At 43.8% G+C, this 144,179-nt stretch overlaps 2 protein-coding genes across 4 annotated transcripts in view; both read right to left on the bottom strand.

Annotated features, from left to right (window-relative positions):
• KCNJ2 (potassium inwardly rectifying channel subfamily J member 2) overlaps positions 1-2,689 on the bottom strand; it is a 9,843-nt gene extending 7,154 nt beyond the window's left edge. The window contains exon 1 of the mRNA XM_060252614.1: positions 2,508-2,689. The gene's annotated coding sequence lies outside the window, so the exon portion shown is untranslated. The remainder of the gene's footprint in view (positions 1-2,507) is intronic.
• Positions 2,690-43,724: 41,035 nt separating this feature from the next.
• Positions 43,725-133,511, bottom strand: KCNJ16 (potassium inwardly rectifying channel subfamily J member 16). Of its 3 annotated transcripts, none has more exons than XM_060252961.1 (2): positions 133,493-133,511; positions 43,725-45,187 (listed from the first exon to the last, which is right to left on the bottom strand). In XM_060252961.1, the coding sequence occupies exon 2, from the start codon at positions 45,118-45,120 to the stop codon at positions 43,852-43,854; it is 1,269 nt and encodes a 422-aa protein (XP_060108944.1). In that variant the 5' UTR covers positions 45,121-45,187; positions 133,493-133,511; the 3' UTR covers positions 43,725-43,851. The 3 variants fall into 3 exon arrangements, with proteins under 3 accessions (XP_060108944.1, XP_060108942.1, XP_060108943.1); XM_060252959.1 differs by lacking the exon at positions 133,493-133,511 and adding an exon at positions 64,553-64,675; XM_060252960.1 differs by lacking the exon at positions 133,493-133,511 and adding an exon at positions 64,509-64,672.
• Positions 133,512-144,179: the final 10,668 nt, after the last annotated feature.

Genomic DNA, 144,179 nt, shown 5'->3' with positions numbered 1-144,179 from the left:
ATGAGATGCACTGCACAACAGAGTAGCTACATCTTTATATTGATCTCAGTTCTTCCTGCATAGCTTCACTACAGATATAGACTATGGTATTACCGAAGATAAAGCCCTGTAAAATGTTTTGCAAGAGCAGATAAGGGGCTGTGACTCAGTGGTACTTTGTGTACCACTGCTTTGCATGCAGAAGGTCCCAGGTTCAATTCCTGGCATGTCCAGATCAGGTGATAGGTGGTGTGAAAAACCTGCTTGAGACCCTGGAGAGCTGCTGCCAGTCTGAGTAGACAATACTGACCTTGATGGACTGAGGGTCTGATTCAGTATAAGGCAGCCTCATGTGTTCAAGGAGTGCCACAACAGTAAATGGTTACTCCTTAGTCCAAGGGTTCTGCCTTCTGTTCCCTTTTCCTTCCCTTCCCTCCCCTCCCCATCACAATGTACACACTCTTCAGAAATTTCACAAAGCCTCTAAGTAGATACCAAAATCATATCTGCCAGTGCACCTTGTTCATATAAGATGTGAAATGCAACAAGATGTCTGCAGGTTCTCCTCTTCCAAACTGTCTCTATTCTCTCTGTCCCCCTCCAAGCTTCTCACACTCCATTTAGAGAAAGCATACACTGAATGTCTTAGCCCCTACATGCTGAAGACTTATAAAGAGATCTGGCTCTTCTAGTTCCCAGTTTTAAGCAGTATAGCACCTTGGAGCAAGAAAGTACAAATACAGTGCCAATTTAAAAGCTCTTTACTGATGAAAGTGCCTATTGTGTATTGCATTAACCTGATACCTATAGTGTACATCTTCTAAATAAACCAAGCCATTTTTTTTAATGATCTCACTTCCTCTTTAGTAAAGGGCAGTATATTTATTTAAAAACAAACAGCAGACATTACAAACAGGTGTTGACTGATGAACAGCCAGCCAATTTTATTGTACGTTCATGTGTGTGTGTGTGTTTGTGCGTGTGTGTGTGAACATGCATCAAGGATGAGTTCCAAATTTGAGTTTACTGCTCATGAGCAAGCTTTGGAACACAAGCAATCTCTGGAAATTAAACACTTTCACATTTAATGGTTGGGGGGAAATGCACTGTGAGAATAGAAAAGACGTGAGTGAAACAAACAAATAAATAAAAGAGACCTAGGCTGATGAGAGATTTGAGGTGGAGAGCAAGTAAGCGAGAAATCGTTAATGAGCACACAGCAGTTATTCCCCAGTTGTCATTACACGCCTCTGCTGAGGCTGTGCAAGGCACATGTTGCTAAGTGAACGTAACTGCTACCTTCCTGTGCCCTAAGTAAACAGAATGGCCCTGAGCCAAAGCTCAGTCAAAGAACAGAGAATGCACTCCCTTGCAAGTTGCTCAGAATGGTCTTTTTAAGTTGCTCTTTATTGGCCGCCTATTAACTTTTGGACTTTGCTTCACTTTTCTACTTTTTTGGCCAATGGTTTTGAGAAACAGGCAAGGCATGAATGCCTTTTTCTCTGATCTCCTGCTCTGTTGCAAGATATGGCAAGATATTTCTAGATTATGATAAAGTAAGTACACATGACACAGTGATCAACAGGCGGTGTAGTTGACAAGCTGCTGGGGGACAGGCAAGCCAATGAGAGAGCAAAGATAAGGCACAGAACACAGAAAATATACCTGGCTTAAAAAAAACCCCTCTGATAAGCAAAAATATTGCAGGGGAGAGTGACAAGGAAAAAGAGGACCACACTTTCATTTCTCAGCTTAATTTTTCAGCTGCAGAAGTTGCAACAGACATTCTAGCTACAGTGCAAACCTTTATCGGGCGGCAACAGAGCCAAAAGAATTTCCTCTCTATTTCATTTGAATCAGACTGAAATGATGCAACTTCTGAAACCCTAAGACATTTGACAACCTCTTTCCTTTCAATTCAAGTTCTTGGCATGCACAGAGACTAATTTTTACATAAAACAAGGAAAGAAAAATCCAGAAGTGGCTTTGGTGTGTCCATGAAAAAAAAAAGTCAACGTGGAATATTTTAAGGCTGTTGTGAAACCCACTTTAAAGCATCTTGGGGGACCTGAGGGGTCTGCCTGCTGCGACCTTTCTCTGAGTCACAGCATATTTGCAATCATAGGCACAGCAAGGAAATAGCAAATACAATCCACAGCTCAGCCTAGCAGGCAAGTATTCTTCATGAACGGCTATTCTAAATAGTTAAAGATAAATTCGATACAGTGCAAGCTGGGAGCGCAGTCTAGCGCTCAGCAACTGCGTGCAACCCAATCTACTTGCAACTATTTCAGATGCTACTGAGATTAGAAGGTGGACGCGGTGCTTGAAACCAAGTTTACAGGCGGGGATCTCTTCCCCCTCCCTGCTCCTTTCCGGCAAGCAATATAAACCAGAACGTTGTTTAAGGCACTCTTCAAGACCTAATCTAATTTTATATCAAATCTTAACTATGCAGCTACTGTTGGGTCGCCTGGAGATTATATAATAATGAGAAAGTTCTAGGTTGAAAAGAAAGTCTTCCTTACCTGTCGGTGGATTTTAAGCGGGGCAATTATAGTGTTAAAAGAGAACACGATCCAGAACTGAGCCAAACCATCCCCAAGTTCCCTATTCCCAGCCTGCCGCTGGCTGTACCCTTTACAAGTGAAACAACGGAATAAGCTACTGCTTCTCTTTTGAGGACGACCCATGTGATTTTTAATACCGGCTCGCCTGTCTCCGCCCACGGGGGCCTCCTTCGACCAATGACGGCCGGGGGGCTGTCTCAGCAAAGGCAGGGACGCAGTTGCGGCGTTCGGGCTCAGGGAAACCTGGCGAGGGGAGCGAGGGCTTCGGAGCTGGTCCTCCTTAGGTATAGGCGATGGACCGAAACAAACAAAAAGTAAAAGCAGCAACCCCACGATGTCCAGCCGGCAGCGCCGATCTGCGCGTCCACCGCCACGGAGACCTGCAGGGAGCTCTTGCCCTGACCCCGGGGGAGTGTCCGGTGGAGGCACGAGTCACCTGCGCCGCCACCGGCTGGGAGGGGATGGGTGGGAGAAGACGACTCGGTGGCCCGCCTTTCCCCTTCCCCGAACGCTCCCGGAGGGCTCGCCGGACCGCGAAGGATTGCAAGAGAAGGAGCTGCCGGCTTTGGCTAACCAGGGGGCTGGCTGAGGACGCCGCGGGCTGGCTTGCAGCGGGGAGCACAGTGCCCGGCCGGGGAAGAAAGGAGGAGCGGCGGCAGAGGAGGGAAAGGGCTTCGCCGCCTTCCTTGTGCCTGTTGCTTCCCTCTCCGGAGGCCCGGCCCTCTGTTGGACTGGGGACAGCTCGCCTGAGCCAAGCGAGTCGGAGCCTGGAAGGAGGCGGTGCGAGACGGTGGGCGGGAGGCCAAAGCAGGGGCGAGGGGCGGGAGAGGGGGCTCCGCCGCGAACCGGTGGCTGCGAAAAGCTTCCCCTGTGCCCTTTTCCCTGGCTGCTCCTGAAAGGCAGCAAGCCTTTTGGCAAGGCAAAAGGAGATGGACTAGAAGGAATGACAAGAATGCCCATTGCGCGAGCGGGGCGGGGAGAGGATATCCTGAAGGGCCTTTGGATACACAGAGAGTCAAGAATGCCAGTTGACTTGCATGGGCTCCGTTGCAAAAACATTACAGGACAATTACGATGGAAACGGCAACGGATTTTGAGAAACCTGGGCATGGAATGGCAAGTCCCCAGGGTGGAATGATGCTCTGGGATGGGGATCAGAGCTCTGGGATGGAACGACCGTCCCCAGAGTGGAGTAACAGGCTCTGAGAGTAGCCTAAATGTTCTGGGACTAGACTGACAGCTCTAGGGGCTCCAAAATGAAATGATGTTCCCTAGATAAACTATTCTGGGACTGGAATGACAGCTTCCAGAGTGGAATGGTTGTCCCTAAGAGTAGCATGTGTTCTGGGACTGGAATTATATCCCCCCCATCGAAAGACCATCCCTGAGACCAGAAACACCACCACCACCACCCCACACACACACACTGTGGGAGTGGGACCAGAATGACAGCCCCTAGAGTGAAATGACACTCCCTGGGAATGACGTGAGTGTTTGGGGACTAGAAAGACCACCCCTAAGAAGGAAATACTACCCCTTAGACCAGAAAGGCTTCTCTGGGGCTGGAATGACAGCCCCAGGGAAGAATGTAATTGAGGACTGAAACAAAAGCCCACAGAATGGAACAGCAATCCGTGGGCGCAGATGAATTGTTTGGGGGCTAAAATGGCAGTCCCCAGAATAGATTGGTGGTCTCTGGGTCCAAATAAACTGCTTGGATTGAAATGATGCCTCCCCTTCCAGTTACCAGAACTGGTCCTGTCTCATTGAGGAAATTAGCTATGGGACTGAAGGGATCCAGAAGGGTACAAAGATCACACACCTATGTCCACCAAGGTCCACTTCAGTAAGAAGACTCCAGATTTAAAAGGATTTGAAGGTTTTTACTAAAGTGTAAAACTTTAATCACACTTTAAACAAGATACACAAGCAAGAAACTAGGAAAATAAGGATTGGAAAATAGAGGTGTTGAGGGTCAGTTATTTGTGTGATATTACCTGTCCAGATGTGCAGAAGTCCTGGAAGATGGGCTTGTAGATAGAAGTATGCATAGCCAGTATGGCCTGCTCAAAGAGGCCGAAAACCTCTTTGTAACCTACCTAGGCACCCAGCAGATTGCAGGATTTAGGCATGGCTAGGCTCCAATACTGATACTATTTTGGAGGGGTAGTCTAGGAGTATGATGGGTTTAATGACTGTTAATGGCCCATCGGGGTGAACTGAATAGGTTCCCAGGTTTAAACAAAAGATGGGACTGGGTGCAAATCAGTGTCAGGAAAGGTTTGGATGGGTCTTAGTAATAATTTTGGTTGTGGCAGGAAGGAGGGGGTTGGTGCACCAGGTGCATATATCAGCATAAGGTATGACACAAAAGGGGTTGGGTGGGGTCCAGGAAACATGAGAGGATTAGCCAGATGTTACCAGCCAGCTTTTGAGTATGCAGATACCTACTTGGTGGAACTCATTGTTACTATCATTCCATTGCGGGAGGTAGGGGGAAGGAAGAGATAGGAGATTGCCTTGAGGATGCCTGCTTTCAGCCTCAGACAGAAACCATTTGGAGAGCCTTAGCTGATTTTTGGCCAAAGCTGAGCGTGATCTCACTTGGCCTGTTTTTTAGGATCTCTGGTTCTGGTCAGGAAGTGGGGACCCCATTGCTTATTTAGGTACTTCCATGAGTTAGGCGGCACCACTCCTCACCCAGAGTTGGACAGCCCTGGGAGTATTCTGAGACTAGAATGACAGCCCCCAGCATGGAAGGGTGGTCCTTATAAATGGCATTGTATTCTGGAACTGGAGTGGCGCCACCCACTGCGGAATGACATTTCCTGGAAATAGCATAAAAATTCCTGGATGGGAATGACAACCCCTAGAGTGGATTGACAGTCCTTGGCCTAAAGTGCTCATGGATAGAAATTACTGCCCCCAAGCTGGCATGACAGCCCCTGTGTGTAGCATACATATTCTGAGACTGGAATGACAGCGCCCATAGTGTAATGATTGTTCCTGAGATGATGTAAATTCCTCTGGGAGAGAAATAAGATAGATAAGATGAGATAAGTTTATTTTTATATCCTGCCCTCCCCCGCCAATGGCGGGCTCAGTCCTGGTGTTAAATGATGACCCTGGGCCCAGATAAACTACTCTGGGAAGCGAATGACAGCCCCTAGAGTGGAATGGCAGCCCCAAGACTGGAAAGATAATCCCTGGGTCCAGATAAACTGCTTTGGCACTAAAATGACAGGCCCCAGACTGGACGCAGAAAACTGCTCTGGGACAGAATGACAGCTTCCAGAATTGAATGGCATTCCCTGGGACCATTTAAACCAGGGGTGTCAAACTCATTTATTATGAGGACCTGATCTGATATAAATGAGACCTTGTTGGGCCAGGCTATGTGTATACCTATTTAAGATTAGGTAGCAGAGATATAAGCTTTATAAAGAACACAGACAAACACAATTAAATCTTAAAAAAAAAAAACACACCTTAAAACATGCTTAAAATGTTAGCACGTTGGTCTTAAAGTGCTTTCTTTGTATCTCTCCCATGGGATCCAGGAAACTGGGCAAAGGAAGCTCTGGCTCCTTCCTTCCTCCCCAGGGGACGAGGAAGGGGAAGGAAGAGAGGCTTGGCTCAGTAGCTCTGTTGCGCGATTGAGAGAGACTGGAAAAACAAGCTCTGCCGTCCTCTCTTCCTCTCCAAGGGAGGAGCCTCAGCCAATGGAGAAAATAGAGGTTTTGCTCTATAGCTCCTGTGTGATTGAGCAAGCCTTGCAAAGCAAGCTGTTATGCAGAAGAAAGCAAGAGATAGGGAGAAGGAAGCAGATGACAGCCGGGTGGTTGGGGGCCTGATAGGAGCCCTCCAAGGGCCTGATCTGGCCCCCCGGGCTGCATATTTGGCACATGATTTAAACTGCTCTGGTACTAAAATGAGAGCATGAAAATTATTGTAGTGGAATTCCAGCACCCAGAATAGAAAAATTATTCCTTGGAATGGCATAATTATTCTGAGTCTGGAAAGACAGCCTCCGGAATACAATGATAATCCTTCGGATCATATAAACTGCTCTAGGCTTGAAATGAAGGCCCCCAGACTGAAATAGTCCCCTTGGCCCATATAAACTGCTCTTGGACTGAAATGACTGCCCCCAGAATGGAATGATGGTCCCTAGGCCTCGATAAAATGCTCTGGGACTGGAATGACAGCACCCAGCATAAAATGTCAGTCACTAGGATTAGCATAAATGTTTTTGGACTGGAATGATAGCCAGTAGAATGGAAAGACAGTATCTAGGCCCAGATAAACTACTCTGGGATTGGAATGAAAGCCCTCAGAGTAGAACGAAGGTCCCTGGGCCAGGATAAAATGCTCTGGGACTGAAATGACAGCATGCAGAGTGGAATGAAAGACCCTGGGGATAATATAAGTACAAGCATGGAAGAAACTTTCAGAAGCAGCAATCCCATTTCCCCCACCTTTGCTTCCTCCCTTCTCCCTACACTCTCTCCCTCCTGCTGCCCCTTTTCTTATTCTCTCCATACTTGTCACTTTCTCTTCCTGCCCCCACACCATTATTCTTCCTTTTTCTGCCTCCCACCCCATCATTCTTTCTCACCATCACTCTCCTGGCCTCCTACCAGCTTCTTCCCCCCCATACACACAGAGAGCAGCAATGGGGACTGCAATACTCCCAGTCGCTCACCTGATCCCCCGCCCCCCACTCAGAGCAGAATGGCTGTGGTGGCTCTCCAGGAATCATGACAGATCTCTCAACTACAGAGATCAGTTTCTCTTAGGGTTACCAGCTCCAGCTTGGGAAATTCCTGGAGCTTTGAGGGGTGGAGTGTTGGTAAGATTTAGGGAGGGAAGAAAACTCAGCAAGACATGATGCCATAGAGTGTACCCTTGAAAGCAACCATTTTCTTCCACTGCAGTGTGGGGATTTGAACCCGCGTCTCTCAAACCCTGATCTGCTAAACCACACTGGCTTTCATAGGGTGGCTGCTGTTGAATGGTAGCAAGCAGTCAGACCTAGTTGAGTCACGCAGGATGAGTGATATCACTCAGAGGCTGCTGTGAGGCCTAGGGTTGCTACCCTCTAGGTGGAACCTGGAGATCTTCCAGAATTATTACTGAACTCCAGACAGCAGAGATCTGTCCCCCTGGAGAAAATGACTGCTTTGGAGGGTGGACTCTGTAGCATTATACCATGCTGAGACCTTTCCCCTCGCCAAACCCTGCACTCCTCGGATTTCACCACAAACTCTCCAGGAATTTCCCAACTTGGAGCTGACAACCCTAGCCAGGCCTGGCTTCAATGAATCCTCTCTCATGGGCCACAGTAGGGCTGGAAAAGGCTCTTTCCCTTGCTTTTTACTGCCTTAGAGCCTGTGGCTGCCTAGCAACAGCTGCTGAGGGAATGGGTTTTTTAAAGCTACAGGTTCTCCTTTGATCATGTGTGGATTTTTAAAATTACCCAATGTATTTTTTTAATTTCTCCCCACCCCCTGCAAAACTGGGCCCTTTTCAGGTTTTTGAAAGATCTGTGTTGCCCGTTCACAATATCCAAAGAAATACTGACCACTATTAGTCATCTGGGAATGCAATGGCAGCCCCCGGAGTGGAAAGATGGTCCTTGGGACCATACAAACAGTTCTAGGACTGAAAGGAAAGTTTCCAGATTGCAATGATATCCCCTGGGCCTAGCTAAACTGCTTAGAGATTGGAATGATGGCCCTTTGGAGAAGTCTAAGTGTTTTGGTATTGGAATAATAGCCACCAGAGTGGATGGACTGTCTTTGTGTGTAAAGTGAGTGTTCTGGGACTGAAATCACACCAATCTCCCTGTCCAAGAGCCCCGTGGCGCAGAGTGTTAAAGCTGCAGTACTGCAGTCCTAAGCTCTGCTCACGACCTGCGTTCGATCCCCAGTGGAAGCTAGGTTTTCAGGTAGCTGGCTTGAGGTTGACTCAGCCTTCCATCCTTCTGAGGTCAGTAAAATGAGTACCCAGCTTGCTGGGGCAAAAGTGTAGATGACTGGAGAAGGCAATGGCAAACCACCCTGTAAAAAGTCTGCCGTGAAAACATTGTGAAAGCAATGTCACCCCAGAGTTGGAAGCAACTGGTGCTTGCACAGGGGACCTTTCCTTTTCCACTGTCCAAGCCTGAGGGCATTATTCCAGGGGAACCTCACCTTTCTATGTCTGCCTGTGGCATGCAGGACAACTGAAATTACAACAATCAGAGTGGAAGTATGGTGCCTAAGAATCGGAAAAGTTGCAACTGCAATGATAGCCACCAAAGTGGAATGATTGTCCCTGGAAATGGAATCTTGGAGATTTTTGTGGTGGAGTCTGAGGAAGGCAGTGTTTGGGAAGAGGTTAGAGTTTCACAGTATGGTCTGGGAGACCCTGGTTTAAATCACCGTCTTGTGGAAGTTCCTGAAAGGGTTGTGCAGATAAGAATGAGGAGAGGAAAATAATCTAAGCTGCTTTGTTCCCCACTATGGAGAAAGGCTAGATATAAATGAATAATAAATATAGCTGAAAATGGAGGAGGGCAGATAAAAGTTTGGTGAATGGCTGAATAGAATGAGGGAGGAATAGAGGAAAGGGGGAGGAAGGGGAATAATGTGTGGGGATATGGGCAGGGTAAAGTGAAGTGCCACCCCACAAGTCCTTGAGGGTTTCCTACTATGTAAGTGGACCTGACCCACTGGCCAGCACTATAAATTGGGCCACAGTTTTCCTATGTAGAGGCTGGAGGGAGGAGAGATAGAAAGCTTATAGCACAGGGATGGGCAAAATGAGGTTGGCTGTTGGGTGGGAAACAAGAAGGAAGCAGCAAAAGGGGAGAAGCTATGGGGACTTTCAGGAATGGGAAAGAGAAAATAGTGGGGAAGGGGGAAATGAGATGCCTCCCACAAATTGCTGTGGGTTCCAGCATGTTGCTGTTGATATTGGAAATTTTGATTTTTATTACATGAGTAAAACTAGGAAACATGCAAAAAAGAAAAGAAAAGAAAGGGGGGACATAAAAGGCTTCCAATATTCTCTACAATAAATTCATTTTTGATTACAAAATTTTCCTTGCTTATATATAAAAACAAGAGCTTTCTCTCTTTGTTTTTCCTTAAACAATTTTTTTATTCAGAAAATCCACAAATCATCAAACCATCCTTATCCTTTTAATGCAAAAAGTCGATCACTAATAAGTAAAATATGTAAAATAATTATTCTTTCCCTAACCAATTCTATACTTCTAGTCATAACTACAGACTCCAACATCTTCCCTAGCCATTTTTCTAATATGGACATTTTTGAACATTTCTGTTTCTATGCATGTAATATTTTCACTGCTGTAATCGAGTATAAGAACAAAAGTCCATAACTTCTTTCCAATCAATTGTCCATAAAACCTAACAAAAAAGATCCTGGTTTCAGCTGAATCTTAGTCTTTAGAATCTTCTGCAAATTCCATATCTTTCTCTTTCCTTTGTAAAAAAAAACCTGGCCAAAAGTAAAATAACCCTCTCTCTTTGAAATCTTCATCAGTTTCTTCTTGGATGGCTCTCAGTATCAGACAATACTCCTTTCAAGTTCATAAAATTAACCCAATATGATAAGAACTGCCTCTTGAGTTCTTTGTCAATTTCTTTGATTTTATTTTCTACAGCAAACATTTTTTATCTTTGAATTGCTTAACTTCAAATTCCTTCTCATTGTGTTTCATTTCTTGTTTAGATTTCCCAAGACTCTGATGCATTCTTTTCTCAAAAGCCTCTGTCTTGTTTTCAAGATTCTCTATTAGTCCCATTTATTTGAGTAATTTCTGCATCATATCTGATGTGACAAGTTGGTCTGATAAACCTTTCCTTTCAGGATTCATTCTGGTATTCATTATAGAATAAGACCTAAAATGCAAAAGGATAGAAATAGAGAATGTTTTCAAATCAAACACTTTCACTTTTAGCTGTTAGTAGTTTTTGGCAACAAAGCATTTTTAAAAGCCAAAACACGTACTCCAGAGTGTTTTCAAATCAGTTACTTTCAGTTTTGGCCATCAGCGATTTGAATCCTTTTCATTATGGCAATCAAAGTCAGATAGCCCCGGAATATCTCAGAGTCTTATCTTCTATTGTATATAGTTATTCAATAACAAGCAATCTTCTGAAGTAAAGATAAGAACAGTCTCACATCATATTTGTCTTCACAGCCAAAAAAACTTTCACACATGCACACTTTTAGTGAGAATAAAATTAAAGATTAAAAATTAGGAATAGAAAAAGTAATTAATCCCTGATCCAATTAGCTTTCACAGTTAAATTTCTAGCTTTCCTGATTTCTGGATTACATTTGTTGCCAAAATTATTGTTTCAGAAAGTTCTTTAAAAATTTTATAATCCCATGAGAGAGATTACTAGTCTCTTTTGCCTTGAAGAAAATCTTTCTTTGTCTGTAGATAACAATGTCCATAAATCTTAAGAAGTGAAGAAGGTCAGGCCTCAGTCCTTATCAGGATTCCAAATGCAGGAGCAAAGTTGTAAATTCCAAGACCTCAGATGGCTCTACCTCGGGAGCTACTGCTCAACAGAAAACATCCAAGAACACACTAAAGAGGTATGAGTGGTTTATCTCTTTGATCTCCCTTTTATCTAGGGGGAATCTGTTGGCCAGACAGCCCTTCTAGTTGATAAATCCAAGCGGGCAGCTGAAGCAGCTGAACAAAGCAGGAGTCAAGTATCACCTTTAAGACCAACCAATTTTAATTAGAATGTAAGTTTTCATGTGCTCTTAAGCACACTTCATCAGACGAGGAATCCAGCACAGTGAGCAAAGCCACACATAGCTGGTAGGCAGTGGCCCAGAATGCAACATGGTACAGATTTAAGAACTAATGACAGTGAAGTAAAATTATCTGGTAGGCAGTGGTTTAGAATGTAAAATGGTACAATGACAGAATAGTAAAATTAACAAATTGAGCAAACCTTTGATCTGAGTAGCATGAGCATGCGAAAGCAACAAAACAGTAATATGTCAAAATGTGAGATTGTCTGTCAAGAGAAATACATTGGATAGTGATGTTCTTGTCCACCTAATTTACTTTTTAACATATAAACATAATTCTAGTTTGCCATAGGAAAAAGGAATACAATAGTGAAAATGGGTAAAGCATATGTAATGAGATATACAGCCAATATCCCTATTTTGAGTATGTCAATACAAATAATTATACTGATACACAATTCTAAAAGAGAAACACATTGGAATACTGTGGATGTATAGCTATACTCACTGATTATAATTATTTGTATAACTAGAATTATGTTTACATGTTAAAAAGTAAATTAGGTGGACAAGAACGTATTTCTCTTTTAGCTGTATTGACACTCTCAAACAGGGACTTTGGTTGCTTATCCCATTACATATATTGAACCCATCTTCCATTGTCAATGACAGACAATCTCACATTTTGACATATTACTGTTTTGTTGCTTTCGCATGCTCATGCTACTCAGATCAAAGGTTTGCTCAATTTGTTAATTTTACTGCATACTGCTGTTTTGTTGCTTTTGCATGCTCATGCTACTCAGATCAAAGGTTTGCTCAATTTGTTAATTTTACTATTCTGTTATTGTACCATTTTACATTCTAAACCACTGCCTACCAGATAATTTTACTTCACTGTCATTGGTTCTCAAATCTGTACCATGTTGCATTCTGGGCCACTGCCTACCAGCTATGTATGGCTCTGCTCAGCTATGTATGGCTTTGCTCACTGTGCTGGATGCCTTAAGAGCACACGAAAGCTTATGTTCTAAATAAAAAGTGGTTGGTCTTAAAGGTGCAAGTTGACTCCTGCTTTGTTCTTCTAGTTGATAATTAGTTGTATTGTGTCTTCACTCTCTGTGAAGACATCAGCCTGCCATTACATCTCCACTGGAACCTCCCAGTGTGTTATTTCTAGTGCATACCCTGTTTGCAAATGAAATACACTGGCAGCTTTGTGGTAGTTAATGGTAAATGCATAATACCATCTTCTGGAGCTGAAACAGAAAGCCATACAATCTTTTTTTATGTGAAATGCCCTGGAATGAACCTTTTGGGTCAGTTAATTGTTTGTTGGTATTATAATTATTATTATTTAAAGCAGTTTAGATTGCCTTTCCACCCAAATAGGGTCACCAAGTTGGTGAACTTTTAAACATTAAACATTTGAACATTAAAACAATATTTAGAATATATAAAATAATTCAATAAAAACACATAAACACAGACACACACTATCAACAACACTATGGAGGAGGGCCAAAACAGTTATGGGCAATGTTCCTTCTAAACTGCAGAGTCTTGTGAGCAAAAATTCTACTTTGTGAGCTACTGGTATTAAAGTTGTGAGCTACTGCATAAATTATTGTGCTCTGGGGTCAATTTTCCTGAGCTAAGATAAAAATGTGTGAGCTAGAGGCTAAAAATCTGTCAGCTAGCTCATGTTAACTCAGCTTAGAAGGAACACTGGTTATGAGGGATATGTAAAAACAGAGTTTTCTCCAGCTGCTGGAACACATCAATATAGGTGAATCATCCTGAGTAGGAATATGAAGTTTTGGCATCATGATCAAGAAGGCCCTTTCTTGGGCTGCTGCCTATCTAGCCTCAGATGGCAAGGCCTCTGAAGATGAGGAGAGTGGATAAGTAGGGTTCATATGGGAGAAGGCAGTCCTTAAGGTATGTTGGTATAGGCTTCAAAGGTCAGTTCAAGCATCATTAATTATAGCGTGGAAGAAAACTGGAGTGATTCTGTCTCTATGACCCACCCCAGTCAGCACTGCAGTTTCAGCATTCTATACAAACAATAGCTTCCAGACATTCTTCAAGGGGAACTCCACATAAAGCACATTGAAGTAAATCTAATCTAGATGTTACCAGGGCATGCACCACTGTATATTTATCAGCTTTTCCCTGTAGCTGTATGCAAAGTTGCTGCTGAAGTTTCTGGAAGGAACCAGGAAGTTGTTCTATTTCCTTCCTGTATTTGAAATTCTTGTGCAAACCATAAAATGCTATTCAGTTTCTAGGAAGCTCATTGTGTATGGTACCATACTGTTCTCCTGGAATCATGTTATAGGCATTCAACATTGTGCCCACTCCACAGTCATAATGGTTCATCTGCTCGTAATGTTATCTTCCACTCAGCAGTCTGAAAAGAAATATCTGTTGTTTGATAACATGTTGCAGCAGTTGACAAGATATCACCTTGTTGTTGTGATTAATCCAGCTCTTTTGCTGAATCTACAGTGATCATTTTTGTTGTCATTAATATTAGTATGCCCAGTATCACTTAGTGTTGCTGTGAGGGACAGGAGGCTACTCTGCCCCTGCAGGGGAAAACAGCAACTCCGCTGAGCCTGTGGGAGTTCTGCTTCAGCACCCAATCACCTTTCTGAGGATGTATGGAATGCTGGAGGAAAGCACAGCAGGAGTGAGTTGAGAGCTGCAGTCATGGTTTTGGGTCCACTTGAGCAAAACAGCAGACAATTTGAAGGGAACCTCTGCCTAGCGGCCTGGCAGAGTGGTTTAACTCTACCTCTTTGAGAGAACAAAGTGACTGACGGATTGTTAGGCCTAGTTCTGGTGATAAGCAGATCTTGTACCATTTAGTATGCCTCTTGGAAAAGAGCAGGCTGGTGTGGGTAGGATCCTGGGTGCGTGAAAGTCTCTGAGCAAGTCATTTCTCAGTGAAAACTTGGTTGTAGCTGTAAGCATTAAAGAGAATTCAGACCATACTCTGAAGTTTAAACTTATGTGCCTCAGCCATGTTTTTCCTTTGACAGTCTAGAGATCTGTGTTGTTATGTTATTTAAAGCCAACTTGTACATAAATAAATTTCTTTGTTAGTTATGTACAGCTCATATCATTCAGTGATCTCTGTGTTGTACTTGCTGATTACAAAACTTACCTAATGGCTACGGCAGTGAACCCTAAGGGAAGAAGAGAACATGGGTGTGTGGGGATGGGCGGGGGAGGAGAAATCAAAACCTTGAATCAAGCACTTTTTTTTGAAGGGATGTACAGGAAATGTTGGATCCCACTAATCTGGCAGAAACAGCGGCCGGGATCGCCTCTGGTTTAGGAGTGGAAAGGGAGGAACTGCAGGCTTCCTTGCTTTCAAATACAATGCTTCTGATAGCAGTATCTGAGCAGAACTCTTTCAAACTACAGGGACCATAATGCAAATTGTTAATAAGCTGTTTTTCAACTGTTGCACTGCTGTTTTGGTTTTCCAGAGCATCCCTGACAAGTGTCTGTCCAGCTGCTGCTTAAAGACTGCCAGTGAGGGGGTCGATTGCACTGCTGAACACTCTTACTCTTTAAAAGTTTTTCCTATGCCAGTCCTCTCCTCTGCTGCCCTCCTCTGTGGCAGCCCTTCTAATACTTCGAAAGAGCAATCATGTCTCCCCCCTCAACCTCCAGACTGAATATCCCCAAGTCCCTTAGCCTTTCCTCATTGGGCATACTCTCCATGGTTACTCAGAAGTAATCTACAGTGAGCACTGTGACAACTGCTCTCTACACATGCACAGGATTGCAGTTTTAGTTTAAAGAAAGAAGATATTGGATTTATATCCCGCCCTTCACTCTGAATCTCAGGGTCTCAGAGCAGCTCACAATCTCCTTTATCTTCCCCCCCCCACCCCCACAACACACACCCTGTGAGGTAGGTGGGGTTGAAAGAAGCTCTCCCAGAAGCTCCCCTTTCAAGGACAGTTTTGTGATAGCTATGGCTGACCCAAGGCCATTCCAGCAGCTGAAAGTGGAGGCGTGGTGAATCAAATCCAGTTCTCCCAGATAAGAGTCCACGCACTTAACCTCTACATCAAACTGGCCCTCCTTTCTAACATCAGACTTTCTAGTTAATACAATTTAGACTATCCCTGAAGTTTCCAAGGGTAGCTGTGCTGGTCCATAGTAGAACAACTAGATTCGAGCCCAGGAGCACCTTAGAGACCAACAAGATTTGGGGGAGGGGGCACAAGCTTTCCAGCATTAGAGCTCCGATTAGATAAAAGGAGTTTTGACTCTCAAAAATCTTGTTCTCTAAGGTGCTGTGGACTCAGATTTAGTCATATAAATCAGTGGACTCCTTTCATCAACTTAATTTATTAACTAATATCATGTAACCCCTGCCTTCCTCCCCCAAAAGGATACTGATAGTTTGACACACTCTCCCCTTCTCTTTTATCCTCACAACGAACCTATGAGGTAGGTTAACTCAGAGTATATTACTAGTCCATGGTTTCCCAGCAAGCTGCTAGGGCAGAGTGGGCATATGAATCAGGACCTCCCAGTGCTGATTTGGATGCCCTAACCACCAGCTCCTACTAGACACACTATATTTTAATGTATTCTTTTTTCCTAATGACAAACTAGAATGATGTTTATAATGTATGTTACATGTTCAAAAGTAAATTAGGTGGACAGGAACACCTCTGGGAAAGGCATGTTCTCAGTTTAACCCAGATTTGCAAGCAACAGAGCAATGAACAGCCTCCATTTATTGCCTTATGACACTCTCACCATCATTCTCCCATTCTAACGTTACTATTTTGTTGGTTTCCTAAGCAAATGCTATCCAGACCAAATGTTCTTTCAGTTTGTTAATTTCACTATGAGTTGTTGTTTTTTTTTTCTAAACTAAAATCTCAGTATTCAGGTTAAATTGCTGTGTTGGCACTTTGCGATAAATAAGTGGATTTTGGGTTGCAGTTTGAGCACTCAGTCTCTAAAAGGTTCGCCATCACTGCCCGGCCTAAGCCATCAAGTCAGGAAGCCCCAGTATGGACCTACCCACTGCCAGAACCACCATGGTCTCCCAGAGAACCCCAGGAGCAGACAAGGCTAAGGCCTTGGGCAGCAGCTTGGAACAGGTGCAGGAACTTGTACTGGGCAGCCTGAGGCTTTCCCTCTGCTAATGAAAAGCCAGGAGAGACCACTAGTTCATTGCAAGATCTGAGCCCCACCACCAATGAGTAGAGTTCACTCAGCTCTACTCAGCTCCTGGTGTGAAGAACAGGATACAGCTGTGACAATTTAAAACAAACAAACAAACCCTGTAATCCCTCATCTTCTCACATAGAAGCAATGGCGTGCTTTCCCCCCAAGATTTACATTAGAATATAAATCTAAATGGTTCCAGGGTTGCTAATTCAGATAGTAACTGTAGTGAAATGCTTAACAAATCCATCTGTTTTGAAGACAAATGTTTCCTTATGGCCAACACACAAGGAAGTTGAAAAGTTTCTTTTTAAAAATCCTTTTCCTGTTGCACTGCTGCTTTAGAATGAAAGGGTGAGATACAATTGAAAAGTTAACTGAAATATGAAGGACTGCCTGCTCACAGTAACTGATTTGGTAACAATATTTTCCAATGTGTGAGTCCAAGCAAAACCTATGGAAGTGGGTCCCATGCTTTTGTAATTTTAATTATTTTTGAATGCTCTCTTGTTCCAAGTGGGTCCCCAGACCAAGTAAATTTGGACTTGTGAATCACCATAACAAAAAGGTTGGGGGATACTGTGTAATGCTTCCTATGTCACATCCATCCTTCCACACCCTAGGGCATATAAGTACTATATGTTAAAATGCATTTATATTTTCCAGATGGTTTTGCTTGGGAATTAGTTTAAAAAAAAATCTACCAGTTACTGTAGATCTAACTGTAGAAGCAAAAAGGAATTGCTTTGTCTAATTTTCATTATTGAAGTGATGTTATAGTTATTAATAATTAATACTATAAAGGTAAAGGTAGTCCCCTGTGCAAGCACCAGTCATTTCTGACTCTGGGGTGACATCGCATTTGCACAGCAGACTTTTTTACGGGGTGGTTTGTCATTGCCTTTCCCAAATTGATACTATACTTCATTACATAATATAATTTTTAAAACTCCATCTGTGAAGGATGCAAAGAATTAATACAAAAACTAAATATATGTCCTTAGGTACATATAAGGCATCAAATTGCAACCAGCTCCTGGTGGCCTAGACAAGGAGCAATTTACAAGCAGAGGTAGTTTGCCATTGCCTTCGCCTGCAGGGCCTTCCTTGGTGGTCTCCCATCCACGTACCAACCTCCTTAGCTTCTGAGATCTGAAACTCGGGCAGTACTATGCTGCCTTCCATCCTATGTCCTTCTCCAGCAGATTTAATATTTGCTTCCCTCACTATGCAGGCACTGACACAACGCTTTGTGCAAAGGAATATGATCTTAATAGCATGTTGCAATGCAAAATACTTGGGTTATAACACTGTAGTCAAAATCATTTCAATAAAGAGTTAATTACTCCAAATTGCAGATTTAGTCATTCATTCATTCATTACATTCGATTTATATCCCACCCATTCTACAAAGACCCAAGGTGGCAGTTTCCTTAACAAATTCCAGGCTGACCCAAACCATTTTGGCCTTAGAGAAAACAGATGCTCCTGCAAAGGAAAATATAATAATAAACTGACCATTTGACACTTTTAATGCTGACCCTCATCTGCTGTCTGACGAATCCATCGTTATAGAGCCAACCCGAAACATTTTTTTCAGCAACACAGTCCATATGTTTGATACTGTCGTAAACTGATAGCAAAACCTCTACCACTACCTGGGGCTGAACTGAGAAGTTTTCTATGTAGATTTTTTAAAAGTAGGCTGCTGGATTACTGGTATTCTAGGCCAATATAAGCAAAGACTGCAAGATTTTTACCTGCATATGATTACAAAGAAAAACAACCACAAAAAGTCATTTCATTTTACAGTTCAGAGCATCGCGTATACACTTACCACAGAATATACCAAAGCCAGAACACCATGTAATATTTTCTCTTGGTTAGAATGATTGCTCAGCACCACATTGGCTTTCCTTCTTGCTGTATACAGGCTTGAAGTCAATGGGCTTAGAAAGTATAACTCTGATTTGGAGTGCACTGCTAGCGAAGAAGCCATAATGTGGGAGCAGTCACAGTGCACTAGTAAGCAGAAGACACTTCCTCTCATAACAAGAGATGGGTGCAGATAAATGTATCATTGTCCATATTTTACCTGTGATCCTAAACATACTTTGGACAGACTTTCAAAGTGGTTTATAGTGGCCTAGTTGCATTGCTTTTGTACCCTCCTCCACCATGTTGTTCATGTTTTGTTGCCGCTCAGGATGACTCGTTTCGATCTATGACAGCAGTTTTTGGTAGCACAATCTAAGATATAGTAAGATAAATGTCCCAAGTAAGGCTTTTCATGGCAGGGAGATTACTGATGTGGAAATTTCATCCATTTAATTTCTCTGACATGATTTAGGTATAATGGAAAACCACTGTGGTTTGCATTGTTCTCTTTAAATCAGGATTCCAAAATGTGGCTTCATCCTGGTTTGAAATACTGGTTTGTAGAGAAACGCGACTGTAGTTGTCCAGATACATCTTGTGATGTTAAAGAAGCAGCCTTAATTAGGTCACTGCATATGAGACGAGGAGGGAGCATTATGGTTTCCAGTTTCCAGGTGGGGCTAGGAGAACTCTCAGGATCACAACCAATCTCCAGAAAATGGATATTCATTCCCCTGGAGAAAATGGTTGGTTTGGAAGGTGGGATATATAGCATTACACCCTGTTGAGCTCCCTCCCCTGTCCAAATCCTATCCTCTCTAGACTCCACCTACAAAATACTTAGGAATTTCCCACCCTGGAGTTGGCAACTTTAGGTATACCAGTTGAAAGATCCCACAAGCTCATTTACATAGTAGCAAACTATGGTTTGCCATTCTGACTGAACCAGCATTGCTTCTGTGTCTAGCATTCTAAAAAGAATGCTAGAACAACAGCTGAAAGTGCTGCCTTACATGAAGGGTGATTTCCATCATTAGTTTACAACTGTTTGCTGAGATGATTTGGGTAGATAGAATGACTGGATGGGTTTCACTGAAAAAGCACATTCCATGAATGTTCACTGGTCCAGGCTTGTTATAAGTCAACAAGAATAATATTTTTGTGAACGGAATGACTGATTTCTTTTTTCCATTTCAAGTGTGTACCAAGGAAAACTAAGTTAATGGTTAATAAAACTGGCTGGAATGGTGGGAACATACCCACCTCCCTCCTTGGAGCATACAATTCCTGGAAGGAAAGGGGTTAAGAGCCAGAAATTTACACATAACACAGTGTGTGAATGTGCTTTCATCCTCTTCCGTAAAAGCCCCAGATGCTAGTGCTACTGTTCTAATAGGTTTCTTAAAAAACTGGAAAAAAGTGAGCAGTAGTATTTGTCTTTTCCCAGTCTGTGAACATTTGCTTGGTAGGAAAAAAACCCCCTATCTGTGTATATTAAAACTACACGCTGACTAATAGGTTTTCAAAAGGTAGCTGAAAAAAAGCCATGTTTCCCCATATTCTTCAGAAAGAGCAAATGTTTAATTCCTCCTCATATGTGAGTGATAAATGGCCTTGGTGTGGGGGGGGGGGCTACATCTTGCAGGATTTTCATTCCAATGTGTATACAGTGTCCAGAACTTCATATGTATCACTGCTGCACAAAACAGGCTACAGTGTAGCTAATTTTGAAATATGAGGAATTATCATGCTGGTTACATAATTACTGACTCATGCCATAGGGTAACTCACAGCATTATGGCTCTTGTGTGATAGTTCCAGTTTCAGCAACAATCACACAAAGGTCCTCCTATCTGTATGTAAATTTATGCAGGGCTCTCTATGAGCTGTGGATGCCATTGTGCAAGAGCCTCTAATGCAAATCTAGCAGAAAGCAATGAGAGGGGGACTTCAAAGAGAAACTGACAAGTAGGCTGCGCCCTTCCAATTAGACAGCTGTTGCATGCTACTGGCCAAGTTTGGAGCCAGCTATTTCCAAATTGAGCTAGTCAAGGTATTGTCTTAGTTGCGCAACCCACACTGAGTGAATAGTCTGATGATTACAACACCTAGTTTAACTCATATAATGTTGTCTCAAGCCTTCATTTGGGGAGTGCTAGTAAAGTCAATATAAGAGCTGTAGAAGGGGCTGTTGTTTGGCCTATATATAGGATGGCATGAACTATATCTGCACAGTTTTTGGGGGGAAAAACAATATGGCATATTTTAGCTGCCATTGCCCAAATATAATTGCATGTTTTAATCCCATTAACTTTTTGTTTGTTTTTAATTGCCTAGCTGGGTGTTAATTGCCACTGGGCTTTAGAACAAAGTACTGTCCTGGTCACCTACCCTGGAAGGATCTGGATTGTTGAAAGCTTCATTGTGCTGTGTTTTCTTAATCCTCACAAAATTCAGTAATTTGGGGTATACTTTTTGTATATGCTTGTGATTTTGTCCTTTTAGACAACTACTGGGCTGCCTTTAAGAACTTCTGCTTGGTTCTTCTGAAGTACTTGACATGTGCACATGTGCACACACAGAGAGATGTGTTTGTAGTAGCACTACTAGAACTAGATTGTCGGTGTGACAGAAGGAACAGTGATAACTTCAATGATGTCTGTCATACTGAGAGCTAGCATGGTGTAGTGGTTATAGTGCCAGGCAAGGATCTGGTAGAACCAGTTCTGAATCCTCATTCAGTCATGGAAACTCACTGGGTGACCTTAGACCTCTCTCCCTCTCTCTCTCGCTCTGACTAATCTACTTTGTAGGGTTATTGTTAGAAGAATAATACTGTAAGGTACTTTGAGTCTTGACAACTGTTAGGACAGAATGCAGAGAAATAGAACGGTTTCCATTTGGCAAAGGTGTCAGACACAGATGTATTTTATCTCTCTGTCTCTTCAGTCTATATACACAACATACCATAAGGACAATGGCTTCAGTTACATGGAGGTGGAATAAAAATTGGTGGACAAAATATTAACAATTTGAGATGTTCAAATACACATTACTGGCAGAAAACAGTGAAGACCTGAAATGACTACTAATGAAGGTTAAAGCAGAAAGTGCCATAGCAGGATTACAGCTGAATATAAGAAAAAAGTAATGACTATTGGGGAATTACACAACTTTAAGGCTGTTGATGAAGAAATTGAAATTGTTCAACATTCTGTTCATTGACTCCATTATCAATGTAAAGGGAGACTGCAAGAACAGGAGCTCGAGACTGCAAAAGGCAGCCATGAAGGAACTAAAAAATATATTGTAAATTAAGGATGTGTTGCTGTCAACCAAGATCAAGTTAATTCATGCAACAGTATTTCTTCAATTTTATAATTTTTATTGGTTTTAACTACAAAGAAAAAAGCAATGCAAAGAATACATAAAAGAGGGAAGGGGGAATTACAGAGTGGGAAAGAAAAAAAAACAGAAAACAGTACATATATATCAATTATAGTTCTACCTCCCATTAAAGAAAAATCCAAATCATTCTGCCTGCAAATATTAAAATCTCCATATATTTTACCAACCTTTCTGTCATTACCAAGAGAAAAATTTTTAATAAACTGTTACCAGCAATATGAATCTAAACATTTTTCTTCAACAAACATAAGTATATAAAGTTAAAAGATGAAATTTCAAAACCATCTCAACACCATTTTTGTCTAGTTTAACTTAACCCTATTAGAGGCACAAATTAGATTGTTGATTTAATAAAATCCTTATTAGAATAGACACATAAAATTCATACTTTTGTTTTTGACAAATTACCAAAAATACAACTTCATAATTTGTCTATCTCAATCTAAACAACTTCTCCAAAGAAACATTTTAAAAAATAAATCTACCAGATTGCAAAACAGTTATATTGTTCACCTTTTCAACAATTAGTCCAACTCTTACATTGATATAAACATTTCCACCAGTTGAACTTACTATGAATAAATTTACTATCTGAAAAAAAATTGTATTATCTGCACTCCTTAGCATTAATTCAAGTTAACTATATGATGAGTTAAAATTATAACAACTCCCTTCCTTCCTTAGAATCACCCTTATTCTTTTTAAATCACATATCTATTAATTATTAATAATTACATACTTAGTTACCCACAAAGGGAAAAAAGAGAGGTCAAAACTTATAAATCCTTCTTCCCAAAATTTGAAAACACTTCTATATTGCTTCATTTTCTGTACACATATTACACTGGAGACAAATCACTTAGTACAGTCCAGACCTTACACTTTGCCTTTTAAAGTCAAATATCACTTCTTAATAAGGATTCCATGTCCAACCTTCCGCGAAAAAAGAAAATTCGAAATCCTTCTTCCTAAACGCCTTCCATATCATGATTAGCTGGTCAGGGTGTACCTTTTCTCTTCTCAGTGTGATCTCCTCCCCCAAAAGTGAGATGAAGACTTCAATGCCATTTTTCCCACTCAATTTGACTTCACTTACTCTTAACTTCCGGTCTTGATTTTCTACTGCGACACAGGGATCCATCTTGGTTTTCTTTTGTTTGTTTCGGAGTATATCACTTTTACATTCCGGTTCCACTGACATCAACAGAATCTCTTTAGCACTTAACTCCCGTGGATTCACAATTATGCCATCTTCCAGGATAAGAGCACCCATTTGTTCTCTAATAAATTGCATTAGTGAAACAAGATCCTGTTTCAGAGAGCTGATTAGAGATATTTTCTTTGTAAAATGATTTGCTAGGCAGTGCCATTTTCTCTGACAGCAATCAATTTTTTAATCCCAGTTGAAAAGTAAGTACAAGATCCTATTAAGTCCACATTCCACAACAGCTCCAGCTGTGATTTCAAATGGACTCCTTTCAAATGTGAATAGGTGACAGAGACAGATCTCTCCAAAATACATCTAGTTTATGTTCAGATCATATTGCAGCCTAATCACAGTCTTTTTAACATTGTCAAATTATAATCCGGGTCATTTTTATTCTTTGTATTCAGTCCAGTTTTGATTATTATTAGTATTTAAGATTGCTGAAAGACTTTACAAGGCCATCTCTCTCTTTTTGAGCCAGCCTCTCATTATTATGCAAACATGACCCATTGCCAGCGGTGTAAAAAGTCACTTACTTGTCAGGCAGAATTACCACATTAGGAGTAGAAAGATGCTACTTCAAAGGCGTACTGAGAGAAGCAAAAGTAAGATAGCAGTCGGGCGTTTATCTTTTTCTACTGGTGATTCACCAGCTTTCATGGTTGTGGAGCCTCAGGACATGCAAGGAACAAAGGAGCAGCTGCGGCTGGACTCCTAGTCCCATCGCAAAAGTCCCATGCTGAAGAAAAACCCCAACAGGGTTTTTCTGTGGGGGGTATCACTTCTGTGACACCCCTCCGACAGCCAGAATCAGAGGCGCAGGAGAGCGATCTGCGGACACCTCTGCCGGCAAGATGACGGAGCCCAGAAGTCCATGCAACAGTATTTCTGGTGTGATAGTTGGACAATAAAGGAAGGTGACTGGAGGAAAGTTGATTCCTTTGAAATGTGATGTTGGAGGAGATTTTTATGAATACCATGGACCACCAAAAAGACAAATAAGTGGGTTCTAGATACTATCAACTTGAACTCTCCCTAGAAAATAAAATGACTAAACTTAGGTTATCATACTTCGGTCACACTATGAGAAGGGTCGCTGGAAAATAAAATAATGCTACGGAAAGTTACTGGAGACCAGTCAGGCATATTCTGGAGTCATGACTGAGTCATTAAAGTGAACAACTTGTCACATATGGAATCACTTGCTGTTCATCGCTTTTTTGGGTCAGCACAGTTGGATATAGCCTTTGAATGACTGACATTGACATTTTGTGTGATGCCAACCTGTTGCACCTGGAATATAAACAAACACTGTGATATTCTGGCTAACAAATTTAGTAAATCTTTTTAAAGAGTCAAATAAATCTTTTGTACACATTATAAAGAAGTACACCTTTACAATATTACAAAGAAAAAACCATCCAATGAGCACCCAATGCTTTCAACATTATATGAGGAGCAAGCCATTCCTGAACGTCTTCTCTTACCGGATGCAAAAGAGAACATTTTGCCAGCAAAATACAGAAGGCAATTGCATTTGGTTAGAGAAGTAGTGACAAAGGGAGGGTAGGTGAGTCATCCCCAATATGGTTAGTCTTTTATGTCTATAATATATATTTCTTCCTGAATTCTCATTGGGCTGGCACCACATTTCGGAGCATATTTTGCATTGGTATGATTGGTAAGCATATAAACTATGAGAAACAGGTTTCTCATACTGATGCAATAGATGTGCAGAGTGACATATGTGTACTATAGTTTCCGTTTTAGGGATTAACTTTTCCTTTGTTGTTGAGCATCATTTTCCTAACTGTGCCCAACAGGCATGAGCCAACGATTACTTTATAATCGTCTTAACAGTTGAAAAACTTTGATTGTTCAATATTATTTGTGTTAATGCTCAGATTCTATTAGCAGTCATTAGCACACCTTTAGGCAAATGTCAGAAGGGGAAGGATTATGGCACATTCTTACAAAATATTCAAACAACAATTATGAAGATAGTTCTTAGAAATTGCAGTCACAAACAACATATGACTCACTATGAAGATACTTAGTATATTTCTAAGCTCTGCACACAGAGTCAGAAAGCTGATGTGTAATTTTCCCATATTTCCTTTTCCTGCTGTAACAGGACAGCAAGGTTGATGATCCAGATAATAAATGTTCTCCCTTCTGTTTCAAAGGAACTTTTTAAACAAATATTGCCAATGTTTTTGTTTCATTCCCAATTGCAAGGTTGATCATTTTAAAACTGTGGTACTACAGACCTTTTATATTAAGAATTTTGAAGTGGCAATTTTAGATCTATATTTTCAACCAATTGAAATTTGTTTCCCAACTGAGTATTTAGAAATTTAATTATATTTAGTATTTCATAGAAGCATAGAGTTGGAAGGGGTCATTCAGGCTTTCTAGTCCAGCCTCCTGCTCAATGCAGCCTCAGCCTATATGACACTTTCATTATTCAAACAACATAATCTTCTTTTAGTCCTTACAGCTGCCCTTTAGGGGAGACCAGTATCATAATCCTGATGTTGCAGACAGATGTCTGAGCGGTAAAAAGGGCAAACTCTTATGTTAGGGATTATCAGGAAAATGATTGAAAATAAAACAGTTAATATAACAACACCTCTGTATATATCCGTGGTGCAGCCTCATCTGGAACACTGTGTACAGTTCTGGTCACCATATATCAAAAGGACACTGCAGAACAGGAAAAAGTACAAAAGAGTGCAACCAAGATTATTAGGGCATTGGAGCACCTTCCCTATAAGGAAAGACTGGAGAGTCTGGGACTTTTGATTTTAGAAAAGAGAAAACTAAGTGAGGGCATGGTAGAGGTTTATAAAATTATGCACAGCAGGGAGAGAGTGGACAAACAGAACTTTCCCCCCATCTCCTAAAATACTAGAACTACAGGGCATTCAATGAAGCGGATGGGTAGTAGATTCATGATGGACAAATGGAAACACTTCATTAAATGGCAAGTGATTAAAATATGGAATTTGTTGCCAAAGGATATAGTGATGGTCACAGGAATAAACAGCTTTAAAAGATTCATAGAAGATACATCTATCAGTGGCTACTAGCTAAGGGGCTACTAGCTAACAGTGCTATCCTAAGGAGAATTACTCCGTTCTAAACCCATTGAAATGAATAGGCTTAGACTGGAGTAACTCTCCTTAGGATTGCACTGTCAATGGAACCCTCACATTCAGAGGGAGTCAACCAATACTCCCTCTAATCTGCGGAGCCTTGTGAAAGCAAAAATTCTGCTTTTGAGCTACTGGCACTAAAGTTGTTAGCTTCTGCATAAGTTAGTTTGCTTTGGGGCCATTTTTCCTGAGTTAAGACAAAAATGTGTGATCCAGAGGCTACAAACTGTGAGCCATGTATGCTGTGTGCATTTGAGAAAAGTCCCCCACTAGCAGCCATGAGGGACTTGGCAACCCTAGTGGCAGTATACCCAGATTGGCCCGTGGGGAAAGGAAAGAGGAAGAAAACCCTGTAGACTGTCTGCTGGAGTCAGGGTAATTCCTGGATCCCAGACACTTTAACAGTCAGGGCAGTGATGAGGCTAGCTGATGCCCCTGTTGACCCTTCTGGCATCCTAGGCAGTCCCCTACATGCACCTAGTCCATGGGCTGGCCTGATTATTTTTCATAAAAGTTCTGGATGAACAGTCAATAGAAACACTTTACAGATGACACCAAATAATTCAGGATCATGAAAATCTAGGCAGATCACTCCAAACTGGGCAACACAATGACAAATGTTGTTCAGAAGTACTATATCTCTGACTACCAATTATTTGGGAGTGCCTCCACTTGTGGGCCAGATGGTTGACTTTGGAAAACAGGATGGTTGACTAGAAGGAACTTCAATAGATCCAGCTGGGCTTCCAAATAGCGTCCCATTGTCTATTAATAGTGCTAAACAGGGTTAAATCCTGTTAAATCAATTGACCTAAGAAGATTTAGCAGGGAGTAACCCAGGTTAGGATTGCACTGTTAATATATTATCTCTTGTGCTACATTTCACCTTTCTCTAGAGCAGTAATAGTGGCTCAATCACGTGTAGTTCTTTGACATGCAACCTGTGGCTTTTTTGAGCACCATTTGCCAACGGACCTACCCCATGTTCAAGGAAACTGGGAAGGTTCTTTAGAAATTAGAATGATTTACCACAGTTATCATAGTCATATTTAAATAAGATAGTACTTTTTAAGAATATTTCCAAAAATGAAAAAGGATAACAATGAAATAGATTCATATATATATATATATGTCATAATTAGCTTTTATGGTCCCAAATATGTCATTATTTCAAAAAGTTAGCATTATTTCAGAAAGTACTTATATTTATACCATTATACTGTCATCTAATTATGTTAGTGCAGTTATTTTAATGCTTAAGCTGTCTTTATACTGATAATTGAAATAAAAGAGAGCATTTCAGTAGCTAATACTGAAATTTATTTTTCATCTTTACTCATAAGCATAATTTCTCCATTTTTTCAAAGACTGGTCTTCTATTTATATAATTGTCAAGTTTGACCATGATGGCATGTTCTTCCATTTTATCTCTCCAGTTTTCATTGCTTGGGCACTCTTCAGCTTTCCATTTGATTGCCCATATTGTTCTGGCCGCAGTTGACATGTGTCTAAACAGTTCATGAAGTGTTCTTTCAATTTGATCTGGTAGACTTACTGATAACATAGTCTATATGGTAATACTAAGTTGTATTAGAACATATAATGAAACAATCAATTATAATAACAATTAATGGTAACAAATGTCATACTTTAATAATAAGTATAGTATGTTAGAAATTACTGAATTTTATGTATCTTAAATGTCTATGTTAAATGAACTGTACTTACTTTGATATTGTTCATCCTTGTGATGAATAAGTAGAAAAGAAGAAGAGGAGATTGGATTAATACCCCACCCTTCACTACCCAAAGGAGTCTCAAAGTGGCTTACAATTTCCTTCCCCTTCCCACATCAGCCGCTCTGTGAGGTAGGTGGAGTTGAGAGAGCTCTGACAGAAACTGCTCTTGAGAGGAGTAAATCTGCAAGAACTTGCAACTGACTCAAGGTCACATCAGCAGGTGCATGTGGGGAATTAAACCTGGTTCTCCCAGATAAGAGTCCGCACACACAACCACTTCACCAAACTGATGCAACGGATCAATATATTACCTATATCTCCCATTTGTTGTTGTTTTTCTTTTCTATACCCCTAATTTAATCAATAATAACAATAATTTTATAAATGAAAATTATACATCAGCTAAAATCTATGAGTGTATCAATATGCAAATAAAGATTTAAATCTGAAAACAATTGGATGCAGAAAAAAAGAAACTGCAATAATTTATTTAAACATTGGGACAATCATTATTACAGGCACAAGCTAAAATTGTTTTATTTCTTTTAAAAGAGCAAACAACTTGTCCATGATTATTATATCAAGACTATGCATATGTAGTGGTTCTGCATATGAGACTCAAGTCAACATATGCAACTGAATCAGATGGTAGCTTGGGGCATACTACTGCTGAAACATGAAAAAATGCTGGCACAGTACTCGGGCACGTGCCAAATGCACTCAACACAAATATTTTCTGTGGGTCATGACATGGTATGCAAAGAAGAGGAACTTCCCTATTTATCCATGGGTCCAGCATGCCTGGTATGGAGCTGAAAATCACTGTCAAAGGCTTGTCCCAGCTTGTTAGGAGGATTCCTTAAAAAGTACCGAAACATCATCCCTCTTTTGCAGATGTAAATGGACTGGAGCATTTGGTTTCTTGTAATGGATATCCCCTTGGTGTTGTAACTATGTTATGCCACAAATAGTTGCTATCTTTGAGATGTTCCTTCTGGAGTACAACCCACTTTTAGCTTGCTAGATATATTTGGCCCAAACAAACAGCCCCTTCACTCTCGCCAAGCTCATATGTGTGTGGATGTGTTTGTGTGGAATGGTATAAAACAGAGGAATTCTATGTGTGCGTGTGTGGCTTAATTATTCATAGCATCATCTACTTTTAATAATCTCAGTGTAGGCAGTGGGCAGAATACAAGACTTATATTTTTTTTTTTTAAAAAAAATCATGGTTCCATTTATTTTAGATTGGAGAATGCCCCACATTATTGTCATTTTAATAACAGTGCATCGCTATAAATGCTTGCCAGAGGCAACTTGTATGAGAAGTCAGTACTCATCTGAACATAAACAGCCCCATCTTCATAGTGTCTGACTCATATACTAAGCACAATGAGTTTATACCAGCAGCCTGAATCTGACATTGTGCTACTGTATTGTGTAGGTGAATGGATTTATTTAACATAGTGGGATGCACCATGATGAACACACAGTAAACCAACATTAGTCTTAAAAAGATATATCTTGTCCCTTGAAACATGCTAATCTTGCTAACAATACCATGGCACCCCATAATTATATAAATTTACATAATTTATTTATATAATTTATTAAATTATATCTTTTTTTCTAAATGGAAAAGTCCCAGAGTTTTTATCCTTTCATCATAGGGAAGGTGCCCCAATCCCTTAATCCTTTTGATTCCCCACTTCTGCACTTTTCCCAGCTCTGCAATATTGAGATATGGCAACCAGAAGTGTACACATTATTCCAAAAGGGGCCACACCACAGCTCTATACAAAAATAGCTCTATGCAAAGACAGCATAACAATACTGTCTGTCTTATTTTCCTAATAATTCCTAATAATTCACAGTAGACATGGACACAAACCAAAGACAAACCGCAGTTTGAGCATGAACTGGCCGGTTCATGGTTCATTTTGAACTGGTTCATTTGGTTGTGCCATGCCTGAACTGGAAAATGAACTGCCTGTTTTCCTTGGTTTGTTTTTGTGTTTGTTCATCAGAAGCCTGGTGCCAATTCAATCACTTCCTAGGCAATGCTGGTACTGGACTTCTGGGAGCCCTGGAAACAGCCATGGCAGTTGTCTATAGCTTGATTGGCAGTTCTGGGAGCCTATCACAGAGCTTCCATTCTGTTCTATGGAAGCAGGCACCTTGACTCAGTTATTTTCCTTTGCAGGACAAAGAGAGAAAAGTTAGTTGTCATTGAAGCTGAGCTGTCTGGGGGGCACCTGCTTTGGGGGTCTATAACGCAGACATTCCAAATCCAATCTTTGGTCTTTGGAGAAGCACCTGGTAAAAAAAAAACTTTTGTAAGTCCAAATGTATAATTAAGGATGAGAATGAACCAGCTCATGAATGAAAGTCCATAGATTTTTGCTGGTTCATGTTTCATGGTGTGACATTCATGGCAGGTCAAATGACATGAACTTTTCATAAACTTTCAAGCTGTTTGTGGAGGTTTGTACCGGTTCATGAATGGATACATTTCCAGCCAGACTGTCTCCACTCAAGCTAAATGTTTACTGAACTTCAAAGCAATTGGGGGGGGGGGTGCAACTTGGAGAGTATTCTAAGGAGGACCCTGCAACTTTAATATCTCTAGCTTCCACAGGGTCAATTGTATGCATTCCTGAACCTCCTAAACCTGCACCTGTCAAAATGACCATTTTGACTGGCATGGCTTCAGGAGGTTCAAGAGTATATAGAACAGATCCTGTGAAAACTAGAGACACCAAACTCCCAGGGGATCTCTGGCTGTCTCTCCTCTACCTGCCTGCAGAGTTTGGCAAGAATTGGATTTATGGGGTCTGAGTTACAGCCCTCCAAAGAAGGTGCCCCCAGGAAATAAGGAAATAAAGGTGATCAGTAGGGAGAAATGAAAGTTGGAAGAGTCAGACAGAGATCCACTGAGAGTTTGGTGTCTCTAGCATGCCAAGAGGGGGCTGTTCTACCAGGTCATGAACCTCATGAACTGAACTGGTTCATTTGGCCACTAAAAATTCATGATGGTCTGTGGTTCACGAACCAGGCAAACTACAAACCATGAACCATATTTCCCTGCTTTGTGTTCATCCCTATATATAATGTCCACAGAATTACCTTTATCCACAAGCTTACTACCCTGCTGAAAGAACTCTCAAAGGCTGGTGAAGCAGAACTTTCCTTCGTAGAAGCCATGTTGATTTTTCCTCATCAGGCTTTTCCCTTTATATGCTTAATAATTCTTTCTTTAATAATAGTTTAATTGGTTCGGATCTAATGGAGAGGTTCTATGGATCAAATTATTTCTGCCTGTAGTGCATGACTTTAGTCCCTTCCCCCTTCCACTGAAGCTGCCAAATGCCTCCCCCCAATGATGCTTCTGGATAGCTGGGATCCCCCAGGAATAGCATTTGGGGACATTTTGGGCTGAAGTAGTAGTAAAAGCTTAAAAAAATGCGGTCCACTTATGGGAATTGGTCCATTCATGGAACACTCCGTTGGACCCAAGCACAGTGTCAGGGCCAGCACGTGGGAGTAGGCCAAATAGGCGGCTGCTTAGGGCATCATTTGGCCTAGGGGCGCCATGAGGTGCCCCCTCTCCCTGTGCCCACTGCTGTCCGCCTCCCTGCACCCGTTGCCATCTGCCTCCCCATGCCCACTGCCGTCTGTCTCCCTGCGCCACTGCTGTCCATCTCCCCACACCTGCTGGCATCGTAAGGTGGGGGGCGTGGCAGCGAGCATGCTCAGAGCTGGCTCTGAGTGTGCCCACTGCCTTTCAGACTCTGTTGAGGCTTTCCGAGGCTTGAGAGACCTCTGCAAAGTTCAGGGGTGTGTGCAGCCACCTCGCTGCCTTCTGAACTCTGCCAAGGCTTGGGAGGCCTTGGCAAAGTCCAGGGTGTGTGGCAGTGATGTCATTATGACATCATCAGGGTGCATCCATGCAAAGCGCATGAGGAAATATCAATGGGGAGTGGAGGGTCAGGATTCGGCCTAGGGGCGCAGGCATCCTTAGCCTGCACAGTGTGAGAGATGGGGTCTCTTCAGACACCTTGCTGTGTTTTTAAGTGGCCATAATCAAATCCAAAATTAGTCTACCCATTTTAAAAGTCCATCGTTTTTTTGTCCTCTAGTAGTGACTCAAATTTCATATATTAAAGATTATTTTTGTAGTATGTGCATCTAACAGGGACATATCAATGCTCTCTAAGAAGTCAGTATTCTGGATAGACTGCCAATGCCTTAGTCATTGGCGGTGGGAGGGGTTACCTTCTCAAAACTTCACTAGAGGAATGGGGGGGAAAAATCCTGTGTAGTATTCTACATCATTTTGTACATTGAAATAAAACACTGTTGTTAAATGTTGGTCTGGTAAGGTGGGTGGTTCCACAGGAACCAGGCAGCAGTCAGGGAGTGCTTAGGTAGAAGTTGGAATGCTTGGGTCAGAGGTGATTGAACCAACCCTGCCCACCAGATGGATGGCAAAGGGAGAGGGAGGACAGATGCAGAGGCCAGTGATGGCATGCATAAAGATGTCCCTGGGGAAACAGCTGCAACGAGTAGTACAGGGATAGAGCCAGAGAGTGCAGCTATACCTACATGTAAGGAACTGGGGAAGCTGAGGTCCAAGGGCTCCCAGATGGCTCCAAAGTGCCCAAGAACTGGCAAGGAAAAAGTGAGAAGCAAGCCTGGCATGCTGTATCTTGCAGGAACTCTAGAGACAACCTCCTGATGTAGCACCTGCAGAGGCAGCTGAGAACTGGAGGGTATTTCCTATGCACCTCATTAGGAGAACCCTGGTCTGAGGCTCCTGGTTTTGTGACAATTGGTTTCTACCATGATGAAGTCACAGACTTCCTCCTCCAAGTTCTGGGGATGTAGAGCATATTACATTTAAACTTAGGGCTATTTTTGTAGAAAAAGCCCAGCAGGAATTTATTTACATGTTAGGCCACACCCCTGACACCATGCCAGCCAGAATTGTGTTCCTGTGCATTCTTGCTCAAAAAAAGCCCTGCTTAAATTGAGGTCTGCATTCTGTGACCTTTTAATGCGGCTCTCAGAGTTAACACACACAGTGGGAAGGGCAGAGCTGTCACCCCACAAAAAGGCAATTTTTATGGTAGATGGATTCTGTGGAATATGAAATGGCAAAAACGAGGAGAAAAATTAACATATACTCAAAATAAAAATGTTCAAGACAATCATTGACCAGTAAGGCAAAAAATGCCCAGTAATTTGGAACCTCAAAACCTGGAGAGAAATTTTACAGGAAAGAATTTCACATTGATTTCTATTCTGTACAACAGAGCTAGATATTTGAATATATACTCTTCTCCACCCCTCCTCTCTTACATATACAAACACAGAAACTTCAATGAGGATTTGAAAGTGTTTGGATTACCACTTAGCTTGTGTCTCTGAGTATTTTTCTCTTGAGTATTCTCAAATTTTGGAAATCAAATGCCCAGCTAAGGAGGCAAATGGCACTCCATATTTTATCCAGGGTGAGAAACAAGTATTTCAACAAGCCATTCAGAAAATGTCCCCAAGAAATACAAGTGTCCATGACTGTCCCTGACATGTTCCCCACCACCAGGTGAGTTGTGGGCGTCCAGGGGATGCCTCTACCTGAAGAAGTCAGGGGCCCAAGGAATAAAGACTGGCCTGTCAGCTGCTGGGGGCCAGAGATAGTAGACATTCAGAAAAGACAGTGCGCGTTTGCAGTGTGCGTTTGCAATAAAAAAGGCCAACGCCATGCTGGGAATTATTAGGAAGGGAACTGAAACCAAATCAGCCAGTATCATAATGCCCCTGTATAAATCGATGGTGCGGTCTCATTTGGAGTACTGTGTACAGTTCTGGTCGCCGCACCTCAAAAAGGATATTATAGCATTGGAGAAAGTCCAGAGAAGGGCAACTAGAATGATTAAAGGGCTGGAGCACTTTCCCTATGAAGAAAGGTTGAAACGCTTGGGACTCTTTAGCTTGGAGAAACGTCGACTGCGGGGTGACATGATAGAGGTTTACAAGATAATGCATGGGATGGAGAAAGTAGAGAAAGAAGTACTTTTCTCCCTTTCTCACAATACAAGAACTCGTGGGCATTCGATGAAATTGCTGAGCAGACAGGTTAAAACGGATAAAAGGAAATACTTCTTCACCCAAAGGGGTGATTAACATGTGGAATTCACTGCCACAGGAGGTGGTGGCGGCCACAAGTATAGCCACCTTCAAGAAGGGTTTAGATACAAATATGGAGCACAGGTCCATCAGTGGCTATTAGCCACAGTGTATGTGTGTATATAAAATTTTTTGCCACTGTGTGACACAGAGTGTTGGACTTGATGGGCCGTTGACCTGATCCAACATGGCTTCTCTTATGTTCTTATGTTCTTATGACATGGGAGGCAGGACTTGGTCACATGTGATTTGCTCATTAATAACGTTATTTATTTTATTTTATTTATTTTATCACATTTATATCCCGCCCTCTCCTGATGGCCTCAGGGTGGCTAACAACATCATCAGCCAGTGACTGTTTAATAAATTGATAACCCCAAACTCTAAATTCTCCTAACCCTAAATTGATTGATAAATTGATTGACATGCGACCAAGTCCTGCCTCCCATGTCTTCTCTCTCTAGCCTCCCAGCAGCTGTGACTTTTTGCTGAGGACCTTGCCAGCCAAGTCAGCTTATGGGGTCCAGCCAATGGGAGGTGGTAGCCGCGGCTGGGGAAATGCTGGGAAATCTGACCAGCCTGTCAATGTCAGCATCATCTAGAGAGGAGTTGGCAGATCCATTAGCCCAGTGATGGCCCACAGGGATGAGGGTTAGGGGCAGGGCCAATCCAGGGAAGAAGTTGGGGGCGGGAGAAGGATCTCATGTCCACAAACCCCAGGATAGAAGGGAAGGGGAACAGAGGAGTGTCAGTCCTGGATGCAGGTGTCTGCCCACTTCCTTTTCTCACTTCTGAGTAGAGGTGATCCCACATCATGAGCGAGCTCCAGAACAGGGGGATCACTTAAATGGGAGGCTTCCAGGTCAGGTGGAGGGGGAATAGCAGGCTGAGAATGCATGATTAGAAGAGGACAAAAGTGAGCCAGTCCAGGGAAAGAAGAGGACTGGGGTGCCTGAACACCCTCTCCTTCTCATTCTGAGGCCTGCAGGGGATCCTGCCTGACCCCAACCAGGATAGTAGAAGGCAGACATACTGGAACAGTGAAGGGGGAAACTCACAACAAGAATCATGTGTATGTGACATTCCAGATCGTTAGCCATCTTAGTGTGTTTCAGAAAAATAATACAGAATCCAGTGGCACCTTATAAATTAACAACTTAATTTCAGTGTAAGATTTCAAAAACCAGAGCTCACTTCATCAGATGCCTTGGAGTACACCTGTACCTAATGGATGTACTCATCAGTGCATCTGATGAAATGAGCTTTGACTTATGAAAACTTATGCTGGAATAAATGTTATTAGTTTCTAAGGTGCCGCTAGACACTTGTTTTATTTTGAGGTACTGAACAGTTCAGCCTATTAAATTCTGTATTTTTTCTCATGGCCACAAGGTGGCGGCCTGATGACCAAAAATGTTCCACCATAAGTCACTGTGTCATAGCTAGCATTAGAGAGTTTTAGGTGTTTGTGCATGATGTCCTTTGGCTTGGTAGAACACCAATATAAAGTGAGTGTACAAGAGATTAATATGTCATTTAAATGTAGGCACTTAACTTATAAAAAATGAAACAAAGAAACCACAAATTCAAGTGCTGTATTAAAAAAAAAAGTCATAGAGATTCTGATAGTATACTGATTCTTTTAATGGGAAAATGAAGTTTGGAGCTAATCCTTCAGACCTGCAAAATTATATAGCCAGATTGCTCTGGGCATCTTGAAAACCTATGGATTTCTTTGGATCTTTCAAGGAGCCCAGAATCTTGTTGAACAATGGAACTTGGGAGAGGGTTTTTGTTTTTGTCTGGTTTTGATGAAGCTCAGCTTTAGAGCGAGTCATGAACCAATTCAAAATTAGTAGACAAAAATGTCACACATTCTGAAATATAAATAGTCTTAGAAAGAAACCTTCATTACAGTATATGTAGTTTCTCAGTCTATAAATGCTATTTGTTACATCCAACTTCAACTTGCTGAGTATAAGTCCATCACAATCTAAGGGGGCAGGGAATAGCACAACATCATGACATTAAGACATGAATCAGTTGCTCTAGATATTATAGAAGAGGGGAATGAAATTTGGAACTGCTACTTTCATTAGCAGCTGCACATTTAATGTAATATACATTTGTAGCCTAAGTGACTTGGTTTGTTTGGTCTGAATTCAGTAGTGGCCTGATTTAATTTCAAGTATCAGTTTCTTACCTCATGGATAGTGTATTATATGTTATGTATTATGTAGTCTGATTTTATATTATGAGTAATTTAAGTGTCCGTTTTTTTACACAGATAGCATCATTTTCGCTTTCACCACTATTCATATTTTTATCTAGTGAAACTTTTGCAAGTTAAAACATCCACTGAAGAATATAAAAAGGAAAAGACACAATGCTCAATATTCAACAAACAGATTTTTGCTCAGAAACACCCTTTTGTTTTAGTAATTTTAAAGAACTTTTATTTCATGATTTTGTTTTAGTAATTTTAAAGAACTTTTCTTTCATGATTTTGAAAAGTCTGAATATGAATTCTGGACAATATTAGAGAAGCAATTAGATAAAAGAACAGAAAGCAGGTAAGATTGCTAGGAATGTATAAGATTTATGGGGCCAACGATCTATTATTATTGAATTAAAATCTAAAGTTGAAATTTCAGACTCTAAATGTGCAATTCAAGAAGCTGTGATTAACTGTATCAATAATAACAGTTGTGAATTCAAAGAAAAATTTGAAGATTTTGATAATAAAAGTTAAAGAGCCACTATAAAAATAAGAAGAATCAAGGAAAAGGGGCAGGTGGATGATTTGAACATTGTTCTTCAAACTGTTCTTTTTGGAATCTTAGGCTCTGAATTCTCCAATAGGGTTAGGGTAATTAGGGCATTTATAGTAAATTCTTAGATAGCTAGACCTAGAAAAGTTTGCTGTGATATTATAGTAACTCTTGACTAAGTAATTATTAAATAAGCAAGTTAAGCAGTGCCAGCCCTGGTCAGCATTTGAATGGGAGGCCACCAAAGAGTTTCAGAGTTGTTATGCAGAGGAAGGCAAAGGCAAACCACCTCTGTTAGTTTCTTGCCTTGAAACTCTATCAAGTCATCATCAGTTGGCTGCAACTTGATGGCACTTCACACAATCCTCAGTAAATTTAGGAAAGATCTGCTTGAACTGAGTGGCAAGATATATCTGATATATTTCCAATAACATTACAAAAAAGGTGCAACCTAAGATTCTTAACTAATCACCTAAGTGACTGAGGGATCCTCAGGGGTGGCCCTAGGGCATCTGGCACCCTAGGTGCCTCCCCACCCCCCACTGCCTCTGTGGGCAAAGCTGGATGGTGGGGAGGGCACATATGGCAAAGCAGAGAGGCTGTGCATCTTCCAGAAGCAAAGCGATGGGAGCCAGGCAGCCTCCCCACACCACCACGCACACTCTCTCCCATAAGACAGAATGAAGTCCATTCTATGGGCTGATAGGATAGAATGAAGTCCATTGTGTCCTAGGGACCCATAGAACAGAATAGAGTCCATTCTATCATATGCGCCCACTGTAGCCTAATTTGAATAGAAAGAGTGAAGAGGATTTGCAGGTGGAAAGGAGGTTTGACACATTGTATAGTGTCAGCCTGTTTATCTGCTGCTGTTGAACTGGCTCCTACCTGATGTGAATGAACATTCCATTTGTGTCAGTTGAAGAGAACTGCTACTGTTTGTCTCATGAACATGTATCTCACTGTTATTCTTTGTTTCACTGTTTGCTTCCTGGCAGCATTGGTGTTTTTTGTGGGGGGAGATGGACTGTCCCAGACTTCCTACAATGGGCCCTGAGGAAAGGCAGTAGTGATCAATAAGCCCCCAGGAGAACCTGTCAGCAGAGAACTGTCTGGTGGGGTTCTTGTCTGATGGGGATGGTGGTGGGCAGGGGAAAGCAGAATTAGCCAATGGCAGAGACAGAGTGTGAGCCACTCCTGCATAGCCCACATCTAGCCAATGAAAATCCTCAGATTTGCCACCATGATAGGGTTTTTATTATCTAAAGGACTATAAACTCAACTTGATTTTATCAATAATATTTCAGAGTTGCAAACCACTGAGACTAATTGGAAGCATAAAGAATGCATATTCTTACTTATGCTGACCAGAGAGTGTGAGTAAACCTATCCGGGGCAAAAGGGACTTATGCAGTACAAGCAGCCATAACACTACAAAGGCACTCTAAACCGGTACAAGAGTGCCCACCAGGAGAGCGGATGGTTTCCCGTCGTTCTGTATGACGTCCATCTCAGCCATGGAGCAGAAGAGACTGTGCCGCCCGGAGCTATCCAGGCAAACAGTTTTGAAGTTCTGACCATGGAATCCACCGTGGAGGGCTAACACCACACACAGCCATCTTCCTACCAGGCTTGACTCCATTCCAGCGAAGCGGATGGCTCACGTACACACCAGATGTCACCTATGCCTGCAAGCAACCTACCCACCCCAGGAGTGGTTAATCGTCCAACTGCCACTTTCTTTGTTTGACGGAACTCAAGACAAAGACTAGTGCCAAGGAGGAGACAGAAGAAGAGGAAGATCATCTTCAGCCAGAGCCAAGTTCCTTTGTACAAACTGGGTGTTACCTAGGCCATGATTTGACTCTCTATTGTCACCCTTTTAGATAAGTCTAATAGTCCTAAGTATCTCCCCACCCAAGTAATCTCTCTATTCTTCTTCCCAACTGTCATTTTGGAGCCTCCCCTTGGTCCATTTCTACCTGAAAGTTCACTCAGGTATCCAGGATCCAAGCTAGTCCATTGGTCAAGAGCAAGAACCCAATTAGGTGCCACCAATGAACTTTCTATTGGTTGTCGCAGTAGTCCAGCCCTTATGGTCACTGCAAAACCTCCCCTTTTTGTGAGGTCATGCACCAGCTGACTACCTTCCTCCTCCCTCGTACCTCCCATCCCCTAAGGGCTCAAGAGAGTCCTTATAATCTGTGGACTAGCTACTCACAGGTGTGCTTCTATCAGTATCCCAACTTCCGCTGCATAGATCCATCCCCGATTCCTGGTCAGTTTTGGGTCCCTTCTCCCACTTCCTCGCTTGTCGCCATTGAAGCCTTCCTTGAAGACTACGATAGGTAAATATCGCCCTGTTTGTCTACCCATATGTTCATCTATCTATCTATCATCTATCTATCTATCTATCTATCTATCTATCTATCTATCTATCTATCTATCTGTCTGTCTGTCTGTCTGTCTGTCTGTCTGTCTGTCTGTCTGTCTGTCTGTCTGTCTGTCTGTCTGTCTATCTATCTTTCTTAGGACTGAATGTGTGTTTTTATGAGTATTTTATCTTGTATGGAAGCCTATATTTTTCTTAATAAATTATAATTGTTTTACTTAATTAGAGTCCATAATATTTTAAACATTACTTTTCTGGACGTAGAATCCTGTATACACAGGTAAAAAGATCCTGAGTGAGCCAGGTGCCCACCTGACAATTCCCCATCCTCGTTTTGAGGGCATTTTGTCTTACACAATGGGGACCCCAAGTGGCTTACAACATTCTTCTCCATATCTCCCCTTTATCCTTACAACAGCAATAACCCTGTGAGGTATAGTCTGAGAGAGTGTAATCATGCCTCTGTGCTTCTATGGAAGAATGAAGATTTCAATCCCGGTCTCCAAATCCTAGTCTGACACAGTAACTGCTACATCATGCAGGCGAAAATTTGGCTTTAGTTGGGCTACTATTGAATTCTCAAGAAAGGAATTCTTTAAAAAAAATAAAAAAATGGGTCCCTTCAGAAGCCAGGCAAACAAGAAATATAAAATAAATAAGTAAAAATATGTCAACTCTAGCTACAATTGATATATTTCACATGTTAAAAAAATAGCAAATAACTCAGAATCAGCAAGCATTTTGTAACTGGACAGTGATAAAAAAAACACCACTATTTCAAATTACTACAAAGGGGCAGTATCTGTACACTGTCAAGTAGTGAGATCCTGGAGAATGCATGCCTCTCAAGACGGACAACACTGATTTTAATGATGCAAGGCAGCTAGTTTAGAACTCAATGAATCCTGTTGTAGTGAATTCCCGTTTAAAGCTGTACTCTTCCAGTGTTTGTAATATGTCCTGGAATATACGTAGGCTGTGCTCTGATGCTGCAGTAGCTAGGATGAAATCAGGACAACAAAGATGGGTCAACAATTCAAGTTGTCAAAACAGATGCCTTATTAGGAAATACAGTGAAATATGAAACCCCACTAAAATCCACACAGGACTGCAGGCAGATCAGTACAAGCAGAGGAAGAAGTAGGATACCCAGGAATATAAGTATTAGGTCACAAAGTGAAGGCCAGAAGTTTATCAAGTTTAATGTTGCTAAACTGCATTTCTAGATAGGGCAATCTTTTGTCTAGCCTGCAGCACTCAACCTGCCACCTGTGTCTTGTTCTTCTACTGTTATTCATAGTGGTCTATGTTCCAGAGTCCGGCCTCCATGCTGTCCCCCCCTCCCCAATGCTGTGTTTGCATCAGAAATGAACAATGAGTGTTAATAGTAGGATCGTGCTGAGTCTGTCGAAGTGCAGTAATGAAATGGTTTATGGGCTGTCCATACATGAACACAAAGCAGTGGAATTTGGGAAGAACAAAAGTCACCTAAAGCTAGTCTGAAGATGTTCAAAGAAAGACAACCAAGCAATGTCTGCCACTCACTAGACTAGTACAAGTATTAAGGACTGAAGTTTCAGAACTGCAGACCAGAAACAGATGGAGAGAAAAGCAAGTGAGCCTATTTTCTATCTATGAAAAACAAATTGAAAGAAGATGCAAAATAGTAGGAGGAAATGGATGTATATATCATTTTAATATAACAGTTTTTAACATCATTACCTCCAAATCCTTTTTTCAGGCTTGCAAAAATGTATTTTAAACATATTCCAGAGAGTTAACTGTGATTGATTATACATTATTACAACAAATAAGTAGCAATTAAATCATTAATCAACACAAAGTAAAAACAAATAAAGTGCTTGGAATAACTTTGGCAAACTCAGAAGCTTTTTAAAAAGTTGTGGAAAATAACATTTTTATTTAATTATTTAGGCTGAACCCAAAATATTTTCTTCACAAAAGAAAGTGATTAATCTGATTTTTAAAAAGAAAAAATGTATTCAGCATACAGAAGACTCTCTTTAAAAAGGCAGAGTGGTGGGGGTGGGTGTAATTTGGATGTAGGGGCACGCGAATAAGTTATGCTGAAATGCACAAATCTGCAATTTTGCAATTTATTTATTTATTTATTTGAGATTTATATCCCGCCCTTACCACGAATGGCTCAGGGCGGCAATGTGTTTGAGACCAATTTAAATTATCAGTATTCAGTACTTGGAGATGTTTGTGTAAAGTGCTGTCAAGGCAAAGGGTTTTTTTTTTTTTGCCATTGCCTTCCTCTGTAAAGTTTTCTGTGGTGACACCAAGCAAGTATTGATTCTGTCTAGCTTCTGTGAACTGATGAGATCAGGCTATGTTATACCCAGGGCTTTTTTTGTAGCAGGAACTCCTTTGCATATTAGGCCACACACCCTTGATGTAGCCAATCCTCCAAGAGCTTACAGGGCTCTTCTTACAAGGCCTACTGTAAGCTCCAGGAGGATTGGCTACATCAGGAGTGTGCGGCCCAATATGCAAAGGAGTTCCTGCTGCTGCAAAAAAAAAAAAGCCCTGGCTATACCATTCCACATCATGGATGTATTTAAACAGATTCAAAACACAATTCCATATTGCTCTATTTAAATCAGGGGTGTCAAACATGCAGTTTGGGAGCCAAATCAGGCCCCTGGTGAGCTCCTATCAGGCCCCCAAGCAACTGGCTATCATCTGCTTCCTTCTCCCTCTCTCTTGCTTCCTTCTGTATAACAGCTTGCTTTGCAAAGCTTGCTCAATCACACAGGAACTACAGAGAAAAACTTCTATTTTCTCCATTAGCTGAGGTTCCTCCCTTGGGGATCAAGGGGGGAGGAATAGCTTGCTTTGCCAGGCTCTCTCAATTGCACAGCTGAGCTACTGAGCCAAACCTCTTTCTTTTATTGACTGAGGCTCCCTGCCTACCCCCACCCAGTCCCTGGGGAAGGAGGGAAAGAGCCAGAGCTTCCTTTGCCCAGTTCCCTGGATCCCATGGAAGAAATACAAAGACAGCACCTTTAAAATCAACAAATGCTAATGTTTTAAGCATGTTTTAAGTTTTTTAAAATATATATTTGTGTTTGTGTCCTTTATAAAGTTTATATCTCTGCTACTTAATCTGAAATTGGTACACACATGGCCCAGCCCAACATGGCTCGATCCAACCCAACCCAACCCGGCCCTTCAAGGTCTCATTTATGTCAGATCTGGCCCTCATAACAAATGAGTTCGACACCCCTGATCATAGGCTTAAATAGGAATGAGCCAGTTTAAACTTAAATTCAGTGGCCAGGCAACTTTGATATTCCTACCAAATAAGACATTGTCCAGTGATGCATCTGATGACGATTGTTTTGAAAATAATGTTACCGATAACAAAATTGTATGACTTGTCACAGGGACAATCTTAAAAGAGATGAACAATATAAGGCATCTGCAGAAACAATTGTTAGGGCCAATCTAGACATGAAAACATCCTTGTGTCAGCAGCAAAGATGCTGCTGCCATTTTAAAATAATCTAAAAATCTAAAAAATGAGAACCCAATTTAGGAAACTGGATCCTTCTTCATCAATTACACCATTTAATCGTAAATCCTACAGTAAGGGTAACTATGACCAAAAGGATGGTGAAATTTGAATAAATCCTAATGAAGAACTTATGAATAATGCTAAGGGAATGATCTCTAAAATATATTCTCATTTAGTCAAAATAAATGCAAATACTTCAAATGGTTTCAAAACAATATGGAAAATGACCTTGGGAGAGAAATAGAACAAAATGTATGGAATAGATTATGGATGACTCAAACAAGGAAAACTGTATCGATAGGGAGAACTATGAAACTATTACATTGATGGTATATTACCCCAGTATGCCTTACAAAAATAAGTAACAAATATAATAAAAAAAATGTTTGTGAAACGGTAATCATGTAATTCTTCTCTTAGCTATATCTGTAACATAAACTTCCAAAACGTGCTGTTTATTAATTCCTCTGTCAATACTTTGATTCAACAATATTTCTTTGTATTATATTTATTTTTTATTACTTTGTTCTTTATGTTAGTAATTTAGTTTACTTTCTATGTTAACTTTTGTCTTTCTTGTAGAGTGGTGTTATTCCTGTTTTCTCTCTCTCTCCCTTTTTGTATCTTATTTAAAACTATTAAAAAAAAAGAATCCAATCCTGCAATAACACAGCCTGAGGTACTTTTATCCCCCTGCCCCTGCTCACATCTTTGCAAAGAATGAAACAGCAGTAGGAGGATATGGCCATTTTGGCACGTGAAAAGGCACAGGGCAGAGGAAATGAGTGCTTCACCCCACCGTGTTGCATGCAGCATTTTAAGATCAACTTAAAATGGCAATGATGGCTTCATGGTGGATGCAAAGCCATCATGTCTAGTCTGGCCCTTAGTCCAGATGAAGTGAATGAATCTGTTCATTTTGTCATTTGAGGATCATGTCTTTAAGTACCTAGTTAAAACCTATGAATATGAAAACTGCTGCAGCATTGTCAAAAGAAGCAGAAGTCATTTCAATTGATCTCTAGATCTGGGATTCCATTGAAATTCTACTTAAAGTCACAAAGGCTTTGTCATAGGGTAGCTCTGCTTCATTAGCTTGCTTAGTCGTTAGAGGTGAATCTTCAGAACTTTCAAAATGGGTAAGGAAAGCATCAGCACTACATGATCGGACTCTGACTCCTGAAGACGATGTTCCAGGTTCTCCATCGTTTGCCTTTTCAGAAGTTGTGTATTCTTGTTCCTTCCTATCTAGGTGCTTGGCACTGCAATAAGGAGCATAAACCTCAGTGGTCTCCTCAAACTGGAGGCAGTTGACTTTGTAGTATTTCTTCTTCATTTGCAAGACATCATTGAATCTGTGCCCCCAAAGTATTTCTCGAGGTACATATGAACTCCTTGACTGATGTGATGTTCCAGTTGAATCCCCAGTGTAGACAAATGTAACCAGGATCTCAAAGTTGTCTTTAGCCAGAGCTTTCCTGTCCAGATCATACAATGGACTGTCCTGGTTAATTTCATGTACAATTGTCACTGGCGTAGCAACAATGATCTGGTCATTTAATAGTTTCAAATCTTTGTATTCCATTGTCATCCTCCCCACTCTATCTTCCACATATCGCAAGACCTGGGCTCTCACTGTGCCTTCTACCATATGATTAGGTCGGAAATCTCCTACTCGCCACATCAAGCAGAGTTTGCCGTCTCTTAAACCTATTGTGGCATAGTAGCTGAAGCGGATGGTCTGAGCTCGCTTTCGGGCAGTGGCCATTTTTGCCAATGCAGCTCCAATGATGAATGTGTCAATGATACACCCTAACACTGACTGTAGGACTACTGTCAGAATTGCTGAAGAACATTCTTCAGTGACACAACGGGATCCATAGCCAATGGTTGTCTGGGTTTCTAGGGAGAATAAGAAAGCCCCTGTGAAACTGTGAACATTATCAACACAAGGCTTTTTTTCATCATCAGGTGATAAGTCTCCATGCTGCAGAGCAATCAGCCAAAACACTAAGCCAAAGAACAACCAGGAAAGAATGTAGGACAATGAGAAGATCACAAACATATGACGCCATTGGATGTCCACTAATGTGGTAAAAATATCAGTCACATAGCTCTCCCACTCCCCAAAGATGTGTTTGAAATACACATTGCAGCTTCCATCTTTCTGGAGAAATCGTTTTTTCATTCTTTTTATCTCTGCTGAAGTGTTTTCTTGGTAACTCTGTGAGTGATTGAGTTTATTCCCTTCCATGTTGAACAGCCTGCAGCTATCACTGGATTCAGCCATGCTTCTTGAGTTGGGACTGTGTCATTAATTTAAGAGACACAAATTTCTCTCTTTCTTCATTTATAACCTGTGTAAAACATCAAAGGGAATAATGTTGATATTTTAGATTCTATAGCATGCTAGTTTTTAAAAAAAGAAGACACAAATACTATTTATTTATTATATTTTTAATACCACTCTTCCTTCAAAGAGCTTAGGTAGAATGCATTATTCTCTTTGATCTTCCCCACAGGTAAGGCTGGCCCAAGGTCACATAGGGAGTGGTGATTTGAACTCTTGTAACCCCAGTTCTACTCCAAAACTCTAACCACAGGCTCTTTAGCACTTTATCCTCTTGCATCCCCCAAGTTATTTTTGCTGCAATATTAAGGATGCTTTCCAGGAAGTAAGGCCAACTGAATGACACTGTACTTACTTCTGAGTAGACCTGCTTAGGATTGGTTCCTTTCTAGGCTTCAGTTGAAACTAATTTTAAGTAATTTATTTGTTATTTTCCCAACAGTGCTGCACTGTCTCTAAACAAACACAGGACCACAATTTAATGGTAGTATGTATGTTGAAGATTCTACATAGCCTTGGCATTTCCTATTTAAAATCTTTGACATGAGGACCATTAACCCTGTTTCAGTTGAATTCTCTGGTGTGAAGGAATCCAGCATTTTTTCAATGTGTGTCAAACTGCATTTGATCCCTCACTATCTTCTTTCTGCCTCCCAAAAGCTTGTCACTATTTTTATTTTCTGTCCTTTCCCTCACATTCTGTCATTACTTTGGTCTTTGTAAATCTGGCATCACAATATTCTGGCCTGGTCTTGAGCTTTAGACTTCTGGATATTGGTCACTTTGGAACAATTCTGCTTACCAGTTCAGCAAATTCTGTGGCATGCAGGATGCATGATCAAATGTTTATATACATTTACGCATTTATAAACATTCCACAGTGGCTATCCCCAAATGACTACCTTCTTCTGTGTCATCAATCACCTCACTGCTTCTTTAACATAAGACAGAGAGGGAAATGTAGATCCTAAACTCCACTTACTCCTTCCTACTGCTTTGTACACCAGACATCCACCATTCATGAATTTTTACTCCCATTGTGCCACTATTAAAATTTGCAGGATCCGCCCACCCCCACCCCCCTTCTAGGAGGTAGCAAAGCCCTGCCTCCAAGTTTTTGCCAATTTCACCATTTGCTTGTTTACAAAATGTATTTGTCATCTCTCCAGGGAGCCTGCCCAAGGCAATTGACAAAATAAAATATAATAAAGACACAAAACACTAAAAGTTATTAGTTAAAATCCAGATTTTTTTTAAAAAAAAACACCATCTACCAAAGCATAAAAACATAGATTACTGAGCAGTTTAAGTAACAGTTTTCATACTAAAAATATTATAAAATGGCATTAAAAATCAACCCCTTAATTAACTGGCTTCTATAAGAGAGCAAGAGAGGTGCCAGCTGAACCTCAAGTGGAAAGGCATTTCACAAGCAAGGTGCTACTATGGAAAAGGCTTGGTCTTTAGTTACCACCATCCTTATATCTGAAGACAGGGGCACTGAGTGCAGGGCTTGTGAGGCAAAGGGTCTCCTGTATATGCACTTCTAGACTTAACAAGCTAGGTCCAGGTCCACCAGAAATGGTGAGGGCATTTAGCCACTTCTAATCTGTTGAAGTAAAGTAAAGTAAAGTAAAGTAAAGTAAAGTAAAGTAAAGTAAAGTAAAGTAAAGTAAAGTAAAGTGAAGTAAAGTAAAGTGAAGTAAAGTAAAGTAAAGTAAAGTAAAGTAGAGTAGAGTAAAGTAAAGTGAAGTAAAGTAAAGTAAAGTAAAGTAAAGTAAAGTAAAGGAAAGTAAAGTAAAGTAAAGTAAAGTAAAGTAAAGTAAAGTGAAGTAGAGTGAAGTAAGGTAAAGTAAAGTTAAGTAAAGTGAAGTGAAGTAAAGTAGAGTGAGGTAAGGTAAAGTAAAGTAAAGTAAAGTAAAGTAGAGTAAAGTGAAGTAAAGTAAAGTAAAGTAAAGTAAAGTAGAGTAAAGTAAAGTAAAGTAGAGTAAGGTAAAGTGAAGTGAAGTGAAGAAAAGTAAAGTAAAGTAAAGTGAAGTAAGGTAAAGTAAAGTGAAGTGAAGAAAAGTGAAGTGAAGTAAAGTGAAGTGAAGTAAAGTAAAGTGAAGTAAAGTAAAGTAAAGTAAAGTAAAGTAAAGTACAAGTGGGGTGAAGTAAAGTGAAGTGAAGTGAAGTAAAGTTGGGTGGAGTGAAGTGAAGTGAAGTAAAGTATAGTGAAGTAAAGTATAGTGAAGTAAAGTAAAGTAAAGTAAAGTGAAGTGTAGTGAAGTAAAGTAAAGTGAGGTGAAGTAAGGTAAAGTGAAGTAAAGTGTAGTATAGTATAGTGTGGTGAAGTGAAGTGAAGTGAAGTGACGTAAAGTGAAGTGAAGTAAAGTAAAGTGAAGTAAAGTGAAGTGAAGTAAAGTAAAGTGAAGTAGAGTAAAGTAAAGTAGAGTATGGTAAAGTAAAGTGAAGTGAAGTGAAGTGAAGTGAAGTAAAGTAAAGTGAAGTGAAGTAAAGTGAGGTAAGTGAAGTAAGTGAAGTAAAGTGAAGTGAGGTGAAGTAAGGTGAAGCAAGGTGAAGTAAAGTGAAGTAAGGTGAAGTGAAGTGAAGTAAAGTAAAGTGAAGTAAAGTAAAGTGGGGTAAAGTAAAGTAAAGTGAGGTGAAGTAAAGTAAAGTGAAGTAAAGTGGAGTGAAGTAGAGTGAAGTAAAGTAAAGTGAAGTAAAGTAAAGTGGGGTGAAGTGAAGTAAAGCAAAGTAAAGTAAAGTAGAGTAAAGTAGAGTGAAGTAAAGTAGAGTAAAGTGAAGTGAAGTAAAGTGAAGTGAAGTGAAGTAAGGTGAGGTGAGGTGAGGTGAAGTAAAGTAGAGAAAAGTAGAGAAAAGTAAGGCAAAGTAAAGTAAAGTAAAGTAAAGTAAAGTAAAGGTCCCCTGTGCAAGCACCAGTCGTTTCCAACTCTGAGGTGACGTTGCTTTCACAATGTTTTCACGGCAGACTTTTTTACGGAGTGGTTTGCCATTGCCTTCCCCAGTCTTTTACACTTTCCCCCCAGCAAGCTGGGTACTCATTTTATTGACCTCGGAAGTATGGAAGGCTGAGTCAACCTTGGGCCAGCTACCTGAATCCAGCTTCCACTGGAATCGAACTCAGATCAAGAGCAGAGAGTTCAGACCACAGTACTGCTGCTTTACCACTCTGCTCCACGGGACCACTAATCTTTTAAAACAAGAGTATAAAATCACTAAGCTATCCAGGAGCTACATGTTACTTACAAGCACTGACAAATTGAAGGACAGACCTATAATTAATTTTATAATCTAGGACCCTGAGGATGCATTAGGGATATTCAGATGTTTGAAGTTCTACATGATTTATAAAAGCTGAGATTCTGAAACATTACAGACAAGTAGGGGAAACAATCTTTTTTTTTTTCTTAAATGACAGTACTCCCCATAATCACTGACACTTGAGAAGACTTAAAACCTGTGTTCTGGTCAAATAGAAGCATGGGAAGGAACAAAACACCATTCTCCAAACCATTCAGTATAACTATACCATGTCAAAGTCCCTATTTGCCTTAGCATAATTGCTAATCCGTCTCTGCTAGCAATAGCTTTGTTACCAATGCTAATACCCCCTCCCCCTGAAGGCGATTTAGTTTACATGTTATATTTACCACATGAAAGTTTGAAATACCTAATATTTTGCCATTGTTTTGCCACATCTAAAACAACTCATTGAAAAATGTGGCGTTTCAGCAAAAGTGGAGTGGGCCATCAGAAATATGTGGCAAAGAAACTCAACCCACAACCTGAGGAAACCATCCTGAAGTAAAGTTGCCAAGTCGCTGAAATATACTACTTCAGACCGCAGGTGTGTGGGGGTGGGGGGTGGGGTAGAATGGAATTATTTTGAATGCTCTTATATGTTATAAATTCCATACGGACAGAAAAGCAGCAAGCAGGGCTAGCTAGAAGCAATTCATTTTGGGACTAGTTTTGTTTATGTGTTTGTGGGTGGTGGTATAAAATGAGGACGGCATTAAAAAGTGGTATTACTTAGTTGTATTCAAAAAGTAGCATAGTGTGTTCTACAGATTCAATGGTGCACCAGTTTACTCTCTTCAGGAATAGACCAAGCCCATGACTGGTTTCCACTTAATTGTACAGGAGCCAGCATTTACCCCTCACCCCAGTTTGAAGGGAAAAATGTGTGGGGAGAAAAGCCAATGGCAAAGTGGCAGTCTTCCTCTGACCAGCAGCATAGCAAGAGCTCCCCCCTCCCTTTTCTGAGACCCTGCAGGATTAGTTGGCCACCCATATGGGGCTGAGCAGGAATTTCTGGGTTCTCACTGGAATTGGCACTGAGGTGGTATCTTTTTTCACCAGCTCCACATGGTCTTTTTAGGGAGGTGTATAATTAGGCCTGGTTTTCTAGTTAGGCCCTTGCTAGGCTGGCAGGGAAAGCCCAGGTTAAAGGATGTTAAATTGGTAAGCACCTCGAGATATCTGTGATAGGGGAGCATTATCAAGCTGGGCACCTATCGGCTATACAGTCAGGGCGGCCCAGTGAGGGCTTCCTCAGGGTTGTGGGGAGCATTTGACAAGCTCTACATCTGAACAATCGGGGCAGGTACTGTGCACCTCCATCCCCTCTAGGCACACAAGTGCATGCTGTTCCGGAGAAATTACAAACCTGATTCTGAGCCGGGGTAGTATTGCCTAGCTGAGGAGGCTTGCTCTGCAAGCCTGTGGTAACCCATGCTTTAAAAGTTAAATAAGTTGAAGATTAGGTATATTTAATAAAGTTCCTAGTTTAGCCCAGGTCATGTGTTGTGCTTTCATTCAACGGTGGGTGGTAAAGCTCTCAGTGGTAAAGTCCCAGTGTGAACCAACAGCTATATGGCAACCACTGTTTCCTTTTCATTACTATAACACAATATGCAGTCTTACATGCCTAATTATTTCCATGACACCTTTGAATGGCAATTCTAAGAGCAGTGTCCCGGGAGTAAGTTCCATTGAATAAAATAGGATTTAGTAGTAGACAGACCTGCTTAGGATCATTCCTTTACAAAGTGAGTTGCAAGTGCTGGCAAACTGTAGCAGTTTGTATTTTGTTTCTTCTCAAAGCGAAGGATCTGTGAAGAATCTGTCACATGGTGTGTAGTACATAATGTTAGGCGATACTAAAAGATCAAAATTCTTCAGCCACTCAAAAACACTTTTCCAAAACACTTAAAAGCCTAACATACTTTCCTTTTCTTTTTTTGGTACAAGAATGATTGTGACATATGGTGTCGTATCCTCAGAATGTGGCCTTCATTAAAAAACATAACATTCATGCTTCCAAAAATACTTCTTGGAACACAGCTATTGGAAATATCCGTATGCTTTGCTGTAACTGTGGCTTTAGACACCCCTTGCAGCTTCACCCCATGAACTGACATTTTTAATAAGCTGTCTTTCAAAAACAAATAGCAATTGGAAACAGCTGTAATGTTTTAAGAAGCTTCGCAATGGGAGGTGTGAAAAGGAAGTTTGCTGCAACCAAAGGCCAGTGATCCCCCATTAAAAAACATACTTGGGTTATAATTGTTTATTTTTTTCTCTTATTGAATGGATCAAAAAAGAGTTCATGTAAGAACTACAAATAAAAGTCATGTGAGTGTGAGCAACGACTAAAAGGAAGAAATGTCTTACAAAGGAGGAGGCCCCAGGATAGGAAAGTTAATAATATGGAAAGACTTTAGAACAAATATTTATAATGGAGGTGGGTTGAAGGTAATGAGCAAACCTAAGCTGTGATCGAGTGCTTCCCCCTCCACAAATCATAAAGCTTTGGATAACTGTCCTTCAGATAAGAGAGGAAGGATATTCAGCATCTTACTGATTGGCATGTAGTGTGACTCTTTTGGAGTGTCCAGGCATGGCATAGGGTTGCCAAGTCCAATTTAAGAAATAACTGGGGACTTTGGGGGTGGAGCTAGGAGACATTGGGGGTGGAGCCAAGATCAAGGCTGTGACAAGCATAATTGAACTCCAAAGGGAGTTCTGGCCATCACATTGAAAGGGACGGCACACCTTTTCAATGCCTTCCTTCCATAGGAAATAATGAAGGATAGGGGCACCTTCTTTTGGGGCTCATAGAATTGGACCCCCTGGTCCAATTGTTTTGAAACTTGGGGGATATTTTAGGGAGAGGGACAAGATGCTGTACTGAAAATTCGGTGCCTCTATCTAAAAAAAAAACAGCCCCCCCCAGAGCCCCAGATACCTGCGTATCAATTCTCCATTATTTTCTATGGGAATAAATCTCTATAGGGAATAATAGAGTTCCCAGCAGACATTTCCCTCCCCTCCCCCTGCTTTCTGATGACCCTGAAGCGGGGGGAGGGGCTCCAACCCGGGGGATCCCCTGCCCCCACCTGGGGATTGGCAACCCTAACATGGCATATTAATACCAGCCTTTCTGTTCTCACTTGTACAGCTGAGCAAGAACTAAGAACCAATAAGTGATTTCAGGGCTACTGAGCTGGAGAACATGACTTTCTGTCTCTGGATTAGCTAAGGTTGTCCATGAATCCAGCCTGTCACCTGAGACATATATAAACTGAGGAAGCCCCCCAAACTTCTGAAATGTCCCTATCAGTGTGAAAACAAGAAGCACATGTGTACTGAAAGTAATTTCCAACGTGCAAGGCCCTGTCACTAGGCAAATTAGGCGATTGCCTAGGATGCTGGCCAGTTTAGTGTAATGGTTAAGTGTGTGGACTCTTATCTGGGAGAACTGGGTTTGATTCCCCACTCCTCCACTTGCAGATGCTGGAATGGCCTTGGGTCAGCCATAGCTCTCGCAGAGCTGTCCTTGAAAGGGCAACTTCTGGGAGAGCTCTCTCAGCCCCACCCACCTTACAGGGTGTCTGTTGTGGGGGAAGGAGATATAGGAGATTGTAAGCCGCTCTGGGACTCTGAGAGAAGGGTGGGGCATAAATCTGTGGTCTTATTATTATTATTATTATTTTGGGGGGTGCCAAATTGGGCACCCCTCATATAATTTGGTGATGTTATCAATGCGGGAGGAGAGCGCCAGAAGTTAGCCTTGTCTAGGGGGCCAGACAGTCTAGGGTCGGCCCCGGCAAGGCTTCAAAGAGCATGCAGCACGGAGGTGACAGTAAATAGTTAATTGGGAAACATATTGTTAAGGTGTACAACTGAATACAGGTCTCACACACTCATTGGTGGGACCAGATATGTTTCCTTTGAAAAGAGATTATTTTTGATTCAATTTCAGAGTTGGGATGCCTTCTGAGAAGGAAACTGCAAACAACGATAAAAAAAACTTAAAACAATGAATTGGTATCATTTCCTCTTTCAGATTTCCCCTGCTAATTTCAGAAGCAAAGCCTAGCTATTTCACTGCCATGGCCAAGCTATTACAGCTTCCCTGCCTCCTTGTTTACTACTGCAGCCAGCCAGTGAGGCAGGATGGGGTGAGATTAGGCCACCCTGGCTCCTTTTGATTTTTTTCAGACTTTTTATGTTGTTTTCAACAGTCAAGATAATCAAAGCAACACACCGACTTTAGAAACAGTAACCGTCCTATAACTTTCCCCCCCCTGCTCCCACACCCATTAAATAAACCCTGAAGTTGAAATAGGCAAAAGGACCAAGTAATGCTACCTGCTCTCTCTCTCTTGTTTGCTATTTCAATTTAACTTTTTGCAGATGTTAATGGATGCTTGGAGAAGGTCATGGGATGGATGAGGGCCAAATATACAGAAGGTCCATCTAGAAAAGACTACAGTGTTGTTGGTGAGTGATAAAGCCAATCAAGTAACAAGCTATCTAGGTAATGAGGAACTGCTCTTCTCCTGAAAAAAAAATGTTTGTAATCTCAGGTGCTGCTGGACCCAAGTTTATGGCTCAGGTCTCTTCCATGACATATAGTGCCTTTTATCAGTTTTTACTGGTACATTGCTGTGGCCACGGATCCATGCTCTGATCACATAAAACAAGAATACTAAATTGCATGGATTTCTATATCCAGAATAACTGTTCCTAGTGTTATTTATTTATTTTCAAACCATATATCCTGCCTTTCTGCCCAATCTGGACAGCCAAGGCAGTTAACCATTTAAAAACAAAGTATTATAAAAACACATAATAAAAGCAATTAAAACTAAAATTACCACACACATTAAAAAAAACAAAAAGCAGCAATTAAAACAGAGAGTAGGAAGATCATTGATATCACTGAGGGAATGCTGGACAAACAAAAAAAACTTTACCCATTGGCAGAAGACAATGATGGAAAGGGATAGGTGAATACCCCTGAGAAGGGAGTCCTTTACTTTTGGTGCCATGACCAAGAAGGCCTTTTTTATGATGCCACCCATGACTGTACTAAAGGCAGGGAACTAGAATGGTTCTCTGAATAAACATAATGCATAAACTTAGTCAAGATCTATTCTTTGACAATATCAATTTTATACTTGTAATATGTATTTTACTTGTAAATGATGATGTCACCTTTATGGTTTTCACGACTTCTATGAGGCTAGGGATCCACCATCCCTAACTGCCATATCCCACTACTCTGAGTGACAACAGGAGGAAAAGAAATTGCCATCTGGAATATGACATGATGTCATTTCAGGGGAAATCCCAAAAGTGACATCATGCTTTTCCAGAAAGTACAAGAAATGCTATGCTAAAACTCCTTTATGGTTTCCCCTGGAAGTGACATCATTCTTGTCTAGGAATTCCTGGGAACTGTATGGAGTTTCTGGTGATTCCTAGAGTGGCATGACATCACATCTAGGGTTTTCTTGTCCCCAACCCATGTCTCCATCCCATGTCCCCAACCCTGGTCTCCTGATGGTTGCCAGGCTGAGCCTAGTAACCCTACTCAGCTCTCATCAGTACCTATTTATTTGTCATAGTCTTACTGTTGGGTTGGCAATTTGTTCACACCTGAAAGTATGCCAATATAGTTTTTATTTCTATGGAAAGCCTCACGACCTATCAACTTCCACTCTCATTCTGACCTGAATGCTACTGAAGTGCCTCACATAGCTATAGTTAGTAGAACCAAGCCTCCAATTTAGAATCTAGAGAGTTTATGTAAATCAAATCATACTGTTCTCATTGGCCATGGCAGCAGCAGCATTTGACATAATGGAAATTTACAGGAGTGAATGTTAACCCAATGATATTGGATTCAGAATTCTGTTCATAACATATGAAGAAAACAGCACAAAAGTCTGTGTTCCAGAATAATTTCTTTCTGGAAATCTGATTAAATCAAAAAGAAAATAACTTGAGACATTTGAAATTGGGGGGCTGGGTGTCCCTTTGAAATCTTCCAAAACATGCTGTGAGTTCAACTCAAGCTTTTGATTGTCATGTCACACTTTCCCATAAACCACTGGCAAAGGCTTGGAAAAATACTTCAGGGTTTGGTTTTGTTTTTTATCCCTTCTCAATGAAGTTGTGTAACCTTGGGATGCTTTCTGTTCTGAGACAAAAACATGTGAAGTGCTGGGAATTTTTGAGCTGTTTAAGAATTGGTTCATCCACCAGTTATTCTATTGTTGTTCCTTTTAAAGGGAAAAAGAGGACAAAAGTTTGTTTTACCAGGCAAATTTTTAACGTGCATCTCTTTTTGTAATTGACCATCCGTGCAATTTTGACTTCATTGGATGTAAGATTCTACGATGCCAACGGCTGTGATTCACTGGATCTCATGGGGTTCATGGATGGAGTAAGTGGGTCAAGAGAACTTTTCCCTCACTTTCTTATAATGCTGGAGCTGTAGAGCAGAAGATTTAGGACAAACAAAATAAAGTTATTCTTCACTCAAAGTGTAATTAACTTGTGGAATGACCTTTCAAAGGGTGTAGTGATGATGGACACTTGATGGACAAGTGTGAGTTTAAAGGGGATTAGACAAATACAAGGATATTATGTCCATGAATAGCCAGTAATCCAGGAATCAATAGATAGGAATTCTCTGAATGCCAGTACTTGGGGATGGCAACAATAAGCGGGGATGGACCTCCATGCCATGCTTGTAAGCCTTCTGGGGGCACCTGGTTGGCACTATGTGAAAGAATGCTGGATTCAGTTGATCACAGGTCTGAAGCACTGAGATAGCAATTTCAGTCCCATGTACAAAACTCTCCATGTACTTATTCCTAAATTGTAGTAAACTTGTAGGTACAATGGAAGACAGTGTTTCTTCAGATGGTATTAGGGATTGAAACACTCTGAATGGATATGGTAAGGATTTGAATATCTTTTTGTTTATATATGATTATTACGTACTGTGATAAATATGAATATGTTGGTTTATACTTCCCTATTTATAAGCACTGTTGTAGAATTGAAATTGCATGTGTTAAATATTAATAAAAATAAGTGTCAGCTACTAGCAGACAGAGTAACAAATGTTCATAATGCCGGATAAGCTCACAAGAAAGATATGGACTTAGAAAAACACACTGCAGATTTATTACCTAAAGGATCCTTGACAGATGCTTATACTATGTGCTCCCTTGTGAACTTGTTGCTCTGCATAAACTCTCTTATCAACAAGGTTTGTCTTCATGCTTAATCTTAATTTTCCTTCCTGCACCGTTTCCTCTTCTGTGTCAATTGATCATCTTGCTATATAAAAGTTAAGGCATTCCATTTATTGTACAATCTTGCTATAGACGCAGGTGCTCATATCTAAGTGCCAGTGGGATGTAGTATTTAAGAGTGCTAGACCACGGTTCAAATTCCCACTCATGCATTAAAAGCTTGCTGGGTAACATTGAGCCAGTCACATTTTGTCAGCCTAACCTACTTCACAATGTTATTTTGAAGATAAAATAGAGGCAAGAAATATGACATGAGCCACTTTGGGTCAGGGCTGTAGCCAGGATTTGTCAGGTGGCTTTTTAAAAAGTGGGGGGGGGCACCCTTTTCCATACACTGCAGGACTTGCTGCTTCTCAGAAGCTTTCTGGGGTAGGGGCAAAAGCTGGAGGCTCTGAAAGAGGCCAAGTCGAGGCAGTCAACCCTAAAACGTTGGAGACAAGAAGGGACTGCACCTTACATGCAAGCAGGGGGGGGGGGTTCCTTCCCTGTCTCTCTCCCACACCCCCACACTTTGTGGTCAGCAGATCCATCTGTTCCCCCCAGTCCATTCCATGAAGCTCCCTCCACCTTCCACCCCATTGTCTCCCTCTTCATCTGCTGCTTTTGCTGCTGCAGTACGCTGGGCCCTGCTCAGCTTTCCTGCCTCTGGCTGCTGCTGCTGCTTTGCCAGCTCAGCCATGGCCAAAAAAGAAAAAGAAAAAACAGGTTGTGCTCCAGAGGGCCCCCTGGAAGTCAGGGGGCTAAACCTAGAAGCCAGAGGGCAGTGTCCCCTCAGGCCCACTATGGCTACAGGCCTGCTCTGGGTTCCCACAGGGGAGAAAGGTAGGCTATAAATGAATTAACAATTAACAAACTGGTACCAGGGATGCACATGAACAAAATAATCACTTGAACTATCCACCATTTTGTCTTCCACAGACCAAGAGTGGGGAATATTTTGCCATTTATAGCATTCTTACCCTAAAAACTTGATGGCTCTAACCATGTGACAATCCAGAATTGCATGTTTGTAATATTTCAAGGACCTTACGCACAACACAACTGGAGCCCACATATCTCTTTCTCACAAAATTCTAGTATTATGAAGAGAGACAAGCTTTTCTTTTGTTGGTTATCTGAAACCTAGCCTGTATCCTAGCACTCAGCAAAAATGCTGTAGCCTTCCTTCAGCCTAAGAAGTAGGGTTACTAACTCTGGGTTGGGAAATACCTGAAGATTTGGAAGTTAGAACCTGGGTGGGGGGATTGCGATTTGTGAAGGGAAAGGATGTCAGTGAGGTCTGTCTCAGTGAGGTATAATGCCATGGAAACTGCCATGTGAAAATCAGTTCTTATTCCTGGAGGCTGACAACTAGGGTTGCCAAGTCCAATCCCAGATATATCTGGGGACTTTGGGGGTGGAGCCAGGAGACACTGGGGTGGAGCTAGGGGGAGGGGAGGAAACGGTGCCGGGGAGCGTGGCGAGCCGCCCTGTCTCAGAGCGGGCGACACCGCTGCACAGCTGCCGCCTCTTCTCTGCTCGCTGTGGCTGCTCCTCCGAGATGGGCTCAGGCTGAGCCCATCTCGGAGGAGCAGCTGCGGTGGGGCGGTGGGGGGGGTGGCAGCGGCACGGTGGCCTCACCTGCTCCGCCTCTGGGGTGGAATCAGAGGGGGGTGGAGGTGGGCCGGGGGTGTGGTGAGCCACGAGTCCAGGTCCTAGAAGGGCCCGGATTCGCGGCTCGCCATGCTCCTGGCTTGCCTCCGCCCTTCCCTTCTCTGGTTTTGCCTGCGCTGCTGCCGCCTCTTGGCTGCTCCTCCGAGATGGGCTCAGCCTGGGCCCATCTCGGAGGAGCAGCTGCGGTGGGCAGGGAGGGGGCGGGGGCAGCAGCGGCACGGCAGCCTCGCCCACTCCGGGATGGGGCGGCTCGCCATGCTCCCTGGCGCTGTTTCCCCCTCCCCCCCGCTTCCGGTTTTTTGGGGAGCGGGGGAAGAGGGTGGAAATCCTGGGGTCCTCCGCCAGGGCGGGAGGGTTGGGAAGCCTACTGACAACCCTACTACAGAGACTTCCTCCAACTTAAGTGGCTCTCCTGATGTTACCTCCTACATTGGAAGGGACATGACAATCCATGTTCCTGGTTAAAATATACAGACTCCTTGCCAATAGCGGGCTATGTTGCTGCTCCACCCCTATCCCAAATGTGCCAAATCTGAATATCCTTTTTATTGGACTACCCAATCAAAGCATATGCTGAAAAACAGTCCATGGAATATCACTAAACAATAAAAGTAATACTTTAAGGTACGTAATATATAACTGGAAAGGGGTCCTGCTTTGAAGAAAGGTTAGGCTGAAAGCTCTTGTTAGCATTCAGAGTATTACTGTATCCTGGTCCCCCTCTCCAACTGTGCCGTGTAAAATCAATTATGTACAGCCATGATTTCCCTCATTAGCTGGAAAAAAGGAAGGCAAAACAAGCCTGTTTCCTCTCATAAATTAGGCAGAAAACTTCTATGTCCATATCTAGAAAGCTCTACAAAAGAGTCAGAAAATGAAATCTGGTAATTTGAGGCAAATAATGGACCAAAGGTATATTGGGTGGTATGCCCAGTTTCAAACCCAGGTAAATGGGCAATGCACCAACCATAATCTTCCCGCCATTGTTGTTTGACTGGCTTCCACATCATGCATTGGGTTACCATTTTCCTGCTGTGGGCAGGGGAATCCCTGCCAGTGTTTCCTCATTCCCTGCTGGTATTCCATGGGGTGGCAAAGAGGCAATGGTGGAGGGTAATGACATCAACTGACTCTTTGATGTCATTTCCAGACAAGAAAACTAAAGTGATGCTACTACAACATGCAATGGTATGGGAATTCTCCAGATCTCTATGGTGAATGTTCTGGACAATTCTTAGCATGGTGCACAATACAGTGATGTCATTTCTGGTTTTTCATCTGGAAATTATATTGCAGTGTTGTAAGATACCATTCCTCCATCTCCACCCCTTCAATCTTCTCACCAGTTGCCAGACAACCCTATTCCTACCTACTCTAGCTTTAGGCCTCATTAGCACTTAGCCTGACTGACTGTTGGATCATATGACTATATAATGACTTCCAGTGTCATCTTTTGTTTGAACTGCATCTGACATTCACTATCACTTACAGTAATGGCATAAATATTAAAACTTTAATTAAAACAACAGTATACATGATACCCTTCAGGATTATGAAATAAAACTAATGGCACAGGGTTGTAAAGAATAACAGAGACAATAAGGAAAGGATAGAAACTAAAACAAACAGGGCAGCTAGTGCCTAAAATACAGCAGAGATAGTATCAGACAGCCTTTTTTCATCTGAAAAACTCAGAATAGAAGGTAAGTTGATTTGGGATTCAAACAATTATCATCACCATCATCATCAGTATCTGAATCCCTCCTAAGTCACTGAAGATCACTCCCTCATTTATTCACACAAGGAATGCTTCTCCAGCAGCAGAAATGGTCACTACTCAGCAGTAAAACCCATGCAAATATAAGCATGACTGTATTTAGACCCCTGATCCCCTTCGGTAGAAGGGTATGAAGGACAGCCTGTAGTTCCACCCTCAATGCATCCCAGCAAATCCCTGCCTACAGGGGGAGTAGACAGAAACTAAGTGGCTTTAGCCAATGAGAGTTTGTGGGATCCTTGGGAGTGAGGGAGAAGAACTAAATGGAGGGAATGTCTGTCATCACCTCAGACAGGGCTTGGGAAAATGACAGAAACAGGAAAACTATCATTTGTTCTCACCCATAACTACTTCAGGTTTGGCAATGAACTTTTCCTACAGATCAATGGTACAGCCATGGGCACCCACATGGTACCACAATATGCTAACATCTTTATGGCTGACTTGGAGCAACACTTCCTAGACTCCCACCCACTCATACCTACCTTATACCTGTGTTATATTGATGACATCTTTATGGTCTGGACACATGATAAAGAAGCCCTGGATGCATTCCACCAAGCATTCAATGACTTTCATCCTACCATCAACCTGACAATGAATCAGCCTATGCAAGAAATACATTTTCTGGACACCACTATAAAAATACATGAGAGATGCATAGACACTACCTCATACAGGAAACCTACTGACCGACAAACATACCTGCATGCCTCCAGCTACCATCCCAAACATCCCAAACGATCCATTGTATACAGCCAGGCTCTATGCTACAGCCACATTTGCTCCAATCCTACTGACAGAGATTCTCACCTGAGGGATCTACAGAAAACCTTTTTGGAACAAAAGTACCCACCTGATGAAGTCAAGAAACAGATTAACAAAGCCAGAATGATACCCAGAGAAAACCTGTTACAAGACAAAGCCCAAAGAGACAATAACAAAACACCACTAGTGGTCACACACAACTCTCAACAATTCAACGTATCATCAACAACTTACAACCTCTATTGGACAGTGACAGCTCTCTTTCAAAAGTACTGGGGAGTAAACCTTTCCTTGCACACAGACAGCCCCCCAATCTCAAACAGCTCCTCACCCACAACAGTACAAGATTGCATCTGAGTGGGAACACCAGGACCAGAGCTTGCAATAAACCCAAGTGCCAACTGTCACATACATCTAGACAGCACAGTCACTGGGCCTAATAGCATTAACTATACCATCTCAGGCTCATTCACTTGTTCATCTTCCAACATTATATATGCCATTAAATGCCAACAATGCCCCTCAGTTCTCTACATAGGGCAAACAGGACAAACCCTATGCCAAAGGATAAATGGAAACAAATCTGACATCAGGAATTACAGAACTGAGAAACCTGTTGGAGAACACTTTAACCTTCCTGAGCATTCAATAGGTGACCTCAAAGTAGTTATTTTACTGCAAAGGAACTTCAAGAACAGAATGGAGAGAGAAATTGCTGAATTACAAATTATCATGAAACTTGGAACAAACACCTCCCCAGGACTGAACAGGGATATTGGGTTTTTTTAATCTCATTACATATACTAAACCAATTCTCACTGAGTATAGCTGTGCATCCACAGTGTTCCAATGTATTTCTCTTTTAGAACCGTGTATCAGAATAATGTTTTTTTGTGTTGACATGCTCAAATGAGGGATGTGGGCTGTTTGTCTCATTACATATACTAACCCACCTTCCACTATACTTTAATGCACCCTGTTTTTCTAAGGGCTAACTTATATTATTTCTCTTTTAGAACAGTGTATCAGAATATTTGGTTTGTTTTTGTTTTTTTGTATTGACATACTCAAATGGGGGATATTGGCTGTTTGTCCTATTGCATATACCAACCCATCCTATGGCAAACTATATGGATGTTATAATCTCTTGAGTAACCATGCCCTCTATTTAAACTAACAAAGCCAGAATGTTACCTAGATTTATGGCACCCCTACAACAGCAGTCTGCTTTTTATCACCCTCTAGTGTTTTTTCAGCCGTTTTGTCCTAACACTAACAAATACAGATCCCTATTTGTGATTCTTTTAATCTGCTAAAAACATTCCCATGATTCCACACTGCCCACTTATATTACAAATTGCTGCTTCCATTCCCATTTGTCTGATGAAGTCTGCTTAAGAGCATACGAAAGCTTACATTCTGAATAAAACTTAATTGGTCTTAAAGGTGAACTTGTCTACTGCTTTGTTCTATCAGAAGGTTAGGTAGGTAGGCAGGCTTCACTTGGTGAAGGAAAAGAATTCAGACATCTTTAGTATAGGTACATAGAGCTCAGGGCCATTTAGGCTTGCCAGGTCTGTGTTGGAAAATACCTGGAGATGTTGGGGGTGGATCTGGGAGAGGGTGGGGTTTGGGAGGGGAGGGGCCTCAGCATGGTACAATGCCATAGAGTCCACCCTTCAAAGCAGCCATTTTCTCCAGGGGAGCTGATCTCTGTGAGCTGGAGATCAGTTGTAAAAGTGGGAGGTCTCCAGGCCCCACCGGGAGGATGGCAACCCTAGGAGAGGCAGGAATAGAGGAGTAGATATCCTGTATTACCTTAGGGAAACAGTAGCTTAAGAATTTAGAGTTGCTAGTTCCAGTCTGGGAAATTCTTGGAGATCTGGGGGTGGAGCCTGGGGAGGAAAGGGTACAATGCCATAGAGTTCACCCCTCAAAGCATCTATTTTCTCCAGAAGAACTGATCTCTGTATAGAGATTAGCTGTAATTCTGGGAGATCCCTGGAGCCCAGCCCCCACCTGGAGGTAGGCATCCTTAAGGGAGTGAGGTAAGTATCCTAAGAGACAAGCTGACCCTATTTCAATAGGCTGAGAGTCTTGAGAGTTCTCAATCCATGTTCGTGGTTGAAGTAAGTAAGCAAGTAATAAAGTTTATTGTATATGGCTATTGGTCTTTACAACATATTCACAGCCCTAGGATTTTAAAATTTCTGATATAACGTTCATCTCTGAAAATTCTCCTTCAGACTCAGAAGTTACATATCATTTTATTTGCCTGCTTTCTTAGAAGCCACACTTGCTCTGATTTGCCTAGTGGGTAGGGCAGTAGGAGACAAGGGAATCCACATCTGACAGCATGAACACTTACTAATTTGTCAGAATCAGAAAGAGAATATAAAATCTCTAATGTCTTAGCCAGGAATTTGTTTCTAGGCTTCAAGTATAAAGGGCAATCCAAAGCGTTAGTGAAGAAGATCTTCCTAACCTCCAGGTGAGAAAAATATCTCTGGGCATTCCTGAAGCTAAGCGTGGGATCCTTTCTGGAGTTTTGCTAGATAACAATGGATTTGAAGTGTTTCCCCGTAAAACCCTTTCAGAGAAGTCTTTGCTGATGAATTGGAACTTTATTATAATCTATATTCTGATTTAAGGAGTTGATTTCTTTCCAGATTTCTTTTTTCCAAGGAACTTCTTGGAAGAAAGTACATTCGGCTTTTGAAACACAGGAAACTCCAGTCCTCACTACCAACTCTTACTGACAGAGAATATATGGGTTTTACAGCTCTAAATAATACATAATTTAATACATTCAACAATGGTAAGAGGCAGGTCACCAAAAATGATAGCATTAGGTCAAGTCACTATCAACACACTCCAATATTTGTTTTGTTTGTTTTTAAATGAATAGAATGTTTTTTACTGCCACTTCAACCAGCAATATTTAATTTTCAACAGTGTGTTTATCGAGGCCGAGAGGCAATTGTTCAAAATATGATTACAGCATTTGAAATCCTGATTGGTTATATCACAGTTTGATTTGCAACAAATTAGAAAATGTGTTTGTATGCACACATAGTTGTTGATCCAGTGCCAATAAAATGATTGATACTTAAGCACTGAGAGCTTATAAATGATATATTTCTTATGAGGGATGCTGAAAGAATGCCATGCTGTGGAAATTTTCTACACATTCACTCCACAACATTTAGAATGGCTCACCATGTGGAGAGTCTCCACGTGTCTCCAAAAGTCTCAATCCATGTTCCTATACAGATTCTCCATATAGGGTTTCCAGCCTTCAGGTGGACATTCCAGACTATACAGATCAGCTTCCCTGAAGAATATGGCAGTTTCAGAGGGTGGACTGAGCTTCTCCCTAAATTCATCCCTTCTGAGTTTCCTCTCCTCCCTAAACTCTGCCATCCCCAAGTACCACCCCCAAGTCTCCAGTAATTTTCCAAGCTGGAGTTGGCAACTCACATGACATCAGCCATCTTCACAGAAAGAATCTATCTGTCTGTCTGCATTTTTAACCTGCCTCCCCTCAAAAGGGCACAGGGCAGCACATGTTTGACCCTTCTTCAGTTTATCCTCATAACAGCCCTGGGAGGTATTTTATGATGATATATAGTGACTGTCAAAAACACCCATCTTTGTTCCATCATGGAAATTAAGGTATTTAGCATTCCCAGGCAGTCTCCAGTGTCTTAGTTTCAGTGGGTTCCCATTACTGATGTGCTATATTTATTCTGACCTTTCTTCCATCATGGGACTCAAGGAAGCATCAACCTTATCACTTGAGGTCTAAGACAGCTCCCAATTCTTTGCCTTTCCCAGCAATTCTTCCTATGCCACACTTTTAATGCCTTTCTCATACCTCTGTAGTTCAGTTCTCTCTCCCTCTTGCACCATGGGCCCCAAGAATCCCACACTTCGTAGTTCTGTATATCATGTTCTTTCCTATGCTACTTTCTCCTCTGGAGGCCTTGTGGATGGGAGATGGAAGGAAAAGGGAACAGATATAACTCAATCTCAAAATCTCCGTTTCATTCCTTGAGCTGCTTAGGAGGGCCACACTGACCTCAAGCCTCAGCAAGAGACTCAGCATTGTTAACATGCTAAAACATCAGAATGTAGTGTCCTTTTTGCACAAGCAGAATATAGTGTCTTTTTCACACAAAGAAGAATCTTTGTATTCCCCTCCCAACAATCTCCCATTATTTTGCAAATATATCAGCTTGGGAAATGTAGCCAGGATGCTGTGGTACAATGAGCCTGAACAAAGATGGCATAAAAATTAAAATTACAGACTTAATTTTGTTTTTATAGGTCTCCACTTATGCACTTTACAAGGGGAGAAATAAAACCTCAAGAGGGCAGCTTGCTCATTCTCAGCTGTGCAAAATACACATAGGAATGTAACATTTCATTATTATTCGGTCGTTAAGCCTTCCTTCCTAAATGCAGACTTTTTTGTTGTTAGTTCTGGGGGTCCCCAATGCACTCACCAGGCTTTTCGGTCGTTAGCTCTGGGGGTCCCCAATGCACTCACCAGTCTGTTGGCCAAGGGGCAGCTACACCAACGCAGGGCTGCTTGCTAGCTAGAACCACAGCAATTACTGAGGTGGAACAAAACTGTGTTGGTTTCATGTTTCTTATTTATTTCCACACCGCATCCCAGAAAGCCACAGCTCAGTTTGCTTTTGTGTCTTGAGGTCTTGATTCTATGAAGTGCTAAGCAACCTTGGTTCCCACAGCTGATTGGACATTCAGGACAAACCAGCTCTTCACAAAAGCCTTGGCAGTCACTCAGAGGTTTGCTTCCGCATTAAGTCTTAAATACTTCCCCAAAGTAAAACAAGAGAAAGTTATGTGTGAAAAGGTCAGCTGAATCACTGTAGCTATTTTGTGAAATCCTACTTACTGTTTGTTTTTAATGGGATTTTCTCTCTAAATTTGATTCTCATGTTTTGGCTTGCTTTATCTGTTTTTAGAGTTTGCTGGTATTTTAGCTTTAGCTTTTGTTTTGTTTTTTGGTTAGGCTTCTTTTTCATTTTTAAAATATGTACTGAGTTTTTAACAATAGGCACCAATGGAAACACTATTTCAGTAAAGGATGGATCATGAAGAAAATAAATAAATATCATGAGGTGTTCTAAAATATGCATTATCCTAGTATTTTAGGAGGTAAGCAATGAACACAATCATGCATGTATATGAATAAGCCTCAGTTTGAACATGGTAATCTTCCAATAGAGGAAAAACAACACAAAAAGAGTCTTGGTGGTAGTTTAAGGAACAGAGTAATTATAGGGATGTAGCCCATTTGCTCAGATGCATAAAGTGAATTCTCAGTCAGCAAAGTGAACAGAGGAATTTGGGTATCAAAAGACTACGAATTGAGAGAGGTGCAATCTTTGAGGCTTTTGCACAAAATTCTGTATGCAGAAAATAAGCACAAATTCATAACAGATGTGATTCAAGAATGCACAAGGGAGAGAAATGCTCCCCATAGAGAGTGTCAGTTGTTTCTACTGTTTCAGATTTGAAATTTCTAGCACACATTTACAAACCTCTTCAAAATTCCATAATCAGTGGGATGGGTAACAAACAAATGAAACTGCCCTATACTGATCTAGACCTTTGGTGTATCATCCTGATTGGTAGCAATCTAGAGTGGGGGTGGGCACAGACCAGAAAAAAATTGAGGTCTGTGGAGGTTCTTTGGTCATGAAATTAATGAACCATGAACTTTCATGGACTTTTCCAGTCTATGAACCAGTTCATGGTTTGTGAGGCCCATGGGAACCCGGAAGTGGATTCAGCCCACTTTTGGGTCATGCCACTCCTGTGGTGTGATGCCACTGAGCTCAGAAGGCATTTAAATACTTCCTGATCTCATTGGCATCATGCCATAGCAGTGGTGGGATCCAGAAGTGGGCCCCCTCCTGAGGTCGCTCCCCATGGACTGCCCCAGAGGATCAAATTGATTGCCTAAAAAAAATGTGGTCTATGAGCAGTCCTTCAAAACAACAAATGCACAGACTGGGCAAATGGACCATGAACTGGGCCCTAGCTCATGATGAACTTTGGTCTATGGACTAGTCTACCCATCCCTAATCCAGAGCCTCAGGTATTTCACACCACTAGATACTTGATACAGGATATGCTGGGGATTGGACTTGGGGCATCCTGTATGCAAAGAAGATACTTTACCACTGAGCCACAGTGAAGGCTATCAGGTCTCCCACTGTGGTAGGAGGCCTCTCTCTGACAACTTGTTTTGCTCACTATTGTTCCAGGCAATGGAAGGAGAATTTTGAAAAAATTGTTAGTACCTGGACCATTACATCAGAGCAAGAGGACACCCACGCATACCTGTACTCTGAAGCCTTAAAAGCATTCTAGTGCTCCTTCATACTTTAGAAGTCCTGTCTTGCCACCTTCTGGCTTCCCAGAATGGGATCAGATGATGCCTGAAGGCTTCTGATGATGAAGGCAAAAGTGTCAGCAGCCAAGGAGCAGTTCCTGGATTCTAAACTGCCCTGCTGTTCTTATGGACCCATGACAACCACCTGTGGTTGTGAGGCAATCTTCCATTCTCTGTTGAAGGGAGCACACACACACTCACACATGGCTCATATTGCTTGTGCTATGGTCTGAGCCCAGGACAGTGTTGATAATGGGTCTACATCTCACACAGGCAATGATGACAAATGGGAGGACAGACTCCCAACAAAGGGAGAAGTGGAGAGCAACTCACTTATGTTCCCCTTTGATTATCCAGCCTTGCTTTCAGGAATAATGCTGAGGAAGGAATGTTTTCAAACAAAGCACAAATTATAGTACAAATAGTATAGATTCCACACCTATATAGCAGTATGTACACTACTCAAGAAACTAGAAGTACATTGTCTCCTATACATTTAGCATTTGACAAATATTGCTGAGGTAGGGAAGACCCAAGTGATAAATGAACCCTTTTTGGCTGCTGCTCTTTCCCTGTGTAGCTTCCAGCTGGGTCATCTTATTCACTTCAGTTTCTGGAACATCTCAATGTGAATGTATCTATCCCATCTGTATTCTAAGGATTTACGGCCTCCAACCTACCCCTTCTGTTCTTCTGACATTTCTTCCTGAATATCTTGTTGCTGCTGTCCTCACCCAAAGCTGTCACAATGGACACAGTGTTCTGCTTTGGTGTTTGTTAGCACCACACAAGCAAAATGCATAGTCTTCCAAGGCCTGAAACCCAGTTTTCCCAAGGAGGAAAAAAGCATAACTAAAACTTTTCACAATGAGCAAAACCTCAGGCAACCTGTCCTGATGATGAAACCACTTGTCCTTATATGACTCTTCAGCCATCTGTCATCTTAATATTTCTCAACACATTTTCACAAATATTCTGTTTCCTTGTGACACAATGCTTACAGAAAATATTACACAATTCATTAGGCAACTAAATTTTTGATACACTTGGGTTACATTATATGATACCCCCTCAAGGAAAAAAAAAAGGTGTGCACAGCTAAAGGAAGAATCATACACATCCATGTGTACACTGCCATATGTGAAGATTCCATATGTCTGTTTTACCACATAGAGTCATAGACAGATGCAAGGAACCTTCAAACAAAACAGTTACATAAAAAGATATAGTACAGTAAATATTTACACATCTGCAAATACCCTTTACCTCCATATCAGAATATCATTGTTCTGCGGGAAAACAGGTTCTAATGCTTGGATTTATTTAAAAGGACTTATTTTCACATAGGTGATCAACAGTACAATATTAAATGAAGCTATATCCTTCTAAATTCTTCGACTCTGTATACTGTAATAATGTTTTATTATCTGCTCGTGTAACTATTCATTAGATTTGAAAATTATTGATGAACTTATACGTCCCCTTCCTTTTTTCTCCTTTTATACCTCCTCCTTTCTCTTGAAAAAAAAATCATCTAAACCTGTTGATTCCAATGGATTTAGAAGGATGTAACTTTGCTTAGGATTGCATTGTAAGAGATGGAACTTGGTGAATCCCTGCTGAGCTCCTTGGATTTTTCACTATGCCCCAGCCTAGCCTACCTTACAGGGCCATGTGGTTACCCATTAGAGCAGAGGTGTCAAACATTTGGCCTGGGGGCAGAATCAGGTCCCCAGAGGGCTCCTATCAGGCCCCAAACAACTGGCTGTCATCTGCTTCCTTCTCCCTCTCTCTTGCTCCCTTCTGAATCATGGCTTGCTTTGTCAGGCTTTCTCAATTACACAGGAGCTACAGAGCAAAGCCTCTATTTTCTCCATTGGCTGAGGGAGGAAGAGGGGGGAGAGCTTGCTTTGCCAGGCTCTCTCAATCACACAACAGAGCTACTGAGCCAAGCCTCTCTTCTTTCTATTGACTGAAGCTCTTCCCCCTCTTGGTCCCCTGTGGAAGGATGGAAAGAGCCAAAGCTCCCTTTGCCCAGTTCCCTGGATTCCAAGTGAGAGATATAAAGAAAGCACCTTTAAGACGAACTAGTGCTAATGTTTTAATCAGGCTTTCTTTTAAATTTTTAAATATCTTTAACTGTGTTTGTCTGTCTCCTTTATAAAGTTTATATCTCTGCTACCTGGCATTACATTTTATGACACACATGTCCCGGTCCGACAAGGTCTCATTTATGTCAGATTCAACCCTCATAACAAACTCAGGGGTTAGAGTGTTGGACTAGTTTCTGGGAGACTCAGTTTTGAATCTATATTCTGCCTTTGAAACATGCTGGGTGACCTTGGACAATTCACTCTCTCTCAGCCTAACTTACGTCACCCAGGTTGTTACCGTGAGAACAATAAGGAAGAGGGGAGAACAATGTTGTAGTCACTTTGGGTCCCCTTTAGGATGAAAAGAAGTATATAAATATGTTTTTTAAAAGGATAATGGCATGTACACAACTCTAATCCTTGGAGGAAGGACAGGATAATAATATAATAATAAAGGTAATATTATCATGAGGGTTTCAGTTTCATGGGTACAAAGAGGATGTCTATTGTGAGTAGCTCCACACAAATTAATTTTGATTTACAATAATTAAAAGTAACATTGTTATGTCACTCAGAGACACATTTTATTTCTCAAATGTAAACATTTTCTAACAAGTGAGTAGAGTAGATCTTATCACAGATGTTAATTGAGATATACACATAAAACATTCAATCTGACAACCTGTACATAAAAAAATCAGTCTAAACTGGCCTTGAAATGGTTTTATTGCATGAAGAATATTTGGAGAAACAACATATCTTTACCTGTGTTATAGATGCAACTGACCTTGGAGAAGTTAATGTATTACAGTTTTAATGTTTTGCAGTCTGTTCAGCTTGTTAAAGTTTTAAAATGTTGTGAAAGAACAACCTCCACAGAACTGAGGGAATTTATGGCAGAATAACACCTTTGAAGAAGATGATATTGGATTTATATCCCAACCTATATTCTGAATCTCAGGGTCTCAGAGCAGTCACAATCTCCTTTACCTTCCCCCCCCCAACAATAGAGATCCTGTGAGGTAGGTGGGGCTGAGGGAGCTTTCACAGAAGCTGCCCTTTCAAGGACAACTCTTACAAGAGCTATGGCTAACCCAAGGCCATTCCAGGAGCTGCAAGTGGAGTAATGGAGAATCAAACTCGGTTTTCCCAGATAAGAGTCCATGAACTTAACCACTACACCAAACAGTCGAGAACCAACTGAAGAGGTAAACCTCTATAGTTTAAAATTCCTGAAACTGTATTTCCTTTGGGTACATCCCTGACATTCTGGAATGATCTTGTTGAGATTTTAACCTTCAGCCACCATGACTGGACCTGATCATGTGATCAAGTCCAGTCATGGTGGCTGAAGGTCAGAATATATTCTATATATTCTAAGCAAAGCACACTGACTGTCGCATCCTTGGTAGTTCTGGCAGTGGATGCAACAAATTTTACCATGGGGCAGTTATGTGGGAGTCAGACTTTTTTCATCATTGCTACTAATATTGTGGCCCTCTGTCCCTCAAGAGGGATGCCTTGCTCATTCCTGTCACTATTCAAGCAGGTGCCAAGCAGAGCAGTCCTTTTGTAGAGAGCCTCTGAGTTAAACTGCCTCTTAATATTTTAATGCCAATTGTGGCTGCTCTTTTTCTGTTATTTGTGTTGCTGGTTTTATTGTTCTTTGTTGCTGTCGACCTTTCTAGATGCATATAGTTTTATTTTGGATTGAGGTATTGAACCAGTTTTGTTTGCCACTCTGCTGATATATGCATTGAAAAGGAAAATATAAAGGGGAAAGAAATGACTAACACAGGGATTTCAATGAAAGAGAGCAAAGAGAAGAGGCAAGTTGGGAAGTCCTGGTCAAAGGTGTGGGGCTTCTGGTGCCTCTGTACCAAGACTCAAAGCTTGAACAAGAAGAAGGAAGAGATTGAGCTTCTAATGCAGAAGGTGGGATTTATTTATTTTGATTTTTATTCCACCCGCCTAGGGTTGCCAAGCCCAAGAGATATCTGGGGACTTTGGGGGTGGAGCCAGGAGCAAGGTTGTGACAAGCATAATTGAACTCCAAGGGTTTAATACTTTACTGACAGATATTACTGATAATGTCTGTATGAATTTTGATAATGTACTGGCTGAGATGAGATCTTTTACTCTTCTTTTATGCATTTGGTCAATGACTATAGAAATAAATTATATATGCATGAACTCCAAAGAGAGTTCTGGCCATCACATTTAAAGGGACTGCACATCTTTTAAATGCCTTTCCTCCATTGGAAATAATGAAAGATATGGGCACCTTCTTTTGGGGCTCATAGAATTGGACCCCCAGGTCCAATCCTTTTGATACTTGGAAGATATTTTGGGAGGAGGCACTGAATGCTATGTTGCAAATTTGGTGCATCTACCTCAAAAACTAGTCCCCCCCCCAGAGCCCCAGATACCTGCAGATCTATTTTCCATTATATCCTATTGGCAATCCTAACTGTAGTTCAATAAATTAAAACAGTTAAAACATAGATTAAAACAGACATTGATTAAAATATAATGAACTCAGGCCAAAGCCACTGGGTCATTAAAGATCTTCTTAAAACTGGGCTGGATAGGAAGAAGAGCTGGCAGGGCCCTGATCTCAAGTGGGAGTGTGTTCCACCAGCCTGGGGTTGGGGGTGGATAATGCCCTGGCCCTGGTTAAGGCTAAGCAGACATCTTTGGGGTCAGGGAAAACCAGTAGATGTTGGTTAGCCAAGCATAAAGCTCTTCAGGGCATATATGGAGAGAGGTGGTCCTCAGATATGTTGGTCCCAGGTCACACGGAGTGTTTTTACATTCAGTTTGAGCCAGAGTTTTAGAGTCTTCAAATCGCCTGCCACCTTTCCACTTTAATTATTTTCCTTTTACATTAGTGGATTTGTTTTGCTCATTTTGCGTAGCCAAACTTCTATACTTCCTGCTGAAAGTGTTTCAATTTGGGGGGGAGGGGTTCTCTGATCAGAGGGCAGACGAAATACCAGTGCTTAGTTAAATGTATCTATTACTTGGAAATCGTGTCAACACTGCAAAAACAATACAAATTTAAATTACAAGATGAGGCAAGCAATGATATGTAAAAATTTAAAGTGCTGTCAGTTCTCCTGCAAATCACTGCACCTTGTGGCTTTTGGAGGAGTCTTTTAAAACACATGAAAACTTCTACAATACAAGTTTGAAATGCCTGTAGAGAGATGACTGGATCAAAACTAGTTTTGAGAAAAACATTGCTGCAGCAGCGCCAGAACTCATCTCACCGAAACAAATGTAGATGCTTCGGGCAGCAATGAGTTTCCAGTGTGGTGATAGAGAGTCACAAACTGTCAGTGTAAAAACACCTAGGGCTTTAAAGATCAATACCAGCACAATTGGCATAGCACAGGCCGATTGCAAGCTGCATAGGCACTGCAGTCAGCAGGTGCACCACCACATTTTGCACCAGCTGGAGTTTCTGGATTAGTCCCAAGGACAAGCCTGCATAGAGCAAGTTACAGTAACCAAGCCTGGAAGAGACCATTGCATGGGTCACTGCAGCTAAGTTCTGGGGGGAAAGGTAAGGTACCAATTGCCTGATTTTTTTGAAGATGGTAAGAGGCAGACCTAGCAACTGTGGTGACCTGAGCCTCCATGGAAAGTGAGGCATCATTCCCAGGTTCTTCACTTTCTGGACTGGCACAAGTATTGTGCCGTCCAGGAGTGGGAGACTGATACCTGAGTCAACCCCACCATGGCTAAGGTACAGGACCTCAGTCTTCACTGGATTAAGCTTCAACTGGCTGTTCTGTAACTATCCAGCCACAGTATCTAATGCCCTGGCCAAATACTCTGGGGTGGAGTTTGGGCAGCCATCCAGCAACAGATAGAGCTGGTGTCATCCACATACTGGTGACAACCCAGCCCAATCCCCCCGGATCAACTGGGTGAGGGGGCACATATAGATGTTAAATAACATTGGCAAGAGGATCGCCCCCTGCAGCACAGCACATTCTAGTGGGTGTCGTGGGGAGATTCACTCACCAAGCACCACCCTCTGTCCCTGCCCTCTGAGAAAGGAGGAAAACCACTGTAAGGCAATCCCCCAAACTCCTATTGGGCCTGTGTGTGAGGAGAGGGTCTGCTCACCAGAAATACTGAAGTTGGTGGCTGACAACCCAGTGGGAAGTATCAAGCCATCACTATTCCAGCAATACAGAAACATGATAGGGGATCAAAGAATCCAGTGTGGATGAACAGAGAACTCCATGACAAACTAAGAAAGAAAAAGGAAATGTTCAAGAAACGGAGTGAGTAACACACCTTTAAAAAGTATATATGTGGCTTGCTAGGCACTGTAAGTCAGTGATCAGAGAGGCAAAAGCTCAGAGTGAGCTGAAGGTGGCCAGGGAGGCTCACTACAAAAAGAAAAGCTTCTTCAACTATGCCCTCAAATGTATCAAGCAGTCTATTCCCATTGGAAGATTAAGCACAGAATACACCCAAGTGCTTGTGCCACTTGAGTTTCCCTGCTACAGAAGACAATTGTCATGTTTATTACAGCCTGCACTCAATGCAGGAAGCACAGATAACAAAAAACAGATTGGAAGGGATCCAGCAATGTTAAAAGAAGTATAAAACAAGCTGGGGGAGTGACGTCACAAAGCATCCTGAGGAAAAAAGCAAAGAGGAATCTTCACTCCCTGCAAATACTAAATGGATGAAGTTATCTTACAACTCATTGTTAGCACAAACATTCTTCAGGAACAGTGACATCTCTCTCCATAATCACAGGCTGACCTGAAGGGTAGCAGCAGCAGTGTCAACAATTGAAATCAAACACCACCAGTGACGCTTGCCGCTACTTTATGTAGCAATGATAGCCACTAACTCTCAGCATGTTTTTCCACATCAGACATTCAGATCTCTTTGTTCTTACACACAGAACTCCAATTTGAGGACATTCTTCCCTCCACGCACCCTTAGCTGTTTATGAAGTCTTCTCTAACTTCCAAGTCCACTTCCTACTCAGGAAGAAAGAAACAGGTTGGGCCATTGTCCAGCTCAATTGTAGTTGTTTCTTAACAGTAAAGGAAAGAACATAGTTTGTCTAGGATGTGCTGAAGCATTATTAACAAGATCCTTCTTTTAACAAAGGAGGAAAATGCTTGTTGCAAAAGCCAAGGGACTGTAGAAAAAATGATTTAAAAAAACAAGGCAGAAGATGTCTTCATTTTCTCACTACCATTGTTTTAATCTGACCTCCCTCTAAAGCAATGAACATGCCCCCCAGCACTATTTTATAATCAAAATAACCCTGTTAACCAGGTTAGGCTGAAAAAGAATAACTAGTCCCAGGTTGCTCAGAGACGGGCTCAGTGGAGATTTGAAGCTGGGTCTTCCCAAACTGACACTTTAACCACTAGACCACCTTGACTCACTGAAGGGACTTGTTGCAAGACTCAAAGCTGTCTCCGACAATTAGGTTAATGGTTTGAACCTAAAATGACATAGATTTGCTTAAAAGCCTTATTATGTGTCCTGTAATCATGTTGTGACAAGAAGGGCACAGAAATGTACTGCATCAACACAGGAACCAGTGTTCTGAAGCAAGTAATAGGAGCTGTGGACTAGGAATGAGCTAAGGTCTCACAGTGGAAGATTTACAGTGCACTTCTAAATAGAGTAATACCCTTCCACTGAAGTCAATAGTCTTTTAAGGGTGCATTTCTTTGTTAGGCGCTGAGTGTTGAGAACTGAGAGTTAGAGATCTGAAGTTGTGAAGGAAGGAGAAATGTTTTAACGTAACAAGAGTAAGAATTAATAACCACTGGAGATAATAGGTCCCCGTCTGTGAAGCGGGTATAGTTGCAAGGTTTCCCCTTGACCAAGTACTGTTTGAAATCTAACATTCCATGGTTTCTAGTTGTTTACTTCAGTTCTATGTTTCTTTCGGAATATTGTTTTCATTCATTTTTAAAGGGAAACCAAATTGTGCCTGTCAATTTACCTCATTATTGCTGAGATCAATCTAGGTTTGTCCCTCTAAAGGCCCATGGAGGTGAGCAAATTATTATTTTCAGATTATGTTTGGGGGTGGGTCCTAATGGTGTGGAGGGAGCCCAAAGGGCATCCTTGTCTGGGGCCCCACTGTGGCTCTTGATACCTCTGGTTATCATTTAGAATTGTTCAAGCCAATCCTAGAGTTTATAGGATTGAAAATTGGCTCTCAGATAATTCTTATCTACCTTTCCCCATGACTATTATAACTAGCTGTTCCTGTACATTTGCTGATTGCACTAGGAATACCTGTGGTAATTATTCATCCAGATGAATTCTCTTTATTCTCATAAATAAAGTTTGGATCTAAGAATCTGAAAAAATATAAGGCAGGGGTGCCACGTGTGGCTCTTTCACACATATTGTGTGGCTCCTGGGGGCTGAGGAATGAGTTGAGAGCCAATTTGGTATAGCGGTTAAGTGCATGGATTCTTGTCTTGGAGAATTGGATTTGATTTCCCCACTCCTCCACATGCACCTGCTGATGTGACCTTGAGACAATCACAAGTTCTCACAGAGTTGTTTTGCTCAAGAGCAGTTCTGGGAGATGTCTCTCAGCTTCACCTACTTCACAGGGTGTCTGTTGTGGGAAAGGAAAAGGAAAGGAAATTGTAAGCCACTCTGAGACTCCTTTGGGTAGTAAAGGGTGGGGTATAAATCCAATCTCTTCTTCTTAATGTGGATTTACTCTCAAGTAAGTGTGCTTAGCACCAGGATCTCAGTCAGCTTCTGAGCACTGACCTATAGGTAGATGACTATTTCTGCCATGCATGAAGCAGGAAAGGAGGGGGAAATAGGAACCAGATTCTTTTCCACCAGAGAGGTTGCTTGGAGACCTAGAGTGAGGAAAGAGAGTACAAGAGCCAACAGAGCCACTGGAAGGAGGGAAAGAATTAAAGAGATGGCACTGGTTTCCCCCTTACTTCACAGCTCTTGTAGGAGCTGTATTTACTAATCTTGGTGTCAAGGATGCAAACGGTGATCAGTGATTTATGTGATACCTGTGTGTTTCCTTCTCTCACTGGCGCCAAAAAATAATTCCCTAACCTTTCCCTATGCTGGTATTACCAGAACTGTTATTCCCAGCAAAGAAAGTATTAAGAGTTTTAATAAAGATATATGTGTAATACTTGTTCATGTCTTCTAGCTCTCAAACATCTGACTTTTATTCTATGTGGCTCTTACATTAAGCAAGATTGGCCATCCCTGATATAAGACTTTGAAAGTAATGTATTGATTAGGAAAGTCCTGGAGATTTGGTGGTGGTGGTGCCTGGGAAGGAGAGTGTTTGGGGAGGAGGGGGAGCTCAGCAGTGACATGATACCATACAAAACACCATCCAAGCTGCAGTTTTCTCCAGAGATCTCTCTGCAACCTAGAGATCAGTTATAATTCCATAAGAACTCCAAGCTCCATCTAAAGGTTGGCAACCCCATTGTAAACTCACATGACTGTACCAAGCTAAGATAATATTCAGTCCCCATGCTAAACCCATTATCTGTCAAAAAGTTAGTGCATGCTCCCAAAAGTGAAAAAGATGGGTCTTGCAAAACAAGTCTGTAGCTAGGGCTTCTGGTTCTTCCACTATACCAGGAGATCTCCTGGCAGAAGCCCTTGATTTTTGGCACTGCTCATGGGGAGAGGATGCTCTGCCATTGGAGTGGCAGATTCAGGTAGGTAGCCATGTTGGTTTGAAGCAGCAGAACAAAGTTTTAATCCAGTGGCACTTACCAACAAAGTTTTATTAACTGTATAAGCTTTCGTGTGCAAGCGTAGTTCCTCAAAGAAAATATCCGAGGAAGTGTGCTTGCAGACAAAAGCTTATATCTTGAATAAAACTTTGTTGTTCATAAAAGTGCCACTGGACTCAAATGTTGTTCCATTGTTGTGACGGAGTGTAACATCATTTCCAGGGCAAGTGTAATGTCACAGTGTTGCTTCAGGGGCAACCCTCTCCCTAGTTTGGCTAGGGTGGAGCGGACTGCCATTGTGCTCAAAGACAAGACCCCAGTTTCATAACATGCTTTGGGACTGAGTTGTGACACACTGCACAATTTAGCTGTCTCTCAAAGCCCGTTCATTTAGTTTTCTACACATAGGCTAGGGTGTATTGTAATGCATAGCCACAGCAATAAAATATTCCAGCTAGACAAATCTAGCACCTATCGTTATTATTTACTTCACCAAACAGTTTTTATCTAAAACTATTCAACTATTCACCAATATTCTATGATAAATTGCCTCCCTGGTTGCCCCCCCCCTTTTGGGGGGATGTCAGAATTTAAATACATGTAGCTTTACAACTTTGTCTTTTTAGAATATTGTTATCTGAACATCAGTAAACAGTGTCCTCTAAGTAGTGTTGCCAACTCCAGGTTAGAAAATTCCTGGATTGGGGTGGGGTCTGGGGAGTGGATTTGTTGGAGGGAGTAGGATTGCCAATTCTCGACTGGGAAATTCTTGGAGATCTGAAGGCAGAGCCTGTGGAAGATGGAGTCTGGTGAGGGGACAGAGCTCAGCAGTGATGTAATACTATACCCTCCAAAGCAGCTGTTTTCTCCAAGGGATCTCTGTAATCTGGAGGTGAGTTGTAATTCTGGGAGATCTCCAGGCCTCACCTGGAGGTTTGCAACCTAGACAGGATGGATCTCAGAGGGGTATAATATCATAGAGTCCATCCTCCACAGCAACCATTTCCTCCAGCGGAACTTAGGTTAGTTGTAACTCTGGAAGGTCTCAGGCCCAGCTGAAGGCTGGCAACTCAACCCCAAAATTCTATCATTTACCACCAAAGTATAGTTGAAAGAGATTATCATGGGGAAAAAAGGGATAGCCAGTAATGTAACTGAACTGATGAAGAATTAGAACAGATACACAAGCCCACAAATAAATTCAACTTCCATTCTCCAGAACTGGAGAATGAAGTGTAAAAGGAAGTCAAAGAAGGAACAATTTGTCCATTATTGGCTGAACATTTATTAGCATAATATATACATATATAATTCCTGACAACTACTACCAGAACTGTCAGAGACTTGAAGTAAAGATATTGTTACCAATGCAGGCTAGTTTAGTACAGGGCACTGATTGTTCTGATACCAGAATTCTTTATAGAGCGAAATCACATCTGGCCCTTCCACTAGGCAAACTAAGTGGTTGCCTAGGGCGCCGGCAGGGTGGAAACGCCAAATTTGACCATCCCCCCTCCCCATGCCATAGACAAAATGCTAGTTTGCCTCTTCCTCTGCCCATCCACGCGTTCCCCTCCTCTTTGCCTGCCTCTTCTTATCCTCTGCTTGCCCGCCCTGCTTCCTCCTTGCTGATTCCCTTAGTCCTCTCACCTGTCTCTTCTCATCCTCCACTTACCTGACCCACCTCCTCCCTGCCAATTCCCTTTGTCCTCCTGCCCATCTCACCTCCTCCCCGTCCTCCACTTGCCCGTCCTGCCTCTTCCTCGCTAATTCACGGGTCTACTTGTGAGTAGGCACTGCCATGGATGCCAGAAGGGCTCGGGCCAGCCCTGGCAATAATTATACTCAGGGCTTTTTTTTCCCTTTTTTTTTTTTGAGCCAGAGCACACCACAGTGCCACTCCAGCTGACTTGGCCAGGGCTCTGGCTCAAAAAAAGGAAGGCAGTGGTGTGGCTTCCTGGGGCCCAGCTCATTGGCTGGGCTCATGGGGCCTAGCCGCAGTGAGGTGCAGCTTCCTGGGGCTCGGCTTGCCAGCCAGGCTCACGGGGCCAGGTTGCACTGTGGCAGCAGCCTCCTGCAGCCTGGCTGGGCTCCTGGAGCCTTGCTGAGCTCCTGCTGGGCTTTAAAAAAACAACAACCAAAAAAAGCCCTGATTATAATAACTCTGGACCACATACTACATTTGTTTTGGTTTGTTTCCTTCGTAGTGGACTAACGCAGACTCAGCCTTATTATATAATTACCACAGTAAGCAAGATCTATCCCAATCATGCTATCTAGTGAGTTCAAAAAGCTATGGGAATCCCCAGCATGGCTAAGGGAATGAAAGTCATTGAAGACCTAACAAGGAAGTAAATGCCAAATAGCATTTCAACAGCAAAGGAACTGAGTAGAGATTGAAGGCTGTACACAAGCACAGCTTCCTCATACAGAATCAGACCCTTGGCCCATCAAAGTCATGCAGAGTTGCTACCCTCCAGGTGGGGCCTGGAGATCTGCTTTTACAACTGATCTCCAGCTGACAGAGATCAGCTCCCCTGGAGAAAATGGTTGCTTGGAAGGGTGGACTATATGGCATTGTACTGTACTGAGACCCCCTCCCCTCCTCAAACCCCACCCTCTCCCAGATCCACCCCCAAAGTCTCCAGGTATTTTCCTAACCAGACCTGGCAACTCTACTCTGACTGACAGTGACTATCTAGAGCCTCAGATAAAGCTCTTTCACATCACCTGCTACTTGATCTTTATAACTGGATATTTCGGGGACTGAACCTAGGACCTTCTGCATACTAAGCAGATGCTGTACCACTGAGCCATAGACCCTGTATACTCACTACAGGAATGCAATACTGCTATTACACTGGGAATGCATCAGATTACTCCAGTTGATCTTAATGCCATAATTATTGTGTCATTTGGGGAGCCATCGACAGAGAATAAACAGGAATGCCTTTGCCTTGACTTCTCCAGTTGCTTGCTGGGTGAAGAGAGAATTTGGCAATATTTGGTGGCTTTACTGGGATGCGATCACCATGCAATTGGAGGCAAAGTTGTGACAACTAGCTTTTCATTTTTCCACTTCTTTGCATGAGCATCATCTGGCAGCTGCTCATAAAGAGTTGTTTCCCATTTAGAAGCAACAAAATCTAATGATTAAGTATGTGCCTGCTCCACTTGAAGCAACCAGTCCAGAAGCTCGTGGGTCCCTACTCATGCCTTGGTTTCTGGTGTGCCCCCTGCTCCATGCCCCAACTGCCAACAAGTGATTTTTAGCTAGTGAGGTTGTAGGCATTGTGTGTGTGTGTGTGAAATATGTAAAAGGTTGTTTTATCTGTGTAGCAAACTTCAAAGGAATTTGTTGCAGAAATTGGGGAAAGAATTATCAGAGTATCATATGTGTTGATGCAGCAATCTTTGGGATTGTGTTGTTATCCCACCCACCCCACAACTGATAAGATTTTTGTTCCTCTCTTAAAGGGCCAGGGCTTCTTAAAGGGCCAGTTCATATGTAATAAGGCCTTGCAGCCACCACAAGAGCTGTATCAGATATGTGCCTGGAGTTCCCTTCTGAAAGCTTAGTTAACAGGCGCACATGGGCCCAATTCAGATCTGGACCATGGAGTTTAGGAAGAGGATTAACTCTTCCTCTTGCATCATACTCCTGATATGAAATTGGTCCTGGATGCTCATGTCCCATTTTGGATATTTCTGTGCATTTATAGGTACTTGTAAGTTTCCTCAGCAGAGTGGAGAGTGGCTCCCTGAGGCTGTTTTAGCTCAGGAAAATAGCACATCTCCTTGGGCACCATGTGTTTCAGAATTAAGATCCCACTGGGCAATTCCCAGGACATGGCTGATAGAAGCATATTTGGTAGCCATAAAGACTTTATAATGTATAAACTGGCCCTTAACGTGTTTGTTCACTGTTGTGTGTAAAAATGCAACAAAAGTCAGTATGAGAATATTTTTTCTCATTAAACAACATACTGCTGACATAAGTTATTACCATCCTTCAACAAATAAGACCAAAGAGAAACTCCGAAGTGAAATGACTGGTTTTGAAGTTTTCACCATCCTTTAACAAATAAGACTCCAAAGAGAAGCTCTGGAGTGAAATGTCTGGTTTTAAAGATATCAGAAAATTCTGCTCTGATCATTTCTCCGTTGAGACTGGGACATCTTTCACCTTTCACCAAAATTAACTGTGGCCACGATCCTAAGAACACCTTCCTGGGACTAAGCTCAATTAAATGAGATGAGACTCACTTTTGAATTGATTTGTTTAGATTTGCTCCCCATCCTTTGTGAAAGCATCACCTGTATTCATTTTGTCTTTGCATAAAATGTAACATATCTATATTAACAGCACTGACTACAGATTTTTTTGTTCCCATTTACTTTACTTTGTTCCTATATGTATGTGAGTGTATATATATATATATGCCAAATCTTTCATTTGGGAAAACTGCTTCATGTACTTTTCAAGCAATCATGAGAGCTCCAGCCCATGAAATCTTATCCCTCAGTGAATCTTGATGGTGCCCTAGGACCTGTTGCTGTTTGCTGCTACAACAGATTGACAGGTCTGCCTCTCCAGAATTTGGAACTGGTTAATGTCTTTTGCCTATCTATCATGCTGATTCGTAACAAATCACTGGTTATTTCACTAGCCACATAAAGATATAAAGCATATGCTAAATGGAGTTTAAACCTATTTTTAACACAAATTATAATTATTAATAATTTAAAACTGTGTTCAAGGATGTGAAATAAGAGATATGAAGTAAGTAGTCCACAATTTTCCCTAACGCCCTTTTTGTGTTACGTAGAGCTTCTTATAAGTCTTCATCATCTATCTGAAAGATGTAACAAATGATGGGGCAGTACCTTCAGATAATCAACATTCAGAAAATAATTTTCGTAGAGGTAAGCAAAAATTTCATTCCTATAATCAGCAAGATTACACATGGAAGGTAGGGTTGCCAAGTCCAAGAAATATCTGGGGACTTTGGGGGTGGAGCCAGGAGACATGGCGGTGGAGTCAAGAGAAAGGTTGTGACAAGCTTAAGTGAACTCCAAAGGGAGTTCTGGCCATCACATCTAAAGGGAGTGCACACCAAATACCTTCCTTCCATTGGAAATAGTGAATGATAGGGGCACCTTCTTTTGGGGCTTATAGAATTGGACCCCTGGGTCCAATCTTTTTGAGGTTTGGAGGATATTTTGAGGAGAGGCATTGGATGCTATGCTGCAAATTTGGCGCCTCTACCTCAAACAACAGCCCCCCCAGAGCCCCATATAACCGCGGATCAATTTTCCATTATTCCCTATGGGGATCGGTCTCCATAGGGAATAATGAATGCTCAGCAGACATTTCTCTCCCCCCTCCCCTGCTTTCTGATGACCCTGAAGTGGGGGGAGGGTCTCCAAACCGGGAGATCCCCTGCTCCCACTTGGGGATTGGCAACCCTAATGGAAGATCACACAGAGTAAATTAGGAGGCATCTCCCAGGAACAAAATGTGATTGTAACTTCATTTAGTACTGCATTTTTAGTAATCTAGTATAAACAGATACATTCAGAAAAGTTATTTTCATACCTCAGAAAGCTAATTGTTTCTGTAATCTGAGGGGAGAAAACTCAGTTTCGCAGATTCTCTTCCTTCTTTGGCTAATGTCTTCAGGAAACAAAAACAGCACAATTGCAAATGATAACTAACAAAGATGGTTGAGTAACAGCCCAAAGTAAACTTTCATTTCAAATAACTAATATTTACCATCAACACTGATAATAGTGGAGTCAAATAACTTTAAAGCAACAGTCACTGTATTTACCAACGCAAGATAGGAACCTAAAAGTTTGTGCAGTGAAAACATGAAATAAAATATAAATATTCATTGCACAGCGCACAAAAATATAGGATTAAAAACCACATATATAGACTACAAATAAAAGCTCATAACCTAGTATACAGCAACAAATTTGGGTTGCACATAAAGTAACTGCAGAAAATTAATAATGGTTGCACAAATAAAATAACGACAGAACAAAATGCATTTCAGCCCAGAGGGCCTTCTTCAGTGGTATAAATTGTACTAACACATACATGTAAATATATAATATAACTCTTTTGGGCCAGACAAGTTGTGTATGAGTCACTGAAACAGTATAGCTCCAAAAGATAGTTATAACTCAGAACTGTATATACTGAGGAGCCCACACTCATCAAAGGTGGTAACTATGAACTATCGTTCTGACCATACTAGTGCTCCATTTCTGGCATGTGTTCATGTGCAAACCAGAAAAACGCAAGATACATGAAATAAGAAACAGAACATTACCTGGAACAGCATATACAAATTTGCAACTTTGCTCTCTAATGTGACAAACACAGTCAGATTCCCCCCCCCCCTTTATTATGTTGTTACCTAAAGCCCCTCCCTTTTTCAAAGAGTCAAACAAATATCACATCTGGAAACGCTCAAATTATTCATGTAATTTTTTTTTATCCTTCCAAGCATAAAGAGTTGAAGGGAACCAGGGTAGACAGCACACTAGCCATATGGATTCAAAATCTCCTGAGCAGTTTAGAACTGCGAAAGTCAACCCCATTTTCCCATCTAGACGATGGAAATTTTAAAAAAAAATCTACAGAGGAGAGGAGTTATGTTAGTCTACAGTTAATAGAAAAGACAGAGGTCCATAATACTTTAAAACAGGGCTTTTTTTTTTTTTTTTGAGCAGCAACGCACAGGAACGCAGTTCCAGCTGGCTTGGTGTCAGGGGGTTGTGAGAAAATGACCCCTCTGTCACACACATGGTTGCCAGGGCGCCTGGAGAAGTAAGCTTGCATCCGCCTGGCCAGTGAATGCGAGCAAAGCTATCCAGGGACTGTGTAAGACTCCCGTGTACCTATTACTAATTATACAAGTGCTTGAGACAGGCACCGAGTGTCTGCAGCCGCACACAAACATTTCCCCGCTACCGCGTGGAAGCCGCCATGGCGAGGAGGAGGCTACGCCGCAACGGAGCTATCCAGGCGGACGGTGTTGAAGCGCTACGCATGGAAACCACTGTGTTTCGCTTACACCACTTGTAGCCATCTTCCTGCCTGGTTGGATTTCATTCCTTCTAAGTGGGAACCTCACGTACACACCTTGAGTCATTCCTAGCCCGCAAGCAACCTATCTAGTTTAAGATTGGATTAATGGGTCCACAATCAATCCTGATTGCCAAGTAATATCCTGAACAACAGGCTTCACCCATGAGATGATGAGAAAGAGGAAGGATCTCTCCTGTCACATCCAAGCCCTTTTGTCTACACCGGAATACCTAGGCTCATATCTGATTCTCTATTGTCCCTTTCCCAGTTAATCCCATCTGTTCCCAATCACCCAACCATTCCCATATTGATATCAGCGGAGCCGCCCTAGGCCCTGTCGCAACCTGGAAGTTTCCAGGATGCCCAGGATGAAGGTGATGTTCATTGGTTGAAGCACACATCCAATCAGGTGTCGCCATTGACTCGCCATTGGTCCAGCCGATGTCCAGCCTTCTTGGTCATCAGCAGCACCTCCCATTAACACTCCCAGTCACCTCCCAGCCCCTCAGGGCTAAGGTGACTCTATATAACCTGTGGACTAGCTACCCATAGGTGTGCCTTCTACTCAGTAACCCCTATTACCCACTGTGTAGTTACACCCCCGATTCCTGATCAGTTTCGGGACCTTTCCCCCATTTCCTCATTCGTCGCCATCGGAGCCTTCCCTTGGAGTCTGCGAGAGGTAGTATTACCCTGTATGTCCATCCTTTATGTTCCCCTATCGATCTCTCTATATTTCTTAGACCTGTGTGAATGTGTGATTGATTTTGTACCTTGAATGAAAGAACTATTGTTTCAAATAAACCACAATTGATTTTACTAAATTAGAGTCCTTTATTGAGCATTGACTCTCTGATCGGTTGAGCCTCGTATACACAGATAACAAAGATTCCTTTTTGGGGCTAGCTGTCTCTCAGTCTAATTCCCCAAGTTATTTTGAGAGCAGTTTCCCTAACAGAAATTGGTGGAGAAAGCTTGGGCATTATCCTGTTTGTGTGAATGCACGCGAGTCGACACGCGTGTCTTCATACAGACAGACGTAAGGTTGCACCGTTCAGAAAGTCTTGCTAGCGAGGCTATTGCGTGAGTGATTGAGTGAATGAGTTCTGCGTGAACGGCTCTAGCGAGCATCTCTGTATTTGTGGGTTGGGCTGCTCCCCTTTCTATCATTCAGCGTTGGACTTCTCAGCCGCACCTAGGAGGCCAGACACCTCGCAAGAGGACTGAGCCCGATAGAACGCAAGGGGGAAGTCCCGTGAAGCCTGGCCGCCGTCCCGAGGCCTTTCTAAACGCGTCTATCGTGGGAGGGAATGTCAGGATAGGTCAGAGCTGTTAAGATCTGGATAGAGCACCCTTCCCTTCTCCCTTTTCTTTAGAGCTTAGTGCACACACGCACACACACTACATACGCACTCAGACACCCACACACACACACCCAAGTCCTTACACGAGTCTAGGCCAAGGCTAGTCTAAGGCACCCGACAGTCAGGAGGGCAGGCGGGTCGTAGGACCGCTGCAATCTGACTGCCGGGCAACTTTTATTTTGTTTGCCCGAGACGCGATCGTTGGGTCGGCTCGTGGCTCCCTTTTTGCCCGAGACGCGATCGTTGGGTCGGCTCGTGGCTCCCTTTTGCCCGAGACGCGATCGTTGGGTCGGCTCGTGGCTCCCTTTTGCCCGAGACGCGATCGTTGGGTCGGCTCGTGGCTCCCTTTTTGCCCGAAGACGCGACCGTCGGGTCGGCTCGTGGCTCCCCTTTTGGCCGAGACGCGATCGTTGGGTCGGCTCGTTGCCTAAAACTTTGCCCGAGACGCGATCGTTGGGTCGGCTCGTGGCTCCCTTTTTGCCCGAGACGCGATCGTTGGGTCGGCTCGTGGCTCCCTTTTGCCCGAGACGCGATCGTTGGGTCGGCTCGTGGCTCCCTTTTGCCCGAGACGCGATCGTTGGGTCGGCTCGTGGCTCCCTTTTTGCCCGAAGACGCGACCGTCGGGTCGGCTCGTGGCTCCCTTTTGCCCGAGACGCGATCGTTGGGTCGGCTCGTGGCTCCCTTTTTGCCCGAAGACGCGACCGTCGGGTCGGCTCGTGGCTCCCCTTTTGGCCGAGACGCGATCGTTGGGTCGGCTCGTGGCTCCCTTTTTGCCCGAAGACGCGACCGTCGGGTCGGCTCGTGGCTCCCCTTTTGGCCGAGACGCGATCGTTGGGTCGGCTCGTTGCCTAAAACTTTGCCCGAGACGCGACCGTCGGGTCGGCTCGTGGCTCCCCTTTTTGGCCGAGACGCGATCGTTGGGTCGGCTCGTTGCCTAAAACTTTGCCCGAGAAGCGACCGTCGGGTCGGCTCGTGGCTCCCCTTTTTGGCCGAGACGCGATCGTTGGGTCGGCTCGTTGCCTAAAACTTTGCCCGAGAAGCGACCGTCGGGTCGGCTCGTGGCTCCCCTTTTTGGCCGAGACGCGATCGTGGGGTCGGCTCAGTGCCCCCTAACCTTAGCTCAAATACCACCAGAGATTGGCAGTAGGCGAAAGACAAAGAAAAACCTACACCCACGCTAAAATGGAGATTTTCGCCAAAAAGGAGGAACTCCCCAAGGTGGAGAAATGGTTAATAAAGAAAGGGGACAACCCCTGGAACAGGGGAGTCTTTAACCAAGGCTCTGATCCCCTCCAGTCCTTTAGGGATATATTTGAAGAACATTGCAACAACAAAACAATTAGCACTGGCAAAAGAGATCTTTTTGCCTCGTGGGGCCTGTTTGAAGCCCTGCGGGATAGCTCTGCCTTGATTAAACAACTCAAGGAACAGCTAACTCAGAAGGATCAGCTGATAGAGCAACAAGGCAAGCAGGCTGAGAAAAAGGAACAAGAACTGGAGACAATTCTAAAAAACCATGCAGAGGTGCTGGAGAGTGAGTTCCAAAAACAAACCGCCGAAAAGGAACTCATACTCCAGAACCATGCGGCAGAATTAGAAGCAAATCGGCAAGACCATGAGATAGAGAAGGCAGAGTTAGAGAGGCAACATGTAGCAGAAATAAATAGGCTAGCAGGAGAAAACAATAGCTTGGACCTCAACTTGCAGCAGGCAAGTCGAACCATAGAAGAGGTCAAGATAGAGAAAAATACCCTGGCCTTAATACACCAAGATACCATAACAGCCCTAAAGAAGGCCCAATCGCAAGTAAAGGCATTGAGCAAAGAGCTAGAGCAAACCAAAAACCGGAATGACAAACTGCAATATGCCGTGGAAATAGCCACCGAAACGGTGAAGAAAACCAAAGAGGCAGCCAATCATGAGGCATGTAAAAAGGAGATTGCCCTACTGCAGCAGAAGTTAAACCGTAAAAACGCTCTTATAGCGACGGTCTCCCCATCCACCTTCTATGCTTTTTCGGATGAGGAAAGTGAGGATGAGGAGGAAATACAACCCTGCGAGATTGCCCCCGCCCCAATTTGCCCGGTGGTCACCCGGCAAACTACCACTAAACAGGGGAACGGCAAAGAGACGGTGCAGATAACTAAGGAGGTTAAGGATTGGAAAATTGAAAATGTTAAAATGGCACACCAAATTCTCGGCCCATATAACAGGGAAACCTCCATCCGATGGATGATGCAAATGTACCGAGAATACCCAAATATAACCATCAGGGAGTTAAATCAGGTCCTGAGATTGGCTCTAAACGGCCCTCATGTAGAAAAGGTGAGAGAAAAACTGCTACTCGCACACACAGACGCCATAACCACCTTGGAGTGGACAGCTGAACTATTGAGAATAACTTGGAATGAAGAGAATGTTAAATATGTATATACCCAGACCGTGCAAGGTCCAGATGAAGACCCTATGGTCTATCTAGCAAAAAAACAATTTTTAGCCTTAGCTGCCGACGTAGTATTTCCGGAGGAAGAGGGTCAGGAGCCCGACTACGATGACGCTGATTTTATAACAGATGTCATTAAAGGCCTCAACCCAGAGACGCGGCAGGCACTGGGACCCACACATGCACCTAACCCCAAATGGAGCACACTTCATGCCAATCTGGAAAATATTAGTAGATATATGGACACGGTAGTGCAAGGGAAAAAGAGTAATAAGAAAGACAGGGCTAAGGAAGCTGTTAGTACGGTTACTTATGCTAACAACGGGCCTCACTCTCAATATCAGAAGAGAGAAGTCAATCCGGGCCCCTATAACCCATCACAGCCTCCAGTCAATCCTCCAACAGGACAAATTAAGTACGCTCAGAAGCCAAACAATGGGAAACCGGCCAGGCAGAAGCACGTAGCAGGGGGAGGGAATCCTAACTATCAACCGAGAGCCCCTCCTCCACCCGCACAGCCCTCGGCCCCTTTTCCTTCTCCCGTAGTGCAGCCGCCTCCGGCCCCACAGCCCAACATAATGACGGGCCCTTATGGGGAAGCATATCAAGATTTGCAGAATCAGAGTCGAGGGTACAAGCCTCCCTATAACAGAGAGGCCGAGCGAATTCGTTTTTGGAATTCAATGCCGCCCGAAGAACAGACTCAGCGAAAAGCGCTCTGGAACTTTTTACTCCATGCAGGGTGCGACATGACCAATATGGATCTAGCACCCACTGCACTTTTGATAGAGAGGCAACAGCAAGTGATGCAGGGGTGGGGAAATCAGCAGCCGTCTGCTCCCCCGCCCCCACCAACCCAATCTCATTTTGCGGCGCCTCAAGGGTATTCACCACCCGTAGCTGCGGTAGCCCAGAATCCGCCTACTCCAATATACCCTACCGTTCCACTATACACAGCACCAGTGGCGGCAGTTAATCAGGTAGCAGTCGCCAGCGATCCCGAATATGAGGAACAGGGGTTGCGCTAGGGGTGCCCGGGGCCCACTAATCTCCCCGAAGGAGTAGTGGCTAAACTTAAGCCAGACACCTGGGGGAGACCAATGGTAAAGGCAGGCATTGGGGCTCCAGGGAACATTAAACCTGCCACTCTATTAGTGGACACAGGAGCATCGATCAGCGTGCTCCATCCAAAGCTAGTTACTCAGGGAACCCAGACAGACAGAACTCTGGAACTGGCTGGATATGCGGGAGGAAGCCACCTCTCACATATCTGGAGAAAAATTCCAATCACTGTAGGGAGACTCAAAGCCACCATGACAGCCTGTAATAATGCAGGAGAAGACGATGGAATGATTGGGGCTCCCTTCATAAAGAAAAACCATCTAACTGTGGATTTAGCCAACGGACTCCTGTGGCACATCCCGGGAGGCCCGGACTTTATCAATGCTATACACCGATGTGCTGCTCTAAAAGCGCCTTTCCCTGTGTGTTCAGTGACGGGAGACCTATGGACCCAAAAGTTTCCCGGGGTATGGATTACTGACAAGGCGGAGTGTGGGACTGTGAGAAACGCTTGTGTTCTCATAGAGGGCAAAGATCCTCCTCCCCAGCGTCAGTACAAATACCCCGCGGAAGCGGAAGCAGGAATAGGGAAAACAATTGAGGGTCTGTTGAAGTGGGACGTCATCCTCCCAATGCAGTCCATCTGCAACGCCCCCTTGTGGCCGGTCCTTAAGGCAGATGGAGTAACTTGGAGGATGACGGTGGACTTCAGAGCCCTTAATTCAGTGACTCCCCCGGTGGCCCCGGTGGTCGCCAAATACAATGAGATAGTAGCAGCCATTGCGGCGGGATCTAAATTTTACAGCGTGGTGGACTTGGCCAACGCGTTCCACTCGATCCGCTTGCACGAATCCTGTTGGTATAAATTCGCGTTCACCTTCCGCGGCCAACAGTACGTGTTCAAGCGGACACCGCAGGGCTTCCATTCTAGCCCAAGCATCTGTCACGCGCATGTTGTACAAATGTGGGACAGACTGCTACCCGGATCCAAGGATTGCGTGCTCAGTTATGTAGATGACGTGCTGATTCATGCAGAGACAGAGGAGAAGGTCCGGGAGGTCACTGAGGAGGTCCTTAACCTCATCCAAGAAACTGGCTTCAAGGCAAGCAGGGAGAAAGCCCAGCTAGTAAAGACCGAGGTTAAGTACCTCGGCATCACACTAGGGGCAGAAGGGAGAACACCGGATTCGCAGAGAGTAGAAGTGATTTCTAAACTCCCCGCCCCCACAGACCCCCATTCACTAAGAGCTTTGTTAGGCACCTTTAACTTTTCCCGGGATTTCATAGAGATGTTCTCCGAGAAAGCCCGACCTCTTTATGAGCTCCTGAAGAAGGATGTGCAGTGGTACTGGGGACCGGAGCAGCAAAAGGCTTTTGCAGAGCTCAAAAATGACCTCGCAAAGGCTCCGGCGCTTGCCCACCCCGACGTTACCCAGCCGTTTTTCATTCAGTTGGCTATCTCGGAACACAGTCTGGGGGCTACTCTGATTCAGAGACGAGCGGGATCTCAGCGGGTGGTGGCTTACGCCTCCAGGAAACTGTCTTCCGTGGAGGAAAAATTCTCCCCCTGCGAGAAGGTCTGCCTCGCTCTGGTTTGGAGTTTAACCCATTGGGAGTTTATAATAGGAGGAGCAAGGAGGAGGAACACAGTCTGGGGGCTACTCTGATTCAGAGACGAGCGGGATCTCAGCGGGTGGTGGCTTACGCCTCCAGGAACCTGTCTTCCGTGGAGGAAAAATTCTCCCCCTGCGAGAAGGTCTGCCTCGCTCTGGTTTGGAGTTTAACCCATTGGGAGTTTATAATAGGAGGAGCAAGGGTGGTAGTTCAAACCACTCATTCCCCTCTTAAGTATATCCTCTCAGGGAAAGTTAAAGATGGGCAAGTTTCAAACCAAAGGATTGCCCAGTGGACACTGGCGTTAACTAATAGAGGGGTAGATTTCCAGAAGGAGCAAAAGGAACCGCCCTCGCCCTATGGCCTCGTAGTTGAAGGGGAAGAGCATGAGTGTCCGCTGCCAGTGGTACAACATATACCCTGGCCGGTTAATGGAGGAATAACCCTAGCAGAAGCCCGACAACAAGAGCTTGTTTGTTGGTTTTGTGACGGGTCTTCTTTCCATGTAAATGGCTCAGCTCGAACCGGCTACGGCGCCATTAGGGTGCAGGATTCCCTAGTCCTTAAAGGAACAGTCCGCCCTCATTCTAGCCAAGCTGCGGAAATGGAGGCAGTGTTAGCTATCCTCCAGTTTGAGCCTCCGGACGTGCCCCTAGCCATTTTTACTGATTCCCATTGGACGGTGCAGGCGATCACAGCCTGGTTGCCCATTTGGAAGAAACAGAATTGGCTAAATAGCGAGGGGAAACCGGTCGCACACTCTCAGAAATGGCTGCAAATAGCTGAGAGAATAGAGGCGCGAACTGACTCCACTTACGTGACTCACGTCAAGGGACATCAGAGACAATATACAGAGGAAGGGATGTGGAACAACAGAGTAGACGCTATTGCCAAAGAAGCCGCATTCGCAGACAGCAATCCTTTCCGCTCACCCCCCACCTTTCCTCTACACCCGGTCACCACCCGGAACCAGAGCAAAGGGAGGGAAATCCTGATGGATTTGGGCGAGCTCCAGAAAGACGACCCAGAGATCCTGGAGCTTGCCAAAGCCCAGAAGGATGAAACGGGGAAATACACCATTATTCAGCAAGATGGCATTTACTGGGCAGTAGATAGCCAGGGGGAGCAACACTGGATTGTGCCCCTGCAGGTCAGAGGGGATTTAATCAAGTTTGTGCACGAGCAGGGACACCGCGGTGCAAATCTAACTTTGGAGCGGGTAAAGGAGACGGGCTGGTGGCCGGGCATGCGCCAGGAAGTCGCGCAGTGGGTTAATAATTGCCTTGCGTGTGCTATGGTTAATGCCGACACATCAGGACCCAAAGCTCCCATCCAACACCAAAGAATAGAGGGACCCTGGGCTCGAATACAAATTGATTTTATCGGCCCCCTTCCCCGCACAGCAAGAGGAAATCGATACTGCCTCACGGTGATCGATCCTTTCAGCAAATGGGTGGAGGCTTTCCCTTGTAAATATAATACTGCCGCTACAACTGCTAAAATTTTATTCAACCACCTATGGACAAGATGGGGGATCCCGAGGGTCATGGACTCGGATTTGGGGTCACACTTCATCGGGGAGGTCACAAAGGAATTGTGCAAAGCCTTGGGGGTGGAGCAGCGGTTTCACATTGCCGGGCACCCCCAAGCCTCAGGGGCAATTGAGAGGACAAACCGGACTATCAAGGAAGCCCTACGGAAAGTAGTAAAATCCACAGGCCGGGATTGGGACGAGAAGTTGCCCATTATCCTGATGGCGCTGAGGGGAACTACTGCCGTCCATGGTCACACACCGCATATGGTCATGACAGGAAGGAAAATGGTGTTGCCAGAAGCCTTCTGGCTCAAAACACAACTTCCATCTGACTGGATGCCGGTGGTTGTGAATGACGCGTGGGTGCAATCGCTAGTCACGGAAGTCCACAATATTCACCTGGAGGTAGCTAAACAACTAGGAAAAACACAACAGACAATGGATCAGAGACTAGGCTGGGTTAAAAATCCCCGAGTGTGGGATCCAGGCCAGCTAGTGTTATATAGGAAATTCTCGCAAAATGAGCACTCCTTGGAAGCCAAATGGTTAGGTCCGGTCCCGATAACACTGAGGATCAGCCCAGCAGTCTACCAAGTGGAGATCCAGAAAAAGAACGGAGAAACTTGGCGAAAGTACTTCCACTGTTCCCAACTCAAGGAATGGAAGGGAGCCGCCCCCGCCAACACTAATCCGATTCAGCAACCTGAGGTGGCGCCGCCACAGAAAAGGGCGGAGATCCGACAAATCTCTGTCATGCCATGCCCCGAACCAGTAGACTTCTCCCTAAGCGACACATTCCTCTCTATAGGAGTAACCTGAGCGAGCTAAAACACATGGAGATTTCTGAGACAGAGACCTGTACACAGAAATCTAGGGGGGGTGGAGGAAATACAAACACAGCTATATAATGCTAGGAACTGCAGCAAGTTTTTTTCTTTTTTTTTCTCTTTCCTACCCTCCCCTCATACCCTATAAAAACCCCTCACTGTGTGTAGAAGCAGCAACAAGGGTCTACAGCACAACTTTATTTTTGTTCTAGGTACACAATATGGATTACCAGAAAACAAAGGTGAGATTTTTATGGGAAGTAATGTATGCAATGTATTTAGTGTTGATGTTAATGCAGGAAAAATGTACAGCTGATAGAGCAGTATTGCCCACTATAGTCCCATTCTCTCATTGGAGATGTAAAACAAGCCTATACCCCAAGGAAATCATGCTATGCAAAGTCATAAAATCTAATTATGGGGAAAATGACAGCAGACTTCCCAGAAGCAGCTATGACTTTCGCAGCTGCGACGAAGAATGGGTTAGACCACCTAATATGATTTTGTTATGTGCTGGGACTAGAATGCTAACGCAGGAACTGTACTGTTTCTCTCATGAGGATACCATGAGACCTCTAGTGCCAATGCATTGTGTTTATGTCCCAAAAGGCCCGCGAAAATTAACTACAACTCCCGCAATAACTCCTAGCGCTACTCCAGCCTCTAAAGGGTTTACTGAGGACATGGGGCCATACTGTGAAATTGCCATGGTGTCGACCGCAGTATGGAATGCAGGAGATCCCTTCAAATTTATATTATCAATTGGCTCCAGGATAGAAAAACCGCTTGCGTTCTCAATACAGACACCTAGTGGAGAGACGCATCATTACCAGCTAACCGCATGGTCAAATAGAAATTGGATCATTACTGATTTGGAGTTGGGAACACAGGGACCTCCTGACTGGGTTATAGTAATAGACCCTCTATGCCAGCAGGAGCCCGCGATGGGAATGAAATTCACCAAATTAGGTACCTTCAACACAGAGCTTCCATCGGAGGAAGGAAACTATACCCTCACGATAGGGAACTCCACCCAGCTCCAATTCAACCCTCTCATTCCAGACGCTGAGAGCACACTAAGCGCCAATTCCCACATAATTGGTTCCCATGTGATTAAGAGGGATATAAGGGAGCAAGTTTTAATTCGCCCACAAATGGTATTAAAGGAAATCAGGGTCAGCCTGACGGGATTAAATACCATCGAAAAATTGCCACAATGTGCTTCCTACTTGGAACCCAGTAAGAAGGGCTGGGAAGCTTGGTTACAGTTATGGGTGGGGAACACACCTCGCAGATTGAAACGATCTGTAGGAGACTGGGTAGCACCAGTTGCTGGAGGAGTAGCGGTTTTAGATTCTATAAATATAGAAACACTAGCAAATAAATTTGCCTACGCTACCTCCTACATCTCCCAGCTGGGAAAACCCATTAATGACTCTTTCCACACCATCTCTGAAGTCCAGCATTCTATCAGCTCCATTTTAGTAAATTGGGAAAACCAAATTGAAAGGGATTTTGCCTTGCTGTTGAGAGGCACTCAATCCCTACAGTTAAATATTTCTTTGGCGCTGGCATGCACCCAGGCTCAAGCTATGAATTTAGCAGTAACCATGGGCATGATCAGACAAGCCACGGAGGGAAATATCCCACTAGAAATCAAGCAGTTAATTAGACCAGAAATTCCCACCCCACAACTGGAATTGGAAGCCTGGTGGACTCTGGTTAATACCTCTTTTTCTGTGGACAGGCAGGAGCTAAGACTTCTCATCCTGATGCCCACCGCACAAAGGTTCTTTTATGTGCACCCCGTTATGCCACTAGGACTGCAAGTGGGACCAACGGACGTTTTATATTCCTCGGACTCAGACAAATGGGCCAGGAATGACAACGGAAGTTGGGAAGCTGTAGATTTACAAGCATGTGTACATAAGGACAACTTGGGATTTATTTGTGATGAGCAGACTCTACACACTCACCACCCCTGTGTGAACCCGCTAAGGGACTCTCCCCAAGAATGCAAATATGCGCTCAGGCAAGAGAATGCCTCCGCTTTTGTGTATTTGGGAAGAGGGTGTGCTTGCGTGAGGACATATTGTGAGTACCTCATCATAAATACCTTCCACATCCAACCCATGTTGCCAGGCGTCAACAGATGTTTCTGCAACCTATCTTCCATTGTAGGGTGCGATATAGAGTTCACAGTCCCCATATGGACTAGGGAGGAAATCCTGTTGGCCCCTAGCCTGTTCAAATTTATTCAGCCAGTCTTCCTGGGCATGGGACTGCGGGCGATTAGATCCTTGCTGTCTCATCCCCTTTTAAAACAGACCTTGCAAGACATTAAGAGGAGCGGAGATACAGCCGCCATGGTGGTTAAACACGATGGACAGGAAATCTCCGGGCTTTTAACACAAATCAAGGACACGGGGAAGCATTCGTTCCTTGACGCGCTCCTTGGCTGGAGCCCTACTGGGTCAGCGATACTTAATGTAGCCCTGCACCCTATTGTGGTCATTTTGGTCTTCCAGATCATACTCTGTATTGCAATAATTGTCTTGGGGTGCTGGCTGAGAAAGCAGCTCAAGAAGGTGGACGAGCTCCAAACCATGTGGAGATATCGTCCCCTCGTCATTGAAAAGCCCTAAGTACCGCCTTGAATCCCCTCCCCACTTGTGCGAGGGGGGGGGGCCCTTTTTCATTCCTTTTCCAAGATCTTTCTTTTACTCGTAAGGGAGGGCTGTAAAGCCCAAGGGAAAGGGAGAGGGGAGAAAGGCGACGAAACCGAACCGTGGAGTGCGGACCAGCAGTGGCAAGGTAGAACTTGCAAGGATTGCTTCCCGAGGGTTCGGAAGTCTTTATCGGAAGACTACCATCGGGCGCGCGTCCTGCTTTGCCACTTCAGGCTCCCATCTGAACTGGATCGCGCCAGGCACTTCAGTTCAACAGGCCCGCTGGGACCCCCGGTTCTGCAGCCCCACATGTTTGACAACATCGGGGACCGGTCGGGTCACAGGCTAAAGCCGCCCGATCATCCCCCTCTGGTGCCTCGATTCCACCAAGTAGCTAAAAGGTCACAACGAGTCAAATGAAGGCTCGGCCCACGCTATATTCGAAATCCCTGCACCCTGTGTATGGGTTTGGAAAACTTCTCCCTCCTTGTTCACCCCTGGATAAGGTTTTAAGGGCTGAAAACTCCACTGCCCCGTCGCTCCCGGGTCACCCTGGACTTGAGGCATTTGCATAAACCTCTTCTGCGCATGCCCCAACTTTTGGGCTGGGAAGCGAAGGACGATGAGAGATGTAGTCCCCACAGCCTGTAATGTCATCTTTCAGCCCCGCTTTGCCCCTATGGAAAGTTCTATCTTTTACCAAGTAAAGGGTGGGCTTGTTAGCCCGGGGGGGGGGGGTGAGGGGAAGCCCAAATTGAGCAGAACAAACTCAGGGCATTCTTGCAAGTGTTGGATCGCTTCTTGATGGTCTAGATAATAGTCCCACCAAGTGATCCATCACTACAAGGCCCGAAGTGACTCTGGGACAGAACCTGTTCTGACCCAGAGAGACTCCCAGTATTCCAGTATTTGAGCTCTGTGGCTCTTCCGGCGCTCCGTGATCCTGAAGGAACACAGGGAACGGAGAGGGGAAGAAGTTGCAGACGCTCAAAGCATCAGGAACCTGGTGCAGCCACTGTTCTGACCCATTGGGACACCTGAGCGTGCAGCCCTTACCCACATAACTGTGGAAGGGACTCAGGCTGTGCATGGGCACCCGAACCGAGGAGCTTAGGAAAACTCTCTCTCTCGGACGCCCTGTGTCTGCCAACCATCTTCTAGATTAAAGGCAACATAGGTGTAGAGCAATCTCGGAACCCATGGGACGCCCAAACAGTGGCCTTCCGGGAGCTGTTATTCCCACCGGAACGGACCGAACTTAGGTCCATTTATTTTTAAAATATTGTGCAATGACCTACTCCCAACATGCCTTAGGCTTAGTTCATCTGCATAGACGCACTATGCGCATGCACTGACCCAAAGCGCAGGACGGGGGACATCTGGGACTTAGAGTTCCAACGCCATATGTGGGCAATGAACTGTTGACTTTAAGATTTGTCTATCTTTTACCAGAGAAGGTTGGGCCGCCGAGGCAGCCCGAGGGTTAAAAGAGGGCAGGCAATGACACTTGCCCTCCGGAGCGCGGAGCTCCAGCTAAAATTTCCGCCCACCTAGGGTCTCAGGGGGCCAGAACAGACTCTGCACCAGGTGCCATACTTGCAGGGGCACCCTGAGTTTGTAAGGGCGCACGCGAGACCAGGCGGAATGCTTGAACCCGGCCCCCATAAGGAGAGCCAAACGCACCAAAGCACCTTCAAGTCATAGTGACTCTGGTATTCCCCACAAGAAAGAAGCGCCCCATAATAGGAAAACCGCTTGAGAGCGACCGCAAGCCTTTCTGGGGTGACTCTGAAAAAGGGGGTGCCCCACAAGGGCCCAAAAGACCCATTTCAGGGAAAAGGATATTTGCATATGTGCCTCCCACTTGGTCTGCGTAATGTACTGCATGTCATCATTGCCTAGCGCCTCTATAAACCGCCCTGTCTATTGATGGACGGCAGTGCAACGCGGGGAAACCAGTGACGTGGCATTAGTGCAGTTGCCATCTCCCGGGCGGGAGGGGTAACATAAAATGAGGTCTGGAGGGATTATACCCATGTTTGTATGTTTTAAGATCTATTTTTATACCAAAAGAAGGGTGCCCGCCCCTGGGTGGGCAGGCTTGTAGAAAAATTAGAGCAGGCTTTTGGAGAAATTGCGAGGCCGAACCAAGGAGTGCGGAGTTGGAGGGAGCGAGAATCAAGTTAGCCCTTTTTGCAGAGGCTCTTTTCTCGCTTCACCAAGAAACATCTCCAGGCCGGGGGCCTCTCCTGATGTGGTAGGTTCGGAGAAGCCTACCCAACGGAGTGACCGGCTCGCCTCAATACACTCCTCTCCATGATTTCCACCGCATGGTCAGGTTAGCGTGAGGAAAGGAAAATCTCCCACGCTGCTTTGCAAAGGGTCATTTGCATCTCCCCCACCCACCAACGGGTTGTTGGCACCAGGATGTGGGCACGACCTCACAGGAAGTGGGAACCAACATGCAACTCAGATCCCACCCCTGCCGGCCAGAACTTTGACTGACAGGCAGGGAACCTTAGGCCCATTATCAACTTGGACCAAAAGTTTCCTTGTGTATATGTTTTATTTATGAATGTTTTTCTATCTTTTACCAAGTAAAGGGGGAATCCTATTGTTCCAGAATCCTATTGTTCCTTCATTTGCATGAGTACCCTGGAGACCCCTCTAGATAGGATCTCCCCAGGTCATGTGAACAGACCCCCGACAAGGTCCGAGCCGCGTCGGATCTTTTCGCTTAGAGCATGCTCCAATAGACTCTTGGCTTCACTATGGGCAGCCTGAAGTCAAGGGGGGGTGGGATAAGCGACGGAGGCTACTCGGCGCCGCCAGCCTCCTCCCCTCCGGAAAGAGAGACTACAGACAAGCCTAAAAAGAAGGGAAGCCTTTCCTGTCCCCCGCGCTGAAAGTTGTCGAGGGGGGGAGAAGAAGAAGCCTGAAGACCAAAGGTCAGAAAAGAGATAGATGAATTATGTATTAGCTTAGTGCTAGGATTTTTAAGCATAAGATGTAACGCGGAGATCTCGAATGATTTGCCTGGTGACTCCGTTGATAATATGTAATGATTATTTCCTGTCCAATCAACTATTGCAGCCTAGCCGGCCTAGACTGTGCGCATGATTTCGTTTTTAAGTAATCTTTGATGCAAATACTTTGTATTGTGTGATTTTACCATGTGTTTTTATGGATTTTATAATGCTACATGAAATGCTGAATATGCACAATGTATCCCCACAGGCCTCTCTGTAAGCATGAACGCCAGGGAAGGATCTGATGGCCCATTGGCATTTTTAAAAATTATGTTTTGAGTAGTTTTAAGATAGTGGCTCCAACCTTTTTGCAGGTAGCTGGTATTCCCTAGTAGACACTTCACGCTTCAAGGGCACACCGCCCGCTTACGGAAGCCCCCGTTTTCCTTTTCTTTTTCTTTCCTATTTTCCTGTATGCGAGACTTTGCCACTAGACGGTGACGTCAGTCTCGAGGGGGGGAACTGTGAGAAAATGACCCCTCTGTCACACACATGGTTGCCAGGGCGCCTGGAGAAGTAAGCTTGCATCCGCCTGGCCAGTGAATGCGAGCAAAGCTATCCAGGGACTGTGTAAGACTCCCGTGTACCTATTACTAATTATACAAGTGCTTGAGACAGGCACCGAGTGTCTGCAGCCGCACACAAACATTTCCCCGCTACCGCGTGGAAGCCGCCATGGCGAGGAGGAGGCTACGCCGCAACGGAGCTATCCAGGCGGACGGTGTTGAAGCGCTACGCATGGAAACCACTGTGTTTCGCTTACACCACATGTAGCCATCTTCCTGCCTGGTTGGATTTCATTCCTTCTAAGTGGGAACCTCACGTACACACCTTGAGTCATTCCTAGCCCGCAAGCAACCTATCTAGTTTAAGATTGGATTAATGGGTCCACAATCAATCCTGATTGCCAAGTAATATCCTGAACAACAGGCTTCACCCATGAGATGATGAGAAAGAGGAAGGATCTCTCCTGTCACATCCAAGCCCTTTTGTCTACACCGGAATACCTAGGCTCATATCTGATTCTCTATTGTCCCTTTCCCAGTTAATCCCATCTGTTCCCAATCACCCAACCATTCCCATATTGATATCAGCGGAGCCGCCCTAGGCCCTGTCGCAACCTGGAAGTTTCCAGGATGCCCAGGATGAAGGTGATGTTCATTGGTTGAAGCACACATCCAATCAGGTGTCGCCATTGACTCGCCATTGGTCCAGCCGATGTCCAGCCTTCTTGGTCATCAGCAGCACCTCCCATTAACACTCCCAGTCACCTCCCAGCCCCTCAGGGCTAAGGTGACTCTATATAACCTGTGGACTAGCTACCCACAGGTGTGCCTTCTACTCAGTAACCCCTATTACCCGCTGTGTAGTTACACCCCCGATTCCTGATCAGTTTCGGGACCTTTCCCCCATTTCCTCATTCGTCGCCATCGGAGCCTTCCCTTGGAGTCTGCGAGAGGTAGTATTACCCTGTATGTCCATCCTTTATGTTCCCCTATCGATCTCTCTATATTTCTTAGACCTGTGTGAATGTGTGATTGATTTTGTACCTTGAATGAAAGAACTATTGTTTCAAATAAACCACAATTGATTTTACTAAATTAGAGTCCTTTATTGAGCATTGACTCTCTGATCGGTTGAGCCTCGTATACACAGATAACAAAGATTCCTTTTTGGGGCTAGCTGTCTCTCAGTCTAATTCCCCAAGTTATTTTGAGAGCAGTTTCCCTAACAGGGTGTGGCCTAATATGCAAATAAGTTTCTGCTGAGCTTTTTCTGCAAAAAGCCCTGTGCAAAATAAGGGTGACATCAGGACGTGTGGCCTAATATGCAAATGAGTTCCTGCTGGGCCTTTTATACCCCAAAAACCCCTTGCTTTAAAGATCAGCACATTCATTGTGGCGTGAACTTTCAGTAACTGCATCTTGCTTCATTAGACATAGTGCTTTCATATAAGGATTACCATCCACTCTGCCCATACACAACTAATCAGGAAAATATGTGTAGAGTTTGGAACAAGGAAATTATATCAGAAACAGTCAACTTACTACTCATAAGTAATAGTGAAAAACTGTATAATCAATTGCCTAAGCATTTGATCACATACTCTACTGCCAGAGTGCACGGAATTAGCAATGAAACAGCGTTTGCACACTTACATTTCATCACAGCTTAGATCTATGTCACAGGTACTGCTTATTTGAGCCTGACAAGAAGGCAGGGATGGAAACATGGAGGGGGCATTGTATTCCATGATTTGTTATGTTGATGCTATTTCATGACACTTTTCAATGGACACACTCCAATATGACAGATATTTTATGTTCTTGAAGGTCTGTTTTGTAATTCATGATGTATCAAGATCAATATTTTTGCCTTGATGTGGTACTTACTTCTTTGATCCTTGGGAAAGAAATAGGATTTTTAGAATAAATAATTAACTGAAGCATTATTTGGATTTAACCTGCTCCATGAGCTTCTTCACTGATAGCTCTGCTGGCTGACTAACCCCTTGGAACCAAATGATCCATACAGCTTTGGGGCTGGATGTTTTTCTGCATGGATTTTTTTCATTAGTTCTGACCCCATACTGCTTCAGTTTATCCCCTGATTTATGATTGCATTTTTGTGCCTTTCATTTTCACTTCTTTTTGTTTGTTTGTCTGTTTGCCCCCCCCCCCCCAAGACTTTTCCAGATCTTTTGAGACAACTTTTAAACCAATGTTTTGCTGAAAGCCGATTTTAAGTTAGCTTTTTCCTAGTCTGTAATGTTTCTTTTGGTTTTCTTTGTCCATCCATCTCCAATAATTGGACTGCCATCATTGTTAAACCACTCCCTCTTCCTCAAATGAGTAATTTTGTTTTTTAAGGCCCTAAATGAAGATATAATGCTGTAATGTTGCAATGATAGTTTAATCAGGTTCTCTGAATTCCCAGCTTTCATTTTTTTAAAGTAGGTTTCTAGCCTCTACCCTTGTGAAGATATACCTTTTTCCTTATGGCTCTTTCTGCTTTTGTGTTTACTATGGCTCTCATCTCCCATCGCTTTAAAAACCTGCTTCCATATTCACTTGCGCACTCACTTCACTCTCCCATCGCATTTTGAAATTCCTTCCACATCCTTTTTCCAGCATTCTGCTGCCACTCTACTGTAGCTCTGTAGTTTCCAAGACTGATTTTTCAGAGCAGTATCCCCCCCCTCCTCTTAATTCGCTCCCAAGCCTTTAAAAGAAGAAACATTTCCTCCAATTTTCCCCCTCCCCTTCCCTGGTAGGCTAATTGATCTGTTCTTATTGATCAGTTTCACACTATGTTTGTCTTTTGAAATAGGAGATCAGGAAAGTAAATTAGCTTGGTTAGTTAAGATGCTGGGCTATTTTGTATTTGGAAAAAAAGGTTTCCTTTTAAATTGACTCTGACCACAAACATTTCAAACGTGAGAATAATGCTGTGGAACATAGTTTGTGACAACAGCAGTCTTTAAAAAAAAAAAACTCTGGTCCATCATCTTCCCCTTTTGTAATTTCTAAATAACAATGAGGGGGGACTCAAGCTGCAAAGCACTGAGTCCCCTCCCTCCTCTCCAGCCAAGTGGTCAACATTGACTCTCACTAAAATTTTAAAGCAGTGCCTGGCAGTGTTTTTTTTTTCCTTCAACAAACTCCTTGACTACAGATGGGGGGGGGGGGACACTAATAGGGACCACACAGTAAATTCATCTGGAAGAATCTCCTATTTCAAAAGGCATACCCAGTGTGAAATTAATTAGTCAGGAGAAGCCAATTCCAGAACACTACCCAAGTTTTCTCATTGGTATGTAGAATGGTTCTAGGAAAAAAGCCCAAAGAAAAAAACCCCACTGACATAAATGCTTACAGGAAAAAATTCCACATGGAAAAATGCCCACATGGAAAGAAGCCCACACAGAAAAAAAGCCCATACTGAAAGAAGCCCACATGGAATAGGGTTGCCAAGCCCAATTCAAGAAAGATCTGGGAACTTTGCGGGTGGGGAGTCAGGAGACTTTGGGGGTGGAGCCAGGAGCAAGGTTGTGACAAGCACAATTGAACTCCAAAGGGAGTTCTGGCCATCACATTTAAAGGGACCACACTCCTTTTAAATGCCTTCCCTCCATAGGAAATATTAAAGGATAGGGGCATCTTCTTTTGGGGCTCATAGAATTGGATGGTTTCGCTTGTCCTTTCTATATGGTTCCTTATTCTCTCCATTACAACATCACAAGTGGAACTATTAAGGACTCCACCCTACAGCACTTCGCTACGGACTATGTTAAGACTGATTCCTATATAGAAATTTCAGAGTGCACAAACTGGGGGAGTACAGATACTTTATTGTTCCTTCGCATTATTTTGTCTTAGATTTGCACTAAATCAAATGCATGTACACACACTGAGAGTGTGAATATCTTTATTGTTGACCAGTGATTTTTGTATATTTGCTATTTATACATCAGTACCAGTTACTTATACTGTATCCCCTGGAGAAAATGGCTGCTTGGAAGGGTGGACTCTATGGCATTGTACCATGCTGAGGCCCCCTCCCCAAACCCCACCCTCTCCCAGATCCATTCTCAAAGTCTTCAGGTATTTTCCAACACAGACCTGGCAGCCCTACATGTGTGGTAAAAAATAAACTGACTCCACAACTGAAAAAATGCGTGGGAGAGAAGTTGTGTGGAAGAATTCTACCCCAAACTATTCCAATGCTTGTGGATTGGCTCCCAAGAAAATCAGGAGCAGCTTGAGCATGTGGAAAACTATATGCCTATGTTGTTGTTGGGTTTTTTTGGAGGGGGGGTGTTGCCATTAAGTAACAGCTGAGTTATAGGGGCCCTGTAGGGTTATAAAGGAAAGAGATGTTTGGAGGTGAGGAAGAGGTGAGGGTTCTGCGGGACCTTGGCCAGTTCTGCAGGGCCTGTAAGACAGCCCTCTTCCGGCTGGCCTATAACTAACTGGCATTGGAAACTCTATAGAAGGTTGTAGTGTAGTATTCTGACAGATCGCTTGTTTTATATGTTTTATTATTTTACTGTTTTAACTGCTGTAACTTGATGTATTTTAATTCTAAAATTTATGTTAGATCTTATATGTTGTGAGCCGCCCTGAGCCACTTCAGTGGGAAGGGCGGGATATAAATTGAAATAAACTGAAACTGAAACTGAAGGTGGTTTGCCATTGTCCGCCTCCACATCAATCTCTTAGTATTCCTTGGAGGTCTCCCATCCAAATAGCAGCCAGGACTGGCCCTGCTTAGCTTTTGAGATCTGATGTAATCAGGGCTAGCCTAGGCTATCCAGATTAGGGCTGTTTGGTGTTACTCAGATTATAAAACCATGGAAACCAGCAGGAGCATTTTAATTCCACAGATTCCATCCATGGCATGGAGACACAGGCAGATACTTGAACTCAGAATAATCCTTCATTAATTTCAAAATGTCTTACATCCTATAAAGTAGCATTTGTTTGCACCACTGAAACTAAAATAGAATGAACACTTTGCAAATGAGGCTAAGCATTCAGATTTATATGGCTCACTGCCCCTCTTCATCAAATTCAATTATTTTTTTTTCTATTTTGCCTTTTGTCCAAGGAGTTTAGGCTAGTATACATATTTCCTCCTTATCTGGCTTGTCCTCACACAATCCCATAAGGTAAGATAGGCTGGGAAAGAGAGACTCTCCCAAACTCATCCAATGACCCTCATAGATGAATTAACATCCAAGTCTACCCAAGCCAAGACTAACACTCTGACCAGATAAACAACCCCTGGCATGCTTGCCAGTAGTGGCACACAAGCACATTTTGTTTGATGTCCCAGGCCAGATCTCCATTCAAGCAACCAAGGCACTGACAGCAGTGCAGGGGCCAATGGAACAGGAGATGACAACAGACACTGCTTATCCCCTTCATTGTTTCCAGTTCCCAGATCTGCATAGTCATTAGCCAAATCCAAGACAAATATCTGAGGTGCTGGTACTACTGCTGGGGCTTGACCTGTTTGTGTGCACATAAAGCCCATTGATAGTCAGTTTGGTGTAGTAATCAAGAACAGCGGACTCTCATCTGGATTTGATTTCCCAGTCCTCCACATGCAGCTAGCTAGGTGACCTTGGGTCAGTCACAGTTTGCTCAGAACTGTTCTCTCAAGAGCAGTTCTCTCAGCCCCACCTACCTCTCAGGGTATTTGTTGTGAGGAGAAGAAGGGAAGAAGATTGTAAGCCACTCTGAGACTCCAAGTGAAGGGCAGGATATAAATCGAACTCTTCTTCATATATTTCTCCCACTCCCCATTTTGTTTGCCAGCACACCAGTATCTGATTTTTTTTTCAGTATTTAGTCTAATAAACATTGAGAAATCCTACAACACACTGACACCCTTGAATACATGATGCATTTGAGTATGCTGGGTTGCACTATGATCTGAGCTCCTGAGTACCCCCCAAAAGCTGACTTCAACAGGAGCACCAAACTATACTGTTGTATCAATGGTAAGTAAATGGCCACATATCTATCCATACATCCATTGGGTGATACCTGCATGTTTATTAATTGCTTATTGCAGTATCCGTTGGTAGTTTGCATGTGAATGATCTAATGTTGATCAGATATCATAGACAGAACCTTCATCACCTCAAACATAATTGTTACCGATGAAATCAATTTATGACTTTATGTATTCAAGCTGTGAGTCATCAAGTTGTGACCTTCTTTATCATTATATCTAATGCTGCATATCTAACTGCATATCGAAGTACAAAATCCAGACAATGGAGCCAGGGACAGATAAGGGGGATTTTTCTACAAGCTTGACAAAAGCCCCAGGTTTATAGAAAAATATGAAATAAAAAATACATTGGAGATGGGGGTTGGGGGACCAAATAATAGAAGCAATGTCTGCTTCTCTAACAGAAGTGTGCCATGAGATCTCACAAACATTATGCTGCGAGATCTTGATGACCATTTGGGAGCTGCTAGGCAAATGGCAACCAACATTGCCTAGGATTCTAAGCCTTGGTTAGTGTCAGTATGGGAGAGGGGAGAAAGTGACAAACTTTAAAAAGATAAAAGATAGGATAAATCTGGAGGGGCAAGGGCAAAAAAGGGAAAGCTGAAGCTGAGGGAGGCAAACAGGGAAAAGATGAGAGAGGGATGAAGGCAGAGGCTGCTGGAGGGAGTGACTAGAAATGTAATTGGGTGGGAAAGAAGGAAAAGGGAGGCTGCAAGCACTTCTGTAGTAAATAAAAAGGGAAAGTAAGAGAGAAGAGGGTAAGTGGAAATGAGATTTCCCCCACTCATTAATCCTTATAGATTTTCCCCTTGTTTTCTATTAAATCTCATACCACAACAAAGCACTTACACACTAGAGCAACATACTGACATAAGTGCTCTTCTAAAATAAGTTTCTCATATTGCCAAATCTCAATCAAACTTGTATGATGTTGGCTATTGCTGAGTCAGACCATTAATCTATTTCATTGTCTGTCTGGCAGCTGGTCTCTAGGGTTGCTGAAAGAGAAAGGTTTTCCCAACACTTTGATTTAGCTTGTGATGCCAGAGATCTTCTTCATGTAAAGAGCATGTTCTGCTACTGAGCTATGATCCCTCTGAAGATGCTCACTTCTTCTGACAAACACAGACCGAATTAGCACTCACCTTACGCTGCTCTCACATTTGTCTTCTCAGCATGGCTTCCTTCTGATTTCACACTATCTGCCCTGGGGGCTGTGGCAAGCGTTGGCATTTTCACGCAGCAAACAGAAACTGGTTTTTAGCAGTTTCTGTTTGCAATAGATTGTTTACACTTTATAAACTTCACTATAAAATTGCCCAATGGAACAAGCTGAGTATATAATACCCTTTAAAAGCTAGATTCTCAAGGGAAGCAACAAAGATACATTGGGTGATTACAGACTGGCACTTTGGGTTGACTCAGAGATGCTTCTGAAATTGACTCAAAAAAATCCCTCCAGATGGCAACATCTGCCACCTATCCCCATCCCATACTCACCCCATCCTCCAGGCTCTGCAGAGCAGCTCAAAAAGCTACCACTTCCAAAGTGGTAGCAAATCTCTGAGCTGACCACTAATCACCTCCTTGCCATCTGAAAGCAGCAGGGCAGATGTGAGGCAACTTGACTGTGTGAAAGTGCCAAGCTGTCCCAAGCTGCTTCTGCCTTTTTCTTCCCTTCAAAACTGTCAGGAGCGCTTGAGTGCTTAACGTGTTGTGGGAAGAAACAGAAGTCTAGCCAGTTTGGTGTAGTGGTTAAGTGTGCAGACTCTTATCTGAGAAAACCGTGTTTGATTCCCCACTAGGGTGGCCAGACCGTCCCGGGAGCCCGGGAATGTCCTGGTTCTGGCCACCCAATCCCGCCTCCCGGGCTGCCTATACCGGGACCATTAAAGGTCCCGGTTTAGCCAGCCCCGGAGGCGGTGGGCCGCGGGCGCCGGCGGGGAAGGCGGGGAGGGAGGGAGGGAGCGTCCCTGTGCCTGCGCAGGGCCCCTGCGCACGCGCAGGGACGCTCCCTCCCTCACTCGCCGCCTTCCCCGCCCGCGCGCGGGGCCCGGCGGCGGTGGTGGAGGCCTCTCCGTGGCCTCCGCTGGTCGCTGGAAGCCCTCCAGAGACTCTGGAGGGCCTCCAGCGACCAGCGGAGGCCGCGGAGAGGCCGCGGAGCACCCGGCGCTGGTCCCGGAAGGCCTTCCAGAGCCTCTGGAAGGCCTTTCGGGACCAGCGCCGACCAGCGAAGGCGTCCCCGCGGCCTCCGTTGGTCCCTGGAGGCCCTCCAGAGTCTCTGGAGGGCCTCCAGGGACCAGCGGAGGCCGCGGGGACGCCGCGGAGCACCCGGCGCTGGTCCCAGAAGGCCTTCCAGAGCCTCTGGAAGGCCTTCCGGGACCAGCGCCGACCAGCGAAGGCGTCCCCGCGGCCTCCGCTGGTCCCTGGAGGCCCTCCAGAGTCTCTGGAGGGCCTCCAGGGACCAGCGGAGGCCGCGGGGACGCCGCGGAGCACCCGGCGCTGGTCCCGGAAGGCCTTCCAGAGCCTCTGGAAGGCCTTCCGGGACCAGCGCCGACCAGCGAAGGCGTCCCCGCGGCCTCCGCTGGTCCCTGGAGGCCCTCCAGAGTCTCTGGAGGGCCTCCAGGGACCAGCGGAGGCCGCGGGGACGCCGCGGAGCACCCGGCGCTGGTCCCGGAAGGCCTTCCAGAGCCTCTGGAAGGCCTTCCGGGACCAGCGCCGACCAGCGAAGGCGTCCCCGCGGCCTCCGCTGGTCCCTGGAGGCCCTCCAGAGTCTCTGGAGGGCCTCCAGGGACCAGCGGAGGCCGCGGGGACGCCGCGGAGCACCCGGCGCTGGTCCTGGAAGGCCTTCCGGGACCAGCGCCGACCAGCGAAGGCGTCCCCGCGGCCTCCGCTGGTCCCTGGAGGCCCTCCAGAGTCTCTGGAGGGCCTCCAGGGACCAGCGGAGGCCGCAGGGACGCCGCGGAGCACCCGGCGCTGGTCCCGGAAGGCCTTCCAGAGCCTCTGGAAGGCCTTCCGGGACCGGCGCCGACCAGCGAAGGCGTCCCCGCGGCCTCCGCTGGTCCCTGGAGGCCCTCCAGAGGCTCTGGGGGGCCTCCAGGGACCAGCGGAGGCTGTGGGGACGCCGCGGAGCACCCGGCGCTGGTCCCGGAAGGCCTTCCAGAGCCTCTGGAAGGTCTTCCGGGACCAGCGCCGACCAGCGAAGGCCTCCCCGCGGCCTCCGCTGGTCCCTGGAGGCCCTCCAGAGTCTCTGGAGGGCCTCCAGGGACCAGCGGAGGCCGCGGAGAGGCCGCAGAGCAGCCGGCGCTGGTCCCTGGAGGCCTCCAGAGGCCAGCGCCGGCAGCTCCCTCCCTCCCTCGCCGCGAGGCCGCCGCCGCAGGACTCGCCGCCGCCGCCGCTGGACTCTACGCCGCCCTGGAAACAGGTAAGGGGGCCGAAAGCGGGGGGGGGGCGGTCTTCCTTTCTTCCCTCCCTCCTCCCTCCCTCCCTTCCTTCCTAAACAATTGAGCCATTAAAACTGAAGAAGGAATTGAAACGTTATCAAAATCTAGAGGGACGTCTTTTAAAGAAAGTGGCTGCATTGAAGCTACATTCCTTAGGAGCACCCACCTTCTGAATTTCAGTTGGATTGTTTCCAAGTTTGGACTTATATCTATTCATTTGGGGATGGGGTTTTTGGCCCCCTTGGGGTTTCTGTTACTTTAAAAGGCCTTAGCACCGCTGGCCTCTATCAATATTGTATTGTTTATTCTGTGTTGTACACAATCCTTGTAATATATTTTTGCAAACTGTAAGACAGTGTATTACTTGGTGGCTTTGATCAGTCTACTGATTACACCAAGGGTCCTTCAAGCAGCATAGCTCTTGCAAAAGCTGTCCTTGAAAGGGCAGCTTCTGTGAGAGCTCTCTCAGCCCCACTTACCTCAAAGAGTGTCTGTTGTGAAGGAAGAAGATAAAGGAGATTGTAAGCTGCTCTGAGACTGATTCAGAGAGAAGAGCAGGATGCAAATATGCTGTCTTCTTCTTCTGAGGTGCCTCTGCATCTGGAGGTGCCCAGCCGCCTGGAAGATGGGATGCAGGCGCTTTGCTGGGGAGCATGTGGAGGCTTCAGGATGGCTCTTTTTGAGCCATCCCGATTTGGGAACACCTCCCAACCTCCCCGAACTGCCTGTCTGTTAGCAGCGATTAAGTGCCTGCCTGCAACTGAGCTAGATCCAGAAAAAGGTTCAAGTGGGTAGCTGTGTGAAGGGGGAGAAAAGGAGATGGAGGCTGAGGGGAAAAAAGAAGGGGGAGGATGAATGTCCATCCACTTCAATGTAAGATGTGAGGATGAGGCAGACATGGTGGATTCCTGAAGCTTATTTTTCCCTCAGGGTCCAGAACACTCTTCATGTTAACAGTGCCTCACCTTCTCTTCCATCTGACACTTTCCTCAGCCAATATTTTACCACTCTTGATCTCCCTTCTCTACAATTTAAGTCTCAGAGGTCTTTGGATAATAGCACTGAAGTATACATGGGGGTTTATTTACATTTAGTCACACATTAAAACCAAAATAACTTCCTATCAAACTAAAATAGAAACCTAACAATAGAAAATAAAATAAAAAATAACGATATATTTAGTAAACAACAGCAGCCAAAATGTTCCATTAAGACAACAGAGGGGAAACTAAATGAATTAAATAAATTAGGTCTTTTTTTTTTGCTTCTGCTTTTTCATATGTTTGTTAATTAGTATGTACTCCACCTCACAAAAAAACCTCTCAATGTCTTCACTAGAGCAGATATTAAAAGGCAGTTTTTGAAAAGGTTCCAGATGTCCAATATTAACCAGCTGTACATTCTTTGCCTTACACTGATAAGTGTTGGATAGAACAATTCTGTCCACCATGACACTGAACATTTCCAAGCCAGTTTTCCAGTTGACTGCTGCCATTTTATTCTTCACTGAACCAATAGTTTAATGCAAACAATATGCTGACTAGGGTGAAAGCCATTCTAAATTAATTGAGCCCTTAGATATTAAATGAACTGCATCTATGGAAAAGGATGTGGAGTGTTGCTGCTGAATGCTCATTATTTATTAGATTTGGGGAGGCAAGAGAAAGCAAGTATTGTTTCCTTAATCATGCTTGGATATTTGGTGGAAAAGGTAGGATGGAATAAGACCACTTTCTGAGTATTTCTGAGATATCCAGAAATGGCGTATGTTCTCTAACTGAGGGGTCTCAATGAACGGGTGTGTAGAAGGATCCTTCCTTTGTCATTGGGTTCACAGTTTTTCATACTTTGTAGTTTCAGATCTTGCAGTTTAGATAGCAGCCGGATAGTATTTGATTATTGATTTAGATCCATGACCCAGAAAATGGTACTGAACACTTCTTTCCCCAAAACTCATTCTACATGGTGGCCATGCATGTACACCTTACTTTTGCTACCAGGAGATATTTCCAGAAGCAGAAGACAGAGCACAGGAGCTGGCTGAGGGCAAGTAGCAGACAGGCAGTTATGCTGGATGAGGAGCAAGGGAGACAGCTCCTTCCTGGTTAACCAGCACAAGGAGCCTGCTCATTCTCCCTCCTTCTCTGTGTCAGGGGTGAAGAGGAGCTGAACCCACATCACCTGTGAAGCAACTGCAGGGGATGGTTGGGCAGAGAGAACAAGCATGCCCTTTTGGCAAGTCTCAAACTCTGCTGGGGATGTACAGTAGGAACTCAAGTAATCACCATTCTACCTGGACAACTCTGTTTTAGGAAATATAATAGATGCTCTAAATTGAAATAGAATTATTTCCAACATTCAGAAGCTGTCAGAAGGCTTCCATTTTGATAGTTATTCTGGTACCATTTCCCAAGCAGTTGGAAGTGGTAGGACTGGTGTGGGGAGGGGGCAGGGGAGAGAGTCAAGCAGCCAATAGATACATGATGGGGATGTTGTTCTAAAGCAGGATTCCACAACCTTTTTGAGTCTGTGGACACCTTTAGAATTATGAAAACAGTGTGGTGGTTGCAGCCACAAAATGGTTGCTGCAGCTTACCTTCAGTCAAACAAGGAAGATCTTTGTGCTGAGGTCACGACTGATACTCCCTCTACAAGCTGTGGAGTCTCGTAAACAAAAATTCTACTCCTTCATGAGCTCCTGGTATTAAAGTTGTGAGCTACTGCATAAACTAGTTTGCTCTGGGGCCATTTGTCTTGAGCTAAGACAAAAATGTGTGAACCAGAAGCTAAAAAACTATGAGCAAGCTCACACTAACTCAGCTTAGAGGGAACATTGGTCACAACTGATGCCAAAGCAACATTTTTAAAAAAAAAATGGATAACCAATAAAATCTCCAGTGAACAATCAGAAGCCTTGCCAGGCACTTTCTAAAAACAGCAAGCATCAAGAAAAGCATCCATGGGCATCATGTTTGGTACAACTGTTTTAAAGAATAACTTTCTGCTAAATAGATCATTCCAATTAGCTCTTCACCCCCACCCCCACCCCCACCTCAGTATTTGCACCATTTACAAATTGCTGCTCTGACTCACTGATTTGAGGAAGGCTTTCCCATTCTCTGTAACTATGAATCATTTGCCTTATCTGAGTTACTTCTAGACAAAATGGTTAAATATTTCACTTGTACCTGCAGGGCAGATTGGGGCGGGGGGGGGGAGGGGAGAGAACAGAGAGAAGAAGGGGTGGCTCTCCCCTCCTCCTTTGCAATGGGTAAAAAGTACCAAACAGCTTCTGTGCCCTGCAAGAGCTAGAAGAAAAAAAGTTTGCTTATACTATGGGTGCAATCACACTAGAGATTTGGCCTGACCTAGCCACACCTTCCATCCAGATTGAATGTGCTCAGTCACACCAGCACATCTGTCTCCCAAGTCCTGCCTGTATCTACCTCATCTGAGGATGGGCTGGGACCGGATTAAATAGCTACTGGGAACTTCCCAGTAGCAAACCCTTAAAACATATGTGGGGCACATTTCACACCTGTATAAATGGCCGGGCATGTGCTGCACCCACCCTGCACCTGCCCGGCATGCACGTGAGCAGTCTGAATGCTCCTCTTGTGTGTATGCAGCCTGTGTCTCTCCCAGCAGTAGAGTGGGGTCTGTATGAATGTGGGGGAATGGATAAAAGAGAACCAGCATTTTCAGAGCTGGGATACTGCCATGCTAAATCTCTCATGTGATTGCACCTGAAGTGGACAAGCAAGAGAATGGATGTGAGAGGGAATAAGTCTCCCAGACTAGACAGAGGCACTGCATATCGACTTGGGCAGAGGCTAAAGCTTCATCTCCCAATAATAAACACACACTAAGCTAGATAAGATGTAGAGATTAGTAATTAGGAAAGACCAAATGATATCCTTCTGAATGAGAGAAGGATCAGGTCATTTAACATCTGTCACTTCATGTAAAAGTACGAAGTAGCTACCTCATTGCCCTGATATAAATTAATCCTAGCAGGCAGAAAGACAGGCAATATTTCTCTTTCCCTTATAAATAAAATGGGAGTGAGGCTGGTTTTTAAACACAGCAGAACTCAATCAGGGGAGCAAAATGTAGCCATGTCCCATATCTTACTCTGATGTTTAAAACATTGTTCTCTCTGGCCAGGCTCCAGTGTGGGATGTGAACAGACAAAAATTCTGAAAGAAACAGAAAGTGACAATGGTGCTTTCACACATGCCAAATAACACACTTTCAGTGCACTTTGCAACTGAATTTTACTGTGTGAAATGGCAAAATCCACTTGCAGATAGTCAATTGAAGTGGATGGAAACTGCATTATTTAGCATGTGTGATTACTAAAGCCCTGGAGGGGACAAGGATTAGTTCTCCTTAATTTTGCTCAGTTTTGGTTCAAATAGACAGTCTCACCCTTTCTCAGCTGCATGCGTGTAACAAAATGTGATATTTTCCATAGGTACACTTATAGGTACTACCATTTGATATTCTCCAACAATGAGCAAGTAAAAGTCATTGGTATAGGTGGAATTTACCATAGTCATGGGGAGGGGAGGAGAGCAGCATGTGTGTGGGATTTCATTTACATTTGGTAAATTGTCATGACTTTGAGATCCCTAAATGATGGAGGATGCACAGGTACAACTGTCACAACTGACTCTCTCCTCCTTCCAGGCACTGAGGGGGCAGCTCCCATAATCCCAGCTCACTGATGTGGGATCTTAATGAAAACTCCCACTGCACTGATCATTCTGTTGCTGTAGTATCCTTTAAAATTGTATTTCGCTTGGGTTTTTAAAAAAATTCTATCTGTGTCATTGCATTATGAATTAATCAGCATATGAGTTTGCAGCCTGTGTGTAGCAAAGAACAAAATGATATTTACCATTAAAATCTACTTTGTCCAAGACTCATGTCACCTGATGTAAAAGAGATTTTAAAGCTAAACATAGCTGCTGACATTCACTTTGCACAATCCATTTATCAGTCTGTTGCCCAACACAAAAATAAACAACTAGCAAACCAACAACAGTAGAATCAGTACATTAATAAATACATGTTATCAATTAAGTTCTAAGGTCAAAGTCTGGTTTTATCAAGCCGCAAAAGGATAAAGATTGTGCTACCAATCTTGGGTGAGTGTGTGTCAACAACTCAAATACTTGAAAGAGATGAAGGGATTAGATGGCGCATTCTGCACATTAATTGCAAGGGAGTTGCTTTCCATTTAGTTTCATAAAAGGCTATTTTTGTTCATTAGCTTTAGAAAGAAAGTAGAATGGTATGAATGTATCTGCCCTCTATTGGAGTTTATAATATGACAATGTTTTGCTTATTTTCCAGCAATTCTGAGGCAGTGACCTCTTTTTTTGTAATACAAACTTTCATCAAGGAACAATCCACCTTTAAAAACCAGAGAGTCTTAAAAATAGTGGACTGAAGGGAATCTGCAGTCCCTAATGACATACCCTGCATCACTAAGTTGTATGCATGTATGCACTAATCATGGTACAGTTTTTGAAGTGCTGGCCTAGGACTAAGGGAACCCAAATTCAAATTTTCACTCAGCCATGAAGTTCACAGGGTGGGTTTAAGCCTGTTAATACCACATAGCACAAATTTTCTTGTGAAAATAAACTGGGGAAGCATGTCTGAAACCCTAAGCTCCTTGAAGTTAGACTGGAATAAAAATCAAATGAACATGATTAGAATTGCACAGTAAGATGCTTCTCACATAAACAAAGAGAGAAACCAAAACCCCACATAAGAAAAGTTAGAACGCAAAAAGAGTTTTTACTATGGAATATTATTCAAATGTGATTCAACTGTCTTAAAACACTTGTACTACATAGTTTTTCTTAATGGGTAGATCATCCTTTAGACTTTGTGTCATTGTTGTTGAAGATTTTAATTTAGATTTAGCTACAGAGTAGATTTTGGTTTTGGAACAATGACTATATCACTAGAATTCTTAAAAAAAATCCAAGGAAACGTGAAAAAATTGCTATATAGTGGGCAAGTCTGTGGCCTTAAGTTCCTTCAGCAAATGTAAGCTCGTACATACATAGTCTTTAGAGTTATCACAGGCCAAGTTTACTTCAAAAACAAGTATCAGCACACAGTTACTCCTGTCCCTAATGAAGGTTTTGTTTAAAAGCCCTGTTGTTTTTAAGTAGGCGCTATTCTTTCAGCACCACAATAGACTGCTCTGAAAGACAAAACGAACATAGGCATATCTATATAGTATTAGCGACCTGTGGCCCCCATCTGTGGAGACTTAAATCCATGCAGAAACTTAAACAGATGTTTCTGCGAACTAAGGAGACCCCCTATGCTTGCAGAAAACTCTGAAGTAAAAAAAATTGAAGGTTTAAATTCCCCACCAAATAAAAGAGCATTCTCTACCTCAGGCCTAGTGCTGGTGGCACAGCAGGCAGGGAACCATGTTGGGGCTGATGGTGGTGATTCAGCAGACCAGGAGCCATGCTCAGATCACCAATACTGGCATGGAGGCCCATGAGCTTGTGGTAAAGAATGATGCTGGGCTCAGGAGTCACACCAGGTTTGACACTGGGCAGGGGCAGGATATAGGATTCCTCCACAGTGGCAGAGGACACCCACAAACTGCAAAGAACACCAGCAGCTGTGCTAGGCCCAGAAGTGTCTGAGAAAGACACCAGGCTCAGGAGCCATGGCAGACTTGGTGGTGAGGGGAATACTGGATATTCCCTGAGTCCCCTCCCCACACTGGGAATCTCCTCAAGGGGAATCAGCAGCAATTGGATGGAAGGATCCCCCTCCTGTGAGTATCATGTATCTCTACTTGTTTTATATTCTAATAGCAAACACAGGATATGGATACTTAATAGGAATGAGCATGAACCACATTTTTTGCAGTTTGGTTTGCGATTCATGGCTGAGCTATGAGGCAAACCACAAACCCATACAAATGGGAAGACTGGTTCATGAAACAACCGAGTTTGACAGTTTGTGAGCCATTCAAAATTTAAACTTCTTCTTTCAACTCCTCATGGCTTTTCATGGGAAACAGAAAGCAGTGGTTTAAATGGCTCCCCAACGTTCATCTGTTTTTCATGAAGAACAGAAAGAAAGCAGGGGTTTAAACTCCTGCTTTCTGCTGTTCATGAACCACCATGAACTATCATGAACTGCATCAAAATTTGTGAAAGTTCATGAGGGTTTTTCAGTTTGTGAACATTATTTCATGAACCATGAACCGACCAAAATTCATGATGGACTTTTAGTTTGTCAGCCTGTTCATTCCCATCCCTAATATTAAATCCAGTTGATTGGAGCTGTGAACAGACAAAAAAAAAAATCTTTCTGCAAACCTGAAATGGGTCCCATGTTTGCAGAAAATGTGAAATCTTTAAAAAAAAAAAAGTGAAAAAAACTGAAAATGCTAAAAGAAGTGCCTGTAGCTTAAAAAAACCCAAAACAGATTCCCTCAGTGATGATAGGCAACCATAGAATAGACTTCAGTTTCTGTGAATAAAAGACAGGAGAAGGCAGCAGATATTTTTCTGGGCCTGTTTTTGGGAGGACTTGTTGAAGTCAGGTCTACCTAGGGTAACCAGCTCCAGGCTAGGAAATTCCTTTGAGATTTTGTGGTGAAGTCTGATGAGGGAAGGGTTTGAGGAATGGAGAGGCCCCAGCACAGTATAATGCCACAGAGTCCACCCACTAGGCTTGCCAGTCCCCAGGTCCGGGCAGGGGATCCCCCAGTTTTTCAGGCTCCTCGCCACTGCCCCCCAGCTGGCTGGTGGGGGAAAGCCTCACCCCAACAGCTACCTTTTGCCTTCAAACCCTCGCACATTTAGAAGAGGCTTGTTTGTGTTTCTGAATGCGTGTGTGCCTTTAAATCTTTGCAGGGAAGCTGCAGAGGGGCAAAGCCAGCAGACAGAGCCACTTTGCATTCAGTCTCTCTGACCGGTGGAGAGCCCTTTTGCTACCGGGGCTTCTCTCCATTTTCACACAAGTTGCCCCGGAGGTGTGAGTTGGCACGCGGCTATTCTGCAGCAAGCGAGATCCTCTGACAAGCAGTTTCCGCTTGCTGTGAAATAGCAGCGTACCAACTCACAGCTCTGGGGCAACTTGTGCAAAAGAGCTCTCCACCCAGAACAAGCATAGCGCAAAATTGGTCTCTGTTTGTTTGGAGGAAAACACCACCCTACCCACCCCTGGCTGTACTTTCTTTTTCCTATTAGTCTGAAGAAGCTGGTTGAAATACAGCAAATGGTTATATTCAGCACTGTGAGTAAATTGCCCCAGTGAGATCACCAAAGTGTGTTGCTCACAGTGTTTATTTTGGCTGCTTTGTGAAAGTGTGTGTGTTCATTTTCATGTAATGGAAGTTTAGCTGCTGGGGGACAAGAACATTCAGGGAAACTGCAGTGTTGTATTTTTTTTTAAGGGAATGGGAGTCTCCTGGCTCTACCCCTAAAGTCTCCCAGCTTCATCCCCAAAGTCCCCAGATATTTTCTGAGTTGGACCTGGCAACCCTACCGCCCACCAAAACAGTAATTTTCTCAAGGGGAAAAGTTCTCTTTTGTCTGGAGCTCAGTTGTAATTCTGGGGGATCTCTGGATTGGCAGCTCTTGGCCTGGCAACACTGTCTAGGTTTATTGGATAACACCTATCTTGCATGTCTTAACTATGCCTGACTGCTTGCTATTGCTCAAGAAATGAAAACATTGGGAGGGAGAGACTCAACCAATGCAGAATTAAGGGTGCTTAAACCAATAGAATTGAGCATGATGTCCATGCTGGGGTTGTGGCCAGTGATTTCTGTTCTAGGTGACTGAGCTGTCACACTAGCCCTAAAATACTTAATCCCAAATTCATGTGCTATAATATAAATTCAGTCCTAGTGATCAATTTAGAAAAGCATATACCTACTGCATGACAGGAAATTTTTTATACTTTGAAATTACAGGCAACAGGTAAGAAGCAATTGAGCTGGGATGGGGTTTACAAATTGGAAACATTGTCCAAATTATGTTTGCATAAATGATCTTAAACTGTGCCTTTCTGGTGATACTGCTATAGAAAAGTAAGCATACACTATTCTGGAGACTAGTTTATACAAAGTAATTAGACCTATCTAATCTGTGTTTAATTTTCCTATTTTTCATTGATGGTAAACTTCCTACATACTCACTGTGAAACATGTTTGCCAAACTTTCATGAAAAATGTGGGAGGAATATGATGGTCTAATGGTTGGATTTGTTGCAACCAGGAAGGAATTTCTATCAATAATCTGGGCAGCTGGGTCCATTTGTATCGGTTGCCTAGAGGCTGAAGTTGTAAGCTTTTTTGTGTGTATCACATTTGAGACATTTACCATTTTGATTTGAATGAGTTACTGTTATATTCCTGATTTTCAATAGTTTTTTTTTTAATGGAAACATGGTTCTCTTTCTAGGCAGCACTAAAAAGCTACAGGTAGGAGTCCATGTTGGCTCTCTTTGTTAGCCCTCAAAAAGCAGATTTCAGAGGAAAATGCACCTGTCTGTCAGAATTAGATGCTCCGCTCTGTACTTTCTTTCCACAATATTTTTCACTTCAAATAAAGCTTGTGGATGTTCCTTTGAACAATATTTGTATTGAAAATCACACTGTACCATGGATTTTGTCTCACTGCACCAAGTCCAATTACTTATGGCTATATGTTTCACTCAAAAATAGCAAAGATGGTTTGACAGGAAAAAGATTAAATACAGAAATATGGTTGGTTTGTTGCAAAATTGTTCTAATGCTATAAGAATACTGATGCCTTGGGTGTGGTTGAGATGAGAGTTCAGAATATTGGAAGAAGAATGTAGATGTCATGCAGATACATTATGTTGTGACGTAAATATGCTGATGGCACCCATTTCCAAGAAAGTAAGAAGAGCCCTGCTGGATCATAGCAGTGATCCATTAAGTCCAGTATCCTGTTTCACACATTGGCTAGCCAGTTGCCTGGGAGGGCCAACAAACACAGCACAGAGGCCAAGGCCTCCCCTATGTTGCCTCCTTCTGAAAGTTTACAGCCTCTTTATTCGCTTTCTCTTCTTTTTGTCAAACCCAGGCATATCCTTGGTTGTCCTAAACAGGTACTTGAAGGCCATATGTGATTGATGATGGTGGATTGAAGAAGTGCAATCAAGAAATACTGATTAAAGGTCTACATAGCCACAGAAGTGGTATTCAGCTGTGCTGGATAGGAATGTGCTACTCAGACTTGCAAGCCAAAACTTTTTGATCTAACATTACTGTTATGGTGTTATTCTAATGTGTTCAGGGCTGCCTTAAGTGTTCAGCTTTGCTTGGTACAAGTATGGCAGCTAGATACTGGTACTGATCAACATAATCATATCTCCCCAATATTAAAAGTTCTTTACTGGCTTCCATGATGATTCCACAATATATTCAAGGCACTGGTGTTTACCTTTTAAGCTTTACATAGCACAGACACAGGGTTTTGTTTTTGTTTTTTTTAGCAGGAATGCACAGGAACACAGTTCCAGCCAGTTTGGTGTCAGGGTGTGGCCTAATATGCAAATGAATTCCTGCTGGTGATGTCAGGGTGTGTGACCTAATATACAAATGAATTCCTGTTGGGCTTTTTCTATTAAAAAAAAAAAAACCAAAACCCTGCACAGAGATATATGTTGAAAAGAGGTATACATTAATTGAATTATAAAAGAAATTGGGTTGGATCCAATCTAAGTTGCCAGAGCTGCAAAGGGGGCAATTTTCACTGAGCTATTCCTTGGAGTTCTACCTCTCCCAGAATCAATATTTTGAGAGTATTTGGGGCTGAGATAGTGTGGTATATTGGTTACAGTGTTGGACTATATTCTGGGAGTCCCATGTTTGAATCCTCATTCTGCCGTGGAAGCCTGCTGGATGACCTTGGGCCAGTCATACTTTCTCAGCCTATCCTACTTAATCTGTTTACTGTGAGGATCAAATGGAGGAGAGGGAAGTGATGTAAACCACTTTGGGTCCCACTGGAGAGAAAAGTGGGGTATGAATGAAGTTTGAGAGCCAATTTGGTGTAGCGGTTAAGTGTGCACGCTCTTATCCGGGAGAACCAGGTTTGATACCCCACTCCTCCACTTGCAGCTGCTGGAATGACCTTGTGTTAGCCGTAGCTTTCGCAGGAGTTGTCCTTGAAAGGGCAGCTGCTGTGAGAGCCCTCTCAGCCCCACCCACCATACAGGGTGTCTGTTGTGGGGGGAGAAGATATAGGAGATTGTGAGCCGCTCTGAGTCTCTGATTCAGACTGAAGTCTTCTTTGTCTTAAATAAATATTTTTTTAAAATGTGCCTTGGGGACTTCTAGGCAGGATCTAAGCCACTGATCTCTTTTTATTATGTTTTTCATATCCTTAAATATATGGTAGAATTTGAAATATTGTTTTTCAGAATTAATTGTCTTACTCCACTCAAACAAAATGTCCATTTACTGTAATACTCCTTTTTCAGAAAGGAAGATCTGATGTATTTTGAGATCAGAAGTAATCTTAAAATGCTACCAATATTAACAATGAAAGTCAGCTAAAGGAACAAACACTAAATGTAGCTGCAAAACATCCATTCATGCCTCATGCTACATTCATTTCTCTTGCATTCATTTCTTCATCTACAGAATCTCAGCTTTTAGAATTTTTTATGGTGAAGAGTTCAGACTCATCAACAGCTACAATAATTTATTATACTTTTGACATCATATGCCAAGTACTAAATATGCCAAGTACTAAATTATCATTATTGAGAAATTACTTTGAAAAAAAATGAGTAAGAACAATAGGTTAAGAGATGGAAAAATGGGTGGGATATTTCATTCATTTTTGGTTTGGCTGGAAAGATTTTATAACCTTTAAAAATAGCAGCTAATAATTTTCAGTTAAGATGCTCTCCTGGTACTATCCAGTGGCAAGCCATATTGTCCAGAAATGTTCTGAAGTGGCCAGCTTGCTGATGTAAGACTTTCTATCGAGATGGATTCTTTTCTTATGAAGAAAGGTCATTTCTGCAATTGTTTTAAATTAATGTCTTGACAGAAAAATCAAAATCTATGCACAAAAATAGACTTCTGCACATGGGTTGCCTTAAACGTCAGGAATGGCAAGCTGGTGGCTCATCCACATGCCAGATCCAGCTTCTGTCTGGACCTCAGCAGCCCTTCCAGGAATTAATCAAAATGTAATAAACACTTGCCTGTACACCAATCAAAAGGAAAGTGGGGAAAAGAGGAATGATACTTTGCTGAAATTTTAGAAATGATGACGCCTTGACGTTGCAAAAACTGTTTTCCAAATGCAACGTTTATGTTAGTGTTCTTATTAAGTGTGGAAAAGGGCATTCAGTATCTGACCTTATATAGCCTTGCTAGACGTCATTTGGCAAGTTATCTGTCATACGGGGACAAATGTTCATTAAGTCTTGAGGATTCTAATTACTAATCATACCCAATAAAACTAGGCTACATGAAAGCCCATTCCTTAGCCATTGGTCTACCTTATTATCATGAATAAAAGCTATTTTGTATACTTTTTATTCGTAATAGTTAGGGTGGCAAAGGTTAGTTACATAGTTAGTTACAGAGAATACTTCTAAAATGTTGGCTACTACCAATGCACGCAGGTATCATCTTGAAACAACATATGCTTTTCTGTTGATACTCTTGTTTTATTCACATATGAAGTTACTCAACTACTCAGTTAAAACTCATACAATAAATCAGCGAAGATTAATTTGCCTGGTGTGTGATGCAAATCACACTGATTCCGTCAAGAGTTAATATGAATATTAGCAGACCTGCTCCAGCTTGCAGGTGTCCATAACTGAGCTTTCCTGCTGACACCATCCTTATCTTTGCAAAGCCTGACTCAAGAATGTGGTAATTGTCTTTGTGGGAGCCTGCGTTCAGTTGTTTAACCAGATTGGTGGGGGTGGGTGGGAGAGCAGGAATGAATGTCCTAATCTTCTGGAGGGTTCCATCAAATGAGCTCCCCGATTGGGTTTGGAATAGGCTTGCCATTTTCCAGGCCCAGGAAGGGGATCCCCCAGTTTTGCAGGCTCCTCCCCACCCCAAAAGCCATTACGTATTTTTAAATCTCCACTGGTTTAGAAGAAGCATACAAACTGTGTTTTGGAACGTGTGCATGCCTTTAAATCTCAGCAGGAAGAAAGCTGCATGTGAGTGGGGGTGAGCAGGCAGAGCCACATGGCTCTTCCTGGTGAGTGTGTGAAGTGTATGAGAAAGGAAGAGAGCACAACCCCTCTGTTTTGCATTAGTTTCAGAAGTCATTTGCATAGTAAAATGGATAATAAAGAGTAAACTAGAACCTGATCATGGAATGGAAGAAAACTCCACCACTAGTCTGTTTTGTTCCTTACTTTTATTTTTCTTTCTTAATCTGAAGAAGTTGGTTGAAATACGGCAGACTGTGACATTCAGCAACTCCTGCAAGTAAATTGTCCCTGTTAGCAGTGGCGTCACTAGGGCGGGGCCAAGGGGGCCATCGGCCCTCCCCCAGAGCATTCTCATTGGCCCCAGGCACTGACCCATGACCCCCCCAACAGGAAGGGGCTGGCCCTGGGACTAGAACGCTGCTGCTGTGTGTGGGCTGGCCGGGATTCTGAAACCGGGGCCGCGCTGCCGTCGGCTCAGCTAAAAGCGTGTGGGTGAGTGGGGGAAACTTAAATGCTGCAAAACTGGTATCTTGGATTACGGGGGCTGGTCATGTGACCAGAGGGTGGATGAGGGAGGGGCCATGTGAAGTGGGCGGGGTTATGTGCGGAGGGGGTGACGCACCCTCCAAAAGGGGTGATGCCCAATGGGGGGGGGGTGACTTGAATCAGTTACACCCCAGGGTGCAACCCACCCTAGTGACGCCTCTGCCTGTTAGATCACAAAAGGGTGGGCTTGCAAACTGTCATAAGCCCTTATGAGGAGAAGCTGGAAAGGTTAACAGACCTCAAAGAGTTGCCAGCCAGTTCCTCAGCTGAACAAACAGCAGCTGGCCCATCAATCACTCTCCAGGCACCAATGTTAGCTGTTGACTGACACTCATCCAAGTGATGAGTCATTCCCTTCCTGGGCCTGGAAACTGATAAGCCTATTCCAAACCCAATTGGGGAGCTCATCCAAGCTCTCCTCCTCCCATCTCAAGAATTCAAAGCAGTCTCCGGAAAGAACTTTAAGAGTGAAGACATGAGGCACGCCGATGCTTCAGATCTCTCAGCCCTGAGTTCTAACAGAGTCACTGCCACCCAGGGAGCAGGCTGATTGAGACTCCCATATAGCTCCCACCCAGGACCTGGTAACCTTGTGGAAGCAACAAGTCTATTCTCTGGCTTGCATCCACGTTCCTGATTCCTGATCCTGACCTGCTTGATTTCCTTGGCACCCTGAACTTCTGGCTTTTGGACATTGACTTCTGATTCCAGTTTGTGATTCTGCATTGGTGACCTGACTCCTGCTTGACTTCCTGGACCTTGACCTTGGACTGGCTTTGGATTCCTGCCTGCTTGCACCCTGAGAACATGACAGATAATTTCCACCTACACACTCACTCCACAAGACAGATGAGGAGGCAAGCGGAGGCTCTGGGCAGCTAGCAGCCTTGCTTACACGGGTGCAGACCTCACCCAAATGTTGGCTTATCTGCAACAGCAGCAGCAGCTGCAAGCCGCTATCGCTGCCCCACCCAAATGCCCGGTGCTTCCCCCAGAGAAGTTTGCTGGGAAAGTGGAGGAATTTCCTGCATTCTTGGCACAGAGGAAACTATATATTGAATTACATGCCAGAGACTTCCCCAACAACAAGACCAAGGTATGCTTAGTTGTCAGCATCTTAAAGAGGCAGGCAGCTAAATGGGCTACCCCCTTGCTTATAGCCCCATCGCCCCTGCTGATTGACTATCAGGGCTTCCTGGATCATATGGCAGTAGCTTTTGCTAACCCCCAGCAAGCAGCAACCGCCAGTCGGAAGATCTGGACCCTGAAGCAGGGTAGAGGTTCAGTTTCTCAGTCCTCCACTGAGTTCAAGCTTCTGGCCCGAGACCTGGCCTGGAACGAGGCTGCCCTCAAGGATCAGTTTACGAAGGCGCTGGCTGACGAAGTCCTTGATGAGCTGGCACGAGTAGACTGAGCGGCCACGCTGTATGGCCTAATCATACTGTATCTCCGCATCGATGGCCGCCTGGAAAGCTGCCGCCAAGCGCGCAGCAGCGTCTGTCCCTCTCAGTTGCCTTGCCACCCAGCAACATTGCCAAACCCGAAGCACACTAACCCCAGGACTGATGACCCCGAGCCTATGCAACTCAGGGCTGCATGGACGCAGCCCACCTCTGAGGAAAAAGCATGGCGCCGCTCACACAATCTCTGCCTGTACTGTGGAGGGGCACCCAGCCCAGTACCATGCCACCGCCAGTAGAAGACCAGCCCCAAGTCTGAGTGGACTCCCTGACTTGGGGTACCTAACCAGGTCCCCTGAACCCTATGTTACTGGCCAGGGCCCGTTTCTCATACTGGTCACACTCGGCTTGCCGGACGGGTGCTGGCTGTTCGTCTACAACATAGTTGACTCCGGGGCTGCCCGCTGATTCATTGACTTGGCCTTTGTGAAGCAACACCAGATCCCGGTGCAGGACAATGACACCCTGACCCTAGTCGAAGCCATCGATGGACGCCTCCTCCGCTCTGGTCCGGTGACCCAGGAGACCCACCCGGTCATGCTCCAGATCCAACACCACCATGAGCAAGTACAATTCAATGTTGCTCGCATGCCCCGCTTTCCCCTCTTCCTGGGACTCTCCTGGCTCGTAAAGCACAACCCCCTCATGGACTGGGCACAGGGAAAGCTGAGCTTCAAGGACCCTTGTCCTCACCAGGCCTGGTCAGCTACCCTGGCCGCCACCACCCCAGCTGCTGGTTCTCTATTCCTCTCGGCCTATACAGACTTTGCCGATGTCTTTGAGGAAAAGGGGGCCGACCACCTCCCCCCACACTGGCCTTATGACTGCACCATCAATTTGGTACCAGAGGCGCCCCTGCCTATGGGGCAGCTCTACCCCATGTCCGAACCAGAGCTAGCAGCCCTGCAGGCCTTCCTCACCAAAAACCTGAAACGGAGTTTCATCCGGCCATCCACGTCCCCGCTTTCTCTTTGTTCTCTGTTCTCTTTGTCAAGAAGAAAGGCAGTGAACTTCGGCCCTGCAATGACTACTGGGCCCTGAACAAAATCACCGTCCGGGACCGCTACCCTTTGCCACTGCTCCCAGAACTACTGGATCGTGTTAAGGGGGCCCAGAGCTATACCAAGGTGGACCTCCGGGGCATGTACAACTTGGTGCGGATCCGCGCAGGAGACGAATGGAAGTCGGCTTTTGGGACCTGCTATGGCCAGTATGAATATCTCGTGATGCCCTTCGGCCTGACCAATGCCCCCGCTGTCTTCCAAAGGCTGATGAACAACATCTTCCACAATCTGCTCGACCGCTTTGTGATCATTTATTTAGATGACATTTTAATTTATTCCCAAAGCCCCGCCCAGCACACAGGGCACGTCCGCTAGGTCCCACAACGCCTGCGTGAGCATGGTCTCTGCGCCAAGCTAGAAAAGTGTGCCTTCGACTTAACAGCAGTCAAGTTCCTTGGTCACATCATCTCACCCCATGGGACTCAGATGGACTCGAACAAAGTCAAGGCGGTCCTGACCTGGCAGACGCCATGGAACCGCAAGGACGTACAGCAGTTTCTTGGCTTTTCCAATTATTACCACCAGTTCATCCCTGCCTATGCCGACATAACCACACCTCTGACCCAGCTCCTCCTCCGGCCCAAAGAGCCATTTCACTGGACTCCAGAGGCAGACCATGCCTTCACCACCCTGAAAACCTGCTTCACCACCGAGCTGCTCCTGCGTTACCCAGACCCACAGCTGCCATTCACAGTAGAGACTGACTCCTCTAGCATGGCCCTCGGCACAGTGCTATCCCAGTGGGAGGACCCTTCCCAGCCACTACAACCCTGCGCATACTACTCGCGGCAGCTGACACCCACAGAGCGCAACTACACCATCTGGGAGCAGGAACTCCTGTCCATCAAGACTGCCTTTGAGGTTTGGAGGCATCACCTTGAAGGGGCCCAACACCCCATCCAGGTCCTGACTGACCACCAGAACCTGAAGCATCTACAGACTGCTTGACGCCCCCCCCAGCGTCAGATCCGATGATCCCTCTTCTTTTCCAGGTTTGACTTCCAGATCACCTACATCCCGCAGAACCAGAACCGGAAAGTGGATGACCTCTCCTGAAAACCAGAGTACGCTGTGCCTCTAGCGGAGGAGACCCCAACTGGGCTCATCCTTGCACCCTCAGTCTTCACTGCTACCACGACTCGCTCGACCTTGCTGCATTCATCCAGGCCAGCCAGGTCCAAGACCCCTGGGCTCAGCAACACCTCCTGGAAGTGCAAGATGGCCCGGCCGGGGACCTCTCTACCCACCAAGGTCTCCTCCTACACCGTGGATGCCTATACGTGCCTCTGGGGCCCCTCCAGGCCGACGTGCTCCACCTGACCCATGACTCCCCTCCTGCGGGACACTTCGGCCAACACAAGACCCTGCACCTGCTCACACAGGAGTTCTGGTGGCCTCGCATCCATGCTGACGTGGCCAACTATGTCAGTTCCTGTGAGGTCTGCCAGCGGACCAAGGATGTACCGGCCAAGCCCCTACCCACACCTGCAGGACCCTGGGACACTGTCTCCCTGGACTTTATCATCGAGCTCCCCAGGTCCAAGGGGCACACTTGCATCCTGATGATGGTGGACCTCTTCACCAAGATGGCTCACTTTGTTCCATGTCCTGGCTCCTGAAAGAACCCAGCTCTACCTCCAGCACGTCTTTCGCCTGCACAGGCTCCTGGCACACTTGATCTCAGACTGAGGCCCCCAGTTCACCTCCCGATTCTAGCAAGCCCTGCACTCCAGCTTAGGCACCCAGGTGCATTTGTCCTCAGCGTACCATTCCCAAATGGATGGGCAGACCAAACACACCAACACCACGCTGGAACTATACCTGCGTTGTTACACCAGCTACCAGAAGGATGACTGGGCTGCCTTGCTACCCCTGGCCAAGAATTCCTACAACAACGCTGTACATGTGTCCACACAACAGACCCCATTTGCAGCCACCTATGGGTACCACCCTCGCTTCTTCCCCACAGTCCTGCCTCTCACAGCAGTCCCTGCTGCTGATGTGCACCTGCAGGAACTCCAGGCTCTCCTGGACTTGCTCCAAGAGCAGCTCCAACAGGCTAAAGAGGCCTACAAGACAGCCGCCAACCGAAAGCAACAGGTGGGGCCACCACTAAAGCCTGGGGACCACGTTTGGCTCTCCACCCGTTACCTGCATCGGCCTGGCCGGTCTCGCAAACTGGACCCTTGCTACCTGATCACGGACCAAATCAACCCCATTGTTTTCCGGCTACAGCTGCCGACCACACTCCGCATCCACCCGGTCTTCCATCGGTCCCTCCTTGTTCCTGCTACACCACTGGATTCCATTTGACCGCCACCTCCAGCACCGCCTCCTCCTGTCCTTGTCGATGACAAGGAGGAATATGAGGTCCACCAGCTCCTGGACTCCTGAATCCACCGCAGGGACCTCCAGTACCTCATGGACTGGAAAGACTATGGCCCCGAGGACCGTTCATGGGAACCCGTGGACAACCTACATGCCCCTGACCTCGTGCAGCAGTTCCACCTGGCCTACCCTGACCGGCCTGGCCCATCTGTTGGGGGGTGTCCTGTGGGTTTGATAGTGTCATGAGCCCTGACGAGGAGGAGCTGGAAGGGTCATGAGCCCTGACGAGAAGAAGCTGGAAGAGTTGCCAGCCAGTTCCTCAGCTGAACAAACAGCAGCTGGCCCATCAATCGCTCTCCAGGTACCAGTGTCAGCTGTTGATGATCAATCTCCTCCAAGCTCTCCTCCTCCCATCTCAAGAGTTCAAAGCAGGCTCCGAAAAGAACTTTAAGAGCGAAGACATGAGGCATGCCAATGCTTCAGATCTCTCAGCCCTGAGTTCTAGCAGAGTCACTGCCACCCAGGGAGCAGGCTGATTGAGACTCTCATTTAGCTCCCACTCAGGACTGGTAACCTTGTGGAAGCAACAAGTCTATTCTCTGGCTTGCATCCACGCTCCTTCCTGATCCTGACCTGCTTGATTTCTTTGGCACCCTGACCTTTTGGACATTGACTTCTGATTCCAGTTTGTGATTCTGCATTGGTGACCTGGCTCCTGCTTGATTTCCTGGACTTTGACCTTGGACTGGCTTTGGACTCCTGCCAGCCTGCACCCTGAGAACATGACACAAACTGTGTTTATTTTGGCTGGCCAAGGGTTGCCAGGTCCAACTCAAGAAATATCTTTGGGGATGGAGCTAGGAGACTTTGGGGTGGAGCTGGGAGCAAGGATGTGACAAGCATGATTGAACGCTGAAGGGAGTTCCGGCCACCACATTTAAAGGGGCCACATACCACTTAAGTGTCTTTCCTCCTTTTGGAAATAATAAAGGATAGGGGCACCTTCTTTTGGGGCTCATAAAATTGAACCCCCTGATCCAATCTTTCTGAAACTTGGGGGAGGGTGTTTTGAGGAGAGGCACCAGATCCTATCCTGAAAATTTGGTGCCTCAACCTCAAAAAACATTTGGTGCCTTTACCTCCCCAGAGCCCCAGATACCTATGGATCAATTCTCCATTATACCCTATGGGTATTGGTCTCCATAGGGCAGGGGTGGCCAACGGTAGCTCTCCAGATGTTTTTTGCCTACAACTCCCATCAGCCCCAGCCATTGGCCATGTAGGCAAAAAAAGTTGTAGGCAAAAAACATCTGGAGAGCTACCCTTGGCCACCCCTGCCATAGGTTATAATCAGCGCCAGTGCTAGGGTGCTGGCAGCCTTGCACTGCCCCAGGCAAGGTGCCTCCCTGCCCACTGCGTACCCTCCCCCACCTGCTGCCGCACCGTGCCGCCCAGTCACCCCTGTTGGGAAGGGCCAAGTGCCTTGTCTCCAACCTACCTACCTTCCTCAGCAGCTGCAGTGGCAGCAGTGGAAGAAAGCTCCTCCAGCCACCAACAGCAGCCAACCATGGCAAGAAGAGGTGCCCCACCTGTCACCTGCTTTTATTTGCAGCTTCCCTGGCACAGCCAGGGAAGCCACACAGGCAGCTCGGCAGCCTGCAGGAAGAGGGCGGGAGTGGCAGGGGGTGCCTGGCACCCCTGTAGGCCAGGTGGCCTACTCAGATGCTGGGCCTGGGTATAATGGTGTGCCCAGCAGACATTTCCCCGCCCCCCTTGCTTTCTGATGACCCTGAAGTGGGAGGAGGGCCTCCAAACTAGAGGGACTCCAAACCAGGGGATTGGCAACACTAGTTGGCCCACATTCCTTAGAGGTCAGGAAAGAAACTGGCTCGTTTAACAGAAAGAGAACCAAATAGGAACCCAGGCTAAAGCAAAATAGGAGACAGGGACATTGTCATCATCACCACCACCCATCATTGAATCTCTCTTGGGTGAAATCCAGAGTAGTAAATTGAACTTAATCTGTACTTAATTGATGTTTAAAAGTTCTAGAGAGAAGAAGAAATCTAACAAGAATTTTAATTCTGAAAAGCCTTTAAAAGATGGCACCCCCATGATTTTATTGGTACATTGAATAGCAGATTAATCCAAATCCTTCTCAATTTAAAATTGCAGTCCTAGTTATCCCAGTATGCTAACTGTTATCAGCACACACCTTCTGGGTTAGTCATGCTCAAAGAAATACAAATATACTTATTCCCTATTATACCCAAATCTGTACTCATTGTGCTGTGTTGGGTCTGAACTGTACTTTACATGCTTATTTGCTGTGAAGATGAGCTAGCCTACAAAGCACTTTTCATCCCACAAGAATTAACCAGGAGGGAACAAATTGCAAACAAAAGTGAAGAATTTTCAGGAACGCTGAATGTGATTGGGCTACAATGGTCTTTTCAACCTTACCAAAGTTGTTGCAGCCCTTGCTTTTAATGAGAACAGGATAAAACAGATTAGGGTGAGTTTGTACTGATTGTGTAGCGATTTCAGAAAGAATATATATCCTAATTACATAGATAATGGTGATCAGGTCCATACGGAAACCATCCTTTCTGGCAGGAAAGCTTAGTGGTTTTCAGCCTATGTTATGTGGAGCACCAGAGCTCCTTGAAAACTTGCCAGGATTCATCAATTAGTTTGAGAATGGTAAGGAAACTTCATACCTTCCTGGATGAGGCAAATTATTTAGCTGTCTTCCAATCTTATTTCAGGCCAGGTTTGGGGACTGAAACTGTGTTGTTTGCTCTGGTGGATGTTTTGGCCCATGAGATGGACAAAGAGAGTACAACTCTGTTTACTTTCCTGGACCACTCAATGGTTTTCAATACCATCAACCATGGTTTCCTTCTGGACCATCTATCTGAACCGGGATTGGGAGGCACTGTTCTGTCCTGGTTCCAGTCCCACCTGGAAAATAGATTTCAGGAGGTTGTGTTGGAGGAATATTGTTCAGCCCCTTGGCCTCTGATCTCTGGGTTCACAGGGTTCCATCTTTGTCCCCTGTGCTTTAACATCTAAATGAAACCACTGCGTGAAGGCATCCCATGATTCAGGGATGCAGGTGACACTCATCTTGCACTTTTATCTCACACTTCCAACTGATCCCAGGGAGCTGTAGAAACCCTGAACCAGTGCCTTGAGGGAGTTTTGGAGTAGATGTGGGCCAATAAATTGCTTAATCCTGAAAGAAATGCTATTGATGGGCAGAAGGTCTGACCCAAAATTTAAGGTGTCACCCATTCTTTCACTTTGAAGGAATAAAGTCCATAGACTGGTGTTGCTCTTTTCCCAGACCTACTGCTGGATAAGCAGCTGGCAGCTGCTGCCAAAAGTACCTTTTATCGGTTTTGACTGATTAGCCAACAGTCGCCTTTCCTGGATTGAACAGATCTGGTTGCTGTAGTGTGTACATCAAGATTAGATTACTGCAGTGCTCAAGTTACATCAAGATTAGATTACTGCAGTGCTCTCTGTGTGGGGCTGCCCTTGAAAATGTTCGGAAACTTCAATTGGTACAGAATGCTGCAGCCAGGATGTTGACTGGAATGGATCATGGGGAACATATCATTCCAGTCTTGGTCTACCTATACTGGCTTCCAGTTCATTTCCAGGCACAATTCATGTTGTTGGTCTTGCCCTTCAAAGCCCTATATCAGAGGTGTCAAACGTGTGGCCTGCAGGCCTAGTTCGGCCTCCACAGGGCTTGTATGCAGCCCATGAGCAAATGTTGTCTGTTTCTTTCTCCCTCTCCCTTGCTTTCTTTGTCACAGCTTGCTTTGCTGGTGCTTTTTGTATTTCTCCCGAGTGATTGAGGCAGCTGAACAAAGCAGCCTTTCATTCTTTCCCTCTTCCCTCCTCCCTCTTCCCCAAAAGAGGAGGGGAGAGGAGCCTCAGCCAGTGGAGGAGCTTCACTCTGTAGCTCTGCTATGTGATTGAGGGAGCCTGTTGCCATCTTCTGTCAGAGGGTGAAAACTTTTTTGTTTTATTTACCATTCCCTCTGTGGTCTTCTTTCCAATCAATGGGTTTTGTGTGTGCATGTGTGTGTTTTAACTGTTTTGTATGTATTTTAACTCTGGTTTTGACCCTTTTAAAAGTTGTTCTTAATTATGTATGTTTTGTAGAAGGGATTATTTGAATGGTTTTTAAAAATGGTGTATTCCTTAAATTGTTAGCCAACTAGTTGGCCCTTTTAAGAGCATAAAGACAAGATATTGTAAATAAATAAATAAGTTAATAAGGAAGCTGAAGTTAAATATAGCTTGTCTATCATTATTGATTTTCCATTCCAACATTCAGCTGCAGGAGTGTATTGAGTATTCATTTAGGGCAACAATGATGTCCAGTAACTCTTATTAGGGTTTGTAGAATCTTTCAGGCTCAAGTGCTGTGTTCTACTGGAGAAAGTTTTCCTTCCAGACGTTTCGTTCTCAGCTGCGGAGAACATCCTCAGTGGCGTTGCAGCCGGAGCAGGCGCTCTGACCTTATTGGCTGCTATGCATTGAGCCAAGAAGGTCAGAGCAGCCAAGGTCAGAGTGCCTGCTCCGGCTGCAACGCCACTGAGGATGTTCTCCGCAGCTGAGAACGAAACGTCTGGAAGGAAAACTTTCTCCAGTAGAACACGGCACTTGAGCCTGAAAGATTCTACAAACCCTAATGATGTTACCAGCTGTGAAAACCTGAAATCTTTGATCCAGTAACTCTGTCTAGTGTTCCACATAAATAAAATGCACACCCTAGAACATGCCCCCCAAACACCTGCAAAGCAAAGGAATTCCATGGCAAGCTCAGTGGACTTCTATGGCAGACAAGGCAATACGGGAAAGATTTCCTGAAGACAAAAAGTTTGAAAACCACTGCACAGCCAATGACAAGAAGGGTGGTTGTCCACAGCTTGAGGTGAAATAACCAACTCTGATGTTGTCTTTATAGCAACTGCTAATGTACTTTGCATACACACAGAGATTGAATATAGGTTTTGATTCTATGCCTGATTCATACATGTGGTAGAATGAGATGGGAATGAAGTGATGAAACACAAAGATCTTAAAAACAGACTGCACCTCTTCACACTGCAGAATGTTCCTTTGCATCAAAAATCCACTGCAATGAAAGAAACCAGTGCAGTAGAAAGAATACAGCCCTACCAGACCATGGCCCTTAGGCTGTTAAGTATGAAGGGCCTACTTTGCCGCTACAGAAGGATTGAGACTGTTGGGTGAGTTACATAAAGGCTGTACAGGAGCAGAGCAATTGCTGACTGCTTTGCCCCCAGGGCGTTACCTTCAAAAATGTGATTCTCCATGGTAGTCTGAAGTGATACAGGCCATTTTATCTCTGCTGCCCCACCGGCATCTCACAATGCAATCCTCAACAGACTTAAGACTTTTAAAGTTCATTGACTCTAGTAAATGGAGAATGATATAAGTCTGTTGAGGATTGCACTGTTCATACGTATGAACCCTCCAGAGGCTGATCCCTTTAAATATGTTTTAAATGGTGTTCAATGTTTAGAGGAAAATTTGTCACATGTGCTTGCAAAATAGCTATTCAGTTAAGATAACTGGTTAAAGATTGAACATCATCCCCCTGTAATGAGGAAGGACCTTCCCTCCCTATCACTATTTTGACAATAACTACTCAAATTACAACTTCCCAACTGAGATTGGGAAGAACCCAAAGTATACCATCCTAAACATGCCCACAGGCATAAGACTACAGTTACTAAAACTAATGTTATCAGGTATGCTTTTTATTTCCAGTATCTGTGGACACATTCAACCAACAAGCATTCTGTGCCCAGGCCTATAATATTTGAGGACCTCTAAACTTTTACCACCAGCAGAGCCTCTTGATCCTTCCTCGTCTCTGACTTAATGTCCCAGTATAAATCTACCCACTGCAACCATTTTCCCTCAGGTTCTTCTATTTTTTTTTTCCTGAACGAGTTTTTCTAGGGGATAATTTCATTCCTTATTTCCGTTGAGTTTTACCTGGTGGGATCATTACGAGCCCAGCCTCTAGTAACACAATACACACAAGCAAAAACTGCAATGTTGACGTTTTTCTCCAGAGAGAAATACCTATAGAAATACACATATGGAAAAGGTTACATTGCCATCAGGACCCCTCTGGCATGAAGCCTTCTTTTAGCATCACATCAAATACTCTTAAGATTGCTTTCCTTTCATTAGATTAGACTTCCTGCTTGCTTCTGATTATGGATCTTTTAAAACCCATGTGGAATTCATAACCTAGAAGTTCTCAAATGAATCACTCCACAGATATTGAGTAGGGAAAACATTTCTTTAGAATCAGTCCTATGCTTTAAAGAGGTGCTTCACACCACCCCAATCACTGTTTTCATAAACATATCAGAATTTCAACATCTTAATTTATCTAGTGACTTCCTTATAAGATGGACCCAGCCACAGGAATTCAAATAGGCTTTTAGAACTAGGCTGCCTACAAGAAATCCATCTAATGGCAAACAATCTCATTTTAGGGACTCATTGATCAGATTGGTCCGGGATTCAAACTACAACAGAGGTAAAGTAGAACAAATCATATATATCCTTAAGGCCTGTCATAGTAACTGAGTGTGGCTCCCTTTTTCTTATAAGACATATCATATTTACTCAAAGATGACCACCCTAAATGCAAGACAAACACCTTTAACATGCTATACATGCACACAGATTATTATTGAACATAACTGTAACTTGTATGCACATATAAAATGTCTCTCTCCTTTTTTTGATGGCATACCTATGAAAAAGTCTAGTCTTGCATCTAAGTAATTTTTTCCCCTAAAATAATATTGACATTGCAATTCTGCAGTTCTCTTGCTGAGAAATCAGCCAGGAAAACATTGACTTTCACATTCAGTTTATAGATATAATAGCAATTGTAACACTGAACATAAAGCAACTTACCGTCGTTTCCTTACTGCCAGTGTGCTTGCAATCATGAGACTATAAAGAAAAAAACCACAAGGGTGGTTAAGAATAAGACAAACTCCAAATATTCCAGTTAAACATTTACCCCAATTTGCAGCTATAATCTAGCTCCAAGAATGCGCTTAGGTAGCTGCTGGAATCTTGAGAATCAGGTGACAGGCAGTTTGTTCAATAACATCCCCTTCCCATTAAAAATGTGCTGAAAAACACACAAAAGTAACTGAAGCATATCCAGGGTAGAATTTCAGCAACACTAAGAAGCAGGAAATTTTCCTGGGTCAAAAATCCCATTCAGAACACAAATGTTTGTAATCAAGGCTGGTTTGATGTTACCTATTGAAATGGTACTACGGGACAAAGGTAATTCAAGAGCTTCTTCTTCTGTCCCCACCACCACCACACACACACCTTTTGTTCATCTGATAGTCCAAAGTTTGGGTGGAAATTTACAGAGCAACCAAAAGCAAGGGTGTTGGTTGGTGGGGAGGATAACACATTAGATGGAGCTGCATGTTAATAAGTGGCAAAGCTGATTAGGAGGTGAAGTGTTTCAGAAAAGGAACACAGTATGTCTCAGATACATGGACTAAGCCTGGCATTTGCAGGTTTGAAAATGTATATTTAGGCCTATTTCTGAACACAGTTTAGCACCCCTTTGTACATACCATCTGAATCATTAGGAAAAAGTAAAGTCATTGATCCCACCCCCCCAATAATCTTTCAATGCATGCTTTGAGTGGTGTGAAAAAAGCTAGTTCAAGAGGGGGTTATTTTGAGCTGAGAAACAAGGAGTGCATTGTGTGCCTAATCTTCTCTTCTCACTGGCTTTCTGCACTAAATTACCCATCAAGCTAAGGATATCCAGTTAGATAATAATAAAAATCTGATCCTGATTACATCCATTCTCAACTATTGTTAATTATCACAGTAAAATAACACTGTAGATTTCATCATAAGGAATTTAAAAGTGTCATCCTAGTCAGAGTTACATCATTTTAAATCAATTGAAATAAATGTGCTTGGAAATTTATTTACGATTGCGCTATAAAATAGGGATCTATCATGCAAGTATAGCACCAAAGTTCATCACCCCTGGAAAAAGGCATACTAAGAAAAATGCATGTATTCATTTAATTGCACCATAAAATAAGGAATAGAACTAGCCATAATTATATACTTTATTTGAATTTAAATGATAAAACCCAGAGCTACTTCCAATGGCCTTGGTAGCACTGTAGTTCTTCACAAAATGTACCATTAAGAATACAGTTCTAACAGATCATTTTGCCTCTGATCAAAGAAGGGAACTATATCCCTAATCCTATTAACACCAACTTTGGAAAACATAGGGTGAATACAGACTGGCACTTTGGACTGACTCAGAGTCTCCTCTGAAATCAACCCAAAAAATCCCTCCAGATGGCAACATCTGCTGCCTGTCCCCGTCACATACTCACCCCATCCTCCAGGATCCGCAGAGCAACTCAAAAAGCTATCACTTTCAAAGTGATAGCAAGCCTTTGAGCTGACTACCAGTCTCCTCCTTGCCTCCTTGCTGTGTGGCAGCAGCAGGGCAGATGTGAGGCGACTTGACTGTGTGAAAGCACCAAGCTTCTACCTTTTTTCCCCTTAAAACCTGTAGGGAGTGCTTCAGTGCATGAGTGCTTGAGCGCTTAACATGTTTGGGAAAGAGTGGTCCAGCTTCTGAGGCACCTCCGCATCTGTAGGCACCCGGCCACCTGGCAGACAGAATGCAGGTGCTTCTCTAAGGAGCGTGTGGAGGCTTCAGGACGGCTCTTTTTGAGGTGACCCAATTTGGAACACCTCCCAACCGCCCCAAATTGGCTGTTATCATCCCTAGAATCTCTCATGCTATTAGTTTACAATGATATGATATCCTGATGAGCAAGGGTCCACTCCAACTTGTCAATGCATGAAGCTGCAATCAGCCTACTGCTCCAAAAAGTCCTGAAAAAGGCCAAGTGTGAAAGCAGCCCAAAACAAAATAACTGTGCAAGTGCACCAGCACATATGAGGGAGCTGCTGGATGAGGCCATGGAGGATCTGTATTGTAATGGGATTATATGCATTGGGCTCTAGGAGGGATGATTTCCTCCATCCTTCAATAGTGCCTAGCAAGATAGGAGTCACAAGGCTCAGGGAACCCGAAGGCCTTACTGTAGAAGGACATGGTCACCAAGTGGATGCCCATTGTCCTGGGCATGAGGCTGCACTCCCTGGCTGAGGTCAGACGCACATAAACTGACGAGATGGGCATGGATGAAAGCCAGATGCATGTCGGATTTTATGTGGTTGTCCAAACATCAGCATCTGGCAATGGTCGTTGGCTCGTTCGTGTCCCGAACTGCCACGACCAAGACACAGACTTTTTTGATAGTACATTAAATCTGGAATAAGAATGCTTCCGACGACTCCCGCGCGTACTTTCTATGTTTGGACACTCCATTGTAGCTGACTCGTCGCAAGCTTCCCTGCGAGAGCCCGCTCCAAATGATATCATTGCACCAGCAATTGTTGACTCAGCCTTCCAACCTTCCGAGGTCAGTAAAATATGTACCCAGCTTGCTGGGGGGAAAAGTGTAATGACCGGGGAAGGCAATGGCAAACCACCCCGTAAAAGGTCTGCCGTGAAAACTTTGTGAAAGCAGAGTCACCCCAGAGTTGAAAACGACTGATGCTTGCACAGGGGACCTTTCCTAAATGGCGGGGGGGGGGGAGGCAGGTCACCCGCCTTTGCTGTCTCCCTGCCAAGGGAGGAGGATGACCCACCTTTGCCATCTCCCTGCCAGGCAGAGAGACAGCAAAGAGAATTGCCGTGCTCCCCCCACAATTTAACCACAACGGCAGGTTGTTTAAATGGGGGGGGGGGGGGATGACCCACTTTTGCTGAATCCCCACCAGGCGGAGAGACAGCAAAGACAACTCCTGGGCTTCCCCTTCCTTTCCGGGTGTTTAAATGGGGGGGGCAGATCGCCCACCTTTTCTGGCACCTTTTTTTTTTTTTTTTTTAAAGCCAAGCACGATATCCCACAGTACTGCGCTTGCGCGAGTGTGGAATGCCATCTCAAAAAATGAGGTCCGGTTGAGACCTCTGATCAACCAACAACGGGACCAACGCTGCTTAGAACTGAAGGATGGAGGGATGTCTGATCAGGAAATTTGTTGTAAAAAAGCTGTGGGGTATAATAGCAACGGGTTAGGGATGGATTTAATGGTGAGTGTGACTGCGGCCCCTGAGTGTCAAAGGACCTATAATCACCCAAGATCTGACAATGTGAGAGGTACAGCAGTTTGCAGCACAACTGAGTATCAATACCTGTCCTGTGATTTTATTTTAATTTTTTGGTCACTTCCAATAGACTGTGATACTTGCATTTGGCTCTGACTGATTTTACCTGATAAATAACTTTGAAAGAAAAGAACAGGCAAAGAACTTCATGTCTTTGTTCCCCTCTCCACCCCCATCCCCAATAATGAATGAGAAGATAATTAATGGTATTTCTCTTGGCAGTAGAAATCTAGTCCTACATTGGTCAGCATAACAAAAAGTACAGGAAGAATAGGGAGGGAATTTTCCATTCCTGAAACTTTTTTTTTTTTAAGAGAGACACGTGTTTTTTCTCTACCTGGTAATTTCTAAATCGAGACATTTCCATCCTGTCTACATATCTTACTTTGTCTAGTACAATTCATTGTTATTGAACACCCTGTTTTGCTGACAAAAGAACCTCAATCAACCCTAAGTCTTTGCCACTGTGCAGATTGAAATCTGAGAACTTTCAGATCTCAGCAGGGAATACTACTGAAACTCAAATTCTTGCTTGTGTTTTAACAAAGACAAGGTGTGCCCATGTTCTGTGGAAACTTTAAAGCATTTTTTTTGTTTGTATTGCAGCCACTGCTTTTTGCCACTTAGATTTAGTGCTTTGGTTCAGCTTTCCAACAGATGGAGGGTTATTTTCCCCCCATTATACGGTTTGATTTATACATGTTTAGAACAGACAAGGTTCAAAACGAGTGGATGTCTGTTTAATATTTGGGGCTGTTAAGGAATGTGTTGGCCTTCATTGTCGGCCCTCATGGAATGTGTGGCTGTGTCTCATGTGGGCAGCCTGAGTCAATACTTTCAACATTAAAACAAGTCATAATTAAAATATGCATGCTCTACAAAGGCTTTAATTACCAAGCAGTGCCGGCTGCCTCTCCCTGGCAACATCACGCCTGTAGGAAAGACGATGCTATACCACTACAAAGGCAGCACTAACAACAACGCACGCAAGATATAAAAAGAAAATAAGGTTGGGTTGGAAAAGGGAAAATTGGAGAAAAAACATCTCACAGATGAACATCCTGATTTTGCAAGCTGGAATTTCACAGCATATGTATAACACACTATTTGGAATTAAAACATATTTGTGCTATTGGCTGTGTCTGACATTCTACAATTTTCCTTGAAGAAGAGACTTTTCCCATCTTGCCCCTTTCTGATTCAGTGACATTCACTCATCCTTACTCTTATTTCAAAACCTGATTATCTTCATGAAGAAAATGAATATGTAGCTGCTTTATATTGACCCAGACAATCTGTCAAGGTCAACTGGCATCTGCTCTATAGGGTCTTTTGGTAGAGGTTTTTCATATTTCCTGCTACTTGATTCTTTTAACTGGAGATACTAGGCTTTTAAGACTCCCATGGTGCAGAGTGGTAAAGCTGCAGTACTGCAGTCGGAGCCCTCTGCTCACAACCTGAGTTCAATCACAGCAGAAGCTGGTTCAGGTAGCCGGCTCAGGTTGACTCAGCCTTCCATCCTTCCGAGGTCAGTCTAATGAGTACCCAGCTTGCTGGGGGGAAAGCAGGCCCATTAGCCAGAAAATTTTGGGTGGAGGGGCCCAGGTGAAAAAAAATTAGAAGGGGGGGGGGGCTGCAGGGCTTGGCTGCTTCTTCCCAGTTCAGCTTTTGACCTCCACCTATCCCCAGGCAAGGATTACTTCCCCCTACTACTCAAAAGAAAGCCCATGCCTTCCTGAGCAGCCTGCAGCAGGCCAGAGTCCGACCGTGGGGTGGGGGGGAACGGGGGGGGATGCTAACAGGGAAGAAGCCTCCCCAACCTTGTCACACCTAGTATGCACATTTGCAGCGCTCCTACAAAAGGAAGGATCACAAGTGACTAATTTTCAGTTTGCTACGGCAGGCAGCTAAAATCCTTGGACTGAAAAATGATGCTTTCCCCCATGAATCGCTTGGCAGTCCGCAGAACAGTCAGCTGCCTACAGAAGTGGGATGGACCATTGATGGGTGGGGTTTAGGCTCGTAGCGACCTTCTCTGTATCCCCCTCTGCTCAGGCAGTAACATTTGTTACCGCTCTCAGCCCTCTAAGAAGGTCAGGTTGGAACGTGCTATTATAGCAGGAAGGAGCAAGATATCGCAGTGTGTTTCAGTCCTCGGCAAAGTCGCTGTCGTTTTAACTAAGCCGCCAGTGCTGAGTGACAGCCACCAGTCATGCCGTGCTGAGCAGACTTTCATTTGTTGCTGAGGGCTTCAGGAAGGACATAACTCCCCCCCCCTTTAGGATGCAAGTTGTTTGGCCCAACAGGCAACCACTTCCTCCTTCAGCTCACTTGCCTTTCCAGATCTTTGCCGCCGTCTCAGAGGCAGAGGACAGTTTGAGAAAGGGCCTGTGGTAGCACCAAGCCCTGTTCACGCGGGCCCCGAGATGTCTGTGGTGTTGCAGCCCCCAGGTGTTGTCGCTTTCTCTCTCACTCTCCCCCTCATTCTCTCTCACTGTCCGTCTTTCTCTCGCTTCCCCCCCCCCACGCTGTTGCTCTCTCTCTCTTTCTTGTTCACTCTCTCACTGTCCCCCCCCTCTTTTAACTTGGCTTCACCACCTCCACTCAGCAGATCCTGCTCGGAAAGAAAGTGCATCGGGTTCCTAGAGGGTGGCTCCAATGGAGGGGCCCTATAGAGGAAAGGGGGGGTTAAACAGAGGGGCCGTGCCCCCCCATGCCCCTAATGTAGCTATGGGCCTGGGGAAAAGTGTAGATGACTAGGGAAGGCAATGGTAAACCACCGGGTAAAAAGTCTGCCATGAAAATGTTGTGAAAGCAACGTCACCCCAGAGTTGAAAACAACTGGTGCTTGCACAGGGGACTACCTTTACCTTTAGTAGGCTTTAAACCAGGGACATCCTGAATGCAAAGAAGATGCTTCACCACTGAATCACAACCCCACCCTAGATACTGAATTAGGTACTTGGTCTATTTCACTATGAATGGCCCTTTCAAGTCTTGGACAAAGCAAGGTCTTCCTTGTTTGTGGTTTCCTCCTAGACCCATGTAGCTGTTGGTTACAACATCATGATGTGACATCACCCCGGAGTCGAAAACAACTGGTGCTTGCACAGGGAACTACCACCTTTTTACAGGGACAGAATCTGAGACCTTCTGTATGCTATGTGTGTAGTGTATAAAGCTTTATAAAATTCAAGAGAAGGAGGTTGGTCACATTCCTAGGCCAAAAAAGCAACTTGAAGAAATGTAAAGATAATTTTGATCTAATCAACAACTTTCGTCCCTCCCCCTTCCCACTAAATGTTGCCCTGAGCAGAACTATTTTGAAACAATTTCAAAAACTTGATCTAAAAACAGATTTCATAGAAACATCCTAAGAAATTGATAGATATGAGAGCATGGCATTCTATAACTTATATATGGATATGATGCAGGCAACCTGTGATCTAGCAGTCCCAACTCTTGGAGCCATTCAAGGGTTGTTCATAATGGCATGCAAAATCGTTATTTGTGTTCATAATGGACCCTCAGAAACTGCTTTCCTAGAATCACACCAGATCAATTATTTTAATAAAAATCTTCCTGCATTTAAAAATAAGCAGCTAGGGACACACTGAACAAGCAAGCATTATATCTAGTAAAGAAGTACAGCTGAAAGTTAAACAACACACCATGCTCTCAACTCTCAAGACAACTTTCTTCAGAATTCACAACCTATAACAGCAAAAAGAACTGTCACAAAGTCAAGAATGAACAGGAATAGAAAGTAGAACTGCAAAAGATTTGCTTTCTTATTCTGTACTGAAGTGTTGGAAAGTTCAGGAGATCCCTGGAAGATGGGAGGCAGATAAAACACAGGGCCGATTAATGGCGGAGAAGGAGAGAATGAGGCATGGGAAGGGGAGAAGATATGGGGGTTGCCAGAATGAGGGAAACAGGGGAAAAGCATGGAGAGGAAGATAGAGGGAAAAGCAAGGTGCCACTCCAGAACATAGTATCCTACCATGCAAGTGGGCCAGCGGCTGGCACCAAACAACTGGACCCAGTTTTCCTAGACAGAGGCTGCTGGGGGAGGGGGGGAGAGATGGAAAGCTTAAGTCAGAGGTACAGATAAAGGTAGGGTTGCATGGGAAGGAGATATCCAGATTTGGAAATTCATAGAGATTTTAGAGATGGAGATAGTGGGGTTTGAGGATCAGAGGACCTTCAGGAGCAGAGGCATATAATGTCGTAGACAACACCTTCCAATGCAGCCATTTTCTCCAGAGGAACTAGGTTTGCCCATCTCCAGGTGGGGCACTGCTGATCACCCAGAATTACAACTACTCTCCCAAAGACAAGAGGTCAGAAATGTAGGTTGGCTATTGTATAGGAAGTGGAGAATGAAGCAGGAAAAAAAGAGGGTACTTAAATTAAAGCTATATAGACAGATAAAGAGTTAGATAGCTTGATAGACGGATGGATGGACGGACGGAAGGACAAGCAGACAGAGGGATCAATGATAGAGGGAGGATTTTAAAAACAAAAAAGCCCTAGTTTCTGCTCTCCATGAAAAGCTGTGGGGAACAGAAACCAGGGGTTTGCAAGCAGCTGAGTGCTCAGCTGTTTAGCTTAAATGACTTAATGCCATTTCAACCTTCTGCTCCTCACAAAAAGTCATGAGGAGCAGAAAATAGGCCCCCACTGTTCAGCTCTGAGCCACAAAAAGCTGCAAAGAGCAGAAAGCAGGGATTTAATCTTTAAATGGATCATGAATCAATTTGAATTGGTTCAGTTCATGAACTGGCATATCCATTCATGGTTCAGTTCATGATTCAACTACAAACCAAACTGCAAAAAAGCAGTTCATGCCTGTCCCTACTTCCCATGTTACCATACAGCCCACATGTAGCTCCAAAGTTATACAAATAGCTTCCCACTGAGACTATTTCTGCTCAGGAAAAGGACAAGGGGGAGAGGGCAGTCCCTTCCTCCCCCAATCATAGTCCTGAATCAAATCTTCTCATGCAGTCTTAAAAGCAATGTTCTCTGCGGCCACTGTAAATTTTGAGGTGGAAGCAGGTTTGGGGAACCCAGACCCAACTCATTTAAAAAGTATCATGTAGTCTGGCCCTAAGATCAACCAACATAATTAGTGATCCACTAGGATGAATTCAACTTACTGACCCTATGGGCTGGTCTGCTAGACCAACTCTGCAGCAGATGTCCTAAAGAGGCAGCAGGAAGAGATTTACCAAGCTTTTGGAAGGCTGCCATATACAATAGGCAGACTGTGTTCAGTTTGGTGACCCACAAGTTGTGTAAGTCTGATTTTGATAATGGTATAGCTTCTTTTTTACTCTTACACAAGCAGAGGAAGAGAAAGTGGCAACCAGATATCCTTTGCCAAGTTTGAAGCACTAGTAATACCTAATTCATTTTGCCTACATCATTAACTGGGCATATTTCACATACTCACATTAGCACCTGCTTAAACACCATTCTAGAAGCTTTATTTTACAAGGGAGCTGGTTGTCCATGAAATAATAGCATACCATCAAGCTACAGTCAACAATCTGTTCATGCTTCCAATAAATGTCTTTAGTTGATATAGCAAAGACCACATATCTCCAACTCAAAAAAACTGGGAATGATCCAGCACCCACTGTGTTAAAAGAATACAAATATACTCTATGGCAGGCATTCCTTTATAAAGGAAAATTACCTCCCCCTAGTAAAGTGGAGTAAAACAACAAATTCTTACTCCCTTTTCCTCCTTTCCTTAAATCCAAGCTAAGCACTCTATAATCATTTCCGAATTAGACTGAATTTATCTGACTGCTAGGACTTCAGGCATAGGCATATGCATAGGCTGGGAGGAAAACATTGAATCATGCAGTCAATCAGAATTGGTATTGCAACAAATTCCACAGCAGGCTCTATAGCTGTTTGATGGTAAGTCCAAAAAGTCAATAATTGCAATAGATAAAAGTGAAGCCTTAATTAGCTTGTTATTGTTGCTGCTGTTATACTTCTGGCAGACATTTGATAAAGATCACAGAGCCACCATACTGTTTTCACATTGAAATTCTAAATATTCTAAGCAGTTGATAATTAACCACTCCAGTCCATCATGAGCTTGAATTCATTGTAGTAACTGCACTTAGGTTAACAATGATTAAAAAAAACAAGCCTTAGGTTATTTACTATACAAAACCTTTTGAAGTCACAGGAGGTTTCTGCAGCACGTCCCTTCTTCCATAATGGCTGTTCTTCTCAATCAGGTAGTAAAAAGACTCTCCCAGGTAAATATACATTGGCTAGAAAAACCTATACAGGAGCAGGAAATTCAGGAAATGATAGCACAGCTCAAAACAGGACTTTTTGTAGAAAAAACCCAACAGGAACTCATTTGTATATTAGGCCACACCCCTTGACACCAAGCCAGATGGAACTGCCACCAAGCCAGCTGGAACTGCGTTCTTTTGTGTTCCAGTTCAAAAAAAGCCCTGCCTATCACTAAAGAAAATAAAGAACTGGTTGATCCATCCTCCTATCATCCTATTGCTCTGCTTAATGTAGATGCAAAAATATTCTCTAAATGTCTAGCTAACAGATGGCAAAAAATCATAAATAACTATATTGAAATGGACCAGACAGGGTTCATACCAAATAGAACGTTAATGGACAATATATGTAGTATGTTGAATAGTAACCGAGGTTCTGTAATACTAGCAATCCATATATAAAAGGCTTTTGATAGTTTGAAAATAGAGCTTCTTAAAGAACTAATACAAGAAATGGGCTTTGAACAAAGAATGAGGATCGTAGTAAATGCTTGATATAAAAATTCAGTTGCCACAATAACAGTAAATGATGCAATTTTTTTGGGAGGGGAATTCTATAAATAGGGGGATGAGACAAGAATGACCTATGTTTCCATTATTCTTTGCTGTAGCAATGGAGCCCCTTACAAAGCAAATTAGACAGAACATCAGGATTAGGGGGTTTAGAATAGAATAGGTGGGACATAAGTTATGTTTATATGCAGATAATTTGACCCTTTACCTTTTGGATCCTCAAACCTCACTTCCTGAATTACATCTAATGTTAGATAAATATGCCTCGCTATCAGGGCTAAGAGTGAATCCGAACAAGTCAATTATATATCCTATCAAAATCCTCTCTCTCTCTCTCTCTCTCTCTCGGCTTGGCTTCGCGAACGAAGATTTAAGAAGGGCGCAACAGTCCACGTTCGCTGCAGGCTCGCTGGTGGCCGACAAGACCAATGTGGGACAGGCAGGTCCGGCCACAGCGGCTGCAGGGAAAAGTCTGATTTAGGGTTGGTCCTGTAGCAGTGCGATTCTTCCTCAA

This window comes from Heteronotia binoei, chromosome 13, assembly GCF_032191835.1.
Source record: "Heteronotia binoei isolate CCM8104 ecotype False Entrance Well chromosome 13, APGP_CSIRO_Hbin_v1, whole genome shotgun sequence".
Lineage (NCBI taxonomy): Eukaryota > Metazoa > Chordata > Lepidosauria > Squamata > Gekkonidae > Heteronotia > Heteronotia binoei.
This window is presented reverse-complemented; position numbering and strand designations above follow the sequence as displayed.

Bases quoted from the DNA above. Each gene is read 5' to 3' on its own strand.
- KCNJ16 (XM_060252961.1), bottom strand. From the start codon at position 45,120: ATGGCTGAATCCAGTGATAGCTGCAGGCTGTTCAACATGGAAGGGAAT.